Here is a 144,179-nt window from a genome sequence, read left to right on the forward strand (position 1 = left end):
GCACATGTAGATCATTGGGTTGGCTGATGACACAGTGGAGTTTGGGTGACTGGAGCTGGTTGTTTACATGGAGCTTACACGGGCCATCAGGAATCCATATTCTTCAGCAGGAAGGCTGGCTTGAGTCTGTTGCTGGACAATGAGATGTTTCAGTAACAAAGTGTTTTTAGAGCGTGAATGTACTAGATATGGTCCATCGTAGGTAGGTTCTAGAGAGTTTCTCTGTACATCGTTTCTTACAAATACATGTGAAAGGGTCACAAGTTCAGCCAGATGAAGACAGATGTTGTGGCATGACGTCGAACATTAACTGGCTTAAGTGACACCGTGTGCTGCTTCAAGTTGAAACTTAATGTTGGAATGTCACACTCTATTGTAGGATCAAAGGAATTGACTGGAAGCCTAGTTATATTGCCCTAAGTCATTTCTGCACTGGCAGTGTTACATTGTAAAATTATGTAAGTATGGGGGCCCATTAAAATTGTTGGTGTCAACCCAGTCATTTGAAAGTAATGCTCTTAATACTGGCTTGACACTGTGATGCCTTTCGATGCTGGATGGTAAGCAGTGGTATTAATGTGGTGTATACCTAGGGTCTTTGTTAGGCGAGTGAACGATTGACACTTAGACAGCCATCATCTGTTGGTGGTGACGAGTTTTGCGATTCAAAAACGGGCAGTACTTGATAATGAAATGCTTGCTACATTTTCTGCAGAGGTGTCCTCTGGCCAATGTGTAAACCTGTCGATCATTGTTCAGAAGGACGTGAATCCTTGAGAGCAAGGTAATGGTTCCCTATTTCAGTATGTGTATGCGAGAAGCAACGTCAACTTAACAGAAAGCTCCACAAGCATTGGTTATATATTTTGAAATTTTTCCTTGTTTATAGCAAACATTTTTTTTACCAACAGCTTTATGTCTTGTTTCAGTGAAGGCCAAATGAAGGCTGTCAAAACAAGTCTATTGAGCTTTGATGCCATGGTGAACCGAGTCCCATAGTGAAAGGAAGACTTGTCAATAAGATGGCGGAGCATACGGCCTGTGTTTACCTTTATAATTGTCACAAAGGCTCTCTGATCCATCAGATAACAGTATTGTTACAAACACTAAGGAACCAGAGTCTGAATTCTTCAATTTGGCCAGTTCTGGAACCTCGCTTTGTGTGTCTTTGTGTATCTTTATCTGAAATGCTGGCTGGTAACATGATGTTAGCAACTCTGTAACATGTATCAGCAGGTATGTTCTCTCCTCCAGAAAGGTATTGAAATCTTTGATGTACCGACAGAAATTACAGATGCCGCAGTTGCATGGGTTTTTTCTTTCTCTGGGTGCTGTTTAAAGGCAAATGTTAGTGGCTTGCAGTCCATGAATACTGTGAATTCTATGCCTGCCAAAAGATAATGAAAATGTTTTACTGCCAAATATGCTACCAACAATTCACGGTTGTAGGTACTATAATTGTGCTATTGAGTGATCTGGGGAAAAACGCACATGGTTCAGATATTCCTTCTAGCAGCTGGTATAAAGAAGCACCTATAGCATAGGCCGAAGCATCAGCTATCAAAACTACAGAAAAAATCTATTGAGGGATGAGCAAGCTGAGCTAGTTAACTTCCTGAATCATTTATCCACTTCACCAGTCCATGAAATGGTGACTACTCTCCCTCTTGTTATATCTGCACAAGATGACAAAGGTTGTTGGATTTGTGCAGTATGGGGTAGCATACATATTCAGAAATTTACCTTCTTAAACAACATTCTTTTACTACTGTTTAGGATGATGGAAGTCACAGATTATTTTCACTTTCTCATCTAATGGTGAAATTCCTTGATGTGCCATGTTGTTGTTGTTGACACATCAAGGAATCTTTTCAGTAGTTGCAGGGGCAACAGTCATTATGATAGACTGATCTGGACTTGCAACATTAACCAAAACGGCCTTGCTGTTCTGGTACTGCGAATGGCTGAAAGCAAGGGGAAACTACAGCTGTAATTTTTCCCGAGGACATGCAACTTTACTGTATGATTGAATGATGTGCCATATGCTAACCCAAGAATGATACATCTTTTTTCTCGAAAAATGCATTTTTCCACATTAATGTTATTATGATATTTATCTAGCCATTGAAGAAGCTGTTGCAGAGGCGTTATACGTTCTTCGTCTGATGCTGAAGCAATAAAAATATCATCTAAATAGTAATACACAAAAGGCAAATCATTCAAGATGCTATGAATAAATCCCTATAATTCTGTGTTGCACTGCGTAGACTAAATGGCACCAACAATCAAAAATTCCAAATGGTGTGACAACAGGTGTTTTAGGCACATCTTCTGGCGCAACAGTAATGTGTTGATAAGCTTGTATAAAGTCAATTTTAGATGTTATCTTTCTGTTGGAGAGTTGACAGTTGAAATCTTGTAAATATGGTGTTGGATAGCTGTTTGTCCCTGTAACAACATTTAAAGCTCTATATCTCCACAGGGATGCCAGGTTTCATCTTTCTTTGGAACAAGGTGCAGAGGACTAATCCAGCATCTTATAGAAAGACATCTGTCAAGATTGATCATCTTGTGAAATTCATTTTGCTTGAGCTAGTTTTTCTAGTGATAAGATCCAGCTCACACTTGCTCTGGAGGTACTGTTGTTGTGACTATGTTGCACATTAATTCCAGGAAAATCATAATTAGGAATGGATTCCTCTTACATGTTAGTACCAAGTTTAGTTTTCATTGGCAAAAAAAAGTCTCCAATTTCTTCACAGGGTTTACAATATAATTCACACAAATTCACAAGGATGACTACGGGTATTGAAGTTGCCTGTGTATTGGGAACTGTCAACTGAATATCGATCTGTGTGATGGATGGAACCTCGGAATGTCAAGTCTATCCCTAGACTCGATCTCTGGAGCCAATAAACGCACGAAATTCGCTACAAACCAACAACACCAGTCTGACATACATTACATATATGTCTACTGTAGGTATTTTCAGTACACTTGATTCTTTTTCCTTTTGCTTAGGAAAATTATGTTGGACACACGTGTTATTAAAAAGTCCCTTAAGAACTAGTTCAAAAATTTTTATTCAGGGTCCAACACAAACACGCATAGATGAACATGAACTCAAGACAAAATTGTCCATGTCAGTGGTGGGATTTGAACCTTCAATCTCTGAAAAAGTGTGCCTATCTTGGCCTATGTGGCCTCCACGGGCTGCAGCCACGCATGTGTATGGGAACACTGAAAGTGGCAAGTCTGTCACCACTACTGCTCCTTTTGATAGCAACACATTTACTTCCTCCCTAGACATCAGCATAAGAGTGGCAAACAGAAACAACATTGCAGACAGTCAGTTGTGTTCGATACAGAGTTGTTGCTGCAAAAAAGCCAAGTTTACAGTTAGATACGCCAGCAGAATGTATGGCATGCCATCCAATACTGCAAAGACACAGCGGAAGAATTATGTTGAAAGAGGCGCTACCAGTGTAATTCCTGGCTTAGGTACTGAAGAGACTGGGCACACGGCAGGAGGACACGAGTGTGTGTAGCTTCCCTTCCTAATCACGAAGCAATTGTGGTGAGAGACCAACCTCTCCAGTTCCGGTGACACAGTTCGCTGAGGGGTGTGGGAAGCTGGACAGCATGCACGAAGATCTGCTGTAAAACAGGAACAGTGAAGTGTTTGCAGGGCTTCATCTGAATGCAATATGAGAAAACATAGTTTTCACAGATGAGATGGTGTTTTCCACGAGCAATGATGGCTCAAGAATAGTTCACCAACCGCAAGGCACAAGACATTGTGAAGAATATGTAGCGATTGCAAGAAGTGGTCCGCTATCGGTTTCCTGCAGGGATCGGATTTCTGCGAGAGGAGCAGGAATGCTTCAGAGAATTGGGGGAACCCTTAACAGCAGGCAGTACATCCACATATTGAACACTGGGGTGCTGCCTTCAGTGTGAATGGTACGTAGCAGAGGAGAATTCATGCCACAGGAAGACCATTCGCCGGTGCACAAGTCATTCATTCAGCGGCAGCCGTCCAACGTGGGCGTTAACATTGCGGATTGGCCACCACAAGCTGCTGATATGTGGGCGGAGGTAGCATGAACACTGTCGAGAGAAATGGCCACGAAACCAACCAGGTATAACTAATGCCCTTTGGGACTGCATTCTTGAAGCCTGAAAAGAAGTTGCCTCCTCTGGCAGTTACGTCCAGTGCTTCATAGATTCCATGCTAGGATGTATGATTGATGGGGGATCTGGACAAAATATTAGAGCACTGAGAGCATTTTTTTTTTTTTTTTTTACTTGTTGTTCTGCTTAATTTTCTGTCAGTGAGACTGAGTGGATGATGACTTGGTGACAGAAAAATAAAGATGTGTTACGTCTCTGTGCCCACGCGTGTTTTGATTGAGTATAGAGGTGCGAGACACAACAGCAACAGCTCCCAGTAGCGACTGTTAGCTGGCAGTTTTGTAGTTGAAAGCAGAGAAGGGGAAAGTACAGACATAGAAGATGGTGTTGTTAACTGAAGGCAGCACATCGTGAAAATCACTAGCGGTTGGCAGCTTCTTAAAAGGAGATGGACTACATTATTTCTGTCAGAAGTGATGTGCTTGATTTCCTTTGGCTGTTGAATGTTTCTTGCTTTGAATATTGATCTCGAGATTTTTTTCTCACAGTTTTGATGACATTCCTGTATTCTAGTTCGGAGTTAAGTGGAGACTGGTATAGCAAATAACTAGCTATGGGAGCTGATTTTTGTTATTAGGGTGTTTAAAGTGGGAAAATAAAATTATGTTTGATGGCTTTTGTGTTTTGCTCATATTTCTATATCAGGTGGGAGTTAAGCAAAGAAAGTTTCTGTTTCACGTTTTCGATTTGCCAATGACTTTTTCGTGTATGTCCATGACAATGTCACTTGAGAGGTTGCTAATTTTCATGTTTACTGCTCATTCTGGTTTTGGATTAGTTGTTTAACTAAGTTTTTCAGTTAAAAGAGACCTCGTGAACACTAATACCTGCTCACATTAAATGTGCTGAAGAGCTATCTTGAAGGTGTTATTAATACTATACATTAGTGTTTATTACTGTTTTGGGTGGGAAACTCATAGCTGCCCACTTCTTGTCATTGCTACACATTCTCTACAATATCTTGTCCCTTGTGGCCATTAAGCCATTCTTGGACCATTATTGCTCATGGGAAACACCTTCTCACCCATGAAAAATTATGTTTTCCCATGCCGCCTTCAGATGGAGCTCTGTGAATGCCAGCTGGTATAACACATTTTCCTTACCGAGTCCCTGTTTTACGGTGGATCTTCAGGCGTGCAGTCCATCTTCCCTCACCCCTCAGCAAACTGTGTCAGTGGAACTGGGGAAGTTGGTCTCTCACCACAACTGCTTCACACCTAGGAAGGGAAGCAATTGGCTCTTAGTAACAAGCTCTCTGTCGTCCTGCTGTGCATCCAGTCTCTTCTTGCCTGCACCAGAAATTCTCTTGGTAATGCCTCTTTCAACATAATTCTTCCACCATCTCTTTACAGTAGTGGATGGCACACCGTACACCCTGACAGGATCTCTTAATCAAAAACTTGTCTTCTTCAATCAGAGCAATGACTATCTCGAACTGAACACTGCTAGTGAGCCACAAAAACTGATTGACTGTGATTTTATTTCTGCTTGCCACTCTTATGCTAATGTCTAGGGAGGAAGTAAATGAGGCCACATAGGCCAAGACAGAGATGCTTCCTCAGGGGTTGTGGATTCGAATCCCACCACGACATGAACAATTTTGTCTTGAGTTTATGTTCGCCTTTGTGTGCCTGTGTAGTCCCTGAATAAAAATTTGTGAACTAGTTCTTAAGAAACTTGCTTGAATTTGAACAAATAATTGATAACTGTGCCATAAAGTTGCTAAATACCAGTAGTAGCGACTATAGCGGACAAATGAAGCTTCTAGTGCCTACACGAGTGACAATATCTTCATCCCCATTGTGATATTTAGTTTTTTGAAATTCAATTCCAGCGGACTACCAGAAGTAGGTACTGCAGAAGGATTGATAAATCTCACAATCAAATGTGTAAATAAGTTATTTTGCATGCTACAAAGTCTGTGAATTACTGGCTCTTCTTTAGGAAGGAATACATTTGCTCTGATAAATAACAAAATGGTGTTATGCAAGAAAAGAAGATGTATCTTAGTTACTGGATCATTTAGAATAGGGCACACTCTAGATAAGTGAGAGTTGTTTCATTTTTTTTTTTTTTTTTTTTTTTTTTTTTTTTTTTTTTTTTTTTTTTTTTTTTTTGTGTGTGTGGAGCTTCCTAATTGTCAAACTTTACAAGAGGTTCCCACTGTTCAATTATTGTTCCTACTGATTGGAGTTGTACAAACATACCTGGTATTTTATGGGTTTTACTCCCATATATATTTTGACTAAGTAGACTGTCTTTTTGAACTCTGTAGGAGAAAGTAGAAAATGTCCATTACTAATTCTTCAGTGTCAAAATACTGAACGTTTTTACACCCTTTTGTGCAGCTAAATGAAGCAAGTGGCACGAACAAGATTGAATTATTATGTGTGGTTGACCTTCCTTCAAAAAAGCAACAACTCCTTTTATATGTCCCACCACTTTATTTGCATTACACATGCAAATGAAATGCAATTTTCCCAGGGAATTCCTTTTCTTAGCAGTCCACACTCAAGAGATTAAAAATTCCTTCACCATTATTTAAACTTGATTCTAGCAAGGTTAGTACTGTGGTGCACATCTTTCCCTGATTAACATCAAAGTATGTAACAACAATTGGATATAGTTTCACATCTTTAATGTCTGTGCTATCATAAGCTGTGAGAGAAAAGGTGATTCTTTTAAGTTTTCTACTACATCATTCTGTGTTCTAGATGATAAAGACTGTAGAACTGCAGTTGTTTTAGATCTTCCACAACTGTATTTTTTAGCAATCTGAAAATCAGGAAACATTTTTTGAACAGCTGTGAAGCATGATTACACACAAAATGGCAGCTCATGTTCAACAATAAATGAACTAAAAACCATTTCTGTATTGGTGACGGTCTTCACCATAAGGTTTTATTCCAAATGATGACGATAAATATGAAGTCTTCAGATCTTTTAGGTCTACATGTGTTTTATTTAGGCAGAACATGACGACAGCAGCAATCATCAAGACCAACATACTTTATAGAAACGTTTCGTGAACACACTGCATAAAACATATTTTGCCCTGATTTATTTGGTTTAGCCAGACCTGGCCATTCTTTACTATACTATTTCCAAAATTTTTTCACACTGTTTAATTGTTCATTATCATTTTTGTCATGATTTTCCTTAAAGACATTGTTAACAGTTGTTGAAGTAAAAAGAAGTCTCATTCCTTGAATTAAAAAAAAAAAAAAAAACAACTAAAACTTTCCTTAGCAGCAAACACAGTGTTTTTGAATTCTAAATGGATGAATATTAGCACTGAACACACTGTAACAATTACCGAATATATCAGTGGTCTATACACAGTTCATACACAATTCACGCAGTACAGTCCTGATGCGTTTCTGTGCCTGCACACTAGACGGAAATAACCTGATCACTGGAACTACTACATAAAATTCGAAAGGGACTGTGATTTTTTTATAGTCACCCATTCAAATTAAAAATGTAAGAGAGCTCAGGGTTCCTATTTATTAATTGTTTTTACATAATTTTTGTTCTTTTACGGAATTATGTACTGGACGCATGCGCACATTATCATTGCCAAGTACACATGCAAAGAGTCACAGATGGTTACAACTTCCGGGGTGGATGACGTGTCTACCAATTTTCTTAGTTCCACTGCTAGATGGCTGTCACTCTAGACTTGTACGTCAAAATCATTCGTAGACATGTTTACTACGTACACTGCAAAGAAAACATTACAATCTATAAAGCATTTTAGTAGCATATGACTGGCGGAAAACAAACAATATCTTTTCCAATTTTTTTAAAAACATGAATTCGATAATGTCCATTTCCATAATTTTTCAGTACCTCTCTGTAACTATGTAATGAATGTGATACATCCGTAATAATTATCGACAATCCATAATAGTTGACAGCTATGGAATTATAGTGAAGTTGATATGCAGCAAAGGCAGCTATTTCATTTCTCTCTCACTTAGTTTCATAATTTGGGTAAACAAGTCGATATGCAGCAAGGGCAGCTATTTTACTTCTCTCTCACTCAATTTCATAATTTGGAAAAACATTGAAATATTGCCGTCTTTTCTTCCTAGTAAATTTGTACATAGAAAAAAAAAGGGGAAACACGCAGCTTTGAACGCTGCACCTTGAGCTTAACACTCTTCTATGCATTACGTCATGAGCAACAGATGTGAGAGTAGTCTCTTTGAATGTGATTCCATATGCTAACATAAGATAATTTTGTGGGTTTAATTTTTGTTCCAAAACATACAAAGTTATAATTTCAAGTTTCAAAAGATCAACCTGAGTGGCTTTAGAAATAAAAAAAAAACTTGTTGGCAGAAATAGTCTTCCATTTTTAGTTAGGCTGAATGGTAGATAGTGAGCCCTTATAAGCACATTATTAGACGATTTATAACCCCTGTGCCACATATTTATTGGCATACATATGCTGTCACTGCAATCTGAGTAGTCAATTAGGTCCATAATATGTGTTGTAAAGCAAGCAATCCTTAGCACGTGGGACTTAGGTGAATACAGAGTGAGCATTGATATCTCGCATTTAGTGAATCAATGGCCCACTTAGTCTCTCTGACATCATGTCCTGGTGTGGTTTTTATGATGCTATTGCCACATGATCCGATTTCTCCGCCATTTCGTCTAAAGTGGTCCTTTTTTTCAGTTGAGACTACATGGGATTCCTTTAAAAGTTCAAATGTTTCCATTGAGGTTTTCCTCGCTTTCATGCAAAAATTCACATTGGTCTCTTGCTTCTGTCAGTGGCCACTGCAAAAAATCACCATGCACAGTGTTAGCTTTCTCTCAATTAAAAAACACCCAATGATGTGATTACACAAGAGACTGACAGATACAGTGTTGCCAATTACAAGTCACTAGAGTGCTACATTGTCCTGAGAAAGAAATTTTTTTAACATTTTTTTTATTGTTCTACAATATATTTCTCTTAGGTTCAAATAAGATCCCTGTGTTAATTAACATTTTTCCTTGTTTCTTTTGCTGTTAGCGTATAGTTGTGTAAGTCAGTTAGGCAAAATCAATATATCCATCCTGGACTGTGTTCTACATGTCTGTGGATGTAATTAACCTTTTGTTTGTGAAATAATGAACAATGAATGTATACAATAAGAAGTAGCACGAGATTTTGTAAGTCTTTATATGTAACTAGTTGCAGCAGATTATAATTCAGAGTAAAATTAAAGGTTATCAATGTGAATAATAGTAGTCTCAAATGACATACATAGTCTTAACCTTTAATCAAAATGCAAGAGAACTCTGTATTGATTCTGAAATGTACCACAATATTAAATTTACTTCAGATTAATTATTCACTTCATTTACAAAAATAAGATTTCATTTACAACATACAATTTAGCTTAGGCACTCATATCACAATATTATCACATTCATGGACTCAAGAAATGAAGCCTATGAATGTCACAACATTTCTTCACCTTGGAATATTTTTAAATAAGCAGATCGCTGATCTGATGGAGACCCATACTGTAGGCTATGATTTATCTGAAACAGTCATGTCATAAATATTAAAAATATGGCTTACCTCTTAGACAGAGAACAAATAATAAATGTATAAATTACTACAATATAAATATGTAGAAAGGAACAAAATAGAAACGGAGATGTGAAAGGATGGTGTGCACAGATTTCCCTTTATATGCAAAAGGGGGCACAAAGTGGAAAATGGAATTTCTATGTTGGAAAAATTGCTGCATGCTTACTTTTATAGATAATATGAATTTGACGGACTATTATGTGATATTAAGGCCTTCAATAATTTCTTTCCATGCTAGCACAAAAGACAAAACAACATTCATCTGAACTCACAAAATTCGAAAAGAGATCCCTTCACGAATATGAAAGGTGGATTTCAATCTACTGTACTTCCTTTGGAGAGTTCATATTAAGATGAAGATAAATGGTTTTGAGAAAAACAAGTAGGAAAATATTTTTATTTTGGAGAGTATGCTAGTTGTAAACTTTTTGATCTTTTATTTACGAGATTTTCAAACGAGAAATACGAATTTTATTTGTTTCATGATGTGTTGATGTCCTGTGCATATGTAGACTTCCATGGTCATTGTCATCTTCAGTAAAATTGTGCCAGAGATGTGCCCACATAATCATGTTATGTATAGTTCAATGTTTTGACCATTTACAGTAGTGGCTAAAATGACAGTGCGGTCAACAACCTAGGAAAGTTTTATTGAAGGCAAACACAACTCAACTTAAAATACAAATTGCCAGAATGAAAATAGCATTCGAACAACAGCAGCAGCTGCAGATGGGAAATGGGCACGGAAAGGGATGGGGTCTACAGTACGCTACTAATAGATAAAAGCTGTTTCCAGAATGAATTTGCCACTTTCAAATGAAGAACACACAGTAAAGAAACTGCAAGGTGGTTATAACTATGCTTTCCCTACTTGAACCGGTGTAGAGGCAAACTATTTATCATACAGATACTTAACCTCACAGGAATAACATTCAGACTGTGCACTGCAGGATTTGTGTTGTTAATAGTGTAGGTGTCATGACTTGCTGGTAAGCAATGCTACTGGCACAGCGACATAGGGGGAACTCTGAACCCAAGGATCAAGGATACGCCACGTGAACGGCACACGTTACTGTGATCTCCTTCACCAACAGTAATCCCTGTTCTTGAGCAGAGTGTTGTTTTCGACCCAACTGTTTTTATGGATGATGGAACTCCTCCCCTCAGAGCTTGGGAGGTAACTGGACTACACTGTAACACATTTGGAGAAAACTAAATCACTTGCTGATCGTTCCAAACTGTGTGGCGATCAAGATCATCAGATTTGAACCTGTGTGATTTCTGGCTGGGGGATTACCTTAAGGACAGAGTTTATCATTGGGACATATTCTCAGTTTGAATATAATAAACTTTCTTGAAGTTAAGAAGCTTATGTCTATGAATCAGCAAGGTTTTAGAAAGCACTGCTCGTGCGAAATGCAGCTTGCCCTTTTCTCACGTAATATACTGAGAACTATGGACGAAGGACACCAGGTAGATTCCATATTTTTAGATTTCCGGAAAGCATTTGACATGGTGACCCATTGCAGGGTGTTCACAAAAGTACGAGCATACGGAATAATTTCTCATATACGTGAGTGGCTCGAAGACATCTTAAATAATAGAACCCAGTATGTTGTCCTTGATGGCGAGTGTTCATCAGAGTGTCCCAGGGAAGTGTGACAGGACCACTGTTGTCCTCTATATACAAATGATTTGGCGGACAGGAATGGGCAGCAATCTGCGGCTGTTTGCTGATGATGCCATGGTGTACGGTAAGGTGTCAAAGTTGAGTGATTGTAGGAAGATACAAGAGGACTTAGACAAAATTTCCAGTTGGTATGATGAATAGCAGATAGCCCTAAATGTGGGAAAATGTAAGTTAATGCAGGTGAGTAGGAAGAAGAAACGTGTAATGTTAGTATTGCTAGTGTCCTGCTTGACACTAGCCATGTTGTTTAAATATCTGAGCATAGCACTGTGAAGTGATATGAAGTGGAACACGCTTGTGGAAACTGTGGTAGGGAAGGTAAATGATTTGTTACTCATAAGTTCGAACAATGTGTAAGTATTAAAGAGATGCTTTGGGAACTTAAATGGGAATCCCTATAGGGAAGGTGACGTTCTTTTTGAGAAACACTATTGAGAAAATTTAGAGAACTGGCACTTTAAGCTGACTGCCGAACAATTCTACTGCTGCCAACATACATCGTGAGTAAGGACCAGTCGCCTTTCCCTCACTCTACTTGTGAGTGGAACAAGAGGGGAAATTACAAGTAGTGGTACACAGTGCCCTCCACCACGCACCTTATGGTGGCTTCCAGAGTAGCAATGTAGATGTAGATGTACATTAAAAGATTGAAGATAAGCATAATGAGAGAGGTAGCCAACATCACACCCGAGATATTTCGGGCAGCAGTAGAGCAGTCTCTAGTGTGGTTTCAGGCTGTCATGGATGCAGATGGTCATTACACTGAACAACATTTGTAACCTGAAACATAAATAGGGTACACAATTAACAAATGTTATATTCTCATGTGGAAATTAAAATGTTTCTTTCATTGGTGTATTCGTTGTTTGTCTTCTACATGTTCTTACAAATGTTTCCACAAAGTTTCATTGTCCTACAATTACTTGTTTTTTTGGGGGACCTCTGCAGTGGCGAAAGGTTAATTATAACCCCTCTTTATATATAAGTGCTTGTACCGGAACTGACTTTGAACTTGCACCCTTGTGCTACATGGACAATGCTCTCACAGGCTGGCCTATTCAAGTGCATTTCAGAGCCTTATTAAAAGCTCCAATCTGTCACGATGTCTCTTGGGCATGGTGCTTTCTTGCTTACTCTGCTGGAGCAGCACCTCTGAGAGGAAGGATACGATGCAGATTTTTAATTTGTCAAGAAAGTGTCTCAATCATTCATAAGCCAATGTGCTTCGAGTTGAAATGGCAATAACACAGGAACACAAGGCATATTATATTCTCCGTTCCAACAGGTGTAATTTAGTTATAAATGAGCATCACAATGTTCACTGGCATTGCTTTTCCTAAGGCATAAGGGGCACATTGCAGCATTGGCCACCAGGTTTGCCGGATCTAATGGTATGTGATTTATTTTTGTGCGCCTTTCTCAAAGACTGACTTGATGCACACCTTCAAACAACTTTCAGTAAAGTGTGACACAACACATCAATAGCAGGAACTCCAGACACGCTCACAAAAGTATGGGACAAGTTCGACTGTCACCTGGATATTCGTTGTAAGTCCAGTGGAGAGCACACTGAACCTGTGTGAAAGGTAAATGAAAACTCTGGTCCTGACTGTAATTGTCAAAAGTTCCCTGAGGTCATATCTGCATGCACATAAAACAGGTACCTTCAGAAAATTGGACAATTCTTTGAAATTAAAAATGTTGTCTAGTCTTATGTGCAATACCAAATTTTTATCTTCATTCTGTAGAAGACATAATCTTGTGAAATTTGATGGATTTTTAAAACACATTATATTTTAAATTTTTTTATGATCCTACCTGCTAAGGTCACAACAGTCTTCTCCCTGGTTAGAGGGTTAACTAAATCTTATTCAAATCCACAGTTACACAACTGGCAAAGAAAATACACTTGAGTATATTTTTAAACATCTATCAATAGGAAAAATCCTTTGGGACTGGGGGAAAAAAGCCATAAACACTTTACAAAAGACTGGGAAAGCGACAACAGCTGTACACTCACTGCTACGGAACATCCTGAAACTCAGTGGAAGCATGTAGCAGCAATATCGTAGAAACCGAGAACTCAGTGCAGAGGTCGGAGCAGAGGAGAACACCAAGTGTGGAATGTGGAAGTGGAGAAACTTCACGCTACCTGTCCCCTTGCAGGGCAAGCTGTTATATCAGACCGCACACCCAGAACGGTTATCGTAAGTGACATACTGCCAGTTATGACACCCAGTCACCTTCAGGAAGACACCGATACCTTACCACACGGTCGTAATGAGAGACTTCAGTGTGATACACTAACAATGCCAACATCACACAACTGGCAGGGGACATCACATTCCAGCCTGATCCAACCACCGGGGCTATAATTTGGGTCTCCTGGGCTCTGGGGCTTGAGGGTGACACGGCCATCACTGCTTCTTGCCATGCTGTGAACCAGTGTTATCGGCCTTTCTGTGACACAGTTTAAGCAGCCAGCATGAGCGCCTGCTCAGCAGCCGGGTGCCGATGCCATTTGGCCTGGTGGAATTGATGGCTATCCATTGTATACATTAATAATTAAGTAGCACTGCAGATCATCAATGCCATCATCAATTGTTGGACCTACTGCTTCACCAGCAGCAACTAGCAGTCCACCACCAGTGACCCTGTGCTTCATACAACTGGTGCCAGTACACTGCCGAGATTGAGGATGGAAGACGTCTGAGGTTCGGCGACAGGTGATCTTGTGCCCCATTGCCAATAATTGCCAAGTTTGAAGAATTCTTCTGGGATCTGTTTCATTATCACCTATTCTTTGTTACCTTGCATTGTTTTGGGTGTATATGCGAACTAGTGGTTAATAAGCATTATGGATACGGAAAGGGCAGCGAAGGAAGCTTCAGTGCAAAACCCAATACAGCACCAAACTGACCATAGCACACTTACAAATGGAGCAGAGTCAATTAAGGTAGGAGAAATGGGAAAGGCAACTTCCTACTTTACCTGTGGGAAGAATATATTGGTATTCTTGGATAAACTAACAGACGATGCTAGACTTTATTTGATATGCCATGAGCAATTATGAAAGGTTTAATCTTTTGACACACTCTGGATGGGCTAACTGATAGGTATAGGAGGAAGAATATGGCCAGGTATTACCATGAACAACTCAACGAATTATGTCAGAAAAAGTTTGCTGATCGCCTTTGTAAAATCAATGTTAATATGTATGAAACAAACAATGCTGTTCTATAAGAAATAAGGGGGAGAGCATCACATATACGATACACAAGTTGGGGTGGCCATCATTAAAACAAAGACTTTTTCGCTGTGGCAGGACCTTCTCGTAAAATTTCAATCACCAACTTTCGCCTCAGAGTGAGAAAATATTTTGTTGGCAACCACCTACATAAGGAGAAATGATCATCACAGTAAAATAAGAGAAATCAGAGCTCACACAGAAAGATTTAAGTCCTTATTTTTAACACAGTCTATTCGAGACTGGAACAGTAGATAAGTAGCTTAGAGGTAGTTTGATGAAAAGCCTGCAGGCACTTACTTGTGAATTGCTGACTAATCTTGAAGATGTTGATGCTGAAGCAGCATTCTTGAGGGGTTATATGTTGATATTTCCTGGAAGATATGTAAATGGAGTTGCCAAAAACATTGAATGAAATAGTGAAGACTGCAGCAGTATTTGCAGAAATAGATGAAACTGCGAGCAAAAGAAAGGAAGGTTGTATTTAACACGGACATTAAGTGTTTCAGGGTGGTCGCACATGTCATATGAAAGGAACTGTAGGACCCTGAATTCACAAGAGAATGGGATGAACCATGGACCTTGCCGTTGGTGGGGAGGGTTGCGAGCCTCAGTGATACTGATGGCCGTACCATAAGTGCAACCACAACGGAGGGGTATCTGTTGAGAGGCCAGAAAACCGTGTGGTTCCTGAAGAGGGGCAGCAGCCTTTTCAGTAGTTGCAGGGGCAACAGTCTGGATGATTGACTGATCTGGCCTTGTAACACTAACCAACACGGCCTTGCTGTGGTGGTACTGCAAACGGCTGAAAGGAAGAGGAAACTACAGCCATAATTTTTCCCAGAGGCATGCAGCTTTACTGTATGGATAAATGATGATGGTGTCCTCTTGGGTAAAATATTCCGGAGGTAAAATAGTCTCCCACACAGACCTCCAGGCGGGGACTACACAAGAGGACATCAATATCAGGAGAAAGAAAACTGGCATTTTACGCATCGGAGCGTGGAATGTCAGATTCCTCAATTGGGCAGGTAGGTTAGAAAATTTAAAAAGGGAAATGGATACGTTAAAGTTAGGTATAGTGGGAATTAGTGAAGTTCGGTGGCAGGAGGAACAAGACTTTTGGTCACGTGAATACAGGGTTATAAATACAAAATCAAATAGGGGTAATGCAGGAGTAAAAAAAAATAGGAGAACGGGTAAGCTACTACAAACATCATAGTGAACGCATTATTGTGGCCAAGATAGACATGAAGCCTATGCCTACTACAGTAGTACAAGTTTATATGCCAACTAGCTCTGCAGATGATGAAGAAATTGATGAAATGTATGATGAGATAAAAGAAATTATTCAGGCAGTGAAGGGAGACGAAAATTTAATAGTCATGGGTGACTGGAATTCGAGAGTAGGAACAGCAAGAGTAGGAAACATAGTAGGTGAATATGGATTGGGGGTAAGAAATGAAAGAGGAACTCGCCTGGTAGAATTTTGCTCAGAGCATAACTAAATGATAGCCAACACTTGGTTCAAGAATCATAAAAGGTTGTCTACATGGAAGAATCCTGGAGATACTAGAAGGTATCAGATAGGTTATATAATGGTAAGACAGAAATTTAGGAACCAGGTCTTAAATTGTTGAACATTTCCAGGGGCAGATGTGGACTCTGACCACAATCTATTGGTTATGAACTGTAGATTAAAACTGAAGAAACTGCAAAAAGGAGATGGGACCTGGATAAACTGACTAAACCGGAGGTTGTACAGAGTTTCAGGGAGAGCATAAGGGAACAATTGAGAGGCATGGGGGAAAGAAATACAGTAGAAGAAGAATGGGTAGCTCTGAGGGATGAAGTACTGAAGGCAGCAGATGATCAAGTAGGTAAAAAGACGAGGGCTAATAGAAATCCTTGGGTAACAGAAGAAATATTGAGTTTAATTGATGAAAGGAGAAAATATAAAAATGCAGTAAATGAAGCAGCCAAAAAGGAATACAAACGTCTCAAAAATGAGATCGACAGGAAGTGCAAAATGGCTAAGCAGGGATGGCTAGAGGAAAAATGTAATGATGTAGAGGCTTATCTCACTAGGGGTAAGATAGATACTGCCTACAGGAAAATTAAAGAGACCTTTGGAGAAAAGAGAACCACTTGCATGAATATCAGGAGCTCAGATGGAAACCCAGTTCTAAGCAAAGAAGGGAAAGCAGAAAGGTGGAAGGAGTATATAGAGGGTTTATACATTGGCGATGTACTTTAGGACAATATTATGGAAATGGAAGAGGATGTAGATGAAGATGAAATGGGAGATACAATACTGCGTGAAGAGTTTGACAGAGCACTGAAAGACCTGAGTCGAAACAAGGCCCCAGGAGTACACAACATTCCATTAGAACTACTGACAGCCTTGGGAGAGCCAGTCCTGACAAAACTCTACCATCTGGTGAGCAAGATGTATGAGACATGCGAAATACCCTCAGACTTCTAGAAGAATATAATAATTTCAATCCCAAAGAAAGCAGGTGTTGACAGATGTGAAAATTATCGAACTATCAGTTTCATAAGTCACAGCTGCAAAATACTAACGTGAATTCTTTACAGACGAATGGAAAAATTGGTAGAAGCCAACCTTGGGGAAGATCAGTTTGGATTCCATAGAAATGTTGGAACACATGAGGCAATACTGACCTTACGACTTATCTTAGAAGAAAGATTAAGGAAAGGCAAACCTACATTTCTAGCATTTGTAGATTTAGAGAAAGCTTTTGACAATGTTGACTGGAATACTCTCTTTCAAATTCTGATGGTGGCAGGGGTAAAATACACAGGGAGTGAAAGGCTATTTACAATTTGTACAGAAACCAGATGGCAGTTATGAGTCGAGGGGCATGAAAGGGAAGCAGTGGTTGGGAAGGGAGTGAGACAGGGTTGTAGCCTCTCCCCATGTTATTCAATCTGTATATTGAGCCAGCAGTAAAGGAAACAAAAGAAAAATTCAGAGTAGGTATAAAATCCAGGGAGAAGCAATAGAAACTTTTTGGTTCACCGATGACATTGTTATTCTGTCAGAGAGAGCAAAGGACTTGGAAGAGCAGATGAATGGAATGTACAGGGTCTTGAAAGGAAGATATAATATGAACATCAACAAAAGCAAAACGAGGATAATGGAATGTAGTCGAATTAAGTTGGGTGATGCTGAGGGAATTAGATTGAGAGATGAGACACTTAAAGTTTTGCTATTTGGGGAGCAAAATAACTGATGATGGTCGAAGTAGAGAGGATATAAAATGTAGACTGGCAATGGCAAAGAAAACGTTTCTGAAGAAGAAATATTTGTTAACATCGAGTATAGATTTAAGTGTCAGGAAGTTGTTTCTGAAAGTATTTGTATGGAGTGTAGCCATGTATGGAAGTGAAACACTGGACGATAAATAGTTTGGACAAGAAGAGAATAGAATCTTTCGAAATGTGGTGCTACAGAAGAATGCTGAAGATTAGATGGGTAATCACATAACTAATGAGGAGGTATTCAATAGAATTAGGGTGAAGAGGAGCTTGTGGCACAACTTGACGAGAAGAAGGGAAGGACATGTTATGAGGCATCAAGTGATCACAAATTTATCATTGGAGGGCAGTGTGGAGGGTAAAAATTGTAGAGGGAGTTCAAGAGATGAATACACTAAGCAAATTCAGAAGGATGTAGGTTGCAGTAAGTACTGGGAGATGAAGAAGCATGCACAGGATAGAGTAGTATGGAGTGCTGCATCAAACCAGTCTCAGGACTGAAGACAACAACTTGCAGTAAGTACTGGGAGATGAAGAAGCTTGCACAGGATAGAGTAGTATGGAATGCTGCATCAAATCAGTCTCAGGACTGAAGACAAAAACAATGGGATGCACCCTCGAAAGAGATAGCATAACCCACTGTTAAACAAAACAGAAGGAGCTGTGACCACTGAGCAATGCTCCCAGTAATGGTTAGAAAGGGGCACTCTGACTCAGTGCGTAAGTAATAAGTTAGGTAAAGTTCTGTTGGATAGAGCATCTCAGGTGTCTTTTGCACATATGGGTACTTGGATAATTTGTATTAAGTCCACCACACTGGGCTTTATGCAATGTAGGTGGTTAGATGGCGATCATGTGGATTCTCTCATGTCAATGGTATGAAGTTTCTGAGTGGGGTTGTAACTTCCAGATGGATGTTGATGTTCTTCCTAGGGTCTCCAGTGGCTACGACGTCATACTCAGGTTGGATTTCCTAGCTGCACATCATGCAAAAGTGGGCTCAGAAGCTGCATAAACTGTGTACAAGTTCCCTTAGAGTCAATTTGTGGTATGACTAGACGTCGATCTGGACTGATGTGGAAGCTCATATGCCACTAAATTCATTGCACACTGTTGATCCATTGTCAGAAAATGAGGAAATGGATAAAATTTAAGTTTTGCACGATGTAGCTTGTCCTACATTCGAGAAATTAAAATACGTAAAGTAGTACCAATAAGTACTGATAATTTCAGCCCTGAGGCCACAAAACTTCCATACTTAGGAATAGTGGATGAGGATGAATTGGAAAGGGAATTCACACCCTACTGTGCAGCACCAGTCACTCTGTCAATTGAATGCACTGCAGAGAAAAATAGCACATTTACACGAAAAGAGAGGGAGAGCATGGAAAAGCTGTTACAGGAATACGTAGATATATTTAACTCTTCTGGACCTTCGCCTGCCACACCAATCAGCCAGCACCATATTATACGAGGGAACAAAGGGCATATCTATAGGAAACCATACTAGGTTCCACATGATGTAGCCTGTTATGACATACCATATTTACCCGAATCTAAGCCGCACCTGAGAAATGAGACTCGAAATCAAGGGGGGAAAAAAAAAATCTCAAATCTAGGTGCTACAGTCCGGAACCGCGTGACCGCTACGGTCGCAGGTTCGAATCCTGCCTCGGGCATGGATGTGTGTGATGTCCTTAGGTTAGTTAGGTTTAAGTGGTTCTAACTTATAGGGGACTTATGACCTCAGCAGTTGAGTCCCATAGTGCTCAGAGCCATTTGAACCATTTGAATAATACGAATATAAACATGGCATGATATGTATATTCTTCCGCGTTTGCTGTTGTCTCACTCTAGTTTTGTGGCTTATTAGGCAGACAGGATTTAAATGAGATAGCAGCAAACATGAAACAATACATGGCTAAATGTTTATATTCATATTTTTCTTATGGTGACAGGAATACTGCATGTGATTCACAATTTATGGAAGTTTCTATTAGCAACCATCTCTTCTCACAGATAGGAAAAAATTCAGAAGGTAGAGTTGGCCATAATGACAAAGATCCCAAACAGTCTTGCCAGTCGGGTTTTCGTAGCTACTACATTTGAAGATGAACAATACGGCATTTGTATTTACTTTGTTGGATAATGTATGAAAATGCAGTGGTCGAAACTTGGGGTGTAAAAAAAAGCTCGTCTTCCACCTTTTTTTTTTTTAATTTATTTACTGACGCACAGGTTTTGGCGCCAGTATTTATCTTTGTGCCTACAAAGCATGCTTGTGTAGCGCTACATATATTCGACGGCAGAAATAAGTTATGGCGGCACCCACCAACATTTTTCAGCACTTCTGCTTGCTTTGCACTCAATTCTAAGCCGCAGGCAATTTTTTGGATTATAAAAACCGGAAAAAAAGTGCGGCTTAGATTCGAGTAAATACGGTAATTCATTAATCAACAGCTGAGAGATGGCATCATAGAACCTAGTATTATTCAGTGACTGGCATCTGTGGTCATTGTACCAAAAAAGTCACCAGATTGTAGGAAAGGATATAGATTCTGTTGCGACTACCATTTCTCGAATGAGAAAACAACTTCAGATATGTATCCTATGTCTGACATAAATGATACCCTAGATTATCAAACAAGGGAAAATCCAGGATTTACATACCCTAGATTATCTGGGACAACGTCAGTACTTCACAACTATGGGCCAGTAACATGCGAATGTGCACAGCCTGAGTAGTCACAAAATTCGCTCTGTGGAATGAGGTGGTGTTGATACTGACATTTAGAGGCAAGCACAGAGTCATGGCTCAGACTATCGCTGATTTTCAAGGTGGCCACAGTCTGGATATCATCAATTAGAGGTGGCACCTGAAGATTGTCCAAAAACTGCCCCCCCCCCCCCCCCAACTATCTGGACTTTATTAGAATCAGTGCATGCCTTTCAGACTAAAGAATGTGCCAGAGACTTTTCAGAGGCTTTTGGATGGAGTACTGCAAGGTTTAAAGCCAAAATAATGTCTCATATATTTGGATGATGTAACTGTATTTGCTAAAGACATTACAGAACATCTTTCATACTTGGAGAAGTTTTTGATTGATTATGTTCAGCAAGACTGACAGTTTAGAGAAATGCAATTTCATTTGGTCTGAAATTCATTATTTAGTGCGCATCACTTGACACAATGGCGTTTGCACTGAAGGTTGTCTGGTGGAAGCTATGAAAAATTTTCCAACCCCTACTTCACTTAAAGAATTAGTCGTATCTCCACTCGGTGAACGCCAACCCAAAATTCGTTCTGCACTTAACTGAAGCTGCAAGACTACTAACACAATTATTACAAAAGGAGGTTAAATTTCAATGGTCTGAAAACTGTGAAGTGGCTTTTCAAAACTTAAAAGACTTATTCACTTCAAGTCTGGTTCTTGTTTTCCCCAATTTTCCAAAAAAGTTCACATTATCCTGTGATTCAAGCAATTTTGCTCCTGGCTGCATTCTGAGAAGAGGAAATTGACGGTCACGAGCATTCCACAGCGTACACATCTAGGCAATTAAATTCAGCTGAGAAAAACTATTCAACAATGGAGAAGGAAATGCTCACACTCACAATCGGTATAAAATATTTCAGATGCTACTTGTGTGGCAGACATTTCAAGATGGTTATAGGTCACTGATTGTACAGCACTTCAATGGCTACAAGGTGGGCTTTACATCTCAGCAAATTTTATTATGAAATGATACATCATCCGGGCTCATAACGCAAAAATTCGAACTTGCTCACTCACAAAATTTGTGTTGTGAATGCGCAGTTGTTGATGTTGACATTTGGAGGCAAACACAGTCATGACCCAGATTGTCAACGATCCACAAGACAGCTTCAGTTAGGCACAGAAAACAGTCTCCTTTACATGCAAACAAGATGTGGGTTAAGTGGTAGTATCAGCTGAGTTGTTAATTGAAGTACTGATGTGTGACCATGACTCAAGTCTGTCCAGTCACTTGGGACGTAGGGCAATTTAACGAAAAGTAGCGCAGGCCTACTGATGTGATGCAGAAACAAGATACTAAGTGTCATGTCAAGAACTGCATTCCATACACCCAAAGAGCAGATCAAAGCCACTGAAAGATTGCATTATGACTACCTGAAGGTGAAATACCTTTTCAAATGCTTGGGACTGATGTGTGCAAGCCACCTGCCTGGACATCATTGGGAAACAGGAATGCGCTCAAATTATCAATCATTTGTCATGTTGTATAACTACAATATCCGCGCCTAATCAACAGGCAGAAACCATGCCTCATACATTAGCGAATCAATGGTCGTTGAAGTATGGCACACTTGAAACAACAATAACTGATGAAGGGACAAATTAAATCACCGATCTAATGAAACATTTGTGTCATTTACTTCATATTAAGAAGTCACAGACCAGTGCATTGCACCAACAGGAGAATGACGGCACTGAGAAGTTTCACAGAACTGTAAGTAAAATGTTAAGTTATTATGTTAATTCATAGCACACTGTCCACTTACTTTTGTAATGGGGGTGAACGATTCAGAAGTCCATCTGAGCATCGGGCTATCCCCTTACAATGTTATTTTTGGTCGAAAGATGTTTTCTCCCATTGACTTTATCAAGCTGCCCCAATGGAGCATGTTTCGCAAGTAAAAGATTTTTTAAAACGTATTCAAATGTTTTGGTGATAGGTACGCAAATGAACACAAAAACTTTAGAGCAGTAGGAGAGGGCTCATAACAAAAAAGTAGTATTACCAAAATATCAATGGGTCATATTAACCAACCTTTATGTATCTAAAGGGAAGATAACGAAATCTGTGTTGTGTTATCAGAGGCCATTAAATTTTTTGGTTATCGAGATGCTGTTACCAGTAGATGTAAAGCTACAGCTTCTAAATCATATCAAGACTGTTCACATCAGTAGTGTCCACCCTTTTTGAGGTGTTATAGATCCACTATCTCTTCCATTGGCGACTTCCACCGAAGGGAAAGGGGGAGTATCTAAGATTAGAAGAAGAAAAAACAGTTCTCTAACCTGATGCATCACTGAGAGCTGGACACAGTATGCTAACACTTTCCTTTCCCTTACGGAATGGAATGGTCTGACCCTGGAGGAAGGTAAGGCAGTTCCAGCACCAAGTATCGAGCTAGGGATGGCGAGGAAAAGGAGTATATGATGTTCACACTAATGAGGCTGCTGAGCTAGTGCAGGGATGACAGAAGCACCTGAGGTACATCCTATGATTGGAGGAGTCTTATTTATACGACATGAGACATAATCATGTCTGACCATCAGAGAAAATTAAAACTAGATATCAATATGTAGGCAGTAAAAACCAAAATCAGGTGGCTGGAGAGTACCTTTGATAAGCTACAAGCTATCATAGGCTACAAGACAAGAGTTTGGAGACGACCATGGAGAGTACTAATAACTACAATCAGCTTTTAGTCAACTACACAGTCAGCTTCGCCAGACCACAGAGGTAGTCCCATAGGTACAACAAAGGAGGTGTTAGATAGAGGCAGGTGGTAGCATAGTAACAACTGTCTTTGGTACAGCCAATTCAGAGCACACAGAAAAGATCAACAACACCTCATGACAGCTGCAAGCTGATGAAGATGCTAACCAGAATGAAACAGACTTGCATATCACCTGGCTCGCCAGCCTAAAGAATGAAGTGGTAAATAACACCAGACAACTGGAATCCTTAGCAACAACACCGCTGAGCCATGTACAATCTGCAGCAGATGCCACAAACCACAACTTAGGTATATTGAGGGACCACCAAGACAATGTAGATACACAATTAGCAATTGCCAGGCTGCTCTGCACTCTCTCAGATAGTATCATCGAGACTCGCATAGAAATTACTGCACAGCAAGAAGCGCTGCTACACACAGCTCGGGGAAATGTAACACCCATACTACGAGGGTTGACTGAAAAGTAATGCCTCCACCTTCGTAACTCTTCAACAGTTGGCAGCATTGGTATGCGGCAGTTACTAGCTTGTTCCATAGCCTCTTCTCTGCAGCTCCAGTTGGCAAGAAGCCTTAGCATTGAATGATTGTGTTGTTACAGTGTAAAGTACGATACCTTGCGCAGATAGTCGGTCAATGCTATTTAAGCAATGTGCAGTCACTGAATTCTTGACAGCAGAATGTTACCCCAAAGGAGATTCATCGGAGAATGAAAGCAGTTTTATGGTGATTGTGTGATGTGAGTACTGTGCATCATTGGGTGGATAAGTTTATAAAGATAATGAGGTGGGAACATCTGACCTGAATGACAAACAAAGAGTTGGACGTCCTGTGACAGCAACCACCAAGTTTCACAACCAAAAGTCGACAGATTGATTCAGGAAGATAGTCATGTCACTCAGAGAGAAATTGCAAGCACAATGGGCATTTCACAAGACCGTGTGCGTCACATTATTGCTTTGCTTGGCTATCGGAGGTTCTGTGCACGATGGGTAACCCAGATGCTGACTCCTGAAATGAAAGCGTATAGACTTGAAATTTGCCATGAACTACTCTTGCTGTATGAGAATGAAGGTGATGCCTTTCTCCATTCAATTGTGACAGGAGACGAAACGTGGCTACACTATTATGACCCGGAGAGGAAGCGTCAATCTATGGAATATCAAAACAAAGACTAGCCCCAGAAAAAGAAATTCAAGACGCAGCCCTCCGCTGTAAAAATCATGGCCACAGTGTTCTGGGACGCAGATGGTGTTATCTATGTTGATTTCCTTGATTGTGGAACAACAATAAATTCATAGTGTTACATCACAACGCTGCAAACTGTGAAATGACGGCTAACAAGGATCCAAAAGGAAAAGGGAAATATTTTTCTGTAACACGACAGTGCCAAACCACACACTTCACATGCCATCACAGGAGAACTTCAAAGATTGAATCTCCCCACTATACGGCATCCTCCATACACCCCAGATTTAGCACCGTCTGACTTCCATCTGTTCCTGACAATGAGAGACCATCTCCGGGGACATTATTATGCTTCTGATGAAGATATTGAGAGAACTGTGAGACTGGGGTTGCGGAAACAGAGTGTTGACTTCTTCCGTGACGGCTCAAGAAAACTCATTCGTCGTTGACAGAAATGTATCGAATCGGCTGGTGATTATGTGGAAAAGTGAATATTGGTAATTAAAGGTCACATTCTAAGGATTATTTCTGCATTTGATTAATTAAAATATTCCCATCCAAACCCAATTAATGAAGGTGGAGGCATTACTTTTCATTCAACCCTCGTAGTACCACATGAGCAGTTCCTAGCAGGGTTACGAACTCTTCTATAACATAGAAACCAAGGTCAGCATAATAGAAGGTGCATACTTACAAAGGCGGTGTATGTGGTCAAATGGTTGAAATGTGCTGTTCTCAGCAATTTTGTTTCCAACATTTTATTAAGTGGCAGTCCCAGGCGTAGAGCCATTTAAAGGCAACGATGTGCTCCAAAAAGGATGCCACTTAAGGCATTGGAGAGTTCACCTGCAATCTCTAATAGCCTTGGGAATGTCTATGGTCCGCCTAGGTACTGTCATCCAACAGAGGAATCTTGAAAAATAGGGAACTGCTAAGTCAGCTGTCAACAGAATGACTGCTGTTGCATTCTGGACAGCTGTGTCAGTACCTCCGTCTAGTGGGGAGCTAAGAATGACAATGGAGGTGACAGCATCCCAGTCGGCATTGCTGAGAGCCTGTCTGGGCAGGCACCCGGGGGAGTGACGCTAAGGGACAGGAAGATCGGGAATGATCACTACCATACATCTACATCTACATGGATACTCTGCAAATCACATTTAAGTGCCTGGCAGAGGGTTCATTGCACCACCTTCACAATTCTCTATTATTCCAATCTCGTATAGTGCGGAAAGAACGAACACCTATATCTTTCTGTACAAGATCTGATTTCCTTATTTTTATCGTAATGATAGTTTCTCTCTCTGTAGGTCGGTGTCAACAAATGCCTTTCTTTTAATGACATCCAGCCCAAAATCCTGTACAATTTCTGTGGCACTCTCTCCCATATTTCGCGATAATACAAAACATGCTGCTCTTCTTTGAACTTTTTCGATGTACTCTGTCAGTCCTATCTGGTAAGGATCCCACACTGTGCAGCAGTGTTATAAAAGAGGACGGACAAGTGTAATGTAAGCAGTCTCCTTAGTAGGTCTGTTACATTTTCTAAGTGTCCTGCCAATAAAACACAGTCTCTGGTTAGCCTTCCCCACAACATTTTCTATGTGTTCCTTCCAATTTATGTTGTTCGTAATTGTAATACCTAAGTATTTAGTTGAATTTACAGCTTTTAGATGGGACTGATTTATCGTGTAACCAAAGATTAATGAATTCCTTTTAGCACTCACGTGGATGACCTCACACTTATCATTATTTAGGGTCAACTGCCAAGTTTTGCACCATTCAGATACCTTTTCTAAATCATTTTGTAATTTGTTTTGATCTTCTGATGACTTTATTAGTCGATAAACGGCAGCATCATATGCAAACAACCAAAGACGGCTGCTCAAATTGTCTCCCAAATTGTTTCCATAAATAAGGAACAGAAAAGGGCCTATAATACTACCTTGCAGAATGCCAGAAATCACTTCTGTTTTACTCTATGACTTTCCGTCAATTACTATGAACTGTGACCTCTCTGACAGGAAATCACAAATCCAGTCACATAACTGAGACGATATTCCATAAACATGCAATATCACTACAAGCTGCTTGTGTGGCACATTGTCAAAAGCCTTCCGGAAATCAAGAAATACGGAATCGATCTGAAATCCCTTGCCAATAGCACTCAACACTTCATGTGAATAAAGAGCTAGTTGCGTTTCACAGGAACGATGTTTTCTAAACCCATGTTGACTGTGTGTTAATAGGCAGTTTTCTTTGAGGTTTGAACACAATATATGTTCTAAAATCCTGCTGCATAGCGACATTAACAATATGGGCCTGTAATTTAGTGGATTACTCCTACTATCTTTCTTGAACACTGGTATGACCTGTGCAACTTTTCGGTCTTTGGGTACGGATCTTTCGTTGAGCGAACAGTTGTATATGACTGTTAAGTCTGCCGCTAATGCGTCAGCATACTCCAAAAGGAACCTAACTGATATACAGTCTGGACCAGAACACTTGCTTTTATTAAGTGATTTAAGTTGCTTCACTACTCCGAGGATATTTACTTCTACGTTACTCATGTTAGCAGCTGTTCTAGATTCGAATTCTCTTGTATTTAGTTCGTCTTCTTTTGTGAAGGCATTTTGGTAGGCGATGTTTAGTAACTCTGCTTTGGCAGCACTGTCTTCGATAGTATCTCCATTGCTATGGCGCAGAGAAGGTACTGATTGTTTCTTGCTGGTAACATACTTCACATACAACCAGAATCTCTTTGGATTTTCTGCCAGGTTTCGAGACAAAGTTTCGTTGTGAAAACTGTTGTAAGCATTTCGCATTGAAGTCCACGTTAAATTTCGAGCTTCTGTAAAACATCGGCAATCTTGGGGATTTTGTGTCTGTTTAAATTTGGCATGTTTGTTTCATTGTTTCTGCAACAGTGTTCACTAACCAGTTTTGTGTACCAAGGAGGATAAGCTCCGTTGTTTGTTAATTGATTTGGTATAAATCTCTCAATTGCTGCCGATACTATTTCTTTGAATTCAAGCCACATCTGGTCTACACATATATTATTAATTTGGAATGAGTGGAGATTGTCTCTCAGGAAGGCGTCAAGTAAATTTTTATCTGCTTTTTTGAATAGGTATATTTTACACTTATATTTGGAATCATTGTGGACTCCACAATGGATGTATTTGAGAAAACCAGGGCTACAAACAGAAAGATCAATGGCTAAGTAAATTCCTTGTGCCACAATGAAGTGTATGGGAGCGCCAGTATTTAATAAAATAAGGATGAGAGTTGCCAGCAAGTTTTCTGCAACCAGATAGTGGCTGAAGGAGCTACAGTTTGCTGGTCGTATGGCTTTGAGATCTTTTTCAGTTCCTGAAACTATTTTGGAGATGCCCTCCCATTCATCTAAATCATCTAAGGAGAAGAAAGATAAAAAGAAGTCTTCCAAGATGAAGGAGATTCCAGTGGCCCCCATGCCACCAGATCCCATATGTTCTGCTTATATGGCTGAGGCTGCCTCGGCTCACGCTGCAATCCCAATGGCACCTGAGGCTCCAGATCACACTACACAATGTATCTCAGAACTTACATGGGTTGATACCATAACTGTGGTGTCACAGCCAGACACCACACTTGCTAGGTGGTAGCCTTTAAATCGGCCGCGGTCTGGTAGTATACGTCGGACCCGCGTGTCGCCACTATCAGTGATTGTAGACCGAGCGCCGCCACACGGCAGGTCTAGAGAGACTTCCTAGCACTCGCACCAGTTGTACAGCCGACTTTGCTAGCGATGATTCACTGACAAATTACGCTCTGATTTGCCGAGACGATAGTTAGCATAGCCTTCAGCTACATTATTTGCTACGACCTAGCAAGGCGCCAGTATCCGTACTATTGATATTGTGAATCATGTAACATAAAGAGCGACGTTCGTCATGAATGGATTAAAGTTAAGGATTCCACCAGCTACATCCATTTTTCTCAATTCTAATTCCCTTGTCATGTTCCAGACCTCATGCCAGCCTGCGTGAGCTAAAACACGTGCAGTTCGGCCTCCTTTAGCAATACGGTTAGATCTCCTGCCAACCAAAACATTGGCGCCGAGGCAAAACCGTGTTCTTATCTAAATTGCCCTGATTTACTTGTGTAATGGCTTCGCCACAATCTCCAGATGTACTGTCCGAATTTTTCGTTTACAGAATCAGCAGACGCGCCTGCTGCCCTTGGACAGCTCGTCCAGGGTCAACGTGCAATGCAAAACGATGCGACAGCAGCCGCTTCACCGCTAACGCAGCCACAACACGCTGTTGCACCAACTTTTCGCCGTTTTGATGCTGCACTGGAAAGCTGGACGGAGTGGTCACGCCAATTTGGATTCCATCTTGCCGCCTACAGAATTCAAGGTAATGAGCGGCAGCCTTTTCTCATTTCCTCCGTCGGGGTACAAACGTACCATGTGATAGTCAAATTATTTCCCCGACGCGACATAGCAACACTGTCCTACGAAGAAATTTTGTCTGCATTAGATGCATATTCCAAGGAATCAGTCAATGTAGTTGCGAAACGGTATACCTTCTTCCGTACAAAACGTACGGCAGGTCAGACTAATTGGGAGTGGGTTGCAACCTTGCAGGGCCTTACTAGGGATTGTGCTTTTGAGTGTCAATGAGGACTCCCTTATTCAGATACTACGGTACGTGATGCAATTGCACATAACGTTTCTGATGTTCGTATAAGGGAACAGATTTTGAAACTAGTAAGTCCCTCCCTTCACCAAGTGATGGACATATTGGATCGGCAGGACACACTTGACTTTGCTCAGGAATCATTTGAAACTTCGCCAGCAGGGTGTCAGGTTAACTGGCCCGCCGGGCGAGCTGCACGGAACAGTAAACAGTCCTTGCGCCCGGCCGCGCCACTGCCGCCAGGCTCTCAGCCACATGTACCGCGACGGCAAGCTAATGTAGTGATCAAATCATGCCCGCGGTGTGCTACTAAACATTCGCATGAGAATTGCCCGTCACGCCAAGCTATTTGCTTTTATTGTAATAAAAAAGGACATGTTCAGAGTGTTTGCCAGAAAAAGCACAGATCGGAAGCTCAAAACTGTTCCAGGCCCTTTGCTTCACGCCGGAATCGGATTCAAACCAAGGATATTCAGGCTCGCGAAACTTCGCCCATGGAAATTCATGTAGTTCATTCCACTTTGCGCACTGCCACTCTCTCTAACAGTGACTGTGTTCGTCCCAAAAATAGTGTGCGTCGACATCGCCGGAACTCCTGTCACGTCGCAAGTGATTATGTACCAGTGTCAGTTCACGTTGCATGAGACAGTCGCTCATGTCGTCAGCAGGACAAGAAACTTTTTGTAGACTTGGACATTAACAGCAAAGTGATACCATTCCAGCTCAATACCGGAGCTGCAGTTTCACTGATCAATCAACACACTTACAAACTGCTGGGCACACCTCCGTTGTGCGCCGCAAATGTTAAATTACGTAGCTATTTAGGACAAACGATCCCTGTGTTAGGACAGTGCAGCGTTCTTGCAACATACAAAAGACAAACAAAACTTGTGTCATTTTACGTCCTTCGTTCTTCTACTGCAGTGAATTTGTTTGGTTTCAATTTATTTCAGTTGTTTAACTTGTCTATAGTAAATAAGGTCCGATCAGTGAACCAGACTGTGCCATCAGACAGTGTTTCTCGTCTATGTGAAGAATTTGCAGACATTTTTGCACCAGGCCTCGGTTGCGCTAAGAACTATAAAGCACATTTGGAACTGAAAGTAAACGCGCAACCGAAATATTTCAGAGCGCACAATGTTCCCCACGCATTGCGTGATGAGGTCGCAAAAACTCGATTTGGAATCACAAGGTGTAATTGAACGTGTGCAGGCTTCTCTCTGGGAATCACCATTAGTAATTTTGCCGAAACCTTCCAGAAAGTTGAGACTTTGTGTGGACTTGATGGCAACAGTGAATGCACAACTAGTGATTGCACCTTTTACTTTACCCCGCCCGGAAGATCTTTTCGACAAACTGTGCCCGGGTAAATATTTTTCGAAGTTGGACCTAGCAGATGCGTACTTGCAAATACCGGTGGACGAAGAATCCCAGCGCGTTTTGGTGGTTAACACGCATCTTGGTTTGTATCGATTCAAACGACTGCCATTCGGGTGTGCATTCGCCCCTGCATTGTTTCAGCAATATCTACAAACTGTTTGTGCATCGGTCCCTACTGCAGCAAATTATCTGGACGATATTGTGATCTCCGGAAAGACGGAAGAAGAACATTTGGGCAATCTCCGAACATTATTTCAGGTCTTGCGACAAAATGGTCTTTGCTTGCGGAAGGACAAATGTGTGTTTTTTGAGCGGTTAAGTATTCCACCAGCTACATCTGTTTTTCTCAATTCTAATTCCCTTACCATGTTCCAGACCTCACGCCAGCCTGCGTGAGCTAAAACGCGTGCATTTCGGCCTCCTTTAGCAATATGGTTGGCTCTCCTGCCAACCACAACAATAACCACTCAATTTGTGGCAGCAGGTGACCATAGAGCACAAACTGACTCCTTGGTCCCTTCACATCTTCACAGTATACCGACTGCATACTTCTCCAATGGAATTGCAGTGGCTTTTCCCGCCACCTGGCTGAGCTACAACATCTCTTAAGCTGTTCCTCTGCTTTCTGCAGTCCCCTTCAGGGAACAATGGGTAAGGGTTTTTTTGGATTTTACTATCCGTAATGTTTATCTCCCTCCCGAAGGTGGAGTGTCTCAGAACATATTGTCTGCATTGGTTGCCCCTCCCCCTCCTTTCCTAATTTTGGGTGATTTCAATGGCCATAGTCTTCTGTGGGTCAGAACCGTGATCCACTGTTGTCGCAGACGAGGGGAGGAGCACAAGGAACATTCACCTGCAACAGTCATCCACAGTCCTTACAGACTGGGCTGGTATCGCAGCATGAAAACATGTGCCCAAATTTCATACATTGCACAGCACGAGGGGTGAGAGGGGGTGGAGGGAGGAGGAAGGAAATGTTTGGTTTCTCATCACATTGGAACATTATCACCTTGACCTTTCCCAGCAACAAATCGCCTTCAAAGGCCACGATGAAGGCCTCAGAAGCGATCCTATCCTCCTTTTGCCCCCTACAAACACGATGGTCAAAGTGTACACCCCATTACTCCAAGTTAGCATGTAGCTCATCATCAGACTGCAAGAAGAGGTCACGATGGAAAATGATGTCTTGAATCATATTTAGACTACTGGAGGAAGTGATAGTCACTGGAATGTCACCCAATTTGTCACAAGCGAGCAATGCTCATGATTGGGCAAGGGATGCGACTTTAATAAAAATTGAGCCGCTCTTCAGTTTGGGTATGGCTGTAATTTCCACCAACTTTTCCTCTATATTCACTACAAAGAACAGAGGCCTTGTGAGGGGAGGGGCAATCCTCATCTGTCCTTGTACAAACCAGGTACTGGTGGGGATATTTCTCTGTTTGTCGCTTGGACCTATGGTTGTCTTCCAGCATAGCCAGGGAAGGAAACATTCTGGGGTCATTTCTCTCTGTGTTGAATGACTTCTTTCCTTCTGAAGAGACTGCTGGCCCCATACGACCACCACTGGGAGAAAGCTTTATCTGCTTCATATACAAGTCATTTGTCATGGTGCCACTCACTACAGACAGGTTCTGTCCCTGTGGGTGTCACTCAGCCTCAGCAACAGCTACCTGGCCAGTAATTCGTTGCTCGAAGTCCCCATGCCCCAGTCATGACAGGCACGTGCTCCATGGTACACATGTGGCGTTTCTAGCCCAGACACAAACAGTGTGATACTTGCATGGTCAGGGAGCTATCACTGTGCATGTACTTGATTACCCCCTTCCCCTAGATTGGCTGACCTTCCCTGCACAATCTGCACTGGTGAAAAATTATTTGGAAGAATGGTGGCAGGTCAGACCCAACAATGAGGACCATGTATTTATTAATGAAAAGGTGTAGAGTGTGCTGGAAGTGAAATGGAAAACTAGGTTCCACAATCACGTTCCAGGTCCAAGACGGGTCTGCATCAAGAAAACTTCTGACGGAAAGGCACACAGGGAAATGGATAGTGGAAGCATAGGCTTGCAGCACACTGAGGGAAGTATGCTTGCAAAGACTGAGGCTCCATGAGAGTCAAGTAAATACTCACAAATGAATTGTAGGCCTCTTCAGCAAAACCATGAAAGGGAGGAAATTGTAGAAACCCAAGACTTAAAACAGGAGTGAAAAGGATGCCCAGCATGCTGATGGTCAAAAAAGGCCTTCACAGACAGGCACTATACCCCAGGCCTATCTCACAAACAGATTTCCTATGCTATTTCCTCTCATACCTCCAATCCTTCCTCCACCACCCCCAAGAACCAGTCACAGAGGAGTGCCCCGTTCATCACCCAGTACCACCTCAGTGGAACAACTGAAACACTGAGAGTCAAGTAAATACTCACAAATGAATTGTAGGCCTCTTCAGCAAAACCATGAAAGGGAGGAAATTGTAGAAACCCAAGACTTAAAACAGGAGTGAAAAGGATGCCCAGCATGCTGATGGTCAAAAAAGGCCTTCACAGACAGGCACTATACCCCAGGCCTATCTCACAAACAGATTTCCTATGCTATTTCCTCTCATACCTCCAATCCTTCCTCCACCACCCCCAAGAACCAGTCACAGAGGAGTGCCCCGTTCATCACCCAGTACCACCTCAGTGGAACAACTGAAACACATCCTTCACCAGTATTCTGATTATCTATCGTTGTGCCCTGAAATGAGGAACATCCTACCCTAGGTCCTTCTCATCCATCCTACAGTGGTATTTCATTGCCCACCCAACAACATCATAGCCCATCCCTATGCCACTCCCAAACCCAACCCTTTGCCACAAGGATCATATCCCTGTGGAAAACCGAGGTGCAACACCTGCCCAATCCACCGACCCAGCACTACTTATTCCAGTCCTGCCATAGATTTATCCTACCTCATCACGGGCTGGGCCATCTGTGAAAGCAACTATGTCATTTATCAGTACTGCTGCAATCATTGTACAGCTTTTTATACTGGTATAACTATCAACCATCTGTTCATTGGGTCACTGCCAAGCTGTAGCCAAGAGCAAAGTAGACCACGCTGTGGCAAAACAAGCAGTTGAACATAACATGCTCAACTTCAATGGCTGCTTCACTACCCGAGCAATCTGGATCCTCCCCTCCACCATCAGCTTCTCCGGACTGCGCCGATGGGAGTCATCCTTACAACACATTCTCTGCTCCCCTAATTATCCTGGCCTGAACCTACACTAACATACTGACCCCCACGATCCATCAAACAGTTTACACCCCTTCTGCTCTACCATCTCGTCCCCAATCTCGTTTCCCATCCTTTTTGTTTGCTTAACACATCTGACTATCTTTTCCCGCTCCTCTTTTTTTTCGCTCTTTTTTTTCCCCAACTTCCTGCCCCAGTACCTCCTGACACTGTGCCTGTTGGCATTCTACTCTCCAGACAGTGTTCCTCTCTACCTCCTTCCCTGCCACCTAAAGACTGCTGCTTCCATCCCATGTGATAGTTGTATTCTGACCCAGGCTGCTGGACTTGGCAGTCTTATGCACAAGGTGTGTTTGCTTATGTTTCTGTTTTGCTGATGAAGGCTGTGGCCAAAAGCGTTTAATTGTACCTGCCTGCAACTTCATGTACTCCTTTATGATAAGTAGCAATTTATCTTTTCCTACAGTGTTAAATTAGGTTTCACATCTACAGCAGGGATATGTTTACTTCAATGCTATAATTATATTAAATTTGCTTTCTTCACTCTGAAGTATACAATGAAAACTGGTGGTCATCATATTAATGGGTGCTATAATGATACTTGATTTGTTTACTTTATATGGAAATAGACATTGCACATCATGAAATAGGATAAGATAAAATCACAGTCTCGAGAATTAAATCCAAAGCAAACTGATATTAATGTGTAAGTGAAAAAAAGAAAAATAATGTTTCATACCTCAGTACGGCCTCAGTATTGCCTCAACCTGGTCCCTTAGATCTTTTCTGCGGGCTTTCTCTAATGCTTCCAGAAATTTTTTCTCCATGCCATCAGGACAATTTTCTTGGAATGTGGCCAAACACTAGAATAAAGAAAACTCAGTTATATAATTGGTTTTGCTACCTGAAGCTCATTACAGTTAAAGAAAAAAAGAGAGAAGCAATAACTACATACGGCATACACCCTATCCTTAAGATTATTAGGGTATCTTGCTTCAATCTCGTTCATTTTGCCTTCTCTCAGGCCCAACTGGCGGGCTAGATCTTTCCACTTTCTTCCAATTTCTTCACTCACTAACTCCAACACTGAAAATGAAAACATTTCACGTATTAGTGTTAGTGTTATGGCATGAACTCAGTGCCGGCACACCAGTCGGGAATGACAGGGAAGAGAAGGCTTTGAGAAGAGATCAGCCAATTGCACACCGACCTACCAACCGACCTCCCTTCAAGATGACAAAGCGACAGCAGTGGCCCATATGTGAAAGACATTAGCACCACACCCGACTGGTGACAGCCCACTTCAATAGCAGCTTCAAGATCAGAGACTTCGATAGTAGCGTCAACGTTAGTGACTTAGTTAGCACTTTCTATGTAGCACAGTCTTGTGATTGTCTATTCTGAAGAAGACTGATTATTTTGTATGTCACCCTTTGCTTGCAGCACACATCAAAGTTAAGCATTGTAATTGTCTTGTTTGTAATAAAACTCTTTAATACGAGTTGCTTGATTGTCTGTCTAGTGAACTGAGTAAGCACGATTCCTAGACACAATAATTAGTATTAGTATTAGTAGAAGAAGAAGAAGTTGTAATTGTAGAAGAGTGGTGTAAATATGTCTTTGCCATCAAAATATAGGATGTATAGAATTGAATTATTTAGGAATAAAGGAGATAACTGGCCAAAAGGCAGAAGCGCTGAGTCACTGATAGATACACAAACGGAAGGTACGGAGCTTGGCTACCTTTCAGAATGTGCACTTCCTTTTTCAAAGGGGGAGGGAGGGGCTGGAGCAAGTGGGATTTCAAAAGAATTAAGTGGGAAACTGACCATTGCCCACAGATTAATTGACACTTGGTAAGGGAGAACAAGAATCAAACCAGAGCTTCATAAACAAGGAACCTGGTTTCTTTTAAAAAAACAATTTTTTTCAAATGAAACTCTTTGAGGACATCTTATATTTTACTAGGTTAATATATGTATTGTTATACATGTAAACCCCACTGAAGGCAGATTAAATAATTTAAACAGTTGTGAACACCTTTTTGTACACCCATATCAAACAGGTACACCATATGTACATAGAGATAGAAGTGTCTTCAGGAAAATAATAAAAAGAAAACCAAGCAATTACTAAATGGCCTCTTCCAGGGAAATCATGAAAATAAATCTGTCTTAACAAGTTGATAACATTTCAACAAAAATGTTACAAGCATTTTCTCCTGGTACAGCTATTGTGCAAATCATCATCACTTTCACATGGTATTTTTCCAGAAAGATTGAAGAATTTCATTGTTTGGCCCCTTTTTAAAAAGAATATTAGAACAGAAATCAAGAATATTGAAATTTCCTTTCAAAAAGTAATGTACTTTTGAGTAGTAGAGAATAACTACAAATATTAAGTTTTTAAGTCTATCAAAATATGAATTCCAGATGCTCACTTACAACACTGCCATCCATAATTTCACTGAGCATGTATCAAAATGTTTTAATGAGGAAGTTTCACCCACAGATTTTTTTTTATAATCTAAAATTATACAGTTATTTTTGAGAATTAAAACATCCTTCTGGAGAAACATCAATTTTATAGCTTCCAGGGTACGAGTAACTAGCTCAATCATTTTTCACTGGTAGGAAGCAGAGAGTTACGCATAACAGCCAAGGTAGTATTCAAGCGAAATCATTTTCTGACTGAGTACAGATCAATAATGGTGTTTCACATGGTTCAAAATTGGGTCTATTCCTATTCCTGCTGTATGTAGATGACATCCCAACTTATACTGATAAACCAGAAAGAGTTATGCCTATCAAGTGCAGTACAGATGCAATTTAAGAAATGATTTTTCAAATTTTCTGACAAAATAGTTTTCCACAAATGGCCTAACTTGTCATTCTAAAAAAATTTAAACTTGATTAATAAAAAAAACAGAGAATAGTTACAATGTTGGGTGTAATATATATAAAACCAAAATTCATTCAATTGTGCACAAGGCAACATACAATATCATAAACAAAAACACATATGAAAGGAAATAAGTACAACTGAATGTTAAGAATTCTTGGTCATGCATATTGATAAGAGCTTGCACTTAAATTGTATATTATATTCCATTCTTAGAAACAGAGTATTTATTGTGCAGAAAAATATTGCAAGTGGAGAACCTGGTGCACATCCTCAAACTTCGCGCAGTCAATTCTTTAAAGCACTAAACACACTAACGACAGTCTCACAAGGCATTTGCTTGTTTATGAAATTTGTTTTTAAATAATGGTCACAATAATAAGATTACCAATACTAAGTAGTTCTCACTCCTGGTGGTTAAAACTTAGGGGTGGTCAATGTATAAAACTCTGACATATGCAGATGAAACATCAGTGATTAGCTATATACATCGACCATGTCCTCTCAGCCCTGGAGTTTTAACTGAAATGGTAGCTTTAGAAATGACATTACAACACCATAAGCTACTGTTTAATTTACTCTAATGTATGACTGGTTTTAGTGAAAACCAATGTCCAGCACAATTGCTGTTGTGGTCTTCAGTCTGAAGACTGGTCTGATGCAGTTCTCCACACTACTCTACCCCATGCAAGCCTCTTCTGAACAGCTACTGCAACCTACTTCCATTTGAACCTGCTTGCTGTCTTCACCTCCTGATCTCCCTCTACAATTTTTACATCCCACACTTCTCCCCAATACTAAACTGGTGATTGCTTAATGTTTCAGATTGCGTCCTTTCAACATGCAATGGGACACACTCCTCTAACATTACCTTTCTTTATAGAAACAGCCGATACCAGGAATATTTTGAATCTTGAGTAGGTGAACATTATCTCAGCTGTGACTCTTCAAGCTTTCCCGGTGGATCCGTGCACAACGTGACCCGGTGGCAAATGCGTATGATTATTAATCATGCAATCTGTTGCTAATTATTAAATTTACTTCTGGATTCATTTCCAAATCAATGATATAACTTGGTGAAGATTCTTCTTTTGTCAAGAAAGTTTGTAAACTCTTTGGAATGTCTTAGTTCTGCAGAATGAGTTAGTAGTAGTGGGCATGCCCCTGATGGAAACAGAAGTATTTTTAATTTTGACAATAATAATGTAATTTTGGTTTTATGAAAACAGAGATTGCGAAGTCTGTGTGATAGAGAAGAATGGGATACAATTAAAAAAAGTCACAGAAACAGAAAGTACTTCATCAATTATTATGTCAACTGGAACTCACAAAGTCAAAACTGTAGCTTCAAGAATCTACCCCCAGATGTACTGCAACCAACAATGAGAAAATAAAGTTTTTTTTTTTTTTTTTTTTTTTTACTCTTCTCGAAGCTTTTCAAACTAATGAAGAGACTGAAAATTTACTGGTGATGTGTGGGAGGGTAAGATTACAAACCGATACCTTCTTTTCGTCAAGTTGTGCCCCAAATTTCTTTCTCCCCTACTTTATTCACTACCTCCTCATCAGTTCCACGATCTACCCACCTAAGGACTACATTTCAAAAGTTTATGTTCTCTTCACGTCTGAACTGCTTATTGCCCACATTTCACTTCCATGCAAGGCTACAATACACGCAAATACCCTCATAAAATAATTCCTTATGCTTAAATTTGTATTTAATGTTAACAAACTTCTCTTCTACAGAAATGCTTTTCTTTCAATTGCCAGTCAACAATTTAAGCTCACCAGGCAAAAAATTGGGCACCCCAATTTGAACACACAGATAAATCAATAACTTTTACAAATGGTGCAATGACAGTCATATGCTCAACTGCACGCACGCTATCTCTTTGTTAGCATAAGGAAGTAGCAATCAATGAGACATTTATGTTTCAAGCAGACACTGTACGAAAATGTGGCCAAATATAAGTGACAAAGTGCCAAAAAAGGGCAATCATGTTTGGTCATGCCTATGGCCATATGGTGTGGGAAGTTGCTGCATTTGTAGGTTTTCATGGTCAGCTGTTCAATGTATCTACAAGCAGTGGTTCAATACACATGGCCACAAAACAGAATGTCAGAACTGTGGCTGGAAAAAGACTGGAGACACGTTTCACAGCTTGTGAATCAAACTGCTTCCAAATCTGACAGATATTGCTTCAGGCAGTGAATGAAGGTTGATCCCAACCTGCAACCAAAATAACATTGCGATGGGAACTGCACGCAATCAACATCTGGAGTCGGTGACCTCACGAGAGGCCATTGCTCACATTGGCACATAAAGCTGTGTGACTTCAATGTGCTAAAAACCACAGAGAGTGGAAAGCAGCTGACTGGCAGAACGTAATGTGGTCTGGTGAATTATGTTTTTACCTTTATTCAAATGACGGATGTCACTGAGTGCACCGAAGGTCAAATGAAGCAATTTCAAAGAGAGTATTCAAGTCAACATTGTCAAAAGCAGTCTCTAAGTCTACAAATACTATAAATGTAACTTTGTCTTTCCTTAACCTGTTTTCTAAGAGAAGTCTTGGGGTTAGTACTGTCTTGCTTGTTCCTACATTTCTCCAGAACCTGGTTTGATCGCCCCCACCGTCAGATTCAACCAGTTTTTCCATTCTTCTGTTGCACTTTTCACACTCAATAAAGAATTTTTTGCATGCTACATGGGGCAAGAGTAGCACACACTTGGCATTCGAACTTTGTTCTTTACAATGACCTTTAGATTTACATGAACCAAAGCACCAAGGTGCGAAGTGCTCCTGACATTTGTCTTGGTGAAGCAGGACTCATGCCACCATCTGGCCAAGACTTATTTTGGGTGTATTTCAATGCAGCAATTAGAAATTCCTAACACTGTCACTACCCAATATAAAACACTTAGTGTGCCATGACCAAAGGCCATTCTGTTGAAAGGATATGTTAAATTCTAACTTTCCTTAAGGAAAGACTCTTTCAGTTTACTGTTATAAAAAATTGAATTCCACCTGAACAGGCCTTGAAGGCCCAATAGTACTAACTGGCTGCCACGTCATACTCAGCCCACAGGCGTCACTGGATGTGGATATGGAGCGGCGCATGGTCAGCACACGGCTATGGCAAATTGAAAATACCACCAGGATTCTAATTTGCGTTGTTATACTTCATGAGAAACACTTTTACCAATTGAAACACAGTGCTTTACATGCTACTGTTATGGCCATACAGCTAGGCAGGGACCGAGCTGAAGTGGCTTAAGACGTAACATGTAAGCTAGTATTCTAACATTGTTTTTGGGTATCTTCCTGGTGTTGTTGTTTTATAATGCTTGGTTGTGTACTCGGAGCAAAGGTTCCACAATGGGATGCAGGATGTTTCCGAGCAGGAGGCGATTCAGTCATCACTTAGAACTTCTGGGCTAATAGGCTATGATCGATGTATGAAACTTTCTCCTAACATTTCCTCTCCAACTGTGGGAGACATCTTCAGAGGTAAGTGGCGAACTGCCAGTTTGCTACTTTATCTGTGTAGACGTCTGCCGGAGTTGGAGATGAAACGTTACGAGAATGTTTTATACATCAACCATGGCTTATTAGCCTGTATGTTTTAAGCGATGTCAGTATCAGCCATCTGGGGTGAGTGAAGCATACTTTTTATTTTTACTGCACTTGTTGTGGTGAGTCAGTTGGTCTTTTGCCAGAGGTTAAATTGTAGACTATTTGCACATTAAGTATGTGCAGGTAAAATCAGACAGTGTTGTGTGAATGTATAAATATAATCTTAACTTTCACTGATTACTATGTGCTTCGGGATTCCTGCCAGTGGACATTCAGATGGAGGCAGATTTACTGGAATGGGCAGAACAGGAGAGTAGTTCAGCAGTGTAAGTTTAGTCGATGTGCACAGTAGTAATGTTGTGGAAATTAAGGAGTGTAATATAGTGCTGCTCTGAGATCTTCTGCAAATGTGGAACCTGGAATAGCTGCAGTACCATGTGAAGCATACTTTCCAATGATTTTTGTGTTGTGCACCGTGGAACAGCAGAGAGTAATGTTGCTGTAGATACTGCAAACGGTGCACAAGAAGTTATTTATGAAGATGATAGTGTTGCAGATGTTATGAGTAATGAAGTGGTACAGAGACATTTATTTCCAATGCAGACGGTGAGCTGTTTGCAACACAGCCATGGTTCATTGTGAACAGCGAGTATGAATATAGGTGAAGAATATTGCACAAATGCAGCCATGGTTCATTGAGCACAGCAAGTATAATATAGGTGAAGAATATTGCACAAGTCTGGGGCTTTCAGTTCATGCATCACACCAAAATTAACCTTGTGAGATGCACAGTGGAATCTGAGAGAACATTTTCCAGCTAGGGCAAACTGTCACCATTGAGATACTGTCACAAGGTTTTCTATCTTAAAAGAAAAAAAACAGCTAAAATATTAGGAACAGCACCAGGGCTTAATTTGTACGGTATAGTGCTGCAAGACACCAGTAAGTGGCTTTGGGTGAGACGTGGAAGAAGAAAGCATAGCACCACAAGGAGAATTCAGTTTGTTATTACCACTACAGAGGGGTAAATACATGAAGCTACTTGTCAACATATGGTGTATGGTAGTTCTGTATGTAGCTTATGTGTGACCATGATTTTAGGGGTATTTTTATAGGAAGACATAAGGGGAAACTGTGGCCACATATGCAAAGTTATGAATGGTGCGCCAAAGTGGTGAGTAAAGACATCATCAGACAGATGAATAGAAATTCCAAACAGAAGACATCAATGGAGGTGGACCATTTACTGTTAACAGTGATTTTTCAGGGATAATGTGCCTCAAGGGTTTGTAAAGATGGGAAGGCTTTTCCAGTTTTATGTCAGTCTGTTCTATATACATTGTGATCAATGGTAGGAATATGTGTAATTACTATTCAGGATATGTTACAGAAGACATTACAGATTCTTTTCTTGTACTAAAGTATGCTGATGGGATTACTGACAAAGTGCTCTAAATGAGTTTTGTGTGATAATTTATAAGGGATGAAAGCAGTTCATGGTTCACTGACAAGTTGCCAGCAGTGTGTGAATTAGTAGGAGTCAGTGTATTCTATTTTCTGTAGGGACCTATTAAGCCAATTTACAAGTAACGGATATCCAACAGAAGGGAAGAGTTTGATAACATTACACTGTTAGTCAATAAGTAGTCACTTGACAGTTTCAGAGTGTTTGTAAATGAAAGCCAGTGGGCTAAATCACGCAGCTGACGTACCTTGTGGTTAAGACTGACTGCACTTAAGAAAATGTATTGTACACCACTATCAGTGTGGAAATGTGTGCTGTGTTTTGCAGAATGACAATGAGCTAAGTTTCAAGTTCCAAAACCACCATTTTTCAGCACTACGGAGTAAAATAGCAACAATGCCACAGCTGTTGCAAACTGGCTGTGGATGCCATTAAGTGCACAGTGGACGAAAACACGTAGCATCAGATACACAATACCACCAGGGGCCAGAACTGGCAGTACGGGCACAGCAGAAGTGCAGGCTGACCATAGAAACAGCATGGCATTTGCCATATGTTCTGGTCACAGCCCCTTTTTAGTGTACCATCAGAAGTGGTGCCTTGGTACAACAAGTGAGCACTGAAACTGTATAAATACCCAACATTTTTAGCCAAATGCATCAACGTTTGGCAGCAACTGCTACGAGAAATGGTTCATAGTAGGTGATGGAGCGACACAGTTTTGCAAGCATCACCAAAAAGCCGACTTTTGGTTCTAAGCCCACTCCTGTCGACTTGGTGCTTCCAGCTGGTGCATCATCTTCAGGCTAACTTTAGCTGCAGCTGGGGTTTTGCCTCAGAGGATAGCCATCTGAAACAAGGGCAGTTCAGCCGCCCATCTGCCCCTACTTGTGCAGGCAAATTTACACTGTATGCCTCTGCTCCTAGTGCTGCACACCGTTGTTGGGGGCTGCCTTCTTATGCAAGAATCACCGTGGGTTTTCACAACTGCCCTGAGTTGCACCAAGGTGGTGTGAGTGCTGCTGCAGACGTTACGTGTCAGCACTCCGGCCCAGCTGTTGGCCGGTTATTGGTGGCATCAGCCCTGCCAACTTTGCCACTGTCGTCACACTCCAAAGGAGTGTCGCTACTGCGGGATGACACTAGAGTACCACAGCTTGTTTTCTAATAAAATGTGTGAATATTAATGATGTTTTTTGAGCCATCACTGGATAACATCCTGGTGACAACCCACAGCCTCAGCTGAACCATGCCACTGCAGAGAGACCCTCCCCAAGCCTCTACATTGAAGTAGGTCTAATAATGAATAAAAAAGTAGCAATGTGGGTAAGCTACTGTGAACAGCATAGTGACCACATTACCGTAGCCAAGATAGATACAATGCCAACAACCACCATAGTACTACAAGTCAATATGCCTACTTCAGCATTCGTCCACTTGATTTAATTAGATTACATTCCATTATTGCTGTTTTTTGTTTTTTTTTTTAATGTTCATAAAATACTCTTGTAATGTGACAGAATAGGACAACACATTCAGAATACATCAATACTGTGCCAACAGTAAATTACGATACCCAATCTGTATGCTTATTATAATCAATTAATGTTTTACATATTAATGTCTCTGCACAAAATCAGATTATGCAGAATAGTTACCTGATTTACATTGTAATTTCAATGTATTCTATTCATTAAAAGTAAGAATCGTAATTGGAATGTAAACAGAACCAAACATTTTGACTTCTCAAAGTTTTAGGCAGAAAAGCAGCAATTATATTTAAAGTATTTAACATAATATTGCCAACAACATGTTAGTAATGTCTGAATCTCCGTAGTATTAAAGTAATTTATGTTTTCATGTGAAGCATTGTTTACCCATTAGGAATATCAAATTTTCACAAGTTAATTTAATTGTTAATCACTAAAACTATTATTTTACAATAAACAGTGAAAATCTAATTATGGTGTGTTCACATTTATTTGTAACTAGTATTCTGAACAAATTCTTGATAATACAAATTGGATCAATCACACGTTTTACAGAAAAAAATTATTTATATTTTGACATGTTGTACCACGCACATGTCGGTGAAGCAAATTGTCAATTAATTACTGAAACACCTGGCCTGTTTACTCTCTTTTCAAAACACTGCCCACTCCATTCAACTGATCTTCCAAGTTCTTCGAAATCTATGACAAAATTGCAATGCCAATGACAAACAACCAAGTTTTTCTTTTCCTTGAACTAAAATTCCCTTTCCAGTGTTTTCCCTGGTTTCTTTACTGCTTCCTCAACATACAGATTTAAGAACATCAGCGGTAGCCTACAACCCTGTCTCAGTTCTTTGTCAACTACTATTTTCCTTTTATGTCCTTCGACTCATATAACAGCAGTCTGGTTTCTGTGCAACCTTTAAATATCTAAAAATCCTGTGGTTTTCCTTTCTTCAACGTATCCTCTAAGGTAAATCACAAGTATTACCTCATATGTGCTTACATTTTTCTGGAATCCCAATTAATATTCTCTGAGGTCAGCTTCTGAAAGTTTTTCCAGTCCTCTGTAAATAATAAACTGATGACTTACGAAAAGGATAATAGCTACTTACCATACATTGGAGATGCTGAGCCACAGATACGCACTCCCACCTTGGATTATCACTATCCAGCTCCTCTACAACAAATTTAGAACCTCCCGTAAGTCCCCTCATAACTGACAAATCCTGGCTCTCAGACCTACTACATTTACTTCACCCTCAAAAACTCTCTTCCACCACCACCGCACAGAATCCAGAGCCTAAACAGACCCAAAACACAGTCATGAACCTTTCCTACATAAGCCTTACCCCCAAAGAAGTATCAGACATTTCCAGAGGCCTCACCTTTCACCCCACTGCCAATTTCAATTTTGCAGGACTTGTTAATAACCTTCTATCCTTGTCCCAGTCCCAACAATGGAACACTTTTTTTTATCTGGTCCTACTCAGCCAAATAAGGCACCTTCCTTGATGTTGCCCTCCACCTCGAAGATGGCAACATCAGTACCTCTGTCCGTATCAAACCTACCAGCCACCAGCAATACCTCCATTTTGACAGCTGCCACCCATTACGTACCAAGAAGTCCTTTCCACACAGCCTGGCCACCCATAGCCATTGCATTTGTAGTGAAGAGCAGTCCTCTCAAAATATAGCTAGGGTCTCACTGAGGCCTTCACAGACTGTAATTACCCTCCCAACCTTGTACAAAAACTGATCTTCCATGCCTTATCTCTACAGTCACCCACCCACCATCTCCCAAAGTCCCACCGCCCAGCCAGAGGAGCATTCCCCTCGTGACTCATTACTACCTAGGACTGGAGCAACTGAATCACATTCTCCGTCAGAGTTTCGACTACCTCTTGTCATGACCTGAAATTAGGAATGTCCTACTCATGAGCCCTCCTATCACTTCGACAGTGGTATTCCACTGTCCACTGAACTTTCCTACATAACCGATCCCTACATAAACCATGCTCCCAGTCCCTTGCCTCATTTCTCATATCTCTGTAATAATTCTAGATGCAAGTCCTGTCACACACACGCTCTCACCACAGCCTACTCCAGTCTGCCTATTCCACCAAGGGCAAGGCTACCTGTGAAACCAGTCACGTGATCTACAAGCTAAGCTCTGCAACCACTGTGCTGCATTCTATGTGGGCACGATAACAAGCAAGCTCTCTGTCTGCATGAATGAATACCAACAAACTGTGGCCGAAATACAGCTGGATCATTCAGTTGCTGATCACATTGTCTGACATGATGTTCATTTCAATGATTGCTCACAACCTGTGCCATCTGGATCCTTCCCACCAACACCACGTTTCTGAATTGTGCTGGGAGGAACTCTCCCTGAACTATATTCTGCGTTCCTGTAACCTCCTGCTCTCAATCTTCATTAGTCATTGTCCTTTATCCACCAAAACTGATCTCCCATGCCTTATCTCTCCAGTCACCCACCCACCATCTCCCAAAGTCCCACCGTCCAGTCAGAGGAGCATTCCCCTGGTGACTCAGTACCACCTAGGACTGGAGCAACTGAATCACATTCTCCCTGTTCCCATTCCAGCACCACAGAACCCTCTTTTCTATCAACCCACTCACAGTCTCTTTGCTTCTCTCCTTTTTCAGTGCCCCCTGCCCCTCCACCTAACCCTAACCTCTCCCCACCTTCTCCTTGCGTGCTCACATTAGCAGCACTTTACTGTCCGCCTCCGTGCCCCAGCCTCCTCCTTACCCCCACCACCCAGATTGCTTCTCTCATCATCCACCATGCATGCTGCTCGCAATCTGGCCTCAGCAGCCAGACTATGTCTTGTGTGTGTGTGTGTTTGTTTTGCCTACTTCTGAAAAAGGCCTTTTGGGCTGAAAGCTCATGTTTCACAGTCTTTTTGTTTTGTGTATCCACTGTATGATGAGTACCAACCATCCTTTTCAAGCACCTCCATTGTACGGTAAAACTATCCTTTCCATAATAAGTCATTATTCTACCCTGGATTTTTCACAGTTTTATTAAACTGAGGGTCACATAATACCGACACTCATCAGCACCTTCCTTATTTGGAATTTGAATGATTAAATTCTCCTTTAAATCTGAGTCTATTTTGCCTGTCTTATATATTTTGCACAGCAAGTAGAACAATTTATTTTGGTTGGCTGTCCCAAGCACTTAAATAATTCTGAGGAAATATTAACTACTCCAACATCTTTGATTCATCCTAATTCTTTCAGTACTATGTCTAATTTTTCTCACAATACATTTTCTATATTTGTGTGAATCCTAATCCCTTTCTAAATTACTGCCTTCAGTTTCATTTCCCTCGTACAGTCCTAAATATTCTTTCCACCATACAGTCTTCCCTTCTTTTCTCAGTGTTGGCTAGGTCTCTGTGCTCTTGACATTCATACAGCTGCTTCCCTTTCCTCCAAAGGTCTCATTAATTTTCAAACAGCAGCATCTATCTTCCCATATCCATGTACACTTCTCCGCCTTGCATTTCTTCTCTAGCCATTCCCGTTTTGCTATTTTGCTGTTTTTGTGAATCTCATTTTTAGCAGTTTGTATTAGTTGCAGCATTTTTATATTTTTTTTCCTTTCATCAACTGAATAAGAGGTATAGTGAGTTCCCCAAAAGTTTCCACTGGGTCTTCTCATTTTGCCTTCACTATTTCGTCCTGCAAAGCTGTTGTTGTTGTTGTCTTCAGACCTGAGACTGGTTTGATGCAGCTTTGTGCAAGCTTCTTCATCTACCAGTACCTACTGCAACCTACATCCTTCTGAATCTGCTTAGTGTACTCATCTCTCGGTCTCCATCTGTGATTTTTACCCTCCACGCTGCCCTCCAATACTAAATTGGTGATCCCTTGATGCCTCAGAACATGTCCTACCAACCGATCCCTTCTTCTGGTCAAGTTGTACCACAAACTTCTCTTCTCTCCAATCCTGTTCAATACTTCCTCATTAGTTATGTGATCTACCCATCTAATCTTCAGCATTCTTCTGTAGCACCACATTTCGAAAGCTTCTATTCCCTTCTTGTCCAAACTATTTATCGTCCATGTTTCACTTCCATACATGGCTACACTCCATACAAATACTTTCAGAAACAACTTCCTGACACTTAAATCTATACTCAATGTTAACAAATTTCTCTTCTTCAGAAACGCTTTCCTTGCCATTGCCAGTCTACATTTTATATCCTCTCTACTTTGATCATCATCAGTTATTTTGCTCCCCAAATAGCAAAACTCCTTTACTACTTTAAGTGTCTCATTTCCTAATCTAATTCCCTCAGCATCACCCGACTTAATTCGACTACATTCCATTATCCTTGTTTTGCCTTTGTTGATGTTCATCTTATATCCTCCTTTCAAGACACTATCCATTCCGTTCAACTGCTCTTCCAAGTCCTTTGCTGTCTCTGACAGAATTACGATCTCATCGGCGAACCTCAACATTTTTATTTCTTCTCCATGGATTTCAATACCTACACTAAATTTTTCTTTTGTTTCCTTCACTGCTTGCTCAATATACAGATTGAATAACATCGGAGAGAGACTACAACCCTGTCTCACTTCCTTCCCAACCACTGCTTCCCTTTTATGTCCCTCGACTCTTATAACTGCCATCTGGGTTCTGTACAAATTGTAAATAGCCTCTCAATCCCTGTATTTTACCCCTGCTACCTTCAGAATTTGGAAGAGAGTATTCCAGTCAACATTGTCAAAAGCTTCCTCTAAGTCTACAAATGCTAGAAACGAAGGTTTGCCCTTCCTTAATCTAGCTTCTAAGGTAACTCGTAGGGACAGTATTGCCTCACGTGTTCCAACACTTCTACGGAATCCGAACTGATCGTCCCCAAGGTCAGCTTCTACTAGTTAGTATTTTGCAGCTGTGACTTATTAAACTGATAGTTCGATAATTTTCACATCTGTCAACACCTGCTTTCTTTGGGATTGGAATTATTATATTCTTTTTGAAGTCTGAGGGTATTTCGCCTTTTGTCATACCTCTTCCTCACCAGATGGTAGAGTTTTGTCAGGACTGGCTCCCCAAAGGCCGTCAGTAGTTCCAATGGAATGTTGTCTACTCCGGGGGCCCTGTTTCGACCCAGGACTTGCAGTGCTCTGTCAAACTCTTCTCACAGTATCGTATCTCCCATTTCATCTTCATCTACATCCTCTTCCATTTCCATAATACTGTCCTAAAGTACATCGCCCTTGTATAGATCCTCTATATACTCCTTCCACCTTTCTGCTTTCCCTTCTTTGCTTAGAACTGGGTTTCCATCTGAGCCCTTGATGTTCATACAAGTGGTTCTCTTATCTCCAAAGGTCTCTTTAATTTTCCTGTAGGCAGTATCTACCTTACCCCTATTCCTTTTTGCCTGCTTCATTTACTGCATCTTTATGTTTTCTCCTTTCATCAATTAAACTCAATATTTCTTCTGTTACCCAAGGATTTCTATTAGCCCTCGTCTTCTTACCTACTTGATCCTCTGCTGCCTTCACTACTTCATCCCTCAAAGCTACCCATTCTTCTTCCACAGTATTTCTTAGCCCCATTCCTGTCAATTGCTCCCTTATGCTCTCCCTGAAACTCTATACAACCTCTGGTTAGTTTATCCAGGTCCCATCTCCTTAAATTCCCACCTTTTTGCAGTTTCTTTAGTTTTAATCTACAGGTCATAACCAATAGATTGTGGTCAGAGTCCACATCTGCCCCTGGAAATGTCTCACAATTTAAAACCTGGTTCCTAAATCTCTGTCTTACCATTATATAATCTATCTGATACCTTTTAGTATCTCCAGGCTTCTTCCATGTATACAGCCTTCTGTTACGTTTCTTGAACCAAGTGTTAGCTATGATTAAGTTGTGCTCTGTGCAAAATTCTATCAGGCGGCTTCCTCTTTCAATTCTTTGCCCCAATCCAAATTCACCTACTACGTTTCCTTTTCTCCCTTTTCCTACTACCGAATTCCAGTCACCCATGACTAATAAATTTTCGTCACCCTTCACTATCTGAATAATTTCTTTTATTTCATTATAATTTCTTCAATTTCTTCGTCATCTGCAGAGCTAATTGGCATATAAACTTGTACTACTGTAGTAGGTGTGGGCTTCGTATCTATCTTGGGCATAATAATGCGTTCACTACGCTGTTTGTAGTAGCTTACCCGCATTCCTATTTTCCTATTCATTATTAAACCTACTCCTGCATTACCCCTATTTGATTTTGTGTTTATAACCCTGTAGTCACCTGACCAAAAGTCTTGTTCCTCCTGCCACCAAACGTCACTAATTCCCACTATATTTAACTTTAACCTATTAATTTCCCTTTTTAAATTTTCTAACCTACTTGCCCGATTAAGGGATCTGACATTCCACACTCCGATTTGTAGAACGCCAGTTTTCTTTCTCCTGATAACGACATCCTCTTGTGTAGTCCCCGCCCGGAGATCCGAATGGGGGACTATTTTACCTCCGGAATATTTTACCCAAGAGGACGCCATCATCATTTAATCATACAGTAAAGCTGCATGCCCTCAGGAAAAATTACGGCCGTAGTTTCTCCTTGCTTTCAGCCGTTCGCAGTACCAGCACAGCAAGGCCGTTTTGGTTATTGTTACAAGGCCAGATCAGTCAATCATCCAGACTGTTGCCCTTGCAACTACTGAAAAGGCTGCTGCCCCTCTTCAGGAACCACACGTTTGTCTGGCCTCTCAACAGATACCCCTCCGTTGTGGTTGCACCTACGGTACGGCTATCTGTATCGCTGAGGCATGCAAGCCTCCCCACCAACGGCAAGGTCCATGGTTCATGGGGGGAGGCCCTGCAAAGCTATCCATTCAATTTCTCTCTCTTTTCCCTTGTTTCTGTCAATTATTGCCAAATTCTCCCTTTGTAACTCTCAAAAACCTGTGATTCCTACAATTTATGATCCAGATCCTATCTCTTTAATTTCCCACCTTTCTGCAATTTCCATCTGCAATAAATTATGGCAAGAGAGTCCTCATCTACCCTTGGAATGCTTCACACTTAAAAGTCTGGTTTCGATTCTCTGTCTTGCTGATATGTACACTCTATGGAACCTTCTAGTGTTACCTTGTCATTCCCACACTTACAACCTTACAAAAGTATTAGCAATGGTTGAATTTGTATGATTGTATCAGATGGCTTCCCCTTTACAATCCTTTCCCTCGGACCATGTGCTCCTGCTATTACTCTTTTCCTTCTTATTCCTACTAATGAATTTCAGCCTCCCCTCACATTTGAATATTCTTCTTCCTTAATAAACTGAATAATTTCTCTTATCTCATCTTTGGCTCTCTTTCTCATCTGTTGAGCTAGTTGTTATATAAACTTGCACTGCTGCAGTGAGCATTGGCTTTGCTGTTTAATTTGGCTACTATAATGCAGTCTCTACGCTGTTCATAGAAGCTTAAATCACATTCATACTTCCTCATTCACTATGGAACCTACTCCTGCATTACTCCTAATTGATTTTCTGTTGGTAACCTTGTATTCACCTCACCATCAGCCCTGTTTTTTCTTGGCACCATATTTCAGTAATTCGCATAATACATATTTAACCTACTCACTCCTCTTTTTAAGTTCTGTAAACTCCTTACCTAGTTAAGGGATCTTGACATTCCACACTCAAACCCTAAAATGCCAGTCTCGTTTTTGCTGATGACATACTTCTGAGTACTCCTTATCCAGAGATTCAAATGAGGGCTATTTTACCCAATAAGATACCATCACAATTTCGACACAGAGTAGAGCTGCCTATCCTGGGAAATATTATGGCTGTTGTTTCTTTCCTTTCAGCCATTCACAGTACTAAAATAGCAAAACCACGTTGACTAAAGCTACAAGGCCAGAGAGGGCAACTATCCAGACTTCTGAAAAGGCCCCTCTTCATGAACCATATATTTACCTGGCCTCTTCAATGTGATTGTTCCTACAGTATGGACATCTGTATCAATAAGGCATGTGAGCCACACCATGGAAGCCACACACTTCGTTAACTGGTACTCACATGCCTTACTCTCCAGATCATTTTAAGTCTTCTTGCTCTGTTACAGAGTCAGTAGTGTAAGAATTTTTATCAACAGATCCATATTATAACTAAAAAAAGTAGGCAACAGCAAAGAAATCTAGAAACAGCACTGCTGCAGCCTAGAGTCATGTAATTGCCAAGTATATATCCATACAACAAATACAATCTCCTTGATGATGAAAAGTTACTATAAGAGATTAATGTAACTTTAAACGCGAACATTTTAAGGTTAGGCTTTACCGTGACTGTTACTGACATTAAATGAAACAACAAGTTCATTGTTAACAGTCACCGTTTTATTTATTTCCACGACGCATTTATAAGGTTTAAACCTCCATCATTGGGTGGATTTACATAAATAAGTATTACATTTGTGTGTGTGTGTTGTGTTACGATTTTTGGAGGAACTTGTGACACTGCCTAGTGGAAAAACAAGACACTATTTCAGAATATGGTTTAGGATTACTTTTGACAAAAATTAAACTGATATCTAATGGTAAACATTAAATAAGTAAACTACAGTACCTTCAGTGGTCACAGGTTCCTTTTGCTGTTGTAACACATCACATGTATACTGCCACATTTGTAAACAAATATGGCGTCAGAAATCAGCTGGGTGTAAGGATCGTATAGCAGGAGAGAAGACATAATCGCAAAGTGCAAAGATTATACATCGTAAAAACATTATTACAGAATAATTGCTTTAAGCATTTGGCGGTGTTTGTTTTGAGGTGTCAAATGTATGTGTGTGTACTTCAGGTGGTATATAAATCCAATTCTGACAAGTTAAAACCGCTAAACATTCATACTCTATTATACAATCAGGTGAAATGTTAAAATGGCTTAAACTTCATACTTGTTGATAACAATTAGGTGAAATGTTACAGACTTAAATTACAATGATAGTATTGGCTACAACAGTAAAGTCATACATACATTACACTCTTTGATTGGGATTAATAAACAGATGTGAAGTGAGGGCCTGGAGGCAGAGGGAGAGAATAAGTGTGTGTGTGTGTGTGTGTGTGTGTGGGGGGGGGGGGGGGGGGGGAGGAAAGAGTGATTATGAGAGCAAACATTTACATGGCAAGGAGTCTTAAGATGGCATGTTGCACATATTAACTGCCTAAAGGTTGGGGTAATACATCAGTTAATGCTATAAAATATGTAGATAGATATACACTTGTGCCAGTAGTTGATGTACATACAGTTTTAGGCTGACAAGGGGTACAAGGTGTGATGAATGATTAATGTAGCCTAAAAAAGTCCAATTAATGTAAGCATACGCATCTGCTCATCTAAATTATGCCTATGTGAAAATTACTTCAGTGTAGAGTCCTCCACAAGTCAGCTGGATGGACAATATGGGTTGGAGTGCTTTGGTTGGTTCCACCATTTCTAATTTCGCTATTATTCCACCATAGTTAACATTTGCTCTATATTTAATGCACATTTCTTTATGAATAACTGAAATTGCAGACACGCTCAGACACACTGTGATACATAACAGAGACAAATCTGCAATGAATAACTTGGTGATTAGTATGTACATAAATCAGCTATCAACAATGAACAATGCAAGGGGACATGGGGACAGAGAGACTGAGGGTGGGTTACACTAAGCAACTTTCATTGAAATATGCAACATAAGCAATAATTAGATGGTCGAAAATGTGACAGGCATAAAATCACTCTGTAATGTAGCAGAACTACGCAGTGATCATTCACGACAAACACAAGTCTCTTATAAGTTATTCAGAGCAAAAGATGCAATATTAAGAGTTGTCTAGACATAAATCCTGTCAACAACAAAACAGAATGCATGCAACAATGCTGGTAGGTAGGCTGAAGCAGGAGGACTCTGATCTTGCAAGAAGAAGCACAGACCAAAAATACTGCCAATCACAAAAAATGTAACAACTGAGCCTACTGATGTCCATCACTAGAAGGCGATAAATAGGGGCAAATCTAAAACATAACTGAATTACACAAGAGAAAGGAGGGTGTAAAAGATATGAATGGTGAGAGTCAAAAGCATATGTAATTATTGCAATCTTATTACAAGACACCCCACATGAATCATGAATCTTGCCATTGATGGGGTGGCTTGTGTGCCTCAGAGATACGCAGGTGTAACCACAACGGAGGGTACCTGTTGAGTGGCCAGACAAATGTGTGGTTCCTGAAGAGGGGCAGCAGCTTTTTCAGTAGTTGCAGGGGCAACAGTCTCGCAACATAATGGCAAGGGAAGAGCACGCAGATGAGTTGACAACGTGACAGAGCACTTAAAGATCTAAGTCCAAACAAGTCCCGGGAGCACTTAAAGATCTAAGTCCAAACAAGTCCGCGGGAGTAGACAATGTTCCACGGTGATAGCACTGGGAGAGCTAATCATAACAAAACTCTTCAACCTTGTGTGTAAGATGCACAAGACAGGCAAAATACCGCCAGACTTCAAGAAGAAAGTAATAATTCCTATTCCAAAGCAAGCAGGTGCTGACAGATGTGAATATTAGTGAACTATGAGTTTAATATGAAAAAACACAAATTCTTTATAAAATAATGGAAAAATAGGTAGAACCCGACTCCATGGATGATCAGTTTGGATTCCGGAGAAAAGTAGGAACACACGAGGCAATACTGACCCTACAACTTATCTTAGAAGGTAGGTTAAGGAAAGGCAAACCTAGGTTTATAGTGTCTGTAAACTTGGAGAAAGATTCTGACAATGTTGACTGGAATACTCTCTGTGAAATTCTGAAGGTAGTGGGGTAAATTACACGGAGCATATGGCTATTTACAACTCGGACAGAAACCAGATGGTAATTATAAGAGTCACAGGATATTGAAGGGCACCACTGGTTGGCAAGGGATGATACAAATTTGTAAACTATCCTGATGTTATTCAATCTGCATACTGAGCAAGCAGTAATGGAAACCAAGGAAAATTTGTTGTAAGAAGTAAAGCTTAGGGGAAAAAAAAAAAAAAAAAAAAAAAAAAAAAAAAAAAAAAAAAAAAAAAAAATTGATGCTTGCTGATGACAGTGTAATCCTGTCAGAGACAGCAGACAACTTGGAAGAGTAGTTGAATGTGATGGACAGTGCCTCGAAAGGAAGATATACGAGGAATGAACAGAAACAAAAGCAAAAATGAGGGATGCAGGTGAATTAAATCAGGTGATGCTGAGGAAATTAAGATTAGGAAACGAGACACTTAAACCAATACATGAATTTTGCTATTTGGGCAGTAAAATAAATAATGATGACTGAAGTAGACAGTATATAAAATGTAGACTGGTAATGGTAAAAAAAAAAGTGTTAGGAAGCCTTTTTTGAAACTATTTGTCTGGAGCATAGCCATGTATGGCAGTGAAACAAGGACGATAAACAGTTTAGACAAGAAGAGAATATAAGCTATCAAATTTGGTGCTACAGAAGAATGCTGAAAATTAGATGGATGGATCATGTATTACGCTGTTACTGAACAGAACTGGAGAGACAAGAAAATTTGTGGCACAACTGGACTAAAACAAGGGATTGATTGACAAAACACATTCTGAGAAATCAAGCGATCATCAATTTAGTACTGGTGGGAAGTGTGGAGGGTAAAAATTATAGTGGGGGACCAAGTGATGAATGCAGTATGATTCAGAAGGACGAAGGCTGCAGTAATTATATGGATATGAAGAAGCTTGCACAGGATAGAGTAGCTTGGAGAGCTGCATCATACCAGTCTTTGGGCTGAAGACCACCACAACAACAACAAGACAAGATGAGGAATGAAAGGGGAAGAGTGTGAGATGTAGGGTTTTGAGATAAAATACGCAAAGTGAAAAGCAATGAACTGCCTGTTGGCTTGTGTCTCGTTTTTTTGTTTTTGTTTTTTTTGTTTTTTTTTTTTTTTTTTTTTGCTGACATTTGTCTGATGATTTTTCTAATGTTTCGCCAGTCCAGCACCACCAGCAATGGAGGGTGAAACTTTGAAAATGCCAACTATTCATGATGGCGAAATGTCAGAGAAATCATGAGACGAGTGTTGGCTGAAAAACCCAAGACAGAAGCCAACAGGCAGTTTGTCAACAAGTGGGCACGAAAGCATTAAGAATTTTGTAAAGTTAAAAGTATTTGTGGAAGTTGTAAAACACAAATAACAAGGTTTGTATCACTCTATATAAATGGCACATTTTTATTTTTCTGTGCTCTGATTTTAACAGAGAAGTGAAAAGTGTCAGCAACAATGAAGTCACAAAATACAGAGAACTTACTTACAATCTAACAATAAATGAACACGTAAATCCATCTTGAATCAAAACTGTAATGTGCAAAGATACACAGAGGCTGTTTACCCAAGCCTGGCAATAAACGAACAAGGAAATTTATGAGCAGTACTTGTCTATATGCAGGGCATTTTTTGATATTCTTTTCTGTATATAGACAGCACCGCACCGTAAAGAAATGTATGGCTATGTGACTTCAGTGTTAATCACAATATACTTAGATTTTCTTACTTCCTTTACAAAAAACTAAAATTACAAAGTACAGTCAGGTACAATGTGCAGATATAGGGCAGTGTGTGCATCATAAAAATATAATTTATTGATCAACAGGTGGAACACCTATACTACCTTATCTTTAGTGAGGCAACAACAATTACGAACCTCTAGGCGGAAGAGATCGCGTTCTGAAGACGCCATTCTGACTCTCAGTACTGTTCGACATCCGTCTTCCTAGATGCAGAGCAAAACACCATATTATAAAGACGGTTTACTTCAGTCAATAATTTTAGAAACTTCTCATGTTATTACATACCATAAAAATCGTCGTCGATTCCATTTGATATTGAATCTCCATTATCACTGAACGAATGCAAGCGTTGTGGATCGCGGATTCTGTCCCTAATATACTGCAGAGGTTTCATGTTGTCCGGGCTTATATAATCTCGTTTTTCTAACAAACAAATCAGTTCTTCCAAATTTTTTATCGAGCTACAACGTCTTTTTGAGTTTATTATCTGCGCGTATTCTAATACAAAATTATTGAGTTCTGGTGGACTAACATAGTTCGACTTCGATTTTATAAATTCCCTTAACTGAATGTATGTGTTTATATTTGGTGGCATGTTTACAAAATAATAAATATTATGCCAAATCACATATAAACATCACAACTAAGAACATATACACACACTACACAGTAGTCACCTGCGCCAAACACGATCAAAGATGTCAGACAGCGATATACAGAGATAACATAGTGCATATTTTACTCATGGCAGATTTTCATTGCTAATTTCTTACTTGCAAACAATTACCGGGACTATATAGTTGGGTGATATATCAATGAGGTTTCCCGCCAATCTTTCTTGTATTCAACACATTTTCTTTAGAAAAATGTGAAAGTATTGTCACTGATACGGAGCATGAATTTTGCTAGGATGTTCTTTGACAGTGACAAACATTGATTGGTTTTTACCGCCAACTGGTGGCAGACGGCGAAATCTGTGAATACTGAATGGAACGGATGACGGTTGTTGAGACAGTGAAGGCGCAACGCTGGAGGTAGTAGGGAAGGAGGAGAGCGGCGTTAGAAGAACGTAGCGGCTCGCTACAGGGTCTTTGAACGCGGCTCACCTGCCGGGAAATACCAGTTCGACTTAGTAAAATAGAAAGTGTGTCTTCATTACGTGCCGATAGTGTGCCGGTAGGGTTCAAGTGTTGTGATTATCTCCTACTGCCTGCAGTGGTTTGATGTTATATGCTTATTTATCGGCATTGTGCACGTTGCGGAAATTAGCGACCAAAGAAAAATTTTCTTGCCGGTTCAAGATCTTAGCCATCTACGATGAACAGCTACATGGAAATAACTTTGCCAAATTACTCATACGTGTTTAACTTCGAAGAAGAATTTGAGCACCAGGACACTAGAGTATGGATGACAAAAAACTGGACCAATGGATTTTATTACTGCGGGATTTATATGATATTCATTTTCGTTGGTCAGCATTATATGCAGAGCCGCCCACGATTCGAGCTTCGTGGGATTCTATCTTTGTGGAATACAATGCTCGCAGCTTTTAGCATAATCGGAGCATGCCGAACAGCCCCAGAATTTTTTCATGTGCTAAAGAATTACGGTCTGTATCACTCCGTGTGTATTCCAAGGTGAGTACGAAACTGTTTCGTTTTTACTTTCCTATTCATTAAGAAACTAAGGGATAGACATTTATACATCTACGTTTACTTTTTCGATCAAACTGAAAACTGCTTTTTATGGTAAGAGTAGAACAAGCGGAAGTGGGGCGAAACTACCATCCTTGAGATTTTTGTGTGTGAAACCAGCTACCTCAATGACCGGTTCTCCCTACTGTACAGTATGTGTCTCGTGTAGAACAGATCCATTTCTGATAATTGCAGTAACGTGCACTGCCAAGGAAGAATTGCGTATGCATAATTTGTACTAAAGAAAAGACTAATTTGAAGTATTGTGCGAAGTGTTTTGGAACGAGTTTTACGTATCAAAGTGATATACCAGTTGAGGGGGAGAGATTGTTCAGTGGTTGAAACAAAATTTTACAGCTGTTTGATAGCTGTATATAGTGTCACACTTTTCTGTGCCCTACATTTTCGTCATATGTTTTGGAAATAATCATGTTAGAGGGTGGTCGTGGTACTAGTGTGAATTTGGCTGACTTGATGCGTAAAGTGCCGTTCACTGGATTCATTCCAACAGTAAGGAAAAAAGGCGCCATGAACACAATAGTACTGATGCTTAGACATCTTTATATACTGGGAAATAGTCTTTCAAAATAAAATCGCTGAAAGCTGTTTGTTTCATACGATGGAGGCAGTTAAGTTTAAAGTAAAACTAAAGTGGGTTTTTATTTGACGTGAAGTTTCATAATCACATTCACCCTCGGTAAATTTATGAAAACGCCTATTCAGTGTGATTTTCTTCGCAAAGGAATGGAACGGTCATGCGTCATCAAACTGTAAAGTGTAGCACTCGGGGGAAAAAACAATCACAGTGCGAGTTAAATCTGCATTATTTGCTGTAACATGACGATTGCCACATTTGGATCTTTTTAGCCATAATGATATTTACCGCAATTTTCCTTGGCACAGTGCCCTCTTTATTCTGTAATTTCTGTCAAATCAGTGTTTTGTAATTGTTATGAAATTGAAATTGTTTCGTCAGATTTCATGTACAGTGCCTTTTTCTTTTCTCTTTGCAACAGCTTCATTGAGCAGGACAGAGTGTCTGGCTTCTGGACCTGGATGTTTGTGCTATCAAAACTACCAGAGCTTGGAGACACAGTGTTCATTGTGTTACGAAAGCAGCCTCTGATTTTTCTTCATTGGTACCATCATATTACAGTTTTACTGTATTCTTGGTACAGTTACACCGAGTACACTGCCTCAGCAAGATGGTTTATTGTGATGAACTACTTTGTGCATTCGGTAATGTACTCCTATTATGCACTGCGAGCTATGGGTTACAGACCTCCACGTCAGTTGGCGATGGTGGTAACTACACTACAGTTAACTCAAATGATAATTGGCTGTGCAGTAAATATTTGGGCACACCAGATCCTTGAGGCAGGGCAGCAAGAGTGTCACATTTCACGCACAAATATAAAGCTTTCTATAGCGATGTACTTCAGTTATTTCGTTTTGTTTGCAAGGTTTTTCTACAAGACATACATTGATGGTGGGCATAAGTCAAAGGTTACAACAACAAATGGCATAGCTTCTGCAAAGTATATAGGAAGCAAAGCCAAGGTACAGTAATGTGTAATGTCTTGCTTTGACATGTTTGCTCTTTGGCCTATAAATGTCGAGTGACAGATGTGTTCTTAAAAATAAATGGCTGTGTAGTTTGCTACACACAAATTCTGTGCTTTTCAAATTTAAAGGCATTGTTCCATAAAGGAAAGGCAAATGTAAACACATCTAAATTGCCAGAGGAATATAAATTAGTCTAGTTGTTTACAATAGTATGTACTGAGGAAATATGGCTGTTATGATTGCAGCTTAGAAATTTTTGGGCCTATTGAAGATACTGACAGTTACGGAACCCATTTGCATTTAAATGAAACATTCTCATTCCTCAGGGAACTAAGCTCATTATATTTACCTTTCCTTTCTTGGAACGTAGTGTGCTGTGTGCTTTATTGTTGCTTATTTATTGAAGGACTCTTGTGTTGGAAGTATTGTTGAAGTGTGGAAAAAACAGAATTGAATAATTCTGGTTGAATATGGACACTGTCATACCAGTTGTCTTCTACAACTGTTGTATAATTTCTGCCAAACATTCCTTCCCTGCTGAAGTTCAGGGAGTTGTGTAATAAAATCAGAAATTCCTGTGCGTTCTATTTTATACAAATGTTTTTTGTTGTATTGTTTATCTTTTATAAGAAATTTGTTTAAATGTTTGAGTGCTGGTGACACTCAGAAATTGTTTTTGTTTTACAGAATTGATAGCTGTGCATTTCTGTACACTGTATTTGTCATCTGTAAGATGTGTGAGAAACTGAAGCCAAATTAAATAAGTTAACATTACTCAATTTTGTTGCATTTCCTCATCCATCTTCCCAACTTGTTTTACTGAGGACAATCCAAACAACCAACCAACAATAGAATAGTATGCTCCTCTACAAGATCAAAACTTGTAAATGTATTGAAATGTGAAAGATCTGTGGTAGTGACCTGTAGTCTTCGTTTTTCTGTATAAGTCAGATGTTTTATAGAACAGGTGTTTTAAAATTTACTTCCGTTTTTCAAGCTGAAACTTCTTAAATATTTGTGTGGAGATGGTGGTAACTACACTACAGATAACTCAGATGATAATTGTGCCAAATTGTTAACATTCTGCATATCTGGCAACCTAGTGTCCACTATGTCACACGGTTATTGCAGTTAATCAACAAGACACATTAACATGCTTTGCTATATATTATTAGGCTAGTTGTGATATTTTGTCATAAATAGATTTTCAGCAGGTATTGAATCTGAAATCTACTTGCTTCTAGTTTTCGGTGATTGGCCAGTCCCATGAATCTCTTGCAGATGAGTTTTGGAAAATGTGAAACTTTGTTTTTTAATCATATGGACTCGTTTGTATGACTGCTGCAACAGTATCAAATGTAAAAACATAATTGGTTGGTTTCATATACTGCTCATAAATCATACTCTGGAGGCCTGCCTTTCAAGATTTTGTAACAGAATATAGGCAACTTGATAGTTGTGACAATAAGTTTCAATCAACGATGAAAAAAGTTATGATGGTACAGTGTCTATATTAAATAACACAAACATTGGAAAGGCAGTGCATCACTTTGTTCTGGTGCTGTACATTGCGAAAGTATCCATTTTAACACACCTGGTGTCGGAGTTTTCTACATAAAAACTGGAATTTGTGTCCTATTTTTAACTGCATTACTTTGTTTGGACATAGCTCTGTCCAGTGAGTGTATACTACGAATTTTTTCATTTGCTGTAGGAATAGTTCACATACATAAATATTTATGGCTGTAATGAATTTGTAATAGATGGAGGCAGTTTATTAATGCTGTATCAAAATAATCTGGTGCTTTCTGCTGTAAGAAAGTGCTGCTACACATTTTTTTGAATAGGTGCAGCAGAAGCAGCAGCAAGCCAATGTTGAATTTTGTAAACTTGTTATAAAACTGCATCTATAGATTGTGTGCTGCTTGCTATTGTGCATATTCTCCTTCAAACTGAGCATTTACCTGCTGACACTGTAACCTGGACAAGAGTGGTAATATACTGTGTCACATTTAGAGGTGCGACAGTTTCCGAACAAAATGAATGTGGACAATGAAGCTGCTAATTTTTCTTAGTTCGTGCAATTGTTATAGTTTTACTATATTGTTTTTACAGATACAATGAATCTTTATAGAGTAACATATCAACGGAAAGGTGTCTAGTAGTACTTTCATAGTGCTTGCATCATCAGTGCAGTTTTTGTTGCACTGCTTACAAGTAGTGTTACTTGGTATCGGGCTGCATCAAATTGTTTAAAAAAGTGTTTGCAGAGCTATTTCCTACTAGTATCATGTCAATGAAAGTTGTGTCGAACAGTCACTTTTCTTAGACTTCTTGCGCCTGCCATGGCCCTGAGTGTCAATGGTCCTGAACCATACTGCATTACTATAACATAACTTTTTCTAGCTTAGTGTAAGAAGCAGTTAGCGAAAAAGTTAAAACAGTGACACTGGCATGCTGTTAAGCTGCATGTGAAAGTTGTGCCAGGTGAAAATGTAATGTTAAAAATGTCATTAAAATAGCTAGATTCAAAATTGGCATGGCAGCTGATGTCATATGCTGACAGTCGAGTCATTTTTGTTGATAGTGATGATCAGAAAGAACTGTCAGAATGCACCAGTAGAATTAGATAAGGTGTATGTGACATTTCAGATAGTAAATGATTAATTTAATTTACTGTCATTACCACCAGGTTTTTTATTTGAGGGGACGTGTTAAATGAAGTGTGTACTGCAATGTTATTGTTGTAGGGTGGGACTCTGTTAGCTGCTGCCTGTAAGTTCCTTGCCTAGTTTTGCCTTTTACGTATTACGTTTAGGCTTGAAAAGTGGTTGGTGATCAAATATCATACAAAAATACACACCTCTGGGGAGTTTTAGTTTCAGTAAATGACTCTACTGAATAGTAATATAACAAAGTCTGTCATTCTTGGAAAAGTAAACAATGAAGTTTCATTGGAAAAGAAAGCACAAATTACAAAATGCTTAATATACACACACCTTCATTGCATATAAAGAAAATGGAAATTATACAGGATAAGTGAATACTCTTTTTGGCATTATTATTATTTTGTTAATGAAAACAGAAGTTAAATAGTGGCACAAATGTAGTTTAATGAAAGTTGTTAAAACTTATAAAAATCTGTACTTAATTAGTTGTTCAGGTAGTTTGACAATTTAGATTTGGCCGGACATCCAGAAATGTATTATTTATAAATACATTCATAGAACCTCCAAAATCATTTCTGAAATATTGTATTATGGCTCTAGCAAAGGTTTGGTAATGCAAATATAGCATTGGTTAGCTTCATCTCGATAAATGGTATGCTAAAATGCAATTTACAGTTAAGAGGGAGTGTAGTCATTAAATTTTCCTCTGTGTACTTGCATAGATGAAGAGCGTGTGCACATTCACACTCTTTAGTGGTAGGCCGGCAGGGATGACTTACTTGTTGCATAGTTTATATGCAGAGCAGTTTATGGTGTAAAACGTGTAAACACAAAACTGTTCTCTAAATGTACAGGGTACAAGTGAAAACGGCTGCATGCTGGTGAAAGATGTAATTATAAAATCCTTGCCCCTTGTTCATGGGAAATTTTGGAGAAAGAAAACAAGGATACTGGGATTGTGTAGTTTGCTGTGTGCAAATGCAAAGGTATTCCTGTAATTGTATCCTCTCCTTGAAGTGGGATTCATCTGTGACTGCCACCTCATTTTTCGGCTTTTTTACAGCCTTAGATTTCTTTAATGTGGTATAAGCTGGAACCCAGAAGTGCCAGATCTGTCGAATAGGGTGGATAAGCCAACAATTTCTACTCAAATCCCACAGCTTCCCTGTTTCCAAAGAACATTTATTGCAAGTACACTCTATTGGAGAAAGGTGAGTAACTCTTGCAATGTACTTACAGTATCTTTGCATGTAATTTTGCATCCAGTAAGCACAAAGAGTTTTATAGTTAGATAATAGGTATTTCTGTTGCATCCAATGAAAACGCTGGTCACAAACATTACATCAGATTCAATCCTCTTTCCCACCACAACCATCGGCTTCTGTAATGGTGAGGTGAAGGAATTGTAGTGGGGGCCTCCAGCCAGAAACGAGCCTTTCCAAGTGGCGCTTCTTCATGGCCTGGACATCAGTTTCGTTGCCAGTTCTACTAAAAGAGCCCCACGTAGGTTAACAGTGATGAATAATAGACCTCATTTCAGACCTCCGGAACATGGAAAAAATGAACATGTTATCGTAAGACTCCCTAATCATGTTGGAGGTTGGCGTGCCAGGTATTAACCATAGTGGAAATTAATGTGCAAAGTTAGTTGTGTTTCTAAAATAGAATATACATTCATGGGGAAAAGTCTTTTACGCGTTTGCTTTTCGTCAACTTTCAGCAAATGCGACCCACATGATACAGACATTCTCGAAGTTAAACTGGAAGGAATTTTCTCCGTACGCATGGCAGTTTGATTTTTTAAAGTCGCTCATGTCTCAGCACTGAATGCGTAATCTCCAGTGTTTTTATTATTTTTATCTGTATAATGCTGCCAGTTATACCGGTAGTGTTAGTTATATAGTACTGTATCTACGTCTACACCCATATTCCGCATGCCACCTGACGGTGTGTGGCGGAGGGTACCGTGAGTACCTCTATCGGTACTCCCTTCTATTCCAGTCTCGTATTGTTCGTGGAAAGGATTGTCGGTATGCTTCTGTGAGGGCTCTATTCTCTCTGATTTTATCCTCATGGTCTCTTCGCGAGAAATACGTAGGAGGGAGCAATATACTGCTTGACTCTTTGGTGAAGGTATGTTCTCGAAACTTTAACAAAAGCCCTTACCGAGCTACTGGGCGTCTCTCCTGCAGAGTCTTCCACTGTAATTTATCATCTCCGTAACGCTTTCGCGATTACTAAATGCTCCTGTAACGAAGCGCGCCGCTCTCCGTTGGATCCTCTCTAGCTCTTCTATCAACCCTATTTGTTACGGATGCCGCACTGCTGAGCAGTATTAAAGCAGTGGGCGAACAAGCGTACTGTAACCTACTTCCTTTGTTTTCGGATTGCATGTCCTTAGGATTCTTCCAATGAATCTGTCTGGCATCTGCTTTACCGACGATCAACTTTATATGATCATTCCATTTTAAATCACTCCTAATGGCTACTCCCAGAAAATTTATGGAATTAACTGCTTCCATTTGTTGACCTGCTATATTGTAGCTAAATCATAAGGGATCTTTCTTTCTATGTATTCGCAGCACATTACACTTGTCTACATTGAGATTCAATTGCCATTTCCTGCACCATGCGTCAATTCGCTGTAGATCCTCCTGCATTTCAGTACAATTTTCCATTGTTACAACCTCTCGATATACCACAGCATCATCCGCAAAAAGCCTCAGTGAACTTCCGATGTCATCCACAAGGTCATTTACGTATATTGTGAATAGCAACGCTCCTACGACACTCCCCTGCGGCACACCTGAAATCACTCTTACTTCGGAAGAGTTCTCTCCATTGAGAATGACATGCTGCGTTCTGTTATCTAGGAACTCTTCAACCCAATCACACAATTGGTCTGATAGTCCATATGCTCTTACTTTGTTCATTAAACGACTGTGGGGAACTATATCGGACGCCTTGCGGAAGTCAAGAAACGCGCCATCTACCTGTGAACCCGTGTCCATGACCCTCTGAGTCTCGTGGACGAATAGCGCGTGCTGGGTTCCACACGATCGTCTTTTTCGAAACCCATGCTGATTCCCACAGAGTAGATTTCTAGTCTCCAGAAAAGCGATCATACTCGAACATAATAAGTGTTCCAAAATTCTACAACTGATCGACGTTAGAGATGTAGGTCTATAGTTCTGCACATCTGTTCGACGTCCCTTCTTGAAAACGGGGATGACCTGTACCCTTATCCACTCCTTTGGAACGCTACGCTCTTCTAGAGACCTACGGTACACCGCTGCAAGAAGGGGGGCAAATTACTTCGTGTACTCTGTGTAAAATCGAACTGGTATCCCATCAGGACCAGCGGCCTTTCCTCTTTTGATCGATTTTAATTGTTTTTCTATCCCTCTATCGTCTATTTCGATATCTACCATTTTGTCATCTGTGCGACAATCTAGAGGATGAACTACAGTGCAGTCTTCCTCTGTGAAACAGCTTTGGAAAAAAGACATTTAGTATTTCGGCCTTTAGTCTGTCATCCTCTGTTTCACTACCATTTTGGTCACAGAGTGTCTGGACATTTTGTTTTAATCCACCTACCGCTTTGACATAAGACCAAAATTTCTTAGGCTTTTCTGCCAAGTTAGTACATAGAACTTTACTTTCGAATTCATTGAACGCCTCTTGCATGGCTTCGCGTAATCTTTGCCTGCAAGGCGTTGGCTACGTTTGTTTGCTGTGAAGTTCCCTTTGCTTCCGCAGCAGTTTTCTAACTCGGTTGTTGTAGCATGGTGGCTCTTTTCCATCTCTTTACGTTCTTGCTTGGCACATACTCATCTAACGCATATTGTACGATGGTTTTGAACTTTGTCCACTGATTCTCACCACTATCTGTACTTGAGACAAAACTTTTGTGTTGAGCCGTCAGGTACTCTGTAATCTGCTTTTTGTCACTTTTGCTAAGCAGAAAAATCTTCCTACCCTTTCTAATATTTCTATTTACGGCTGAAATCATCGATGCAGTAACAGCTTTATGATCGCTGATTCTCTGTTCTGCGTTAACTGTTTCAAATAGTTCGGGTCTGTTCGTCACTAGAAGGTCTAATATGTTATCGCCACGAGTCTGTTCTCTGTTTAAATGCTCAAGGTAGCTTTCAGATAAAGCACTTAAAAAAGTCACTGGATTCTTTGTCCCTGCCACCCGTTATGAACGTTTGAGTCTCCCAGTCTATATCCGGCAAATTAAAATCTCCACCCAGAACTATAACATGGTGGGGAAATCTACTCGAAATATTTTCCAAATTATCCTTCAGGTGCTCAGCCACAACAGCTACTGAGCCAGGGGGGCCTATAGAGACATCCAGTTACCATGTGTGAGCCTGCTTTAACTGTGACCACCCAAATTATTTCACATTTCGGATCTCCGTCAATTTCCTTCGATACTATTGCACTTCTTATCGCTGTAAACACGCCTCCCCCTTCACTGTCCAGCCTGTCTCTGCGGTATACATTCCAATCTGAGTTTAGAATTTCATTACTGTTTACGTCTGGTTTCAGCCAACTTTCTGTCTCTAGTACTATGTGGGCATTGTGACCGTTTATTAATGAGAGCAGTTCTGGGACCTTTCTATAGACGCTCCTGCAGTTTACTATTAGCACATTAATATTTTTATTCCCTGTTGCATTTTGCCTACTCCTACCTTGCCGCGTCTCAATAGGCGTCTTGTCGGGCCTAGGTAGGGAATTCTCTAATCTAAAAAAACCCACATGTGCACTCCACACGTACTCCGCTACCTTTGTAGCAGCTTCCTGCGTGTAGTGCAGTGTATACCGCTTATCATGGCTTTCTGACACTGACATTTTAGAATTCTAGTAGGCGTGTTGAAATATTTTTGTCTCAATTGTTACAAGCGTATTTTATCACGGAAACTCTAGGTTTCAACCGCCAGCTCGCGTGTTATACGTTACTTTGCAAGCATGGAAGTTAGAGGAGCTATAATACACAAAAGACGGTTGCTCTCAAAGTTAATTCAAATGAAGTGTACTCCCCTCTTTCTTCTGATGTACTTAACGGCGTTAGTTGCTTCATATACCTTTGACCAGCACCAAGCGTGCGCCCCCCCCCCCCCCCCCTCCCGATGTTTTGATCTCCGATTTGGATCGTACTTCATGACTACAAACACGGTTACGTTTGTACTAATTGTTTAAAAATTTGAGCTTACAGAACTGTTACATGGGATATATGTGTGACTATAATCCGCTAGAAAAAAATCGAAAGCTGCTCCGGCACGATATTTAAATTCAAAACATTTGCTGCCCCCCACGTCTTGCCAGCCTATGCAACGGTTGTCGAGTCACATGTACTTCTTTTGTCGTTTTAAAGAATTTTGTGCGCTTTCCTGCTACAAATACGACATTCGACGTGGAACTTTTCATCATCGTTGAATTGAACGTCGTCCTGCTATTTGGAACCGGAAAATGATTGCAGCAGCAAGATCAGAAAAAGTAATGCTTTGGAGGAGACGTGTAAAAAGACTTTGTTCCGGACTTCGAAAATCCAACACTTTCGTCGACGTATTTTCTTCTAAATTACAAAACAAAGAGCAACGCTTCCTCTTTAGATTACCTTTCGTACCAGGCTCGCTCAAGTGCCCCGACAGCTCTCACCACAGAGCTTCAGCCTCACGGCTGCCGTGTGTACGGCAATTCAAGCCCGCTGTAGTCGGGTGTTGCAACGATTGAACAGCGCAGCTGAATCGCCACGACGAAGTCGCCAGTGTGAAAGCAAGTCGAGCAGCAATTTTTTGAAAACTGACGCCACTGTCATTCTCGAATTGTCTGCTGCTAGTTGACACCCAAGGCTCTTCTGCAGTCCTTTATGCCAGCTGTCTGGTGATTTTATCTTGGGCTCAACTGGAGGTTTGCTTTCGTCGTCCTTCCACGATTTCGTATTGCAACATGCCCTACCATTCCCACTGCAGTGTTTCAACCCGCTGTGTTACACCACTGACTTTGTACGGTACACGAATATAGTCACTTTTGCAATCTCTTCGGCGTAGTCCTGGTATTGATCTTTTCACCCCTGTGTTTTCTAAATTTCACTTTTGTGAGTTCTCTTAACCTCCTGGTTTCTCATTCTTAAGTTAAAACACAAAGAGCCCACTGATGGAAAACTCTTGTTCTATATCCATATTCTGCAAACCTCTGCACAGTATATGGCAGAGAGTACGTAACATTTTACTAGTTACTAGAGCTGCTTCTTGTTTCAGTCATGTATGGAGCACTAGAAGAATGACTGCTTAAATGACTCTGTGCATGCTTTAACAAATTCTAATCTTGTCCTCATGTTTCCTACAGTAGGGATACATAGAGCAAGTGTAGATTGGCATGTAAAACAGATATTTGAAAGTTTACAAGTAAGGTTTTACAGGATTGTTTGCTTCTTTCTTGAATCATCTGTTTATCATCTCTGTGACACTTTTCCAGGGGTGAAACAAACCTGTGACCATTTATACTGCTCTTCATTGTATGCAGTCAGTATCCACTTTTAGTACTCTTTGGTGTGGGATCCACATGCTTGTGCATTATTCTAGAAAGGGTCACATGGATGTCTTGCAAGCAACCTTTTGTGTGGACTTAATTTGTGTTTACTTACCAAACCAAAGTCTACCACCTACAACTATGTCCTTGTGATCTTTACATTTCGTATTCCTCTAAGTTCACGAGCATTTTGGACAGTAAAAGTTTCCGGTACATGTTCTTCATCCCAGTTTTATACAGCAGTAAATTTCGGGCTTAATGTTGCCTAGACCTTTGAGGTATACATTTTCTTACACTACTAGTCAGAAATTTTCAGTCATACATGATATACTTCATTTCATGATGTACTTCATTTCAATATACACACCATTAAAACTACATTTTTCTCCCTCTATCTCTAAGCAAAACACAATATGGCTTAGATTTTGCATAGACCTTTCAATGTTAAATGACCTCAGTTTTCTGACCTCACTGTCGAGTTCATCCCATAAGAAATTAATGGAATTAGCATATTCTTCAGTTCCCCACATTTCCCTTTTATACTGGATACCTCCTGCACAATATAGAAGCATGTTTGGGACCATTGTTCTGCTGCAGAGCATACCCACAACTAATAATTATTTTGCCAGATGGAACTGCATAGTTGATTCTGATATTCTTCCTTCACTATGCTTCCCAACTAGATTTTGACTTTGACCTGCAAAACATCCCCACACCACGACCAACCCTCCATTATACTTCACCGTTTCATCACACACTGATTCATTATATGTTCTCCACAAAGGTGATGAACAGACATTCAATGATGGCTTCCAGAAACTTCAGACTTAGATTCGTCTGTGAATAACACTCGGGCCACTGCTGTAAACTCTAGTTTTTATGTTGCTTTGCCCATTGTAATCCTACCTATTTTGTTAGCATAAAGTATGCAGTCCCTTAAATGTTGTTGACAGAGATGGCATTGTGCTTTTGAGTGGAAATTGGAGCTGTTTGCATACAATTTATTTCCTTGTGAATTTCAGGCACTGTAAGAGCCCTCTACCATTTACATAGTACATATATGAATTTATCTTCACTGCAGGATGCTATCTGGTGTCTTCTAGTTTGCAACACACTTGCATTTACATCCGTTTACTTAAACTGTGGCAATGTATACACTACTGTAGATTGGGCTACACCAACTTTTGTTGCTATTGTCTTACTAGACTAGCCCTCCTTATGCAGAACTACAATTACATCACGTTTTTAAATTCCAGTCTCCTCTTACATCCCTTTAGGAGATAATGGTATGACCCTGGTCAGGTGTAAAAGCACATTGCAAGATGCACACAGTGTACTGTAAGCTCATGCAAAATGATTGCCACACAGGCAGTAGAAGGAATGAGATCTCTCTGAATGAAACCATCTTAGGTAAAGGCACATCAGTGGTGTTGTAGATACTTCTCAGTGCTTCTTTAGCCAAACAGTCAGGTAAATATATAACAGAGGTGGTTAGTGTTTACATGTGTGTACTTATTTTATTGTCAGAATATGATAGAATATTCAAAATGAAATCCTTCTTTAACCACAAATCCATAGTTCTGATAGATGATCAAAAACTTTTGACCAGTAGTGTAAACAGTCTGTAGAGCCTTTGAGCTGGCAACGTTCCCATTTTATAGGACACGATTTTTCGATATGTTTAGCAGAAGTCCAATCTCTTAATTTTGTTTTCAGTTTGGCCATGTCAGTTATTGTTTGCAGTCATGTAAAATTTGCTGTGAAGTGTGTGAATGCAAATATACTTCAGTAGTACAGATAGCTTGAGAATTAGGATAGACAGCCATTGCAAATGAATCCACAAGTGGCAACTAGATTGGTTTCATGAGCATATGGGTGAAATAACACCCTCAGTGCCCTCCATAATCACAGGAATGTTAATTTATGGTGGTCCATTGTAGGAAAAACAATGAAGTGTTCTGTAATCTGTTCTAGCACTTGTCAGGGAATTTCTGTATTTCATGTTCTTTTATTTTTTAGGCTTCTGTATCTCAGTCGGTAAATACAGAACGCTTGTAGGACCACCTTGTCTGTCTGTCCATCTGTCAGAGTGTTAAAACCACTCTGTCTCAGGAATGAGTACAGATATCAAGTTCAAATTTATGTCAATTAGCAAGGTCTAGGGTCTTTTGGTATCATAAAAATTTTAGGCTTCTGAGTTTGTGCAGTCAAAACAGAAGTATTATAGTAATGCCAATTCATGGACAAATGGCACCAATGATTCATGGGATTTTCCTACCCCACTGCTTTCCCTCTGACGAAGGTCATTTGCCCTATGTATAAAAGGGAGAGAATTCAGGTTTTGGTGGGAAATTCAAATTAAAACGAAATTTAAAAAAATAGCCCAATTGATCTAGTGTGTTTCCTAAGGAAGAAAGACTCATTCAAAAGTATAAATTGGTGGAAAATTCAAGACAACACATTGTCATGCTAGCAGACTGAGAATGCTGGGTGTAGGCTCTGTGATGTCACAATCAGCGACATGAAATGTGAGCACCAGCCTATGAAATAAGGATTCAAGATGGCTGACCTGGAATACAAGATGGCTATTGCACATGGCAGTTGAGACATTCTAGTGCAGCTCGAAGACATCATGATCCAACTCAGACCTGTTGGGCTATTTATAACAGTGTGGAATTCGGACAGACTGTCCCAGAGCTGGAATACTGAGCCTACCTCTACATCAGAATCTTCTAAGCCACTGATGGAATTAGAGTATGAATAAGAGTTCACCCTATCAGCTTCAGCTAAGGCCTGATGATCGTGTACTGAGTCATCAAAACTCATTGCAGTATAACAACATCAAAACAGCAGTACAGGTGTTTCATCTTATTACATAACTGAATGGCTAAAGTGCCAAAAACTATAAATCAGGAGGATAGACATACAGACTGATCATGAAGTCCATGCCCAGCTAAGTCGCCCTGGAGTGATGCCACCGTGCACGAGAGGACAGCTCAGTTCAGACGCACACCATGCGCATACTACAGATTCGATAACTTAATGCTGAATGGAGTGTAGAAGTTCAGATTCCAAATGCTAGTATGGTGTTGTGACAACACTGCAATTATAGCCTGTATGACTGGAGTTAATGTCTTGGGAAACATGAAAAATGTACTTTAACCCAAGTGACAGTGAGTCAAAATTAAAAATCCACTTACTAAAAGTTTCAAGTTACGGGAAGTCTGCTGGCTGTCAAACTATAATGCACTCACCTTAACCTTAAAACTATATAGCCCACCGATGCAGCCTGTATGGTTGTCAAACACTTGTCACTGTCATATGTAGCTGGGGGAGGCAGGAGAATGCAGTAGGAGAGGCATTCACTTGCATATTCATTTGAACACTGATCTTATATTGCACTAACTGTCGGTCAACTTGTGGACGCTGGTTTACATCATCTCCGCTGCAGCTCACCGTGCCATATTGGAGGCAACTTCTCAGGTTGACGCACCACGTCTTAACTAACTACCAGTATTGCTTGGAGCTCACAGCATGTCGTCACATGGCTCTCAAATTCACTACTACATAGAGGCTGTTTTCACCTACAGTACGTATTTATATGATCTGGTCAGCACCTTGTCCTCTAAGGCAGTGCATCCACATCATAGTTCACATGCTTTATGATGTATTCCTAAGACAAGATTTTTCACTTAATCATAGTCTAATTTTAGAATAGGAGTGCATCCTGTTCTGTTAGAGGAAGGCAATGGAATGGTTCTGATATTCCATAGCTGGACTAGCCTACCTGATATCAGGAAGCCGGTAAAACATCAAATCTCCATCACTGCAGCTGGAGAAAGATCCTGCAAGAATGGGACCAACGACGACTGAAGAGAACCGCTTAGTGTGACAGAACTGCAACCCTTCCGCAAACTTCCGCAGATTTCAATGCTGCATCATCAAAAAGTGTCAGCGTGCGAACCATTCAACAAAACATAATCGATGTAGTCTTCAGAGCCGAATGCCCACTTGTGTACCCTTCATTGAATGACATAAAGCTTTACGCCTCACCTGAGCTTGTCAACACTGACATTGGATTGTTGATGACTGGAAACGTTTGCCTGGTCGGATGAGTTTCGTTTCAAATTGTATCGAGTGGATGGATGTGTACGGGCATGGAGACAACCTCATGAATCCAGGGACCCTGGATGCCAGTAGGGGAGTTAACGCTGGTTGAGGCTCTGTAATGGTGTGGGGCGTGTGCATTTGGAGTGATATGGGACCTCTGATACGTCTAGATACGACTTTGACAGGTGATGAGTATGTAAGCATCCTGTCTGATCACTTGCATTCATTCAAGTTCGACGGACTTGGGCAATTTCAGCAGCACAATACGACACCCCATAAATCCAGAATTGCTACGTAGTGGCTCCAGAAACACTATTTTGAGTTTAAATACTTCCGGTGACCACCAAACTCCCCACACATGAACATTATTGAGCATATCTTGGATTCCTTGCTCAGTAGAGATTTCCAACCCCTCGTACTCTTACGTATTTATGGACAGCCCTGCAGGATTCGCGGTGTCAATTCCCTCCAGCACTACTTCAGACACTAGTCGAGTCCAACCCACGTCAGGATCTGTGGCACTTTTGCGTGCTCGTGGGGATCCTACACGACATTAGACAGGTGTACCTGCTCCTTTGGGTCTTCAGTGTAGTCAGCCTAGAACTAACATACTCGAATGCGGGCAATATAGGAGAGAAAAGTCACAAATCAACTAGAAACATACAGAGGTACAGTATCAAGTGATACAGCAACAGACATAGTCAATATACGTAGTTCCTACGGGTCGTAATAATGGAAGAACAAAAACATTTCTAAAATCAATACAGCAGGTACAGCAGGAGCAGGACCCGGGACTGGTTGTTGACAAGTTCGATGACGCATTGGAGCATGACACACAGTTGTTTGCAGACTTTGCTTTGACGAAGCATGCTTTTCAAGTCTACATTCTCCTATATCGTTACTCTGCATATATCGGCCGGCATGGACATGTCTAAACCATAAGCACATTCCATCAGCTAAGCTATTCATTGCTGTCCTGCTTCCACCCCAACAATGTTTTAAGTCTACAAACACGTTTTCCATTCACCTGGAGTGTAAAACAGTAATCCATGTAGCAGAATAATGGTATGTCTATGACTTTACTCTTCACGCATGAACCCGCAAAAGACTTGAAGTGGCTTATAGTTCCCACTGTAATGACACCACTGGTCAGTCACTGAGAGGTGCACCTGACCTTGTAAGTTTGGATCAGTAGTATTCCCAAGTGCTCCTTGTAATGATGCATAACAAATCTTTACCTATTTTGATAAATAATACCCAAAAACGCCACAGTATAGGTACTCATTTTGTCATGAAACGAAACGTCTAAGAGTTAGGCTTTTTGATGCAGCTTCTAGCAGTTTCGTCCACCAAATGACTATTAGCGGTGGCGGGAAGAGTCAGCAACACATTTGACTGTCGAGAAGGTAGATTTCCAACGAAACAACGAAAAGATGTTTGAAATCGTAAGAAAAACAAGCATGAGCTATACGGAAAATGCTGCAGTAAGCAACCTGTAGGCAGAACTTATTGGAATGTAAGTTCAAGAGCGAGACAAAGTCACAATCCTACTAACCTACAGTTAGTCATGTACATCAAAGAAGAACCAAGAGCTACTGCAATATTCTAGAGAGTTGTTCCAACACAACCCCAATTTTAACGTCAGCCGAATCCAATTTACGTGGTATAATCAGAGATCTTTTAGATGCTTTCTTGATGATTTTAGTCACTATTCTTCCTGCTATTACATTGTCACTCCCATAATGATTTGCAGCCCGGACGCTATCTCTCACAGACATGGACTTTACGAATTTGCTGTATAGATAGCTGTACCGCACACATTTCAAAAGCATTTGTCAGATGGACTCATCATTCCACCAAGAGGCTGAAGGCAGCTCATACTATGTTATGTGATGATTCACAAGCATGTATAACTAGAATTATATGTTTCAAGCATATGACGAAAATAAGGTGTTTGTTCCAGAGGGAGAGAGCGAGAGCGAGCGCCCGTCGCGAGCAGTCATCCTGCTCTGGCCTACATAACCCCTGCAGTATATCACCCGACTTAACTGCTGTACCACCTGTTTGAAACCGCTTTCGGGTACCGCACTGAACTGTCCATCTAAGGTGCTGTGTACTATCCCAACTGAAACCGCGTCTGGATACATTGCTATACTGTACCATCCAGCTGATGAACTTTACCACCTGTATGTAAGGTTGACGCTCACGATCGTGTCTGTTACAAACACCTTGTGTAGTTCACCTGTGCGATGCTTAGGATAAGCAGCCTTCAACCTCCTGGTAGAATGATGAGTCCAATTGGTGACCGCTTTTCAAATGTGTGTCATACATTTAACAGCTATCTAGATCGTAAATTCGTCAAGGCCATGTCTGTGAGAGATAGGGTCAAAGCTGCAAATAGTTTCTCCCACAGGGGGATGACAACGTAACAGCCGGCTGAAATCATCAAGAAAACAACTAAAAGATCCGTGATCATACCATACAAGTTAGATTTGGCCGATGTTATGATTCGCATTGTTATGGAGCAACTGTCTGGAATACCACACTCGCTCTCGATTATTATTTGATGTAGATTAGTATGACAGTAACTTCACATCGCTCTTGAACTTACATTTCAGTACGTTCTACTTATATGTTGCTGATTAGAATTTTCTCTCTATAGCCTGTGCTTATTTTTCTTAAAACTTCAAACCTGTTTTCACTGTCTTGTCGGAAATCTGCCTTCTCGACAGCTTACTGTGTCGCAGATTATTTCCACCACCACTGCAGGAATATGGTAGGAAGATACGTGGTAATTATGATATGCTGGAAAAAACTGGGAGAAGCTGCACCAGAAAATTGAAGCCTTAAGCCTCTCGTTTCATGACCAGGGCGATTTCGAGTATTATTTATCGAAATAGGTAATGATTTATTCTACTAAGGGGTACTGCTGATCTAGACTTACAAGATGAAGTGCACTTCTCGGTAACAGACTTGTGCTCTCGTTACAGTGGGACCCTTTGATGAAATAGGTCCACTGCAGGTCAGTACCTGTAGCGTAATGTTGTAGAAATACCATTACCTGCTACATGAAATAGTGTATTACATTCCAGGTGAGTGAAAAGCTTGTTTGTAGACTTGAAACAGCATTGAGGTGGCAGCAGGACAGCTATGAATAGCTGATGGAATGTGCTTCTGGTTTAGACATGCCCAAGCTGGTCACTACCTGGCGATGTAGGGATGTGTAGACTAGAAAAGCATGTTTCATCAAAAAATGGTTCAAATGGCTCTGAGCACTATGGGACTTAACATCTGAGGTCATCTGTCCCCTAGAACTTAGAACTACTTAAGCCTATCTAACCTAAGGACATCACACACATCCATGCCAGAGGCAGGATTCGAACCTGCGACCGTAGCGGTCACGTGGCTCCAAACTGAAGCGCCTAGAACCGCTCGTTCACATCGGCCGGCTGTTTTTCATCAAAGCAAAGACTAGAAACAATTCTACATGTCCTGCTGCAATCCATCGTAGCGATTGTCAGAAGCCAGTTCTGCATGCTGTTGACGCTGCATCTGCTGTGTTGATTTTACATTTGTATTTATTCTTCCTCTATTTCAAGCCCCAGGAACTATGTATATTGCCATAAAACTAGGTACGGTACCTCTATACTCTTGTTGGCTAGTAAGCCCGGACATTATGGGTAAGTGGTGGATAGAAATCTGCTGGAAATGTTGGATGTTCTATGTACAATGCAGTCACATCAAAATGCATGCTAGCCCAAACATTAGATCACATTCTGTTTCTATGAAGAATGGTCGGAGTTTAACATCACATCTACATCGATATTAAATTTCCATCACATCAACGTATACCTGCAGCGTTTGGGGCCGCTGCAGCACAACTGGCAGCGATCTTTGGTTACGAATCTGCTATTACAGCTACTTGGGAACCTATTGCACTCTAAATTCGCCTGTTTGAATCTATTGAATCTACTACTACTGAGACACAGCTGTTTGTGTATATTCACTTGTACGACATTCACAGTCAAAATCAAAAGGGCTACTCTGCTATGCCAAGCGAATAGAAGACTTAGACTTCGTGGGAACAAGAAACCGTGATATCACTAGCGCTAGTATTTGTTAAAAAAAAGTGTATGGAACTCTCAGTTTTCTAAATGTGTGGTTTTGTGGAAGGTCCCGAGTTCGAGTCTCGGTCGGGCACACAGTTTTAATCTCCCAGGAAGTTTCATATCAGCGCACACTCCGCTGCAGAGTGAAAATCTCATTCTGGAAACATCCCCCAGGCTGTGGCTAAGCCATGTCTTCGCAGTATCCTTTCTTTCAGGAGTGCTAGTTCTGCAAGGTTCGCAGGAGAGCTTCTGTAAAGTTTGGAAGGTAGGAGACGAGGTACTGGCAGAAGTAAAGCTGTGAGTACCGGGCGTGAGTCGTTCTTCGGTAGCTCAGATGGTAGAGCACTTGCCGGCGAAAGGCAAAGGTCCCGAGTTCGGGTCTTGGTCGGGCACACAGTTTTAATCTGCCAGGAAGTTTCGTTTGGTTTTGTGTCTGTCGCAGAAATGGGAACACCTTAATGTGAAAATTCAACAGATAGTACTGCCATATGATAGAACTACCCCTACCGATGTCCACCTGTTCTGCAAAGTTTGTTATGTCCTCTTCAGAAACACGTTTAATTGCCGACCCATCCTCTGACAATTCGAGTGCAGCATGCTGTCTAAGTTTGGACTACAAACATAGCTGTCCAGCAAACGTCTATGTCTGTCGAGAAATTCAGCTACAGCTTTCGCAAGGCGATAGTCACAGCATTGAAATGCAATTACGGTGCACATTTCGTTCGTTGGATGGGTTAGAAGTATCTGACGACATCGGCCAGTCTCTCGTGCACTAGCTGAGTGGGCATAGTCTGTGCCGTCTGTTGTAATATTGGTAATTTTCGCCTCACAAACGTTACTATACGCTCAATAGTAAACGCCTGATGGCCTCAAGTTATCAAACAATTGTAATGTAAAAGAAATGAACCGTCGCATAGCAGCAACAGAATCTATTATTCTTTGTCTTTGCCGCTGCTGCGCGGCGGCTATAAATCTCTATGTACACGTTTGTTTTTTCAAGATAAATGAGGCCATGAGCACTTAGCTTTTTACTGTTTCTATTCCATGAGAGACGGCCGCTGACTTGCTGCTTTCCGCAATCTGTATTTTATAGTTTGTGCAAAATAGTTTGTAAATGTGCTAATTGTCTTCTCACTCAGCAAACATATCATTTTATGTAATTAATTACGAGCAGGCACCATGAAGAGGACATTAATCTCAAGTATTGCCTGTGATGTGCAAAGCTTTTGTTAATACGCACCAGCTATTGTAACTGTAATATAAGAAGGTACGTAGCATTAAAAACGTGTGTTATATACGCCGTGTGCTTATTTAGACAAATTATCCTCAAGTATCTCCAGCTCCTCATTACTTGAATGTTAATCATTTTGTATCAGTTTATCTACATTAATTACGATCACGCTGATGAACCGAACGCAAAAGGAACATTATCGTTTTCCTGTCATTTCTGAAACAATCCTTTTCAATTGTGCAGTGTTGATTTCTTTTAAAGTAAATCTTTTGGTCCCTTAGTGTCGATCCGGGGTTGACTGCATCGCGGTCATGTAAACACGTGGAAATGATAATGTTGCTTCCCACCAATCTCAAATAAATTAATGTGCTGCTCCATGTCCAAGGAATGTCAGGTATTTAGTGACTTGTTACTATAAGCTAATTTAATCAATCTCTCATTCTGTCGTCAAGTTACACACAAAACATCATTATATCTTCAACACTAGACCAGCTCCGCTATGGCTGTGCACATCGATGGATGTTGCATTCTGCTGACGTCCCCTACAGTTTAAATATCTACAAAAAAAATCTTTTCCAGCTTACTACACATATTACAAAACAACTTTGACTGTGAGGCTGGACTTTGCAGCAAGGATGTGGATGGAAGACTTAGATTTGCTGGAAGAATTATTGGATAGTGATATGTGCTGTAAAGACAAGACTAGTACAGCCAGTCCTAGAGTGCATGATGAGAGATATCGAGCAGCACTCTGCTAGGATTGTAACAGCTATGTATAGTTCTGACGAACTTGTAGTTATTTGACACCAAGTTCTGTTTCAACGCAAAATTGATGAGAGACCTCTGTAGTTTCATTTATCACCCACTGTCAATCGGTTACAGTCACGAAAATATTTCACAAATCGAAACCGGCTAATAACAGCAGAGCAGCAACTTGTGGCTACTCCTCCAATGTGGGCTGGCATGAACGGTCTTTGCTTGGTGAGCCGTCAGCAAGGTGCTGCAATGGTGATGGCACATGGACCATACCCACACCAAGTGAACATCTAGTGCCTTCTGCAGACGTTTCCATCAAATGGCTGTTGCTGGAGGCAACGTTCTGTTCTGTTCAACTCACCCATTCAATCGTCCAGCATCAAGAGGACAAATGTGCATCTCTTGACTTTTCAATTTTTCAGTAGCTTATTTTTCAACTTACGAGAATTTTGAATCTCCGTCATTTGTGTTAAAGTACAAATGAGCTTCCTGCATTTTTCGTGTTTCCTGTCATCCTAACATGGGGTCATATGGGCTGTGGCTACAGTGTCGCCACAACAGTATACTAGCATTGTGATCAGAACTTCTATACACCACTTCGTGTTAGGTTACTGAATTGGTGGTATGCAGGTGATGTCTTTCTGCAGGGAACTCTCTTAGGTTGACTGTTCTGTAACTGTAGGTGAATGAGAATCAGAGCCACCGGCCCTCCATGAGTCACTGCAAACATGACTGGTTGTCATTGGCTGTTGGTGGCGCATCTCCCAGTTGAGGGTATGATGCGGTAGCAGCTTAACTCTTTAAAATATATCAGAGGGGAGGGGAAATTGTTTAAACTTTTGACAGCTGGACTATAACTTGGGGCAGACGGTCAGTAACGATAGGGGAGAAACCAGTGACCACCTTGCAGTCTATACTTAGAACAAGTGATCTGACAACCATGACTGTGGGTCCGTCCTTGTCTGAGTCAATAATAGCTTGGGGAAAACAGGATAAGTAGGTCAGCAGATTAACAGATAGGCCTGGACCTGCTGGGAAAACAAATATCTTTTGTCGCATGGGGAAAATCGGACATCATAGTGCCAGTGTTCCACGTCAGACACCTTGAATCCAGCAAGACAATGTCCCATCTAGGAATTTTGAATTTCCCACCAGTTTATAATTAGAATAGTAGTCCTACATCTTAGGAGTTGGGGAAAAACCCACAATGTTTTGAATTTGCTTCCAACTTTTGAGTTTTCCACCATTTTATAGCTGGCCCATGGGGCTGTGTGGTTCTAGGTGCTGCAGTCTGTAACCGCGAGACCGCTACGGTCGCAGTATCGAATCCTGCCTCGGGCATGGATGTGTGTGATGTCCTTAGGTTAGTTAGGTTTAACTAGCTCTAAGTTCTAGGGGACTAATGACCTCAGAAGCTGAGCCCCATATTGCTCAGAGCCATTTGAATCATTTGAAGCATTTTATACATAGGACAACTGTGCTTCATCAGAAATTTTGCAACAGCGTGTGACATCATGGGGGTGGGGTGGGGGGAATGTGGCAAGAATACAAGGCAAGCCTGAGCACCCACTACCTGCCTACTAATAGTAACCGCAATCTTTTTTGGAGATGGTGCCATTATCTATTGCACAGACTGTGCACAAACATTCAGTCAGATCTTGATAAGATTCAAAATCACTTATGACGTCATAGTGGAGAGAATTCAGCAACTGTGTTGATATTTAAAATTAAAATTTAAATAAGAACGTGAGCAACTGAGGTGAAACAATAACGATATAAAAATGTAATTTTAAAAATGCTGTACATATTGACAAATTCCTTTAAATATTCAGAAATTCAAAAATTAGGGCTATGCAGCATGTAGAAATGTAATATCGTATCACTTCAATGTTAATGAGTTACAACTCGAATCACTCAACTCATGCTATTTCCTGGCTGTAGCAATTTGTTGAGATGTGAATAGAATTATCACATAGACAATCGTTGATAAAGCAGGAGGCAAACTTAATTTCATTGGTAGAATTCTGGGAAAATTCAGTCTATGAAGGACAGTTTTTACAAAAAATTAAAATAAAAGAAAACCCTACATCTACATCTACATTTATACTTCGCAAGCCACCCAACGGTGTGTGGCGGAGGGCACTTAACGTGCCACTGTCATTACCTCCCTTTCCTGTTCCAGTCGCGTGTGGTTCGCTGGAAGAACGACTGTCTGAAAGCCTCCGTGCGCGCTCTAATCACTCTAATTTCACATTCGTGATCTCCTCGGGAAGTATAAGTAGGGGGAAGCAATATATTCGATACCTCATCCAGAAACATACCCTCTCGAAACCTGGCTAGCAAGCTAAACCGCGATGCAGAGCGCCTCTCTTGCAGAGTCTGCCACTTGAGTTTGTTAAACATCTCCGTAACGACATCACGGTTACCAAATAACCCTGTGACGAAACGCGCCGCTCTTCTTTGGATCTTCTCTATCTCCTCAATCAACCCGATGTGGTACGGATCCCACACTGATGAGCAATACTCAAGTATAGGTCGAACGAGTGTTTTGTAAGCCATCTCCTTTGTTGATGGACTACATTTTCTAAGGACTCTCCCAATGAATCTCAACCTGGTACCCGCCTTACTAACAATTAATTTTATATGATCATTCCACTTCAAATCGTTCCGCACGCATACTCCCAGATATTTTACAGAAGTAACTGCTACGAGTGTTTCTTCCGCTATAATATAATCATACAATAAAGGACCCTTCTTTCTGTGTATTCGCAATACATTACATTTGTCTATGTTAAGGGTCAGTTGCCAGTCCCTGCACCAAGTGCCTATCCGCTGCAGATCTTCCTGCATTTCGCTACAATTTTCTAATGCTGCAACTTCTCTGTATACTACAGCATCATCCGCGAAAAGCCGCATGGAACTTCCGACACTGTCTACTAGGTCATTGATATATATTGTGAAAAGCAATGGTCCCATAACACTCCCCTGTGGCACGCCAGAGGTTACTTTAACGTCTGTAGACGTCTCTCCATTGAGAACAACATGCTGTGTTCTGTTTGCTAAAAACTCATCAATCCAGCCACACAGCTGGTCTGATATTCTGTAGGCTCTTACTTTGTTTATCACGCGACAGTGCGGAATTGTATCGAACGCCTTCCGGAAGTCAAGGAAATTAGTTTCTACCTGGGAGCCTGTATTTAATATTTTCTGGGTCTCATGAACAAATAAAGTGAGTTGGGCCTCACACGATCGCTGTTTCCGGAATCCATGTTGACTCCTACAGAGTAGATTCTGGGTTTCCAGAAACGACATGATACGTGAGCAAAAAACGTGTTCTAAAATTCTACAACAGATCGACGTCAGAGATATAGGTCTATAGTTTTGCGCATCTGGTCGACGACCCTTCTTGAAGACTGGGACTACCTGTGCTCTTTTCCAATCATTTGGAACCTTCCGTTCCTCTAGAGATTTGCGGTACACGGCTGTTAGTACTCTCGTACTCTGTGTAGAATCGTACTGGCATCCCGTCAGGTCCAGTGGACTTTCCTCTGTTGAGTGATTCCAGTTGCTTTTCTATTCCTTGGACACTCATTTCGATGTCAGCCATTTTTTCGTTTGTGCGAGGATTTAGAAAAGGAATTGCAGTGCGGTCTTCCTCTGTGAAACAGCTTTGGAAAAAGGTGTTTAGTATTTCAGCTTTACGCGCGTCATCCTCTGTTTCAATGCCACCATCATCCCGGAGTGTCTGGATATGCTGTTTCGAGCCACTTATTGATTTAACGTAAGACCAGAACTTCCTAGGATTTTCTGTCATGCAATATGTCCTAGAATTTCGCTAAAGTTTGCAAGACCTGGCCAAATAGGACTAAAGCTGCACCACGTCGGCTGTGCCATACAAAACCGAGGAAGGAGGCTCAGTGCATTGTGGCACCTGTGGTGTAGACTATTTTCCTGAATACTTGACTCCCCAGACGAGGCGTAAAGTTGCTGGTGACACAGAGCAACAAGATTCCTATATGCGCAGTAGGAACTCGATTATGGGTTTGCTGACATGAATATGATTCGTTAGATATTCCCACAAAAAGAAATCGACTGGTATTAAATCGGGAAACCGAGTGGGTGATTCATAAGGAACATGGCGTCCTAACCATCTTCCAGGAAATGTGTTATTTAGTTCTTGCACATCATCATACGCAGATTTGATCATGAATTCTTCTCATTATAATGTACTAGCAGCTTAGGGGATGTTAGAACTGCACTGTTAAGTGGGAGTAGTGCCACTACCGATTGTCCGTGAGCAGAATGCTGTCTGGTTCCTGGCCACGAAACACTGTGCCACAGTGTGGTCATGTGCCACAGTGTGGTCATTGATGATACTGCACTATCCCCCCCCCCCCCCCGAAATACCACATTGTGGTAGTGTAATGTTCATGACCACAGCAGCGATGGGGGGGGGGGGGGAGGTCTGGGCTGGAGGCAGGATGCTTCAGGCTGGCCTGGTGTGGGTTCTACTGGCCCACTCCCATGGAACGTCAAAGAATACCCACAAGCAGCATGTGTCAAATGCCCACCCAGCTGAGGGGGCTCCCAATGTGGCAGAGGGGAGTCTAGGTCCAGGGGCAACTGTGGAGATGACGAAGTAGGCAGTGGATATGAAGGCAGGGCCAGCAACTGAACTGGCGGCGGTACTACCAGCGGTGACGTCAGAAGCGGCACTGCTGAGGGCTACAGTGGCAGGGGTGGCAATGACAATGGCGGAAGGAGCAGAGCCCGCAATGGAGATGGTGCAAGCTTCCAAGGCAGTGAAGGCAGCGACAGCAATGGGCCAATGCAGAAGACTTTACTGGGAGTGCCGGGCTGGTGGAATGACAGCCACTGTGGGGAACTGTCAGAAGTGGTGGCGCCTGTTGTGCTTGCTCTGTAAACAAGGAGTCAGCAGAAGGGTTGGAAGTAGCATAAGGGTGCAACTGATTTTGGTGCCTGTGCTGATGGTGCCCCATTCCATCTTGAATAATATATGTAGCCCCACCTGCAGAGTGGATGACAATCCCAAGCACTCATGAATAACCCCTGTGAAAAACCCGAAAGTGCATCTTGTCATTGGTTCTGAAATTACGAAAAAGAAGAGGAGGAGTTGTGGTAGTGTGGAGGATGGAGGATGGAAGAGATGCAGAGGGGTCCGATGAGGTCTGCCATGTAGAAGTTCAGCAGGAGACGTATCTCCCTGAGGTGTTGTATGATGGGATGAGGCTTTGAGTGGGATGACCATAGCTTTGTCATTTGGTTCGTTCGTTGTTTGGGGAAGGAGACCAGACAGCGTGGTCACCGGTCTCATCGGTGTACGGGAGGATGGGGAAGGAAGTCGGCCGTGACCTTTCAGAGGAACCATCCCGGCATTTGCCTGCAGTGATTTAGGGAAATCACGGAAAACCTAAATCAGGATGGCCGGACGCAGGATTGAACCGTCGTCCTCCCGAATGCGAGTCCAGTGCCTTACTACTGCGCCACCTCGCTCGGTGTCATTTGGTATTTGAAAGATCACACAAACATCTCTGCTTCTCCTTTGGCTGTTGTGAAAAATGTGCTGAGCGGATATGAGGATGCCATTAGCCCTGCAAAAGGATGCAGATTCAGCAGAGGTGAATTGTGGGCTGTTATCCAATACAAGGTTGGCAGGCAATCCTTCTTTGCAGAAAATAATCACCAAGGCCTGGATCCTGCTGGCCCACGTTGTGGAAGTCAGAGGGCTCATGAAAGGAAATTTGGAAGAGCATCCACTGTGATAAGCCAGCACGAACTACAAAATGGTCCAGTGAAATCGATGTGAATCTGTTGCCAGGGCCATCTGGTCAGGTCCTGTCTAAAAACTTATGGGGAGGAGTAGGCAGTTTTCAGCACAATCCTTGCAACTAGTGATCATGTGTACAATGTGTTTGTCCATACCTAACCATGTACAGTGATGCCTTGTCAGCTGCTCTGTGTGGACGATGCCCCAGCTCATTTGGTCTGTGTAAAAGGAAAACCACCTGTCGGATGTCACGCTGGTAAAACCTACGCCAAAGCGACTCAGTAAGAAGGGGTGCTTTAGTCTCTTAGTCTCTGGCCAGCTAGACTGGAAAAACCGGCGGAGGGGCCAGATGGTAGGAACTTGTCTTGTGGCTGCGGCAAGTTGATGGTGGTCAATCGGAAAAGAAACCACTGCAGTTTCCTCAATCTGATCGGTGTGAAAACACGCCTACTGAGAAGTATCAAATTTTGTATCTGAACATTCAGGGAGATGAGACAAGGTATCTGCATTGGCATGGCAGGCAGTGGAGCGATAGAGAATCCTGTAATCATAGTTCACGAGGATAAGCACCCAATGCTGAAGTTTTTATGGCGTCCAGACAGGTACAGACTAGGCTGGTGAAACAAACTAGTGAGGGGCTAGTGATCTGTCAGCAAACAGAATTTCCATCCATAAAGATACTGATGAAATTTGGAAACGCCATAGACGATTGCCAAGGCCTTCTTCTCCATCTGGCTGTAGTTGACCTGAGCTTTGTTAAGCAAAGACAGTTGGGTGGTACATGGTGCCGACTTTGTGGGGCAGCACAGAAATTATTGGAAGATGGTTGGGGCAGAAGCGCTGCCAAAGGGGAGATGCTGATATTGGGACAATGCGATGTGAGTGTTGATGATGAGGAAGGACTTCGTCTCATCATCCAGAATAGGTATTTGAAAAGAGAATCCCTCGTTGCAATTTGTCCATTAACTGCTCAGGACGCGGGAGACAGTGCAGTAACGGTGGATTTAAAAACTGGACACAGGCGAACACTGCCATTGGGTTTCCTGACAATGACGAGGGCGGATGCCCATTGACTAGCAGAAACAGGTGTAAGGACCTCCAGCTTCTTCAGAAATGCAATTCCACTGCAACAGTGCCTGGAATAGCAGGAAGAAGTTCCTGAGATTTGATAAACCTTGGCTATGCCGCTTCCTTCAAGGTAATATGAGTGAAAAAACTTTTAGTCCTACCCAGAGAGTCTTCGAAAAGCTGTTGGAGTTCGTCACGGAGCTTTGTGATTCTGTCGTAAGAGCTAATCAGAGCGACATTATCTGAGGTCTGAAAAGCGAAAATGTCAAGAGCGTTAAGGCTAAAAATGTTAGGACAGTCATAGGAGTGGAGCACCATGACTGGAACAATCTTAGAGGTAGATCGGTATTACATCGGCAAAGGCAGATCAGGTGCCAAGGACGGCAATGCAATCTCCATTGTATGCAGTGAGGGTTTGAGCATCGAACCATGGAGAACCGGGCTTCTCATACGTTATTAATCAAAGACCCCGAATCCCTAGTAACCAGCTGTCATTGTACTACCTTGTTCAGACGCGCTACTGGGTGAGCAGATTTATTGGAAATTTGGGGTAAGTTGTTATGGTACCAAACTGCTGAGGTCAGCGGTCCCTAGGCTTACACACTACTTAATCTAACTTAAAGTAACTTACGGAAAGAATAACAGACACACTCATGCCCAAGGGAGGACTTGAACCTCCGACGGGGGGAGCCGCGCGAACTGTGGCAAGGTGTCACAGACCGCACGGCTACCCCACGCGGTATGTTCCCTCCACACCGCCCCCACCCCCTTTTTCTTTATCGGTTCCCGTATAAGCAAGGAGGGACGCTGGGGATGAGTGAAAACTGGAGCTGACCTGGTGCAGTGAATAGACTATAACAACCTTAAACCGGAGAAAATTTGTCAGAAACTGACTACTGCAGGAACACAGCATCGTCGCCATCGACCTGATTGACATCCATTGCCTCCGAGCCGTAAGTGGACAGAGGACAGACTGGCCACTCAATTGCTTGGAGCAAACTTCTAGAGTTTGGCCAGCCTTCTTGCAAAACAAACATTTGGCCCGGCGAAAACAGCAGTTATCCCTGTGACGAGAAATGTAGCACTGAGGGCAGGATTGCAATTTGTCAGTGGGACGGAACTGCCACGGACGTGATGTAGATTGTTTACAGTGACTAGTGGTGGAAACAGAAGACCTGTGTGGAGAGGACTAGGGAGTGTTAAGGGCGGGGGGGGGGGGGAGGGGGGAGGGGAGGGCGACGTCTCCAATTCAGCAGTGTCGAATAATTCTTGTGCCTCGTTTATACAAATGACATCCTCAAGGGAATGGTGTGCAAGCTTGAGAATCTCCATGGGAAGTCGGAAATCAGTAACATTCTGAACAATAGCATTCTGCAACATAGCATCAGGATATGACTTACCACAAGGAGAGACCAATTTGCGCCAGCAGGTCATACCACGTAACTCCATGAGCCATTGCCGATATGACTGGGAATGTTGGCGTTTTTTTTTGCGAAAAAGCTTATAACGAGCAGAGGTGACCGACACCTGAGAGTCGAAATATTTACCAAGAGCATCAATGACGTCCGAGAAAGGAACTACTTCCGGCTGAGTAAGGGGAAACAACTTAATGGAGATGCGCAGCACCAACCCAAGAGATGAAATAAGAGCGCTGAACCTCACCTGAAATGTTGCAGGAGGCAAAGTGTTGAAACAGTTGCCGTTTGTATTCGTCCCATTCTTCGACTGTAGAACGTCGGGGCTCATCGGTGTCGGCTGCCGCTCTGGTCAGCCCGGGCGACGTGCTGGCTGCAGTAACTGCCGGTAGTCCAACAGCAGTGTCAGCTTCGCCATCAGTTGAGACAATATCGCCGATTGATATTTAAAAAGGTCTCCGAGCGACACAGGTTCCTCAGGTTGGGCAGCTGCCGTGGCGAAAACGAGAGAAGAAACAAGGAAGACAAAAACAAAGGAACGAATCGATATTCAAAAAGGCCGTTCGCACAAAAGAAGAGAAGACAGATACGCAGAGTGAACTCTTCGTCGGAGGTGACGAGATACCTGATCAGCAGCAAGGGAGGACTGACGAAACCAAAACCGAAACCAACAGCCAGCCACTGACACCACTAATTTGTAGTGTCCGGGAAGTGCGGAACAACGAAGATTGGAGGCGTGAGTGGAAAATGAAGTTAAGTCTTGAAAGTCAGAAATTCACACAATATCTGAATACAAATACTGTCAGACGGTATTGTATACTGAGTACTGACCACAAACGTACAACACTGTCACTTCAGGTCTGTATATATCCGTAGTTAGAAACGGAGAGTTCAAACACTTTGTGAGACTGCAATCGGACTTGCCCTGCCGTCCGTGGTGGGGTGTGCGCTATTAACTGTTCCAGTGCGCGAGTGTTCACAGGCCGGCGGTGAGTCCATTGTGGCGTGGCATGCCGTGATTGGCTCCTAGTCGGTAAGTTGCTACACTACTGACCATTAAAACTGCTACACCACGAAGATGACGTGCTGCATACGCGAAATTTAACCGACAGGAAGAAGATGCTGTGATATGCAAATGATTAGCTTTTCAGAGTATACACACGAGGTTGGCGCCGGTGACGACACCTACAACGTACTGACATGAGGAAACTTTACAAACCGATTTCTCAAACACAAACAGCAGTTGACCGGCGTTGCCTGGTGAAACGTTGTTGTGATGCCTCGTGTAAGGAGGAGAAATGCGTACCATCACGTTTCCGACTTTGATAAAGGTCGGATTTTAGCCTATCACGATTGCGGTTTGTCGTATCGCGACGTTTCTGCTCGCGTTGGTCGAGATCCAATGACTGTTAGCAGAATATGGAATCGGTGGGTTCAGGAGGGTAGTACGGAAAGCCATGCTGGATCCCAACGGCCTCGTATCACTAGCAGTCGAGATGACAAGCATCTTATCCGCATGGCTGTAACGGATCATGTAGCCACGTCTCGATCCCAGAGTCAGCAGAAGGGGACGTTTGCAAGACAACAACCATGTGCACGAACAGTTCGACGACGTTTGCAGCAGCGTGGACTATCAGCTCGGAGACCATGGCTGCGGTTACCCTTGACGCTGCATCACAGACAGGAGCGCCTGCGATGGTGCACTCAACGACGAACTTGGGTACACGAATGGCAAAACATCATTTTTTCAGATGAATCCAGGTTGTGTTTACAGCATCACGATGGTCGTATCCGTGTTTGGCGACATCGCGGTGAACGCACATAGGAACCGTGAATTCGTCATCGTCATACTGACGTATCACGTGGCGTGATGGTATGGGGTGCCATTGGGTACACGTCTATGTCACCTCTTATTCGCATTGACGGCACTTTGAACAATGGACGTTGCATTTCAGATGTGTTACGACACGTGATTCTACCCTTCGTTCGAGCCTTGCGAAACCCTACATATCAGCAGGATAATGCACGACCGCATATTGCAGGTCCCTTACGTGCCTTTCTGTATCCAGAAAATGTTCGACTGCTGCCCTGGCCAGCACATTCTCCAGATTGAAAACGTCTGGTCAAAGGTGGCCGAGCAACTGGTTCGTCACAATACGCCAGTCACTACTCTCGATGAACTGTGCTATCGTGTTAAACCTGCATGGGCAGCTGTACCTGTACACGCCATCAAAGCTCTGTTTGACTCAATGACCAGGCGTATCACGGCCGTTATTAGGGCCACAGGTGGTTGTTCTGGGTACTGATTTCTCAGGATCTATGCTGCCAAATTGCGTGAAAATGCAATCACATGTCAGTTGTAGTGTAATATATTTGTCTAATGAATACCCGTTCACCATCTGCATTTATGCTTGGTGTAGCAATTTTAATGGCCAGTAGTGTATTTTCCGTATGCACGCCGGCTGGCGCTGCTGTGGTTAACGCGGAAGCGGCTTGGGAGTGGTTGCGTCTGCGCTGTTATCTTCCACTTGGTGCAAAAGCAGTTCACAAAACTTTGCTCATCATATGGAGACTTCTGGTCACTGGTGTTGAGTTAACGAGTAATAATATGGATGCAGTTCTTCATGGTGCAGCACTTCAGTAACCAGCCTTTGAGCTATATGAAGCTGCCTTCCAGTATGACGGTGCTTCGCCGAGGTGACTGCTGAACGGTTTCAGAAATCGCGTTCCCTGTTTGTAGAGTGCGTCTAGTCACTGGCAGACCTCTCTTCCTTATTTGTGAACGAAGGCGTTGCTCCAGGCGACGAAAAACCTTCCTTTGGTTGCCGTGAGCCACCATCAAAAGCATATCGACGTTGTGAACGTTTGCATACTCCATCAGGTAGCAGCCCTACGTGAACTTGACATTGCTAGTTATGGTTGTGCACTGCGCGAATAGTAGACGTATGCATTAAGTTTAATGGACTCCATAGTCTTGTGATAGACTTTTGTCATGTGACAAAATGATGTCCTACATATAAATGACGAGCACCATAGAACAGACGTCTAAAAAAGTGATAAAAATGAACCTGATGTGTATTCGAACCACGGCCCCACAGTAGATGTGGATTTGATGTCCCAATTGTCTACTTTTTTAAAATCTGATTTTGTTCGTTGTATTCCCCATGACATCTGCTCAGGTTCATCGTTGATCCGTTCACTTAGCTTTTTATGAGAGAGAGCAGCTAGCCCTCTGACCGAACATGATGAGCTATCGTGCCAGCTACTCAGTGACCTACAGTATAATGACGGTACATATACCTCTGTACATTCCGTTGCCCTTCACGATGTAACAGTGTTGCCTCGTCTTCACACATGTTTCTTTTTTTTTCAAATTATCTCATTTTGCCAGACAAACTTCTGTCTCGAATCTGGATGAGAAACCGGAACTCGACCTCAAAGTGCGACATTTTTTTCTCCACCCTGTATACAGAGATTGCACTTCGACAGTTACTTTCTTGTTTCTTTATTTCTGGTTCAATCAAACTGACCAAAGGTTCAAAGTCTTGCAACGTCATGCGGCAAAATTTTCCAAACTTTCCACCACTTTCTTTCTTACTTTCCTTTGGTTGCGCCTTTTTCCCGCAGCGACGCAGGTTCGGCATGGTTAATCGGATTCGGCAATGTTAGTGGAAGGGGTGGTCCGCTGCCCTGCCTGCCGCCACCCCGTACCCCCCAGAGCGGAATTAGTGCACCCCAACTGTCTGTGCCTAATATAATCCACGGAGTAGTGTGAATGTGTTCAGATGTCAGCGAGTCATGTAACTGAGGCGGGACGTGGGGTCAAATGGCTCTGAGCACTATGGGACTTAACATCTTAGGTCATCAGTCCCCTAGAACTTAAAACTACTTAAACCTAACTAACCCAAGTACATCACACCCATCCATGCCCGACGCAGGATTCGAACCTGCGACCGTAGCAGTCCCGCGGTTCCGGACTGCAGCGCCTAGAACCGCACGGTCACCGCGGCCGGTCGCGGGACGTTGGGACCAGCTCGGTATTCACCTAGAGGGATGTGGAAAATCGCCTAAAAGCCACATCCAGGCTGGCCGGCACACCGGCCTCCGTCGTTAAGCCACCGGGCGGATTCAAAAATTCAAATGGCTCGGAGCACTATGGGACTTAACATCTGAGGTCATCAGTCCGCTAGAACTTAGAACTACTTAAACCTAACTAACGTAAGGACATCACACACATCCATGCCCGAGGCAGGAATCGAACCTGCGACCGTAGCAGTTGCGCGGTTCCAGGCTTCGCACCTAGAACCGATCGGCCACCGCGTCCGGCCGGGCGGATTCGACCCGGGGACGGCGCACCTACCCGAGTCCAGGAAGCAACGAATTAGCGCTCTCGGCTACCCTGGCGCGTCCCAAACTTTCCGTCATTGCCGTTGCGTAAATAACTTAAAAGATTTCTTCCGCAATATGTCTTCCTAGTTTTCAGTACTTGTGCCGCGACGTCTTCTACACACTCCCTCCCCCCCCCCCCCCCCCCCAGTGTCCCCCTCCCCACCCCTCTTCTACTGTCTTCTACTAAACAACTACGATCGCAGCATTTGCAGTTCACGAATGCTGCGCACCACGCTGCACTGTCCTCAGCCGCTCTGCGCCGCCTGTTTGTGGTCTGCGCGGATCGGTGGGTTTGGTGTGTACGCTGCTTACACCGGGGGGTTCTAAACGTGTACGGTCAAGGACGGCGGAGCCGCTGGCCGCGCTCCATACGCAAGCAGAATGGACAGGAACCGCAACCCTAATGCGATGCGAAGTTCTCTCTGCCACACACTTCACAGTGGTACGCGGAGTATGGACACTGATGTAGTGTTATCTGTGGCAGAGGGATTACTATGCGCCCAGAACACCGGTACCGCGACGGCATTCGAAACTTGACGGATAAGTCGCAAGTTTGTCATACACAAATTCGCAATGAGTTGCGTGTTATAAACGTTTGGAGGCAGCGTGAATGTAATTCTACTCCCGCAAGTACTTGTGAAAATCAGTATAAACTCTTTCGTCACGAATATTTTGTGGTACAGTTGCAGGGAGGTAATAGTTCTCATACTGACGGAATTAACATTTCAGAACCCGGAGAACAGCAGAAGTAATGGCGATCGACAGGTGAGTAATGTATTATTTTACCACTTTTGAAGTTTCTTTAGTACTCATTGAAGGATCGAAATATTGCTAGCCCGTCAAGTCAGTCCACACCAGTTGATTAACGTAAAACATTGTTTATTCATTCATTAATTGAAAGGGTTCGTTAATAGTATGAAACAATGAATCAAAATGTACATTAAGAAAGACGCAGTTGTTAGAAGCCAATTTTGTGTTCTGCACAAAAAATTGGACTGTTTATGCTTACACTAGGTAAAACGAGCACAGAGAAATTATCAGGAATGCCGTAACTTTGGAAAAAAATATATCTGTTGCTTCCTCACTTATGTCAAGTGGCAGCACTTTATCTTCCATTGCGTTATTAATATTTATATGATTACACGGATACTTATCACATAATATCCGTTATCTGTACGTTGTAAGAGTAGAGGATTGTTTACGTCGAACATGATTACTTGTTATGCTGTTAACAGAAGCTCTCAGTTCTCAAATCGAGGTAATACGATAATTTGATGCTGCGACAGTAAGGCAGCGGATGACGCATCCCATCTGCAGATCCCCGTACAGCGAATAGTTGCCAGAAAAACGGCATGCGCCGTATATCTCCTTGCCAATTTATAAGCAAACCGGACCGAACGTCCCCAGAGTAACCTTGCTGGGTACAGAGCAGTCTGTGTTGCTGCGAAACGTTTATGGCAATGTTAAAACTCTGTACCCGGTAGCACCGGAAACCACACCCCCAGCTGCCGCCTACAGTGCTCCTACCTACACTCCTGGAAATTGAAATAAGAACACCGTGAATTCATTGTCCCAGGAAGGGGAAACTTTATTGACACATTCCTGGGGTCAGATACATCACATGATCACACTGACAGAACCACAGGCACATAGACACAGGCAACAGAGCATGCACAATGTCGGCACTAGTACAGTGTATATCCACCTTTCGCAGCAATGCAGGCTGCTATTCTCCCATGGAGACGATCGTAGAGATGCTGGATGTAGTCCTGTGGAACGGCTTGCCATGCCATTTTCACCTGGCGCCTCAGTTGGGCCAGCGTTCGTGCTGGACGTGCAGACCGCGTGAGACGACGCTTCACCCAGTCCCAAACATGCTCAATGGGGGACAGATCCGGAGATCTTGCTGGCCAGGGTAGTTGACTTACACCTTCTAGAGCACGTTGGGTGGCACGGGATACATGCGGACGTGCATTGTCCTGTTGGAACAGCAAGTTCCCTTGCCGGTCTAGGAATGGTAGAACGATGGGTTCGATGACGGTTTGGATGTACTGTGCACTATTCAGTGTCCCCTCGACGATCACCAGAGGTGTACGGCCAGTGTAGGAGATCGCTCCCCACACCATGATGCCGGGTGTTGGCTCTGTGTGCCTCGGTCGTATGCAGTCCTGATTGTGACGCTCACCTGCACGGCGCCAAACACGCATACGACCATCATTGGCACCAAGGCAGAAGCGACTCTCATCGCTGAAGACGACACGTCTCCATTCGTCCCTCCATTCACGCCTGTCGCGACACCACTGGAGGCGGGCTGCACGATGTTGGGGCGTGAGCGGAAGACGGCCTAACGGTGTGCGGGACCGTAGCCCAGCTTCATGGAGACGGTTGCGAATGGTCCTCGCCGATACCCCAGGAGCAACAGTGTCCCTAATTTGCTGGGAAGTGTCGGTGCGGTCCCCTACGGCACTGCGTAGGATCCTACGGTCTTGGCGTGCATCCGTGCGTCGCTGCGGTCCGGTCCTAGGTCGACGGGCACGTGCACCTTCCGTCGACCACTGGCGACAACATCGATGTACTGTGGAGACCTCACGCCCCACGTGTTGAGCAATTCGGCGGTACGTCCACCCGACCTCCCGCATGCCCACTATACGCCCTCGCTCAAAGTCCGTCAACTGCACATATGGTTCACGTCTACGCTCTCGCGGCATGCTACCAGTGTTAAAGACTGCGATGGAGCTCCGTTTGCCACGGCAAACTGGCTGACAGTGACGGCGGCGGTGCACAAATGCTGCGCAGCTAGCACCATTCGACGGCCAACACCGCGGTTCCTGGTGTGTCCGCTGTGCCGTGCGTGTGATCATTGCTTGTACAGCCCTCTCGCAGTGTCCGGAGCAAGTATGGTGGGTCTGACACGTCGGTGTCAATGTGTTCTTTTTTCCATTTCCAGTAGTGTATATTGGGGTAACTCTTCCCATTCTCAAAGGAAGTTTTTGTCTCAGAAACGGGCGGTTCGGGCAATAAGTGGTGTATGTCCGCGAACCTCTTGTCGACCCGTGTTCAAATGGTTCAAATGGCTCTGAGCACTATGGGACTCAACTGCTGTGGTCATTAGTCCCCTAGAACTTAGAACTACTTAAACCTAACTAACCTAAGGACATCACACACATCCATGCCCGAGGCAGGATTCGAACCTGCGACCGTTGCAATCGCACGGTTCGACCCGTGTTCATTAGTCTGTGTATTCTGATATTGGCCTCTCAATATATACAGGGTGTTACAAAAAGGTACGGCCAAACGTTCATGAAACATTCCTGACACACAAATAAAGAAAAGATGTTATGTGGACATGTGTCCGGAAACGCTTAATTTCCATGTCAGAGCTCATTTTAGTTTCGTCAGTATGTACTGTACTTCTTCGATTCAGCGCCAGTTGGCCCAATTGAAGGAAGGTAATGTTGACTTCAGTGCTTGTGTTGACATGCGACTCATTGCTCTACAGTACTAGCATCAAGCACATCAGTACGTAGCATCAACAGGTTAGTGTTTATCACGAACGTGGTTTTACAGTCAATGCAATGTTTACAAATGCGGAGTTGGCAGATGCCCATTTGATGTATGGATTAGCACGTGGCAATAGCCGTGGCGCGGTACGTTTGTATAGAGACAGATTTCCAGAACGAAGGTGTCCCGACAGGAAGACGTTAGAAGCAATTGATCGGCGTCTTAGGGAGCACGGAACATTCCAGCCTATGACTCGCGACTGGGGAAGACGTAGAACGACGAGGACACCTGCAATGGACGAGGCAATTCTTCGTGCAGTTGACGATGACCCTAATGTTAGCGTCAGAGAAGTTGCTGCTGTACAAGGTAACGTTGACCACGTCAATGTATGGAGAGTGCTACGGGAGAACCAGTTGTTTCCGTACCATCTACAGCGTGTGCAGTCACTGTCAGCAGCTGATTGGCCTCCACGGGTACATTTCTGCGAATGGTTCATCCAACAATGTGTCAATCCTCATTTCAGTGAAATGTTCTCTTTACGGATAAGGCTTCATTCTAACTCGATCAAATTGTAAATTTTCACAATCAACATGTGTGGGCTGACGCGAATCCGCGCGCAATTCTGCAATCACGTCATCAACACAGATTTTCTGTAAACGCTTGGGCAGGCATTGTTGGTGATGTCTTGATTGGGCCCCATGTTCTTCCACCTACGCTCAATGGAGCACGTTATCACGATTCCATACTTGATACTCTACCTGTGCTGCTAGAACATGTGCCTTTACAAGAACGACACAACATGTGGTTCATGCACGATGGAGCTCCTGCACATTTCAGTCGCAGTGTTCGTACGCTTCTCAACAACAGATTCGGTGACCGATGGATTGGTAGAGGCGGACCAATTCCATGGCCTCCACGCTCTCCTGACCTCAACCCTCTTGACTTTCATTTATGGGAGCATTTGAAAGCTCTTGTCTACGCAACGCCGGTACCAAATGTAGAGACTCTTCGTGCTCGTATTGTGGACGGCTGTGATACAATACGCCATTCTCCAGGGCTGCATCAGCGTATCAGGGATTCCATGCGACGGAGGGTGGATGCATGTATCCTCGCTAACGGAGGACATTTTGAACATTTCCTGTAGCAAAGTGTTTGAAGTCACGCTGGTAGGTTCTGTTGCTGTGTGTTTCCATTCCATGATTAATGTGATTTGAAGAGAAGTAATAAAATGAGCTGTAACATGGAAAGTAAGCGCTTCCGGACACATGTCCATATAACATATTTTCTTTCTTTGTGTGTGAGGAATGTTTCCTGAAAGTTTGGCCGTACCTTTTTGTAACACCCTGTATACTATTCCAGAACGAAATTTTCACTCTGCAGCGGAGTGTGCGCTGACATGAAACTACCTGGAAGATCAAAACTGTGTGCCGAACCGAGAGTTTCAATATATACACTCATGCCCATAAATTAAGTATAATGCTGATACATGGTGAAACAACGTTCTGGTGGTCGGTTTGCGGGCTTAAATCACCTCGGGATATGACCATGCGGTGCATTTGACCTGCGTTCGTCGCACGGTGGCGCTGGCAGCAATCCAAATACGCAGAGGTGTGTTGGTGCATGTCAGAGTGCGGTGCAGCGAGTAAATGTACAGACGTTTTCAGGCGTGCTAATGGTGACTGTGTGTTGAAAATGGCTCAAAGAACACATACTGATGACGTTGTGAGGTGTAGAATAGTAGGACGACTGGAGGCAGGTCAAACACAGCAGGTCGTAGCACAGGCCCTCCGTGTGCTGCAAGGTGTGATCTCAAGGTTATGGCAACGATTCCAGCAGACAGGAAACGTGTCCAGGCCCTACAGTACAGGACGTCCACAGTGTACAACACCACTAGAAGACCGATATCTCACCATCAGTGCCCACAGACGGTTACGGAGTACTGCAGGTAGCCTCGCTCGGGACCTCACTGATGCCACTGGAACAGTTGTCTCCAGACACACAGTCTACAGACGACTGAACAGACACGGTTTATTCGCCTGGAGACCTGCAAAGTGCATTGCACTGACCCCTGGTCACAGGAGAGCCCGTAAACTCTGGTGTCAAGAACACAGTTCATGGTCATTGGAACAGTGGTCCCAGGATATGTTCACGGACGTGTTGAGGTATACTATGAACAGTGATTCTCGCCGGGTTGCCATCTGGCGTGAAACAGGAACCAGATACTAACCCCTTAATGTCCTGGAAAGGGACATTTGTGGAGGTCGTGATTTGATGGTATGGAGTGGGATTATGATTGGGGCACGTGCACCCCTGCATGTCTGACAGAGGAACTGTAACGCGTCAGGTGTATCGGGACGTCATTTTGCACCACCTTTTCAGGGGTGCTGTGGGTCCCACCTTCCTCCTGATGGAGGAGCCGTCGTGGAGGAGTACCTTGAAACAGAAGATATCAGACGAATGAAATGCCCTGCCTGTTCTCCAGACCTAAACCCATCGAGCACGTCTGGGATGCTCTCGGTCGATATATCGCTGCCCGTCTTCAACCCCCCTAGGACAGGCACTGGTGCAAGAATGGGAGGCTATACCCCAGCAGCTTCTCGACCTCCTGATGCAGAGTATGCGTTCTGTGTACTTGTGTATGGTGATCATATCCCATATTGATGTCGTGGTAAATGCGCAGGAAACAGTGGCGTTTTATAGCACATGTGTTTCGGGACGATTTGATCAACTTATCACCAACACAGTATGGTTTGAGAGTAAATCGGAGAAAGACGAAGGTAATGAGAAGTAGTAGAAATGAGAACAGCGAGAAACTTAACATCAGGATTGATGGTCACGAAGTCAATGAAGTTAAGGAATTCTGCTACCTAGGCAGTAAAATAACCAATGACGGACGGAGCAAGGAGGACATCAAAAGCAGACTCGCTATGGCAAGAAAGGCCACGAGAAGTCTACTAATATCAAATACCGACCTTAATTTGAGGAAGAAATTTCTGATGATGTACGTCTGGAGTACAGCATTGTATGGTAGTGAAACATGGACTGTGGGAAAACCGGAACAGAAGAGAATAGAAGCATTTGAGATGTGGTGGTATAGACGAATGTTGAAAATTAGGTGGACTGATAAGGTAAGGAATGAGGAGGTTCTACGCAGAATCGGAGAGGAAAGGAATATGTGGAAAACACTGATAAGGAAAAGGGACAGGATGATAATACATCTGCTAAGACATGAGGGAATGACTTCCATGGTACTAGAGGGAGCTGTAGAGGGCAAAAACTGTAGAGGGAGATAGAGATTGGAATACGTCAAGCAAATAATTGTGGACGTAGGTTGCAAGTGCTACTCTGAGATGAAGAGGTTAGCACAGGAAAGGAATTCGTGGCGGGCCGCATCAAACCAGTCAGTAGACTGATGACAAAAAAAAAAAAAGTCACCAATACCGTGGACTTATAGATCTGTGTCGTGTGTGTTCCCTATGTGCCTATGCTATTAGCGCCAGTTTTGTGTAGTACCACGTTGTATGGCACCACATTCTGCAATTATACTTAATTTATGAGCATGAGTGTATATTGTTGACTGTTGTTTCTTGTTAATAGTATTAGCTTATTCCCAAGAATTAGCAGCTTTCACTCAGTTAATACTAGAAAGAAATCCAACCTGCTTTTGTATCGCACTTCCTTGATGCTTGTGCAGAAAGGTGAGCACTATAATGATGCATTCATTTTTAATAAACTACCATAAGAATTCAAAGATCTTAGCAGTAATCAACACGCTTCCAAATCGTAACTGAAGAGCTTCCTCTTGGGTCACTTCTTCTTTTCTGTCGAGGAGTTCCTTACAAAATTAAGCTGATTCCTGTGTTATATTATTAATTGCGTTTACATAAACTTATGGCTTCTCTTTTTTGGACTCATAAACATTTTGTTTTATCTGTTATTACTCCGTGTTGTAATTTCATGTACTGCCACGTTTCATGACCTTGGAGATTTGCTCCTCAATTTGATTCTGCTAAACTAGATGTGTAAAATAAAAATAAAATTGGGTGTACCCCCTCTCCTCCCCCTGGACCAATGAGGATCATGCGTCGCCTACTTCTCCCTCCGCTTCATTATCTTTTATAACTGAGATACTTGGGTGGGTGTAGATCACTCAGAAGCAGGGTAGCATAGGTAGAAGAGCAGACTGTGTCTATTTGGTAATAGCAAATTAGGTTAAGTCACGTCGCTCGAGGTCTGTTTGTTAATGAAAGTTTAATATTTCGACATTCGAGGCACCAGCAGAGACCACATCCTGGAATACATGTAAGTACTCTCATTATTACATATTTTACATTCTTCTCTATATGTTTCGTATTTCCCTCAATTATACATATTTTCACCCATTTTTGTATTTTTACCGGGTTTTCCACGATTTTTCGTTTTTTACCGAATTATGCACGATTCACTACACTGTTCACGACATTGCGTCGACGCCAGGATGCTGACAGGCAATCACAATACAGTATGTGCCCGAATTAGTTATCACTGCTAATGAAGCGCACCTTGCCAACTCCACCTTTTATAATTGCGTCACCTGAGTGGGCACCATAGAGAAATGTTGCAGGCTGTATTTGTCAATAACAAATTACGTTACTCAAAGCCTATTTGTTAATAAGAATTTAATATTTCGTCATTTGAGGCAGCAACAGACACCACACCCAGACAGATATGTAAACACCCTCATTTCCCCACATTTCTCCAATATTATCCAGTAAACCCACAATAATAGAAAAACTCCACAACAAATTGCAGACAAAAACCACAGATCCACTTCACAGCAGCCACTTCAAGCCAAATCAGTGTGCCACTGAAGCCAAACCCAAACATGCTGCTCTCCCATACATAGGCCCACTTTCATACCAAATAGAAAACTTATTTAAAAAGAAGAAAAATATCGCAATCAGCTTTTCCACAAATAATAAATTACAACATAAAGTAATCCATGATGTAAACACCTCCAAGAGTCCCTACCGTAAATCAGGAATATACAAACTCAAATGTGATACATGCCCAAAATTCTACATTGGACAGACAGGCAGAAGTTTTGAAATTGGATACAAAGAACATATTGATGCTTTAAGACTTGGTAACTTGAACAAATCAGCATTTGCAGCCCATATTGCTGAAGAAAACCATTCAGTGGGAAACATTGAAGACAACTTAAAAATTTTGCATCTAGCAGAAAAAGGAGCCACTATGAATATATTAGAAGAATTAGAAATACACACACACAAAAACAGCACCCCAAGCTATATCCTTAACGAACAAACGGAGTTAGCTAACACCCCTTTCCTGAAAAATTTCCAAAAATTACTTTCCAGCCTCCAAAGCAAATAATATTAGTACACCTATCTGCAGATCAAGTAGCAAATTTATATGTTACTATAATTCTCATGATGGTAAATGTAATTAAATAATATACTATTTTATGTGTACAGTTATATTAAAAAATCTTCATAATTAATTTGACAATATCAACTCAAAAATTCAATGTCTCTGTACTAGTGTAAAAGGCATTACAGCTGTTTAAATGAATATTTGATCCTTTCCAACCATAGGACATCATCGTCAAATGTTACGATATATCACAGCATCTTTGATACTCATATGTTTGTAAGTTCTTTGTATGTATCAAAACATGTGTTGAGTGATAGAAATCTTCTCAGTGACAAATCTGAAGTGTTCAGTGAGAACAATTTACGTGTGCAACAATAAGAATGCAGTGGGAATGCATTTACACCTGTTGGACGAATGTTATGATAACAACCACTCCAAACCGACGTTTCACTTAAGTCACATGCAACGAAAATCTGTAACGCAACCATCTGCGTGTGGCGTGTTTATAATTATGTACTATTTATATTTTAGGACAATTAATCTGTAAAAAACACACCACATGTCATAAAGAAAGCGTCTAAACCGTCTGAGGATGAATCAGAACGATTCGAAACCGGTAACGGTACCCTTTGAATAAAGGAACTGAAAGTGAATTTGTGGCTGGTTGCTGTCCTAACACCATCAACATTTGTCTTCAAACAACAGCCACGGTCTCCATCATGTCGTCATATGACAAAATTGCATTATGCAGTTATGCAAGATTTACCCCACTGTTAACGACGTCGCACCAGCACCATAATGCTCTCAGCCAATCACAATGGAGCATGGTCCTGATATATTTATAATTGCTAAGCCACCACTCCATTTCTAATATACCTGTGGCATCATAGAGTACGTGTTAGAAATGAACACATCGGTAGAAATAACGACGTTATATCGTGTAAATGATGTTACAGCAAATTCTATTAGCACTACCGGTTTCTAACCAAAGATATTGTATGTATCAGAAATACCACATCACGATAGACAAACCGACCGCTGCCAGACAACCACTACATTACTAGATTGTATGATGTCACAGTAAAATTGTCATGCTACCAACCAAAGATACTCTATGTGTAGCACAGTGCTACAAAATACGCCTCTAAGGAGATGAGCAGTATCTGCAAAATCCTCTTCGAAAAGCATAGCCGATCCCTCAGACTCCAAAGTATGGGGTATAGCCAGAACACTGTCCCCCCAAACCACTAACGACCAAGAAAGTTGCGCAATGCCAGTACATTAATAACCGGTGTAAATGCCAGAATGTTGAATGTAAGTATTGCAAACGTGCATTCATTGTGTTGTGCAGATGTCGGATGACAGTTTGTGATGTAAAGTACCATGCCTTTTGCGCTTGTTCGGTCAATACACGAACAGTTCATGCTCTTTGTACATGACGCTGGAGTTGTCAGTCAGATGATCGCTCATATGTGCCCGACTGGAGACAGATCTAGTGATCAAGCAGGTCATGGCAACACGTCGACACAGTGTAGAGCATGTTGGGTTCAACAGCGGTGTGTGTGAGAGCGTTATCTGTTGAAAAACACCTGCTGGAATGCTGTTCATGAATGATTCCACAACACAGCTAATCACCAGACGTACAAATTTGAAGTTTGGGTGCGTGAGACCATAACGCCAGGTGTACGTCCAGTGTGTCCAGCATGCAGACAGGCTTGTTGCAGGCCCTCAAATGGCCTCCTTCTAACCAACAAACGCCCGCCATAGGCACAGAGGCAGAACTAGCTTCCATCAGGAAACACAACGGACCTCCACCCTTCCTTCCAATGAGCTCTCGGTTGGCGGCAATGAAGTCGCAAATGGCTGTTGTTTGGGGTCAGTGAAATGCACACTACAAGGCGTCTGGCTCGCAGCTGTCTGAAGTAACCGATTCGTAACAGTTCGTTGTGTCACTGTGGCCCCAACTGCTGCTCAGATTGTCGCTGCAGATGCAGGACGGTGCACCAGAGACATGCGTCAAATATAAAATCTTCGCTCTCGGTAGTGCTACGTGGCCGTCTGGAGGCCAGCAATCGGGCACAGTGCTTATATACCTGCCAGGCGTTTCTGCTGTATCACGAAAGAAACTTCCAGGCTCTTGTAACCCTATTACAGGCTGTCGTGCAAGTTTAGGGAGGTTTTGATAGTGGCGCCTTTGTTGCCTCAAAGGCATTCTTGAGTAGCATCAGCTCACCACGTCCAGTCTCAAAGGTAAGTAACGCCGATGGCCTTTCAGCGTGTCTTTAAAGCAAGCTGGATCTGGATCCTCATAGTGGCGCTACTGAGCCACAAATCAGCGATGCTAGGTTGGACGCCTGTCTGTTGGTCATAAGCAAGCCAGTATGTGATAAAATACCTTCCCAATCCTTTTATTTATTTAATTTTTTATAGTGTTAAGAATATGGGAAGCTACTAGTGAGTGTGCATAGAATGCACAGAGCAACTATACCTCCCTAGAGGGTCTGGATGAAGGGTATCACACGGATGCCATATTCCTTGACTTCCGGAAAGCGTTTGACTCGGTGCGCCATTGCAGACTCCTAACTAAGGTACGAGAATATGGGACTGGCTCCCAAATATGTGAGTGGCTCGAAGACTTCTTAAGTAATAGAACCCAGTACGTTGTCCTCGATGGTGAATGTTCATCGGAGGTGACGGTATCATCTGGTGTGCCCCAGGGAAGTGTGGTAGGTCCGCTGTTGTTTTCTATCTACATAAATGATCTTTTGGATAGGGTGGATAGCAATGTGCGGCTGTTTGCTGATGATGCTGTGGTGTACGGGAAGGTGTTGTCGTTGAGTGACTGTAGGAGAATACAAGATGACTTGGACAGGATTTGTGATTGGTGTAAAGAATGGATGCTAACTCTAAATATAGATAAATGTAAATTAATGCAGATTAATAGGAAAAAGAATCCCGTAATGTTTGAATACTCCATTAGTAATGTAGCGCTTGACACAGTCACGTCGATTAAGTATTTGGGCGTAACATTGCAGAGCGACATGAAGTGGGACAAGCATGTAATGACAGTTGTGGGGAAGGTGGATAGTCGTCTTCGGTTCATTGGTAGAATTTTGGGAAGATGTAGTTCATCTGTAAAGGAGACCACTTATAAAACACTAATACGACCTATTCTTGAGTACTGTTCGAGTGTTTGGAATCCCTATCAAGTCGGATTGAGGGAGGACATAGAAGCAGTTCAGAGGCGGGCTGCTAGATTTGTTACTGGTAGGTTTGATCATCACGCGAGTGTTACGGAAATGCTTCAGGAACTCGGGTGGGAGTCTCTGGAGGAAAGGAGGCGTTCATTTCGTGAATCGCTACTGAGGAAATTTAGAGAACCAGCATTTGAGGCTCACTGCAGTACAATTTTACTGCCGCCAACTTATATATCGCGGAAAGACCTCAAAGATAAGAGAGATTAGGGCTCGAACAGAGGCATATAGGCAGCCATTTTTCCCTCGTTCTGTTTGGGTGTGGAACAGGGAGAGAAGATGCTAGTTGTGATACGAGGTACCCTCCGCCACGCACCGTAGAATGGAAAAGAAAATTGAGAATGCGCTAGGTGACGATCAGTTTGGCTTTAGTAAAAGTAAAGGCACGAGAGAGGCAATTCTGACGATACGGCTAATAATGGAAGCAAGGCTAAAGAAAAATCAAGACACGTTCATAGGGTTTGTCGACCTGAAAAAAGCGTTCGACAATATAAATTGGTGCAAGCTGTTCGAAATTCTGAAAAAAGTAGGGGTAAGCTATAGGGAGAGACGGGTCATATACAATATGTACAACAACCAAGAGGGAATAATAAGAGTAGACGATCAAGAACGAAGTGCTCGTATTAAGAAGGGTGTATGACAAGGCTGTAGCCTTTCGCCCCTACTCTTCAATCTGTATATCGAGGAAGCAATGATGGAAATAAAAGAAAGGTTCAGGAGTGGAATTAAAATACAAGGTGAAAGGATATCAATGATATGATTCGCTGATGATATTGCTATTCTGAGTGAAGAAGAATTAAATGATCTGCTGAACGGAATGAACAATCTAATGAGTACACAGTATGGTTTGAGAGTAAATCGGAGAAAGACGAAGGTAATGAGAAGTAGTAGAAATGAGAACAGCGAGAAACTTAGCATCAGGATTGATGGTCACGAAGTCAATGAAGTTAAGGAATTCTGCTACCTAGGCAGTAAAATAACCAATGACGGACGGAGCAAGGAGGACATCAAAAGCAGACTCGCTATGGCAAAAAAGGCATTTCTGGCCAAGAGAAGTCTACTAATATCAAATACCGGTCTTAATTTGAGGAAGAAATTTCTGATGATGTACGTCTGGAGTACAGCATTGCATGGTAGTGAAACATGGACTGTGGGAAAACCGGAACAGAAGAGAATAGAAGCATTTGAGATGTGGTGGTATAGACGAATGTTGAAAATTAGGTGGACTGATAAGGTAAGGAATGAGGAGGTTCTACGCAGAATCGGAGAGGAAAGGAATATGTGGTAAACACTGATACGGAAAAGGGACAGGATGATAATACATCTGCTAAGACATGAGGGAATGACTTCCATGGTACTAGAGGGAGCTGTAGAGGGCAAAAACTGTAGTGGAAGACAGAGATTGGAATACGTCAAGCAAATAATTGTGGACGTAGGTTGCAAGTGCTACTCTGAGATGAAGAGGTTAGCACAGGAAAGGAATTCGTGGCGGGCCGCATCAAACCAGTCAGTTGACTGATCTGATGAAAGAAAAAAAAAAAGAAGCAGCTTCGATGCATGAGCTGTTAAGCTGATTGTGCGATAATTTTCACACTTGTCAGCTCTTGCCGTCTTCGGAATTGTGTGGATGATGCTTTTCCGAAAGTCAGATGGTATGTCGCCAGACTCATATATTCTACAAACCAACGTGAATAGTCGTTTTGTTGCCACTTCCTCCAATGATTTTAGAAATTCTGATGGAATGTTATCTATCCATTCTGCCTTATTTGACCGTAAGTCCTCCAAAGCTCTTTGAAATTCCGATTTTAATACTGGATCCCCTATCTCTTCTAAGTCGACTCCTGTTTCTTCTTCTATCACATCAGACAAATATTCACCCTCATAGAGGCTTTCAATGTATTCTTTGCACCTATCTGCTCTCTCCTCTGCATTTAACAGTGGAATCCCCGTTGCACTCTTACTGTTACAACCGTTGCTTTTAATGTCACCAAAGGTTGTTTTGACTTTCCTGTATGCTGAGTCTGTCCTTCCGACAATCATATCTTTTTCGATGTCTTCACATTTTTCCTGCAGCCATTTCCTCTTAGCTTCCCTGCACTTCCTATTTATTTCATTCCTCAGCGACTTGTATATCTGTATTTCTGATTTTCCCGGAACATTTTTGTACTTCCTCCTTTCATCAGTCAGCTGAAGTATTTCCTCTGTTACCCATGGTTTCTTCGCAGCTACCTTCTTTGTACCTATGTTTTCCTTCCCAACTTCTGTGATGAACCTTTTTAGAGATGTCCATTCTTCTTCAACTGTAATGCCTACTGCGCTATTCCTTATTGCTGTATCTATAGCGTTAGAGAACTTCAAACGTATCTCGTCATTCCTTAGTACTTCCGTATCCCACTTCTTTGCGTATTGATTCTTCCTGACTAATGTCTTGAACTTCAGCCTACTCTTCATCACTACTATATTGTGATCTGAGTCTATATCTGCTCCTGGGTACGCCTTAAAATCCAGTATCTGATTTCGGAATCTCTGTCTGACCATGATGTAATCTAATAGAAATCTTCCCGTATCTCCCGGCCTTTTCCAAGTATACCTCCTCCTCTTGTGATTCTTGAACAAGGTATTCGCTATTACTAGCTGAAACTTGTTACAGAACTCAATTAGTCTTTCTCCTCTTTCATTCCTTGTCCCAAGCCCATTTTCTCCAGTAACCTTTTCTTCTACTCCTTCCCCTACAACTGCATTCCAGTCGCCCATGACTATTAGATTTTCGTCCCCCTTTACATACTGCATTACCCTTTCAATATCCTCATATACTTTCTCTATCTGTTCATCTTCAGCTTGCGACGTCCGCATGTATACCTGAACTATCGTTGTCGGTGTTGGTCGGCTGTCGATTCTGATTAGAACAACCCAGTCACTGAACTGTTCACAGTAACACACCCTCTGCCCTACCTTCCTATTCATAACGATTCCTACACCTGTTATATCATTTTCTGCAGCTGTTGATATTACCCGATACTCATCTGACCAGAAACCCTTGTCTTCCTTCCACTTCACTTCACTGACCCCTACTATATCTAGATTGAGCCTTTGCATTTCCCTTTTCAGATTTTCTAGTTTCCCTACCACGTTCAATCTTGACATTTCACGCCCCGACTCGTAGAACGTTATCCTTTCGTTGATTATTCAATCTTTTTCTCATGGTAACCTCCACCTTGGCAGTCCCCTCCCGGAGATCCGAATGGGGGACTATTCCGGAATCTTTTGCCAATGGAGAGTTCATCATGACACTTCTTCAATTACAGGCCACATGTCCTGTGGATACACGTTACGTGTCTTTAATGCAGTGGTTTCCATTGCCTTCTGCATCCTCATGTCGTTGATCATTGCTGATTCTTCCGCCTTTAGGGGCAATTTCCCACCCCTAGGACAAGAGAGTGCCCTGAACCTCTATCCGCTCCTCCGCCCTCTTTGACAAGGCCGTTGGCAGAATGAGGCTGACTTCTTATGCCGGAAGTCTTCGGCCGCCAATTTATCAAAATTTAGGCAGAGGCGGGGATCGAACCCGGGACCGAAGGCGTATATTCAAAGACGCTACCCCCCTTTTTTTTAAAAAAAATTCTTTATTGATCTCATTTTGTTCTATTTTGTTCGTTGTATACGATCGGCGCGGACGTCTCATGACACCCGTTCAGGTTGTTCGCTAAACCGTTCACTCAGCTTTTTTATTACAGAGGGTAGCTAAGCCCTCTGACCGAACACGCTGAGATGCCGTGCCGGCTATCGTGATTGAAATTATGTGTCTTCATTCTACATGGGAGTGTAGTGCGGCTAAAAATCCGGTTGCCCATGCTAGTTTTAAAAGCATGATGGTTGAGGAAGGCGGAACAGTATGTTCCCGGTTCGTCCAGAGAGAAAGGGTAGAGGGGATGGAAGTGCTTCTCGCTTTAACAGTTAGCAACGTTTTTCTACAAAGGCGTTCACTGATTTGGTCTAGTGAGTCTATAGGCATCTGGGAGTTACAGGTGGTTTGCCCAGGTGGTCTGCCACTTCCCTGAATGATTCAGTGTCTTTTGCGCCGGCCACGAGATTGGACATGATTACAGGTACATTGTGCGAATCTCTACTGTACCTGAGGAAATGTTGTGGTTTGTATTAGGCCAGCATCTCACTTGGCTTGCTCAATCTGCGAATGCTTATCTGAGCTCCTCGCCATCTGGGTGTGCATTTGTAGAAGTCTTTGACACTCGTATTTCCACCGACGACTTGAGGTCCGTTTGCCATTGTTACCACGGGCGGGAGATCCCTCGGGCACAACTGATACAGCAGCAGTTGTTAGCCAGCTGATTGGAAGGAGAGGTTCACACCGCGGCTTTCTCGGGCCCCTGAGTGAACTGCAAAGTGGTCCAGCTATAAAAGGTGATGATGGGGAGGGCGGCGAGGGGATACTTGACCCTCATTGGTGCAAGGGGAGGAGAGGGTGACACCACCAGTTTTATATTACATCATCAGTATTGAGACGACTTGCACAAGAAGTGTGGCTAGGAATGATCAATATCTAGTTACGTCATGACCTTCAATATATAATTCCATTAGGTGACCTTGGTGAGAGGCAGCGGTAGTGGCCTCGAATACAAGTCGCCGAAGTGTGTAACCTGACATCGGATGTCCTTATCTTATCAGCAGCGCCGACTACCCGAACTCTTCTTACTACCCTACTTACGCCTGGCGTGTTGGATCCGAAACAACAGACACCACACATTTACATAACTGAATCGCCTCGGTGGACAGTGAACCCACAACCTTGAGTGCGGACGCACATTTACGTTCGACCTCCAGCATGAATGCAAAATCAGCGAGCGTGGAGGACATGGACGGGACTGGGTGTCGGTGGCGCGAGGTGGGAATGTGGGTCAGCACACTCCCCAGTGTGCCGAGATGTTCCGCACGTATGCGGTGAATATTGTCTCCGGGTTCACAGTGGTTAACGCAACTGCCCAGTAAGCAGGACAGCCGAGGTTCTAGTCGCGGTCAAGACACATTTTCGCTCGTCGCCGCTCTCCCGTCTACCTTCAATTTACATAATGTGTGTCACAGCTGTTTATCCCACGCGGAGTCTGTCTTTTCGGCCATATCCGAGAGAAGAGACAGCACGCACTCATATTTTGCTGTTTTCATAGGTGATGTCTCAAAACATTTATTTTCTAATTTGAACAGTTCTCGGGTATCCGACCGGGTAGCGTCGTAATTTCTCCACAATATTTAGGCAGACGTACACGCTGCCATCTTCAGGTGGTTCCTGACGAATGCTGTGCTGTTCCTATCGGCGCCCTATATATACTAGCCGTTACCACCTCCACTAGAGATAGGCAAACTCGTTCATACTTGGGAACTAGTTCACTGCTGATCGTTCTTTTTTGGGAACCGTTCATTTTTACTCTTTCACCGTTCATTTGTGCTTGGTATATGGTTCTTATGAAAAACTGAAAACTGGTAGTGTAGGTGACTGAAGGATGGAGAATACCAAGAGGGGGCACTTGCCTCCCCCCGGCAGTACAGAGTTTTTATTGATTACAGAATTCTTACACACTTTTAGAAGTAATTTCTGTGATTCTGCGGAACCTCTCGTTTAGCCGACTGTAGCCTTGTGTGGCTGATAGCAGGGAAATAATATAGGGCGGCGCACGGAAAACCGGCCCCGAGCACAGACTGCTCGCCAAATACGGACGATGTGTTGCCCATTACGAGCAGATACAACAAGCAGACAAACATGTAATAATTAGGCAGTGAAGAAATAAAAGGCTAATGCAAGCAACAATTGCGAAACAATCGATGACGATGTGTAGAGAGCTGGAGAAGAGAACATGAAAATCTCAGGCGACGCGCATGGGCTATAGCTTATGCAGTCTTATAAAGCTGTTTGTGGCTGTTTCTCAACGTAATAGACCACAAGTGTCTTGTATAAAATTCTTTGTTTCGACTTCCACTACATAGCTATGCTACGTTGTAAACAATAATCGTTTACACCCTATATATACTTCACGTTGTCTCTGAGTTTGTAGGTGAAGTAGATACTTTATGGAAGCATAAAATAAAATATGGTTTTCTTATACTTGCGTCACACGCTTAGTAAAAATTAGGGTTTATGTTGCATTATTAAAGTTAATGCAGCAATAATAATAATAATTAAGTTCGCAGTAATAAAGTTTTTGGTTTGAAAGCTCCTTCTGAACAAATGTTTTTGAGATAATGAGTAAATACGATTTTCAAATACGTATTTTCAAATGGAGAGGCACCGCTTTTCCTACTGTGCCAAAATGACCCACAACATACTTTCTTTTCTTTTTTTGTCAAAGAAACCAAACTAGCAGGTAATGCAAATTGGAAACAACCAAAGTGTATGAAAGATACACGGAAATCATTTTATATGAATTTTCTTACACTCAAAATTAAGCAAATTATTGAAAGTTAGTTGCTAAATCAAGTCAATGAATCCAAAAAATATACGAATAACAAAAAAAACTTGCCTTGTTATGTCTTCTGCTGTTCATCGATATAATGAAATGAGGTGATATGCCCTTTTGTTACCTGAAAAAACGTACCTGTTACATACAATGTAATTTTTACGTAATTTACGTAACTATAAAAGAACCAAGGGCAAGAACAGTTTGGAACACATGTAAAATAGGCGAGTGCAGTGAGCGAAACGAACAACTGGATACTGAACTAGCTAGGAGCAGTCGGCAGTGGAACTGAGACAGGTGGCCATGCGAAGAACGACGAGTGCGGCCGAGGGAGACCGAGAATGAGACGAGCACGCGACCGAGGCTGGAACGAGAACTGCCGAAGTGACCGCCGCGACCGAAGTGAACTAGTGAACTATGTATGAACCGATCGTTCCTCGTTCCCGGGAACTATAAGTAGACCGCCGCGATCGAAGTGAACTACGAACCGATCGTTCCTTGGGATTCGTTCCTCGGTCCTTTCGTTCATCTTGGTGAACCGTTCCTTTGCACCCGTTCGTTCGCGAACTACCCATCTCTACCCTCCAACGTTCCTCTCCTGGTGTCTTCGGTGCGGCCGGCGCGGCGGCTTCTGGAGGTGGTGGGGGAAGCGGCGCCTGGGTCTGAACTGGGGTCTGCAGTCTCCCTGCTGCCACCGTCGGGGGCATAATTACTGGTGTGCAAAGATTTCATTGTGCCCAATAATATCTAGATGTCGGTAAACAGGGAGAACCACTAATCATGTGTTCATTGTTCTAACTGATCCTCCCCCATTTATATGAGTTAAATAGAAATTCAAGAAACAAATTTTATAATAGAAATACTTGGTAGAAGCAGAAATTATCGAATATGACACTGCGAAGAGAGAGAGTGCTGGTTGTTCGTATTAGTTGAGTTCCTTTTGTGTCATTAAAAGGACTGAATGTCAAAGCAATTCCTTTAGTCATTTATAAATATTTCACAAATCATGTTCTGCTGTTCAAAGAAACAGTTTCGGTAAAATTTTCATTGTCACGCCTTTCGCTTTCGCGTGAACAATAATTCATAACTGTGATAAAAGAATAAGAACCTAATTTGCTAAAACAGAAACTTAAAAAAATAACAGTAAGAAGGGAAACTGAAGTGGAGTGACTTATTTTAGATAATCATTTGCACTTCAGTCAGGGCAAATTATCCGTCACACGGTAAGACTTTGCTGTAGCCCCTAAATGAACATTCTGACAGAATATTAGGAAAAATTTTCTGTTGGTAAAATTTCAGATGCGTTTTTGTAATAGGACGCATTTAAATTACGTAACAGTCATTCTGAAAATTGTTGTGAACTTTTCTTTTATTCAGTTTAATGTACAGAGAGTCAGAAGCATTTTAGATTTATTAAACTCACATTCATAAAAACATTTGGATAAATAAGTTCATGTTCAAAATTAGGATAGCTGCGTCGATTCTAGATCCGAATCTGGAACCGAAATTTAGACATTAGTTTTCAGATTGTTAGCGAGAAATTGACTTAAATTCAGCTTCAACTTACAATTTACAGTAGTCATGTGACTTTCCGTTTCTTGTTCGTTTAACTGAAACCAGAAGTTCTCGAAAATTTGAAGATAAACGTATCGTCAGTTGTTTGAAACAACATAACGAACTACCAGAAACCGCGCATAAAAAAGCGATTTTTTTATTACAAAGCGGAATTTGATACAGAGTCTGAGGCTTTTCAGCGGACTGGTGGCGATCAGTGTGAGTATTCACACGGCGACAAAGGTGAAGCCGACATTCTGCAGTCATAACGTCGTCTGGTCCAGCCAGCTGTCCAGAACTTTTAAGCGACTACTCGCAATGCTTAGATCTTTTCTGCTTATCAGTTGCGAGTAATGCCTGAACACATGAAATGAGGAGTAAACACTTCAGTACAGAATGATAAACTGTACATTCATGTCTGTTGAGAAGGCACCTTACGGATTTTTTTCTGGCTAGCGGTAGTTATCCGAAAAATATTTGCAACCGCTTCCTGAATTCGAACAGAAGGCTTACGCTTACGGAATTAGAGGCATCGCCATTGAATTGCCATTTTTTATCAACTTCTGAACAATATTCCTCTGCAGGAATGCTGGAGTTTGGAACTTGTTTCTAAAAAACTTTACTTGTCTTCTCAAAAGAATCAGTACAGATGCTTCAAGTACAACCATCAGTCGAAGCATCTGTACTGGTTCCTTTGAGAAGACAAGTAAAGTTTTTTAGAAACAAGTTCCAAACTCCAGTATTCCTGCAGAGGAATATTGTTCAGAAGTTGATAAAAAATGGCAATACAATGGCGATGCCTCTAATTCCGTAAGCGTAAGCCTTCTGTTCGAATTCAGGAAGCGGTTGCAAATATTTTTCAGATAACTACCGCTAGCCGAAATAAAATCCGTCAGGTGGCTTTCTCAACAGACATGTATGTGTAGTTTATCATTCTGTACTTAAGTGTTTACTCCCCATTTCATGTGTTCAGGCATTACAAATGCTTGATGTGTTCCTCATAGTCTTCCTTTACTTGACTACAACATACAGAAAGTCCGTCGAACAATGTGAAACTGTCAGAAAAATCCTTGTTTGGGATGCTATTCAATTCGCATATCACATTGGCTCGAATGTCGTTTACGTTGTCAAAGGGTTGACCTTTCCTGTAACTTTCTGCATTTTGTCGTTTTGTGGTAGGTTCATAATGACAACACCAAGTCTCGTGACCTTGAGAATTTTTTCTAGAAAAGAATTATCCACATTTTGCATTTCAATCAAGTCTCGGAAGGCGTCCACAGGTCATTCTTTTCCTTCAGGAGTCAATGTGTGCGGAACAGACTGTGCACATACTTATCTGTTCCTAGGACATTCTGGAGAATGTCTCCAACACTTCATTTAGAGGCACACTGGTGTCGCACATCCACTGCTTAACACCGCCTGTCCACAATCACTACTAAAATCCAGATATGTTGTTTACTATGATTTGTTCACGCTGCCACTGCAGCTAGTGCTCTGATGCCGCTTATACGCCAGGAATAAAACCCGCTCTTTCATTCACAGAATTTGTCATATTTTCCTTGAATAGTTTACGGATTGACTTTCAGGCAACAAGCAGCAGCTTTATCTCAGGAACAACACCACCAGTCACGTGATTAGAGGATCAGGCGAGCCAGAAACAACAAACCTACAACGTGTTTGCTATGTGGCAGTATTGCCTCTCTGTCTGGGAGCTACTGCACTACCGGACTGCGGTGAAATCAGCAGGTTCGGCCAGTGTCGCAGAAGACGGTCTTATGTTTACACGCCCGCAGTCAAGTGGCTGAAATCTGCGTTTTGTGGCTCGGAAATCGGACCGTGCCCGCAGACTGTGTAGAGATAAGGCGTTTTATCAGGCGCTAAAGCCTGCGTGTGTCGTAACACGCCGACGTAACCGTGAATCTGTGTAAAGGTCCGCACGTGTGCTACCGACAAAGGCAGCAGGAGAGATAAACACCGTTACGCACTCGATCGCCAACAAATTGCAAGTGTTTCTGCTTCGTATTCCAGATCTTCTTCTTTATTTGGTGCGTACTCTGTCTTCGTTCAGATTACTCACAAGACGTTCTTACGGCAAGTCGTGGAATATTCCTCAGGTGTATGGGGAAATACTGAAGCATACAAAGAAGGGCAGCCGAATAGCCAAACATTTTTCACAGAAGTGCTCAAAAAACTGATCTCACAGACGCTTGAAACTGACTTCAACTATCAAGTTAAAGCCAAATTACACCGTTTCTGTAGCTATTATTAGAAATATTCTACAATCGTCTACGTGTGTGTCCTTTAGGAACATCGCAGACAATGTCACTGCGCACGCAGAAGCAGTCACTTTATGAGAAAAAAAGCCCACTTCCTCAATTCCCTACTACTCGGTAATTTTGTAAATAAATTTACCAAACGTGAGCACGTCTACTCCGCACTGAAACAGAGGGTTCAATTCGAACGCGAGATATGTTTCCGTCGAACTGGAGGTACACGGTTTGCAAAGAAACGCACATAGTGTAGCAGAGTACGAGCTACTAAGTCCGTGGGACAGAAGCACGAATTAGACGGTAAACTGAATAAAATTTAACACAAGCATTCTACAAAGCACACGACACATTCACAGGCGATACACGAAACCAACCGCTAGTCGACGGCAAGTTGCAGTTACACAAGAGACCCAACTCAATAATCAGAATAATAATGAAATTTGCGGTAGCGTTCTCGCTTCCCACGCCCGGGTTCCCGGGTTCGATTCCCGGCGGGGTCAGGTATTTTCTCAGCCTCGTGATGGCTGGGTGTTGTGTGATGTCCTTAGGTTAGTTAGGTTGAAGTAGTTCTAAGTTCTAGGGGACTGATGACCTAAGATGTTAAGTCCCATAGTGCTCAGAGCCATTTGAACCAACTACTGAAATTATTATCGTTCCCTGACTGAATTAGTTAGTGCCGCACACCAGAGACACTACTGGAAACTCAAATGAAGCTAACTTCAACTTAATAACTAGAGATACCATTCAGAGCAAGCTCATTCACCGGCGTTCTAGGGAAGAGTAAAACTAACCTGCCCTGTCGTCGGGGTCTGCACAGCAACCCGGAAGGGCCGACAGAGCAACCTAGCAATGGATGCTGACCAGTGACCACTAATGCCTCTCTGAGCCAACGTAGCAGTGTTCAGAGCTGTACGCAAAGGTTGGTTAAACTGCCCTTAACATTTAAAGAGACCTCCTGGCAACTAAGAAAACTAGCAGACGACTGTCAGGACAGGAAAGATATGACATAAATGCATGCTAATGGATTACACAGATACATAAAGAGCATAGCTATAAATTTGAAATAGAGAAAGACATTCTCGTTTGGCGTTAAAATGCCAGTGAGAAATGCCGGCCGTTGTGACCGAGCGCTTCAGTCCGGAACCGCGCTGCTGCTACGGTCGCAGGTTCGAATCCTGCCTCGGGAATGGATGTGTATGATGTCCTTAGGTTTAAGTAGTTCTAAGTCTAGGGGACCGATGAGCTCAGATGTTAAGTCCCATAGTGCTCAGAGCTATTTGCACAATTTTTGAGAAATGCCCTGTAAAGTTCTGTGTACTGACTTGGCAGAAACTCCTAAGAAATTTTGGTCTTATGTCAAAGCGGTAGGTGAATCAAAACAAAATGTTCAGACCCTCTGTGACCAAAATGGTACTGAAACAGAGGATGACAGACTAAAGGCCGAAATACTAAATGTCTTTTTCCAAAGCTGTTTCACAGAGGAAGACTGCACTGTAGTTCCTTCTCTAGATTGTCGCACAGATGACAAAATGGTAGATATCGAAATAGACGACAGAGGGATAGAGAAACAATTAAAATCGCTCAAAAGAGGAAAGGCCGCTGGACCTGATGGGATACCAGTTCGATTTTACACAGAGTACGCGAAGGAACTTGCCCCCTTCTTGCTGCGGTGTACCGTAGGTCTCTAGAAGAGCGAAGCGTTCCAAAGGATTGGAAAAGGGCACAGGTCATCCCGGTTTTCAAGAAGGGACGTCGAACAGATGTGCAGAACTATAGACCTATATCTCCAACGTCGATCAGTTGTAGAATTTTGGAACACGTTTTATGTTCGAGTATAATGACTTTTCTGGAGACTACAAATCTACTCTGTGGGAATCAGCATGGGTTTCGAAAAAGACGGTCGTGTGAAACGCAGCTCGCGCTGTTCGTCCACGAGACTCAGAGGGCCATAGACACGGGTCACAGGTAAATTCCGTGTTTCTTGACTTCCGCAAGGCGTTCGATACAGTTCCTCACAGTCGTTTAATGAACAAAGTAACAGCATATGGACTATCAGACAAATTGTGTGATTGGATGGAAGAGTTCCTAGATAACAGAACGCTGCATATCCATTCTCAATGGAGAGAACTCTTCCGAAGTAAGAGTGATTTCAGGTGTGCCGCAGCATAGTGATGTAGGACCGTTGCTATTCACAATATACATAAATGACCTTGTGGATGACATCGGAAGTTCACTGAGGCTTTTTGCGGATGATGCTGTGGTGTATCGAGAGGCTCTAACAATGGAAAATTGTCCTGAAATGCAGGAGGATATGCAGCGAATTGACGCATGGTGCAGAGAATGGCAATTGAATCTCAATGTAGACAAGTGTAATGTGCTGCGAATACATAGAAAGAAAGATCCCTTATGATTTAGCTACAATATAGCAGGTCAACAAATGGAAGCAGTTAATTCCATAAATTTTCTGGGAGTAGGCATTAGGAGGGATTTAAAATGGAATGATGCAACATATGAAATGTAACGTTCACTGTTCAATGTTCAAAATGCCGTCAATGCGAACAAGAGGTGACCGAGACCTGTAACCAATGGCACCCCATACCATCACGCCGGGTGATACGCCAGTATACCGATAACGAATACACGCTTCCAATGTGCGTTCACCGCAATGTCGCCAAACACGGATGCGACCATCATGGTGCTGTAAACATAACCTGTACTCATCCGAAAAATTAACGTTTTGCCATTTGTGCACCCAGGTTCGTCGTTGAGTACACCATCGCGGGGCTCCTGTCTGTGATGCAGCGTCAAGGGTAACCGCAGCCACGGTCTCTGAGTTGATAGTCCAGGATGCTGCAAACGTCGTCGAACTGTTCGTGCAGATGGTTGTTGTCTTGCAAACGTCCCCATCTGTTGACTCAGGGATCGAGACGTGGCTGCACCATCCGTTACAGCCATGCGGATAAGATGCCTGTCATCTCGACTGCTAGTGATACGAGGCCGTTGGGATCCAGCACGGTGTTCCGTATTACCCTCCTGAACCCACCGACTCCATATTCTGCTAACAGTCATTGGATATCGACCAACACGAGCAGCAATGTCGCGATACGATAAACCGCAGTCGCGATAGGCTACAATCGGACCTTTATCAAAGTCGGAAACGTGATGGTACGCATTTCTCCTCCTTACATGAGACATCACAACAACGTTTCACCAGCCAACGCCGGTCAACTGCTGTTTGTGTATGAGAAATCGGTTGGAAACTTTCCTCATGTCAGCACGTTGTAGGTGCCGCCAGCGGCGCCAACCTCGTGTGAATGCCCTGAAAAGCTAATCATTTGCATATCACAGGATCTTCTTCCTCTCGGTTAAATTTCGCGGCTGTAGCACGTCATCTTCGTGGTGCAGAAATTTTAATGGCCAGTAGTGTATTTAACTGTTTTTTTTCGAATATGTCGCAATTACCGAGGGCCCATTGACACACTTTATTTCCGTAAAAATCAGTACGGTCAAGACAATCGATAGCAGTTGACAACTGTCCTGGATAAGCACACGTTATTTTCTGCCACTTCCCATTAAGATTCGAGTGAAACTAGCTTTACCCCTGGCTTTTGTGGTGAGTCTTCCATCCCCATCTTAATGTACGCGCAGAATACACAAAGCGCACTAACAAACTGCATGATACAGGGAAGACTTTTGTCAGTTTACGATGTCTCACCTGAGAATGACTGTCAGTTTAAAAGAGCAACTGTTTCAAATGGCTTTGAGAACTATTGGGACCTACCATCTGAGGTCATTAGTCCCCTAGAACTTAGAACTACTTAAACCTAACTAACCTAAGGAGATCACACACATCCATGCCCGAAGCAGGATTCGAACCTGCGACCGTAGCGGTCGCGCGGTTCCATAATGAAGCGCCTAGAACCGCTCGGCCACAACGGCCGGCAGCAACTGTTTCAACAGTCACGATAGCGGATACGAGACACGGAAAGATATCATCGTGTGGGCGCAAATCAAAACTAAATGACAGAGATTGTCGTACGCTAACACGAATTGCGTCGAAACAGCACAAAACTACGGAGGTAAAAATGACTACAGAGCTCAATAGCCATCTTCGAGATCCCGCAACTAACGACACTGTCCAGCGAGAACTCCATAAAGCGAATATTTATGGACGAGCTGCTATACCGAAACCATTAGTGACGACTACCAACGCAAAGGAGCGTAAAGCATGTTGCCAGGAGAATAAATCCTGGACGGCTGATCAGTGGAACACGTCATACGGTCCGACGAGTCAACGTTTTCGTTATTTCCAACATCGGGCCGGGTTTACGTCTGGAGAACGCCAAAAGAAGCCTACAGTCCTGATTGCTCGATTGGAACGGTTAAGCATGGAGGTGGAAGTGTGATGGTGCAAGCAGTCATATCATGGTATTCCGCTTGTCCCATCATTACTCTCAAAGGCTGCGTTACAACCAACGACTATGCGAACAATTTAGATGATCAGGTGCACCCCACGATGTTGTTCCCCAACAATTATGTCGTATTTGAGGACGATAATGCAACTATTCAGACAGCCAGGACAATACAACCGTGGTATAAGGAGCATGCAATGGAACTTTAGCGTGTTCCCTGACCAGTACAGTCCCCTGACTTGAAGATGATCGAACCCTTGTGGACGGTATTGGAGCGCAGACTCCGTAGCAAATTTCCGCCTCTCTCGCCAGTACAGGAGTAAGAAGAGGTTCTGATCGAAGAGTGGCATAACATTCTACTGGAGATTATACAATAATTATATTCCAAGAAGAATCGCAGCTGTGTCATGGACAAACGGGGGTCCAACTCCTTATTAATAAACCATTCCTAATTAAGTACAGGCGTTCACATTGATTTGCCTATCCCCTACAGGTCGTCTGTTACCACTACGCAACGGGGACCACATACAACTTTCAACAACAGTGTCTTTTATTTTAGGATGTCCTGAAGGCTTTTACCATCTGTGTGTTATTAACTGACATTTAATAATTATATCGTACGAATAACGACGTGTTTGAGGTAAATCTTAAACGCGGCGTTAATTTGAAACGGCATAGTGTCATACAATTCAAGACTGAAAAAAATTAACACTCCTGTTTTTGAAGTAGCCAACGTTTCATAGCAGTTAACGTTCAAACAGCTGAAACTCATAATTTTTCTATGTTTTTTACTCCACCAAAAAATAATAAGTCAAAGGGGTTTTTGGATCTAATTATTTCTAACAATTCTTTCTCATGTGTGGTTTGGTGTCTGTCATTGCACGTGTAAGTCAAACACTGAGTTCATTCAGTTCATCATTTTTGTTTTCATCGCTATCATACCCGAAGGTCTAATTTCACCACCTGTGAGTTGTGGCGAATGGGATACCTACTAACCACCGGTCTTTTGGTGAAGTAACACAGCATCTGTTTCATGAAAATCTGTCTATTGTGTATCGCCTCACAAGAATCAAGAAACTGGTCCCTCACTCCAATTACACTGTCTCAGAATATTGCTTCATCCACAAGAACTGATCTTGTAATCCAGATACTTGTCAGTTTCCGAACTCAGGAAAATAGTTGCTGTTACACTTTATTGTTTGATGGTGAGTGATGGACAGCAAAAGAAATAAATACAAAAGAAAAAATGAGCTTGAGTTCTCTTCATAAACTAAATAAATTAACAAAATGAAGCTTTATAGTATTTGTAACTGAACGCTTGTAAGCGGTCCTCCTCACAAACTGTTACTTATAACCGTGCGACGTGGTCTTAACACCATTTGCCATTCACAATTTGACGGCGGCTGAGCGCCCAATAGAGATATGCATGTTGCAAGTGAGCGGAAGGGACAGGAAACCAAATAAATGGATTAGTCAGCGGACTAGACTGGATGAGATAAAACGACAGTGGCGAAAAAAATTGGAGGAAAGCTGGACAGTAGCCAAGAACATGGATAGTAGAGAGCCTAAGGAAGTTTTAGAATGAATGGTAAGAGCCGGCCGCAGTGACCGAGCGGTTCTAGGCGCTCCAGTCCAGAACGCGCGACTGCTACGATCGCAGGTTCGAATACTGCCTCGGGCATGGATGTGTGTGATGTCCTTAGGTTAGTTAAGTTTAAGTTGTTCTACGTTCTAGGGGACTGATGACCTCAGATGTTAAGTCCCATAGTGCTCAGAGCCATTTGACCCATTTTTTTGAATGGCAAGAAATAATGGAGGACTGATAAGACAAACTATGGAAGGTAGGCAAATGACATTAGAAAACATCCAGGAGCAACAAGGATTCGCATCGCACCAGACAGCAATGGATGGAAATATCTAGAGGACGTATTTATGTAGCAGTAAATGTCAATTGGCTGATTACGATGGTCTGTTATATTATAGAGTCTACTATAATAGTGACAACAGTGATTTTTTTTAATTGAGTGGTCACTAAATCGTTATCGAACCGGTTTTCCTTTTTACTCCTCAGAAATTTTCAATTTACTCTTCATTGGGCAGTTATCACCAGACTGGGATCCACTGCCTTAGCTTTCCCCATACAGGGGCTGTGCTGAGATAGGCCCCCACCAAGGGCGCAGGCACAGAGGGGGCACAAAGTCTAGCTGGACAAAAAACAAGTAAGTAAGACGGTTCATGAATTAATTGGGAGAGGGTACGTGAGTTCTCCTGCCTCACCTCTTCCTATCTTCTGCCAGTGAGAAGACACACGAGACTGTAGACGCATGCTGCTGTCACAGCGTCATTTCGTCCACGTAGCATAACGACACGTGTCACTTGGGTTAGGCGTCAGCAGTGCGCTTAGTTCACACAGATGCCGCCTACACATCTTCACAGTGGAGTTTTTGCTGCTACTTCGCTATGATATTGTAGGATCTCAAAGACTGTCCATTGGGTGTGAAGCAAGTAAGCTATTTAACTGGAGGCTTTCAGTTGTTGCTCCTTACGGCCATCTGAGGACTGGAGTGAAACTGGTTCAGACTGCTTCAGAGTATTTGATGGAATAGTATGTGAATGGGAAACAGATCTCAAATTATTTCTGGCGAGCGCTCCATACCTCATTTTGAAAATGTACAGCAGCTCTTGGAGACAAATATTGCAGAAATATCGATACAGCTGAGCTAGTTAGCGAAATAACGGCTTTCTAATTCCAGTAAAAAGACTGAATAGCATGGACACAAATCCCCATTTAAGTATTTTGAAGGCTTTTTTCCCCCAAAGTATGGGTTATGTGATACTTATTCAAATATTGAAACAGCTTTGAGAATATTTATGACAAATTGAATGACAGAAGCATCTTGCCAATGCAGTATCTGTAAATTAAAGATGATAAAAAACTACTTAAGGTTGAGTATAGGTGAAACAGACTGCCAAATTCAGCTATCTTGCCGACTGAATATTGCACAGCTGTTAAATTTGACTTTGGTGACATAATTAATGAGTTTTCTTCGCTCAAAACAAGGAAATTGAAAGTAAAATTATAATAAAAACACATTTCTCAGAAAGGAACCTGTTCTGAGTACTTAATTGTAGCCATTTTTCTTTTATTTGCAATTGGTAATATTTGCACTAGTAATGATTTATGAGGAGTAAATAAAATCTCTTTCTTTTTTTTAAAAAAAGATTATGTGTCACAACTGGAAACATTGAACAATAGCTGTCGTATACAATAAGACTTAATTTTGTTTTACTTTATTTTTGTAGAAAATGTATATAATTAATAGTTTATTAACTACAACTATAATTTTAATTTGATATGCACAATATTTTTCTTCTACACGGCTCATTTAAGTAATATCTGTAGCATATACAAAGCAGAGTGTACGTATGTGTGTCTGGGATCTTTTCCCTAGCCCCTTGGCCAATTTCAGACAAATTTGGCATGGAAACAGCAGACATCACTAGTATCAGCACTGTGGGGTTTATAACATCCTAGCTCCAGTATGAGTGGAGATACGGCTTTTTCGCAGCACTTTGCATCTAGGCTACCCTAAAAGACAGGGTATGTGGTGTGGGCACAGTATCACCCTGTGAAATCAACCTGCTTTGCTGAGCAGCCTACATGTCAGGGGGAAAGAAACAGTTTTTTTGTAGGCTTCTCTGCATAACAGACGAGCTGGAATAATATCAGGCAACTTTATCGACCTGCTTTGCATGGCGACCTGCACATCAGGAGTAAATAAATGTTAAGCCCCTGATGTGTAGGCTAAAATGCATGACAGGTGTGTCAAGGGAGATGTATCGGCCTGCTTTATTGAACTGTATTGTGTATGCCACGTGCACCAAAGGTCATGGCTGTGGACAGTTTTAGGTGGATAGAGGAGATGATGTAGAGAGTGAGGGAAGATGGAAATGGACAGAGAGAGGGGAGGAGAGGGCTATGCATGAGGCAGGTGGAAGGTGTAGAGGGGCAGTGGGCAGATAGAAAAGGAAGAGGGTGTTGCAGATATGGAAAGTAAAAGTTGGAGGAGGAGAATATGTTCAAAGGGAGTGAGGAGGAGGATATAGTCAGATGGAGGAAGGAGAAAGATACGACTAGAGAGAAAGGTCAAGGAAACAGACAAAGAGGGTGGGAGAGGGAGATGAGGAGACAGAGAGAGTGGTAGGAAGAAATAGACTGTTAGAGGTGGGAGTATGAGGCAGACAGACAGAGGAGAGAAGAGGTGGACACTGAGAGGAGGAGGAGGATATGTGTTCAAAATAATACATGTCGAATGCATACGTGGGTGAAGCTGTGAGGAGAAGTCTAGTTTTTCATGCTACAGTCACAGGTTCGAATCCTGCCTCAGGCATGGATGTGTCTGATGTCCTTAGGTTAGTTAGGTTTAAGTAGTTCTAAGTTCTAGGGGACTAATGACCATAGCAGTTGAGTCCCATAGTGCTCAGAGCCATTTGAACCATTTTGAATCTAGTTTTTCAGAGAAGCTTCATTTTCATTAAACTATGTTACAAATAGCAAAATTTCCTAAATCTGCGTAGACAACATTGCAGGATGGTAGCTGCTGGACGGGTGGGGAAGGGGATGCAGGTTTGCCAGTGGCGCAGTATCACTTTGGTATCTCCCCAACGCCTGGCGGGCAGTGCTGTCGGTATTGGAACTGCCATCAGGGTTGGCGCTCGCCATGGTGGTCGGCGTATTCTGTCATTTTTGGTTGGAGTAAATCCTTGAACTGACGGGATTCAACGCATTACCGAACTGATACCTGTCGTCCGAGACTGCGTGAGCTTTTTGTGAAGGTGTTATAGCACTTCTACAGTTTCCGACAGACGTTCACAACGCGACGATTGTAAATACAAATGTTGTGAGTAGGCTTACGATAAAGACACTATTACGAGGCAAGTGGCTGTTTTTCTACCAGCTGAGCTTACACGAGCTGTAATTGATGATTCACCGTGCCTTTCTCCGTATTGCCGCACTTACATTTGTTAATTTATCTTAGCCGCTAATCTCCACGTCCACTTATCAATATCTGTTCATCTACGGACTGAGATAGTGATCTCCTCTCAGTGTAGAGTACTTTCTGATTCAACACTAATTTATTACGTGTTTCATTGTCTCACAAGCAGTGCTTACTCCGACATAGCTTCATCAAGTCAAGTACTACCGTTCGCTCGTCTTAAACCGCAAATCCTTATTTCAACTACACTTACATATACATCTGTGCCCTGACTACGTTATGCCATTATCAAATATTATAAAACAAGGAAACCAATCGATAGATTGCAATACCACTCGTACTGAGAACCGTTAAAAATGTTTATACCGTCCTGTAGTATAAACATACCTTAAGGCTTCTGTGACAGTAGGCATCTTCAAAAGTAAAGCCCAGCAGCAGACATGCATTGTGCATTACAGTAGAAAATATAATAGCCTAAGTTTCTAGTTTGAGTAAGTTGGTGACTCCTTCTCGCGAACATTGCTGAAGTGGGCCCAGAAATACACGTTGGGCGCTCCAGTTGTCTTGTTTAACACACTAATGCATTCCTCTCATAAAGCACAAAAAATTTGCACTTCCTCTAAACTTGGCAACAGCCACCCCTTTTCCTCAAAGCGCAGTACCCTCATTCTGTCTGTGATCTTACTCAACAGATGCTGCTTAATCTTGTGGTGCTTGATTTGAGGATCGAGAATAAGAAGAAGAAGCTTTAGTGTGACTATTTAGGCAACCTATGTCCACAGCTGCAGTAATTGGTAAGCCCTCATGCCATCCCCAAGAACACAGATTAGCATTCTGCAAATGCTCTCCAAAGCCTAATTCCATCCTGGTAAGTTCTTGACGAAAGGAAAACACTTAGGCAAATAACGGTAGGAAATGGATTCGAGGTAGGTTTAATAGAAAGGATGGATGCAACGGTTCGAACGGTTGGGTGCAGAAATGAAGAAAACGAGAAAAATCCGCAGAAATATATCGTAACGTCATGCTGGGGAATTATTTCATATAAATTGGTGAGATTATTTAACAACAAAGGGATGAAATTTGCATTCAGGGCGGACAGTAGACTGAAGCAGAGGCTGAAGCTTAAGACTGAAACGTCCCCTTTGAAAAATTGTGCATGACTGTGCTTAAATTGACACACAATATTTTTAGCGCAACGCAATCTGACTTTCAAAAATTCTTACAAAAGAATGGCCCTGAATAACATTAACCTATACGTTTCACATATCACTTACCTCACAAAAATCTTGGTTACTCGAACTACTGCAATACAGCGAGCACCACTACTGCCAGCTAAATAAAAGATTCAAACTACTGAAGGCACTAACTACTGATAGGCATAGTAAGCAAATGAAAGATTTTGTTAGATAACAAACAATGTATTTACCTTAATATTCATAATATATATAGCAGTTCATTACATCCAGTCTTACAAATTTCAAAACTCCGCCATCTCTCTCCCCACATCCACCACTGCTGGCAGCTCACCTCCAACTGCGCAACGCTACGCGCTGTTAGTATCCAGCTGCCGCTGCCCAACACTACAATGGCAGACAACAATTCAAACCAGCCACAGTCTGCACACAGCACAGCCAGTGATTTTCACACAGAGCGCTACATGGCGGCGGCGTTACCAATAAAAAAACCTAAACAGCCTACTTACAATACTCCCAACGCAAAGTTGTAAACTGAAGTACCCGGTTTCTCATACCAAACCCAGTACATTCCTTCGACGCCCACGTCACAGACCGCAATGATGCTACTGCCTGTCATAATGCCTGTGAATGTTATATGTCAAGTCCTAGTAAATTACATTGCCCCCATGCTCCCAACAAAAAAATTTACAAATTGTTTTGGGTAGTGGCCAATACAGATTTGAAAATTTTTTTCATAATTACAATAACAACGAAATGAAATGCACTCACTTATCGATACAATGTTGGTCAAAAGGTAAAATTTTCTCACAGTCCATTAAGATAGTCCTGATCATTCATCAAAGTAAAATTGCAGTGTTTTTCTCAAAGTCTGAGTAGTAAAAGAAAATGCACCCAGAAGTAATGGATTTCCATGCAGTCTTGAAGAAGTAGTGTTGTCCTTCCAACGGAAAGACAGTGCTGACTCTTGACATGCAGACAGGTAATGGCCCACAACAGAGCAAACCCACAGCAGAGTCAGTCGAAGTTTTGAAGAATATTGGTAGGTAGGTCAACACAGAGTAGACCCATTCTAGTCCTGGTAGAGATTACGGTATTGGTGGGCCACCAGAGGTGCAGACCCACTGCAGTCCTTGTAGAAATAATGGTATTGGTGGGCCTTGTAGAGATGGCCAGCAGCCATCTGTTGCGACTGTGCAGGTGCACAATCACCATCGAAGAGTCTTGTGGACAATGTAGCAAGTCCATAAACCACCACTTGTGCACTCACAATTTTTTTGGAAATGGCCTTAGAATGAGCAATGCTGTTAACCAGTCCCTTGCTGAATTATTAACACATGTGCAAACACTATCAGTTCATACTTCTCACATTTTGTCCATATACTATGACCAACAGAAATGTGTGCAGTGAAATGAAACTTAATTTGAAGAACTGGTGTCTATACAATTATAAATTTAAAACATTAAAATACAATTACAAAGGCACAAAATACATCATTAAAGAACATAACAGTACAGATAACTTTTGTAGTAAAACAGGCTTTACAAAAGAATAGAAATAAACATGCACATCAGTGTTACAAAACTTATGACATAAGTACATACATAAAGATCAGAATAACTTTTGAAACATAAACTTCACACATGAGCATTAAAACAGATCAGAATTAATAATGTCTAACATCTTTACAAAGTAAATAACATATTATTAATGCAAATTATATTTGAGGATAACAGTATTCCTCGTCATAGTTCATGTAGCTGAGTATTAGAAAAATTCTGCAACAAAAGTCTTATCAGATAAACATATAAAGACTGGTAGAACATAAATACACAAGGGTACACAAATACATAGTGGGATAACAGAAGGAAAGGACAGGGTTTGTTTTCAGTCTAACATTTGGTACTGCAGTCCAACCCAAAACTTCATTCTGTAGATCTTTCGTCTTATTTCAACATTTGTTTCCACCAAAAAAATCCTATAAAAGCATGCTTTTTGTATTTATATGTTCACATATTTCTTACCTCATTATTTATTTTCAAGTATCTTACCTCATCATTTATTTCCAAGAAAATCCTACCTATACCTGCTTTCTGTACATTTTTTGTATAACCTCTCAGTGCATTTCTTCCAATTCAGCGCAACCCATTCTTTTATATAGGCTACCCCCTCTTAAGCTAACTTAAATCTACTGAGCTCAGATGGTAAACTAAGGGACGAGGCAATGCAGCAGCACAAAACAATTAATACAAACAGCAATGAAAAAAATGAAAGTTGTCAAAGCAGGCAGCATCATTACAACTAATATGAGGCAATGAGCAGCAAACAAGAAAAACAAATCAGTCGTAAAACTAGCTTAACAGAGTAATACAAAGTGAAATTTAGTAGCATTATGCCTGGCAAACAGCAGCAGCAAATGGAATAACTTATATCTAAACATGACAAAGCTCAAGCAGAAAAAATATTACAGTAAAGACAACAATGCAGAAAAGGGAAATGTCTATTCACATATTAATATCTATGTCATTAAAGTGGTGCACCATACCTTATGCTACAAAAGAAATTACAAAGTACTTGAAAAGAAAATTCTGTATGCAATTCTTGTGAAGGGAAATGTCTTTTTGTGCTCCCTCGTTTTTTTTTTTTTTTTTTTTTTGACGTAGATTATAAAGTTATTATGTACTGGATCTGTAGGCATAAAATATTTATATTAGTACATCTATAAAATTTTATTTTAACCAATGCTGCAGTGCAGCTATAAACTAGATATTAAACAAAATAGACAAAGCAAGGCGTGAAACGTCATTCACTAGCCATATGGCGTTTCATAGTGCAGTAAACAATCTTTCAACTAGCAAGATAATAGACATGAAACGTTTCTCATCGTTTCATTAGGCATTTAAGTAAATATCATAAATGAAGAGCTCCACAGTGTAATCATATGTTTTCAAGTTTGAGCGTGTCGTATTTGCGATGCTTTCGACAAAGAAATGTCAATAGCGAGGATAATGGCCTCCCTTTTTTTTCTCCACCTAATGGATTTATTTTGTCAGACGACTACCTCTCAGCAGGGCGCCCAAAACGCATTACGTCAAGGTCACTTACCTTTCTTACTGAAATATTTACGACAGCAGTTTACGCCACAGTGACAGTATCATGTAAAAATATTTTCACAGGTTGAGAATTTGCTTTGCAAACGTGCAGAAAACAAAATCCTATAAATATAACAGCGTCCAAAAAATTTTCAACTTAATTGTAATACATTCACGCATGTACACAGATTTCATAATTCTTAAAGTACGATTCTTGGTTTCCAGCATCCTTTTCCACAAATCAGAGTCCCTAAGCACTACTCATTATTCCTTACCTTATTACACATATACATATTCGTCGACACTTCTTCAATATTTCATCATAACAGATACGTAGCATAACCAAATAACTCATATAGCATCAGATTAAACATACCTCAGCAGCATAATTCACATCGTCGTCGTAATAATAACATCATAACACCTCAGTCAAATCTCAAAAACGTCATAGCTTTCTGCAATAATTTCGAACCCTAAAAAAAGTTCTCTGCTCATGTCAAAAGTGTCATCTACCTCAAACGTACTTTAAAAATCATGATCCCATACCAAATACATCATCCAAAGCTCTCATAGTATCACAACGGTTCCAAAAAAATAAGAACATTTCAAAAAGTACAGACAAAATACAATTACATAAGTCTGAAGTTACCCAACTGTGTAATTACGTAAACATCTGTCACTGATGTAGTAAAATAAATATTTGTCTCTCTCAGTTAAATGATCACACAGCTGTGTAATTCTGTGTTAGAGAAATATGGTACCAATGTGTAAAGTTGTATAAGCAAATACCATATTAGGTAGGGCTCCTTGTGCTTGCCAAACACATGGTACACAAAGTAAACGTGTACCCCCCTGAGGATTAATGTAATTATATCCTCAGGTGTTACAGATTACAGCAATGGAATGAAATGTATCACAGAAATCCTTTGTATGATTGTACTTCAAATATCTTTAAAAATAAATGTTTTAAGTACAAAACTAATCACTCAAACACGTGTACTGTAGCGCTAAACTGTGCGTCTTGTTGTAAGATAATCTCTGTGGAAGTGTCATAGTTATCGTCCTCTGTAAGCTAAGTTCTGCAGAAGTCAATTTACTTACCTCATGATAAACAAAAGTGAAATGCTTTGCGTATAGATATCGTAGTTACTACGCTTATTGCCGTGATGAAGTAAGTACTGTATTGTTATGTATTGTTGTGCTACAGAAAAGGCTGTCTCATTGTAGCTATACCACAAAAGTTACTACTAAGACATGTTTTACTTTCCAGAAGAATTCAGAAAAACTGTGCAGATATAAAACAGATACACCGCAAAAGCACAATGTAAATTGTGTCACACATTAGTAGCGACGTGATATAATCGTGTAGCTATCAGAGAAACCAAATGCTAAGTCATCTTTAATCTCACAGAAAGGACTTCAAATAAAGAATGTCTTTTCAACTACACCAAAATGTTGCATTAAAACCTCATTAACAGTATATGTTCTAAGTATGTAAGCCTTATAGTCGTTACGTAATCGTGCAACTAACAAGCAAGAATGTACAAATAACAACACTGTGTCGTCTGTTCACTATAACAATGCATTGGTAATTTCTGTTTAAAAATGTTCCCTAGGTTCTAGACTGGATAGTGAACTTCAAAACATTGTTCCGTGTTAACAGTTTCTAAGTCTGACAAAGCATTCTAGTAACGTGAAGTGAAAAATTTTATGGCAAAGACAAAGTTAAAAGGCTGATTATATTTCAATAAACGGTTTTACATGTGAAATGTGGTGTAAACCTTTACTCTTCCTAGTACGCAGACTGTCAACTGAAAAGCAATCATCATGTGGTATACGGCAGTAAAGAACACTGGAATTTTGCTCAAGGTTAGCATCTATGTTATTTTTCTCTGAGCCAGCCGGCGCACGCGGCTGCCTGCGGTCCGAGTCATTGTCTGTCTCTTTGTTGGCGCGCGCCGTTATTGGGATTAGGAGACCTAACTTCTACAAATTCACCTTGCCGAGAGGGCCCTGCCCTGTTTGAATCCCGCCAGTTCTGATGCAATTCAGGTCTGTCGTTACGATCATATCGTCTGTCGTCATGTCGGTAATTTCTGTAATTAATTTCTTGTCGGTCAAGTGGTGGAGAATTTCTCCCTGAATCGTAACTGCGCGCTGGACCATTGCGTCTAAAGTTATTCCGTCTCCCTTGATAATAATTATTTTGGGTCCCATGGTGTCTGTTTCTCTGATTGTCTCTGTGATAGTCACTACCGCGGAGAGGTGATCTATCCCTGTAATTATTACTACTCTGCCAACGGTTGTCATACGGGTGGTGTCTGTTTTGGTCACGATTTGTATTGTGAGAATAGCCTTGTCGTGTTCAGTTATTATTTCTTTCATCGCGGAATTGTGACGGATGTGACCTGTAATTGTTGTGTTCCTGTTTTCGCGTTCCGCGATTGTCAGTGTCAATTTCCAATTCTTGTAACAGTCCCTGAAAAGCTTCAATGTCCTCTTTGCAACGTCCTGCCAAAATAATATGTCGTAAATGTTCAGGCAATTTGATTAAGCAAATGCTGATGAGTTCTGATGGGCTGTATGGGTTTGAAAGATACTGATTCTTATGTAACATGTCTTCAAAATATTTCACAAGACTGGAAAATTCAGATTGTTCGAAATGTTTCATCATAATGATGCTATGTTTTACTCGGTCTTGTTGCAAGGTCTCATGATTTTCATGAACAATAGTTTGCAGTTCTTTTATGGCTGCTTCGTGATTCTGTAATGCATTTTCATGCCGCGAAAAAATAGGTTGAAAATGCTCACAAATTTGTGTTTTTACGTCAGTACCGACTTTTTGACATTTCGATTCGATTTTATGCAACTCAGTAGTTAAATCTTCACGTGTTTGTTCAAGCGTATGTTCCACTGAGTCTAACTTTGGAAGCATTTGTTTCATTGCGTCTAACTTTTGCTGTGTTTGTCTCTGATTTTGTTCCATTGCGTCTAACTTTTGAAGCTTTTGCTGTGTTTGTGTCTGATTTTGTTCCAAACTCCGCCATCTCCCTCCCCACATCCACCACTGCTGGCAGCTCACCTCCAACTGCGCAACGCTACGCGCTGTTAGTATTCAGCTGCCGCTGCCCAACACTACAATGGCAGACAACAATGCAAATCAGCCACAGACTGCACACGGCACAGCCAGTGATTTTCATACAGAGCGCTATGTGGCGGCGGCGTTACCAATAAAAAAACCTAAACAGCCTACTTACAGTATAGCACGGCAACATGAGATGGTTCAAATGGCTCTGAGCACTGTAGGACTTAACGTCTAAGGTCATCAGTCCCCTAGAACTTAGAACTACTTAAACCTAACTAACCTAAGTATATCACACACATCCATGCCCGAGGCAGGATTCGAACCTGCGACCGTAGCGGTTGCGCGGTTCCATACTGTAGCGCCTAGAAACCGCTCGGCAAACATGAGATGTTCTAAGAAGAGTTTTATGTTTGACATTGCATGTTTGTTACTGGGTTTGTACTTTCGACGATGCTTAATGGCAAAGAAGCTGTAAGGTACGTTATACTACAAGATGATATAAATATTTTATATGGTTGTCAGTGCCTGTAGTATTGTGATTTATTGATTGGTTTCTTCGTTTTAAAGCATTTGATAATGACATAACGTAGACCCGAAACATATTGTGCTAAAAATATCACACATTTGACAACTAGTGGCGTAACATTCTCAGTACAGATTCATTAGACGGTTGTGTGATGGCTTCACAACAGATACGTATGCGGTTGTAGTATATTCCTAGAACATTCACAGGTAGCACAGATACCTGAAACTTTGAAGTAGGCTTTCGCAAAAAAGTTGGAGTCTGTGTTCAGACGTCTCCCGTTCAGACGTTACAGCATCTCTGTTACACTCTCCCATGGCTCAAACAAGCCTGTAGCGACCCGTGCTGGTGTTGCTCAGTAGCTATTTGGTACGAGTCTCACAGATTAGAGTAGTGTTTAAGCAAGGTTCGCACGTGTGTTTTGTAACTCCATTTCCTTTCAGACGTGTGCTATTTTCCTTGCATCCTGCCAATGAACTTAAGTACGAGTATACCACCTCCTTTACCTACAACTGAGTCTAAGCTGTCACTTCATTTCACATTCCTACACCCAGCGAGGTGGAGCAGTGGTTAGACACTGGACTCGCATTCAAGAGGACGACGGTTCAATCTCGCGTCCGGCCATCCTGATTTAGGTTTTCCGTGATTTCCCTAAATCGCTGCAGGCAAATGCTGGGTTGGTTCCTTTCAAAGGGCACGGGCGACTTCCTTCCCCGTCCTTCCCTAATCCGATGAGACCGATGACCTCGCTGTCTGGTCTCCTTCCCCGAAACAACCAACCAATCCCATTCCTATAAATTGATCACCCAGATATTTGTATGGGTTGATTGTCTTTTCTTATAGCTTACTCCTATTTTTTCAGAATTTCGAAAATCTTCCACCATTTTACTTTGGTGGACACTTTTTCCGTGTCGACAGATTCTATGAAAGTGTATTGAATTTTCTTTAGTCTTGTTGGTGCCTTTGTCTTTCTGAAAGCCACACCTTTGCTCACATAATAGCACCTCGTTTCTGTTTTCCGTATTTCTTTATATTATTCTTGTCACTAGCTTTGATGCATTGGATGTTAAGCTCATTGTGCGATAATTCTTACAATTATCTCCACTAGCTATCTTCCGGATAGTGTAGATGATATTTCCCGAACGTCTGATTGTTTGTCTCCAGTCTCATAGATTTTACACCCGAAATTGAACGGTCATTAGGTTGACATTTCCTCCACCGATTTCAGAAATTGTGAAGGTATGTTATCTGTCTTATTTCATCGCAGGTCTTCTAGATCTCTCTCAAACTGCGGCTCCAACACTACCGCCTCTATATCTCCCGTACGGCCCGGCCGCGGTGGTCGAGTGGTTCAGTCCGGAGCCACGCAGCTGCTACGGTCACAGGTTCGAATCCTGCCTCGGGCATGGATGTGTGTGATGTCCTTAGGTTAGTCTGGTTTAAGTAGTTCTAAGTCAAGGGGACTGATGACCTCAGATGTTAAGTCCCATAGTGCTTAGAGCCATTTGGACTATCTTCCGTAAGGACTCTCAGATACGATCGTACTTTTGTTAATAAATGATTTTATAGCACTGAGTCAAATGCCTTTCGGATGTCAAGAAGTGCGGCACACACCTATTTGTCTCGATACGTTACTTTGGGGATGTCATGTGAGAAAAGAGCGTTTTGGATTTCGCATGATCAGTGATTTCGGAGTCCATGCTGGTTGACATGGTGGAATTCTGTTTCAGATACCTCACTATGTTTTAGCTCAAACAATAAATGTGGATCAGGGGGATGTCAGACAGACTGGACGGTAGACTTGTGGGTCACTTGCGATGTCCCTCTCGTAGGCGCGGGAGACCTGTGCTTTTTCCAGTTAGTGGACAGCGTTCTATTGTTAGAGGTTCCCACGATGTGTTACGGTTAACAGAGGGGCAAGCTCAAATGTAAATTTTGTATAGGATCTGATAGGAACTCCATCATTTACTTTCAATGGTTTTATCTGCTTCTCAGTAACGACAGCATTTATCTTTCTAGTAGAGCGAGAATTAAATTGGAGCAGTACTCCTTAGTAAGCGTAACAATTGACAATGGAGTTGAACATTTCTCCTTTTCATTTGCTACGATCGGTCTGGGTCCCTTTTGTCATACATGAGTGTCTGCGTATGCTGAGAATTTGTTTACGTTTCGTGAGAGATCCTTGGATAAAATTCTGCTATGTTACCCACTGAAGACTTTCGCCTTTAATCAATTAAAATATTTTGCTTCAGAATCTCCCTTCCATAGCCCTAGGATTTGTTTTACGCCCGTTACGTAGCAACATCTGCATCTTTAAGATTCTGTTTGCAGAGAGTGTATGCCATCGAGAATCGAGGGCAGCTCTTCATGTCTCACAGATTAGAGTAGTACTTGCAACCTACGTCAATCATTTGCTGGATGTATTCAAATCTCTGTCTTCCTCTACAGTTTTTGCCCTCCACAGGTCCTCTATTACCCTGAAAGTCATTCCTCGATATCTTAACAGATGTCCTATCAACCTGTCCCTTCTGCTTGTCAGTGTTTTTCCCATCTACGTTTCCTCTCCGATTCTGCGCAGAACCTCCTCATTCCTTACCTTATGAGTCCACCTAATTTTCAACATTTGTCTGTAGCGCCACATCTCAAATGCTTAGATCTGCTCCGGTTTTCCCACAGTTCATGTTTCACTATCATAGAATGCTGCACTCCAGATGTACATTCTCAGAAATTTCTTCCTCAAATTAAGGGCTACGTTTGATACTAGTTGACTTCTCTTGGCCAGGAGTGCTCTTTTAGAAAGTGCTAGTCTGCTTTTGATGTCCTTCTTGCTGCGTCCGTCGGTTATTTTACTGCCTAAATAGTCCTGAACTTATTCTACTTCGTGACCATCAGTCCAGATTTAAGTTTCTCGATGTTCTCATTTCCGCTACTTCTCATTACTTTCGTCTTTCTTTTACTTGCTTTCAATGTATATTCTGTTCTCACTAGGCTATCCATTGCATTCAGCAGATCATATAATTCTTTTTCACTCTCATCAGCGAATCGTATCACTTATATCCTTTCACCCTGAATTTTAATCCCACTCCTGAACCTTTCTTTGATTTCGATCATTGCTTCTTCGATGTTCAGACTGAACACTAGGGACGAAAGACTTTATCCCTGTCTTACATCCTTTTTAATCCGAGTACTTCGTTCCTGGTCGTCCACTCTTATTATTCCCTCTTGCTTCTTGTGCATAATGCATAGTAGTCGTCTCTCCTTATAGGAAGAGATAGGGCAGCTGCTCTACTAGAAACATCTCTACCAAGTGCTTGGTCAATTATTCTTCTAAATATTAACTGCCGTTGCTCTACATTGTTAGCCCAAATGTAAATGTTTGACATTCGTCCTTCAAATATGACGATACTGTGTCTTTATCTACTTGCAGATTATTGAAGTTGTGAACGTCTCTACTTGTTTTAGTTCCCCTAAAAATTGATGTGAGGATCATATTTCGTTTGGGGTAACGACAGCCAGAACCGTCAGTCTCGTAAACGTAAACTCCGTCCACAGGCCCCGGAACCGACGGACCGCCGTGTCATCCTGCACCACTGGCGTCACTGGACGCGGTTTGGAGGGGCGAGTGGCCAGCACACCGCTCTCCCGGCCGTTGTCGGTTTCCTTGACCTTTGGAGCCGCTGCTCCTCAGTTTGAGTCACGCGGCAGAGTGCGCCCCATTCCAATCCTCCCACCAAGAAAAAATTCCTGGCAGTACCGAGAATCGAACCCGGATCCTCGCACGTCAGTCAAGCGCACCGACAGCTCAGTTACGGAGATGGACCCTTACGTTTCGTACATGGATGTAACTGGGATGAATATAATTAAAACTGATAAAAAACTACAGTTGTAGTAGCACAAGTTCCTTAATAATACGTACTCTCCAACTCGGGTTTTAAAAACAGTTTATTTGGGTGCTCTAAAAGTTTTGCTAAAAGGAACTCAAAAAATTAAAGATCAAAAGGATTAGGGGGGGGGGAGGGAGTGTTGTACCTTGGTAGACTTCTCAGACTTTCGCCTCCAGCTGGATCTGTAAAAAAAAGTTTAATATTTACTTATTCCATTTTTAAGTGACGGAATTCACTTTTTAAGTGCTGGAATCGTTTTCTGAAATTACAAAATACTCGGGAAAATCAACGTTTTCCTAAATGCGAAAACATGTCGCAAAGTACAACGTAGTTATGCGCATAGGAAGAAATTTCCAATCGAAATTTAAAAGCGTTGCAAAAGAGGAAGTCTTGTTAATATAGTAGTTAATATTTTCCTTGTTGCATTACAACCCTGCTACCCACCAATAATCAACAGATGACATTAAATTAAGCAGAATTATCGTAAAAACACAGAAGTTAAATGCATTCTGAAATACACTCCTGGAAACTGAAATAAGAACACCGTGAATTCATTGTCCCAGGAAGGGGAAATTTTATTGACACATTCCTGGGGTCAGATATATCACATGATCACACTGACAGAACCACAGGCACATAGACACAGGCAACAGAGCATGCACAATGTCGGCACTAGTACAGTGTATATCCACCTTTCGCAGCAATGCAGGCTGCTATACTCCCATGGAGACGATCGTGGAGATGCTGGATGTAGTCCTGTGGAACGGCTTGCCATGCCATTTCCACCTGGCGCCTCAGTTGGACCAGCGTTCGTGCTGGACGTGCAGACCGCGTGAGACGACGCTTCATCCAGTCCTAAACATGCTCAATGAGGGACAGATCCGGAGATCTTGCTGGCCAGGGTAGTTGACTTACACCTTCTAGAGCACGTTGGGTGGCACGGGATACATGCGGACGTGCATTGTCCTGTTGGAACAGCAAGTTCCCTTGCCGGTCTAGGAATGGTAGAACGATGGGTTCGATGACGGTTGGATGTACCGTGCACTATTCAGTGTCCCCTCGACGATCACCAGAGGTGTACGGCCAGTGTAGGAGATCGCTCCCCACACCATGATGCCGGGTGTTGGCCCTGTGTGCCTCGGTCGTATGCAGTCCTGATTGTGGCGCTCACCTGCACGGCGCCCAACACGCATACGACCATCATTGGCACCAAGGCAGAAGCGACTCTTATGGCTGAAGACGACACGTCTCCATTCGTCCCTCCATTCACGCCTGTCGCGACACCACTGGAGGCGGGCTGCACGATGATGGGGCGTGAGCGGAAGACGGCCTAACGGTGTGCGGGACCGTAGCGCAGCTTCATGGAGACGGTTGCGAATGGTCCTCACCGATACCCCAGGAGCAACAGTGTCCCTAATTTGCTGGGAAGTGTCGGTGCGGTCCCCTACGGCACTGCGTAGGATCCTACGGTCTTGGCGTGCATCCGTGCGTCGCTGCGGTCCGGTCCCAGGTCGACGGGCACGTGCACCTTCCGCCGACCACTGGCGACAACATCGATGTACTGTGGAGACCTCACGCCCCACGTGTTGACCGATTCGGCGGTACGTCCACCCGGCCTCCCGCATGCCCACTATACGCCCTCGCTCAAAGTCCGTCAACTGCACATACAGTTCACGTCCACGCTGTCGCGGCATGCTACCAGTGTTAAAGACTGCGATGGAGCCCCGTATGCCACGGCAAACTGGCTGACACTGACGGCGGCGGTGCACAAATGCTGCGCAGCTAGCGCCATTCGACGGCCAACACCGCGGTTCCTGGTGTGTCCGCTGTGCCGTGCGTGTGATCATTGCTTGTACAGCCCTCTCGCAGTGTCCGGAGCAAGTATGGTGGGTCTGACACACCGGTGTCAATGTGTTCTTTTTTCCATTTCCAGGAGTGTACACGCTACTGGAAAATAACACAAATTTCCTTTTCCAAAACAGGTAAGTCATTAAACGAACTCAGTTCAATTGCAAGTATCACGTGTTCCATTGATACATGGTTCAAATGGCTCTCAGCACTATGGGACTCAGCTTGTGAGGTCATCAGTCCCCTAGAACTTAGAACTACTTAAACCTAACTAACCTAAGGACATCACACACATCCATGCCCGAGGTAGGATTGGAGCCTGCGATCGTAGCGGTCGCGCTTAGAACCACTCGGCCACCCCGGCCGGTTCCATTGGTAAAAGATATTCGTCTGTTTCAAGATACAGGATGGCGCACGATCGACGAAGTATGGGTTAACTGTCCACGTATTATGCACTATGTGATCAAAAGTATCCGGACGCCACCAAAAACATACGTTTTTCACCTTAGGTGCATTGTGCTGCCACCTACTGCCAGGCACTCCAAATCAGAGACATCAGTAGTCACTAGACATCGTGAGAGAGCATAATTGGGTGTCACTTGTGTCATAAGTCTGTAGGCGAGATTTATTCACTCCTAAACATCCCGAGGTCCGCTGTTCCCGATGTGATAGTGAAGTGGAAACGTGAAGGGAGCAAGTCTGTTCACTGGCAGAGACTACGGACAGTTGAAAAGGGTCGTAAGGTGTCAAAAGCAGACATCTATCCAGCCCATCACACAGAATTTCAAACTGCATCAGGATCCACTGCAAGTCCTATGACAGTTAGGCGAGAGGTGACAAAACTTGGATTTCACGGTCGAGCGGCTGCTCATAGGCCACACATCACGCCGGTAAATGCCAAACGGCGCGTCGATTGGTGTAAGGAGCGTAAACATTGGACGATTGAACAGTGGGAAAGTGTGGAGTGACGAATCACGTTACACAATGTGGCGATCCGGTGGCAGGGTGTGTGTATGGCGAATGCCGGGTGAGCGTCATCTGCCAGCGTGTGTAGTGCCAACAGTAAAATTCGGAGGTGGTGGTGTTATGGTGTGGTCGTGCTTTTTATGGAGAGGAATTGCATCCCTTGTTGTTTTTTGGGGCATTGTCACGGCACAGGCCTACATTGATGTTTTAAGCACCTTCTTTCTCCTCACTCTTGAAGAGCTATTCGGGGATGGCGACTGCATCTTTCAACATGATCGAGCTGCAGTTCATAATGCACGGCCTGTGGCGGAGTGGTTACACGACAGTAACGTCCCCGTAATGGACTGTCCTACACAGGTCCTGACCTGAACCCCATAGAACACCTTTGGGATGTTTTTGAACACCGAATTCGTGCAAGGCCTCACCGACCGACATCGATACCTCTCGTCAGCGCAACACTCCGTGAAGAATGGGCTCCCATTCCGCAAGAAACCTTCCAGCACCTGACTGAAAGTATGCCTGCGAGTGTGGAAGCGGTCATCAAGACTAAGGGTGGGCAAACGCCATACTAAATTCAAGCATTACCGTTGGTGGGTGCCACGAACTTGTAAGTCATTATCAGCCAGATGTCCGGATAATTTAGATCACATAGTGTACATATATATACAAGGTGGTCCATTGATCGTGACAGGGCCAAATATCTCACGAAATAAGCGTCAAACGAAAAAACTACAAAGAACAAAACTTGTCTAGCTTGAAGGGGGACAACCAGATGGCGCTATGGTTGGCCCGCTAAATGGAGCTGCCATAGGTCGGATATCAATTGCGTTTTTTAAAATAGGAACCCACATTTTTTATTACATATTCGAGTAGTACGTAAAGAAATATGTTTCAGTTGGCCCACTATTGTCACTTTGTGAGAGATGGCTCACAATTTTAGAAGAACAGTTGGTAACAGGTAGGTTTTTTTAAATTAAAATACAGAACGTAGGTACGTTTAAACATTTAATTTCGGTTGCTCCAATGTGATACATGTACCTTCGAAACTAATAATTTCTGAGAACGCATGCTGTTACAGCGTGATTACCTGTAAATACCACATTAATGCAATAAATGCTCAAAATGATGTCCGTCAACCTCAATGCATTTCGCAATACGTGTAACGACATTCCTCTCAACAGCGAGCAGTTCGCCTTCCGTAATGTTCGCACATGCATTGACAATGCGCTGACGCGTGTTGTCAGGCGTTGTCGGTGGATCACGATACCAAATATCCTTCAACTTCCCCACAGAAAGAAATCCGGGGTCGTCAGATCCGGTGAACGTGCGAGCCATGGTGTGGTGCTTCGACGACCAATCCACCTGTCATGAAATATGCTATTCAATACCGCTTCAACCCCACGCGAGCTATGTGCCGCACATCTATCATGTTGGAAGTACATCGCCATTCTGTCATGCAGTGAAACATCTTGCAGTAACATCGGTTGAACATTATGTAGGAAATTAGCATACACTGCACCATTTAGATTGCCATCGATGAAATGGGGGCCAATTATCCTTCCTCCCATAATGCCGCACCATACATTAACACGCCAAGGTCGCTGATGTTACACTTGTCGCAGCCATTGTGGATTTTCCGTTGCCCAATAGTGCATATTATGCCGGTTTACGTTACCGCTGTTGGTGAATGACGCTTCGTCGCTAAATAGAACGCGTGCAAAAAATCTGTCATCGTACCGTAATTTCTCTTATGCCCAGTGGCAGACTGTACACTTCCTGTTTCCTTAAATAACGTAACTATCCGGCGAACAGTCCAGACACTTGGATGATGTCCAGGATACCGAGCAGCATACATAGCACACGCCCGTTGGGCATTTTGATCACAATAGCCATACATAACACGACATCGACCTTTTCCGTAATTGGTAAGCGGTCCATTTGAATACGGGTAATGTATCGCGAAGCAAATATCGTCCGCACTGGCGGAATGTTACGTGATACCACGTAGTTATACGTTTGTGACTATTACTGCGCCATCTATCACAAAGCGAAAAAAGTGGTACAACTAAAACATTCATATTTCTTTACGTACTACACGAATATGTAGTAATAAAGGGGGTTCCTATTTAAAAAACGCAGTTGATATCCGTTTGACCTAAGGCAGCGCCATCTAGCGGGCCAACCATAGCGCCATCTGGTTTCCCCCTTCAAGCTAGACGAGTTTCGTTCTTTGTAGTTTTTCCATTGATGCTTATTTCGTGAGATATTTGGCCCAGTCACTATCAATGGACCACCCTGTATATATATCATTTTACTTTACGGAAAAGAGTGTACCTAAAAATAGGCTTAATATATTATACAGCACTTAAATGTGTAGGACGCGAAATATTTTCAGATGCTGCAAAAAATACAGCCAAGTGTCTCATAATAACAGAACTGCTCAAAATGGCGCTAACTTGTTATAGCTGTCACTAATGTGCATTCCTCCACGTGATTCTAAAATCGGTCGCCAGACTAAAGTGCCGACAAAAAAAAAAAAAAAAAAATTACGCGTGTCTCTAGGTACACTGCCATCTAGGTACAACACTCTCCGCTACCATAGACAAATGCCTGGTTGACCAGGAGGTAAAGGTGTCGTCAACGTGAGAGCTGGCTGGAACACCAGCGGTCTCGGCGCTATGGGAGGCAGTACACCATTCCCTTGCTCTGACTTTTGAATTCGCTCACCCAGCCAGTTACAGGGGGACCTACAGTTGGACGCTGACTTTGAACCACCGTGCTACAGTGCACTTTTGACATCAACAGTCAGGCAGTTGCAGTAGGCCTAATGACTTCAAGCAGTGGTTTCTGGGAGATAAATACCTTGTAGACAGGAACAGTAAAAATGTTTCATTTAGAAGGCTTTATGAGCTTTCACCAAAAAAATCCAGAGGCGTTACATTCTACCACGCCCTCGTATATTGTGCGACTCGTAGCTCAGGAGATATGACATCAGAAACAGTGAGATGCCGAATCAACTACCTCTTGCTTAAAACTAAGCGCAGATTACCCAGATTATACTTACCGAGTGTTCGATAATGAGAGCTCTTAGCGACTGCCAACAAACTTTAAAGATAATTTCAAACCTTCTCGGATCTTATTCTCGCCATGACACTCAAATATGTAACACATTAACTCATTTGTAAAGTAATCAGATGTTTGATGCTGTTTTTTACATTGGAGTAATTCCTTAAGGCGGAGCTTCCCAAAAGTTGCGATATCCTTCTTATATATCCAGTTTCACGTGACACCCTTTCACCAATATTAATAAAAGAGCCACTATTGTAACAAATGGTATTTTAAAGAACTATTAATTTTAATATTTCATTTCCAAGTGCATTATAATTATGCATTAAGCGCTTTGTCATTGATACAATACTTTTCATTATTGTTATTAATTCAATGACTCACGTTGGCTTGACAAGCATTACAAATCTGCCTTATATCAGCTCGGATGAGGTCTCATTCGCACGCCTTTCCTCGTCCAACATTCTAAAAATTCGACGCTTAACTGTTTTTATATTAGTCACAATAGAAAATCCATTTTCACCTGAATATAAGAAACAAAAGTACAAATTCAAACAGCCAAGACGTACAGCATTTATTGTGATGGCCGGGTTTAGCAGTCTACGTCGCCATCTGATCTTCTGCAGCCCATTTCACTGAATCTTGATCAAATGCATATTGATTATGACAATCATATGTCACATGAATGTCTCGTAGAAAACCGCAACAAAACGATGAGTGTTACTTTACTTACGCCAGAGTAATCATGCTATATAGAAATCCAGAAGTAGCATACATTTCATTTTTAGAGGGCGTTTGTTTTTAAGACCTTTCACTTCCTCGTTTTCAAAAAGTTGGAGTTCAGAAGTACAGCAAAGCGCAAAACGATGTCTTATATCTGTTGCTGAGGAATATCCATCCAACATGTTTTTCAATTGCAGTAAATTGTCACGAATCAGTTGTATTTTGTTACAAAGTGCACATTCAGATGTCAATGGTAACCTTTCAAAACTGCATTTTTTCGTGTTTTTAACCACACCTCGACTACATATCTTAACATTGCGGTATTGTCTGTGACCACAAGGAGATTTTCATCCTTACCTTGTAAACTAACATGCATCGTACTGAGTATTTCAAAGAAATCAATCAGAGAGGAAAGCTAACTTTGCCCTCTAGGGCTCGTCTTTTAATGCATCCAAAAACCTGGTTTTGTCTTGCTCAGATAGCTGCAGAAGTGCATTAGTAACCAAGTGTTGCCCTCTGGATAGCCAGCGGACTTCAGTCTCAAGGAGAGGGTTACAATGCCATGTTCCGAGCTCTTCACATATTTGAACGAAAAGCCTTTGTTTTAGAAGTCTGCTTTAAATCTTATTTATCATTTTAACAGTCTTTTCCGAAACTGATTTTAAATCCTTTCCAACGCATTTTTCTACTGGCGCTTCTCTATGTAAAAAGCAGTACGTAATAATCAAATTTTCGTTTTATTGTTTCGCCCCTCTGATGAGTCCTGCCATGGAACCTGTTTTTGAAAGCACGCTGTTAAATCCTGCCTAGTCGTCGAATATGGGGTGTTTAGGAAGCCTGCTTCCTCGGATCGCTAGACGACATTCAAACAAATCGTATTCATGGGTTTTATTGCGAAAAGTATATGACAATACTTAACTTTGAGAACTGCATTGATGTGTCGCAAGCAAAAGGCGACATCCGAAATAAACACGCTACTTCAGAATATACAGTTCCCAATACCAGGGATGTAATACAGGTGGCGCCTCTATCAAGGCCGCTAGTCTTTGAGCTTCTCTTCGAGTGGGCCGCGACAAGTCGGGCGCGGCGCTCAAGTCCTCTTCGCATTTACGCCCCTGCTGTCGCGTCGTCGTCCTGGAGAGGGGTCGATCAGCGTGCGATTGTCCGTCCCCGGTAGCTGAGTGGTCAGCGCGGCGCAATGTCAATCCCAAGGGCCCGCGCTCGATTCCCGTCTGGGTGGGAGATTTTCTCCGCTCAGGGACTGTGTGTTGTGTTGTCCTAATCATCATCATTTCATCCCCATCGACGCGCAAGTCGCCGAAGTGGCGTCAAATCGAAAGACTTGCACCGGGCGAACGGTCTACCAGACGGGAGGCCCTAGTCACACGAAAAAAAAAAAAAAAAGCGTGCGATTGGCTGCGTCTTCTTCACAGCCCTCTCTGCTCTCTCGTTCTCGACTGCCGTGCCGGCGCATGATTTTACGCTGTAACACACACCATCTTTGCATATGCTGACGCAGTTCTTTCACGAGAAATTTCTTGTCTTCATGTATCCATTCATCACTTCAAAAATGGCTCCTGGTTTGCTAGTTAAGAGAATTTCTTCCGGGTTATGTGGCCGTGGTCCATGGGATACATCTATTCCTAACGTTGGACATCCTCAGTGGTATGGCTGGTCCTGTTGAGTCCTGAGGACCAGCCATACCTCTGAGGATGTCCAACGTAGTATTGGGCGAAACGTTAGGAATAGAAGTATTCCATGGACCACGGCCACATAATCCGGAAGAATTATCAACAAAAGTACCATCCGGTCGTGAAAGCCTTCATTATAAGAGAATTTCGTTGCAACGGAGATGCTGTTCAGCTATCATTCCTTCATCAATGAAACGAAAAAAGAAAGCTAACTGATCTAGGCCACTCGCATCGTCAGATTAGTCCAGCTTGTAATGGTACTTGAATTACATAACCATTACGGCACTTCAACTTAACCTCTCGATACCAGCAATATTCTACTGTGTTTCTGTAAAGTAGTTAACATATTTCTGAGACAACATTCAGATTTGATTTGATTAATGTAGAGGTACTTTGATACATCGATATGTTTATATTGCAATGATATTATTCTTATGTGTAGTCTTTCTTTTGCCACTATGATCTTTGCCGTACTTGTAACTCTAATATTTGGGCGCGTAAGCGATTATTAGTTAGTTAGAGTCGGACGTTGAGAAAGTCAAGTTTTGGACGTTATGTTGAAAAGACGCATATTGTAGACAGTTTATGAACTGTGAACTTTAACAGTGAGGAAGATGTTTTCAAGTATGTTTTGTATTGTGAAGTGATGTTTTGTGTGCTACATGAAATTGCAGCAAAAGTAATAAAAAAGAAGTGTAACTTAAATTCGGAGTGCTGATTATTTTTTTACATCGCCATTGTCCTGCAAAAGTGTAATCTTCTAGAATGGTTTGTGAAGCGCATCTACAAAACTTTTGAATATCGCAGAATAAAACCTAGGCCTCTTTGCATCCGAGCTTGGAATCATCACCACCCAGATTTTCGACGATTTAGCCCTG

The 144,179-nt window shown here is 42.1% G+C and overlaps 2 protein-coding genes across 3 annotated transcripts; one reads left to right on the plus strand and one right to left on the minus strand.

Annotated features, from left to right (window-relative positions):
- Positions 1 to 9,449: 9,449 nt before the first annotated feature.
- On the minus strand, positions 9,450 to 56,787 carry LOC126284003 (fas-associated death domain protein). Of its 2 annotated transcripts, XR_007551423.1 has the most exons (6): positions 56,355 to 56,787; positions 56,204 to 56,272; positions 34,959 to 35,089; positions 34,743 to 34,866; positions 12,077 to 12,260; positions 9,450 to 9,738 (listed from the first exon to the last, which is right to left on the minus strand). XR_007551423.1 is itself a non-coding variant. In XM_049982545.1 (5 exons), the coding sequence occupies exons 1-4, from the start codon at positions 56,662 to 56,664 to the stop codon at positions 34,744 to 34,746; spliced, it is 633 nt and encodes a 210-aa protein (XP_049838502.1). In that variant the 5' UTR covers positions 56,665 to 56,785; the 3' UTR covers positions 9,450 to 9,738; position 34,743. The 2 variants fall into 2 exon arrangements, 1 of the variants encoding a protein (XP_049838502.1); XM_049982545.1 differs by lacking the exon at positions 12,077 to 12,260 and having other exon boundaries at positions 56,355 to 56,785.
- Positions 56,788 to 57,046: 259 nt separating this feature from the next.
- LOC126284002 (elongation of very long chain fatty acids protein 6) lies at positions 57,047 to 60,093 on the plus strand. The gene is made up of 2 exons (XM_049982544.1): positions 57,047 to 57,706; positions 58,780 to 60,093. Exons 1-2 carry the CDS (start codon positions 57,387 to 57,389, stop codon positions 59,330 to 59,332), a joined length of 873 nt encoding a protein of 290 aa, XP_049838501.1. The 5' UTR covers positions 57,047 to 57,386; the 3' UTR covers positions 59,333 to 60,093.
- The last annotated feature ends 84,086 nt before the right edge of the window (positions 60,094 to 144,179 follow it).

This window comes from Schistocerca gregaria, chromosome 8 (genome assembly GCF_023897955.1).
Source record: "Schistocerca gregaria isolate iqSchGreg1 chromosome 8, iqSchGreg1.2, whole genome shotgun sequence".
NCBI classification, from domain to species: Eukaryota; Metazoa; Arthropoda; class Insecta; order Orthoptera; family Acrididae; genus Schistocerca; species Schistocerca gregaria.

Bases quoted from the DNA above. Each gene is read 5' to 3' on its own strand.
- LOC126284003 (XM_049982545.1), bottom strand. From the start codon at position 56,664: ATGCCACCAAATATAAACACATACATTCAGTTAAGGGAATTTATAAAA. The intron at 35,090-56,203 runs GTTCGTAATTGT...TTTCATTTTCAG, and splicing joins GCGATCTCTTCCGCCTAGAG to TGTTGGAGTTAGTGAGTGAA. The intron at 34,867-34,958 runs GTATGTAGTTAT...TCTTTATTCTAG, and splicing joins TTAAGGATAGGGTGTATGCC to TGTTTGGCCACATTCCAAGA.
- LOC126284002 (XM_049982544.1), top strand. From the start codon at position 57,387: ATGAACAGCTACATGGAAATAACTTTGCCAAATTACTCATACGTGTTT. The intron at 57,707-58,779 runs GTGAGTACGAAA...TCTTTGCAACAG, and splicing joins CACTCCGTGTGTATTCCAAG to CTTCATTGAGCAGGACAGAG.